We start from the raw sequence: 144,179 nt of genomic DNA, 5'->3' as shown, positions 1-144,179 counted from the left end.
TTCACAATTTTTTGACATCCATATTTCTCCTCCTGCAGGCTGCTGATGAGCTGGTTGCTGACGGGCTGGTCCTGGGGCTGGCTGCTGACGGGCTGGTCCTTGGGCTGGCTGCTGACGGGCTGGTCCTGGAGCTGGCTGAGGGTCAATCTCATCCTCTCCTTCTAACTCACCTTCAGACTGCGAATTGACAGAGACATGATCGTCATATTTGGAAAATTCTTCATTTTCCAAAGTGGAAGACGCTCCTTCCACAATTTTCTCCTACACAAACACTTTTCCACACTTTTATTACCCTCAAGTCCAGTGGACCCGAACACCACATATGTAATATAAATGTGTAGGGGGGTGCACAGTTCGCACTCAATGAAAATGTGTTATTTTACATGTTCTTCACAGAAAATAAGCGAAGGCCAATGAGTCTCAGGTTGAAAAAAGTATTAATTGTGTCATTTTTCTTTTAGTAAACATTGAAAATGGGTCCCACAAACCTGAACACCCCACAAGGGTTAATGTTATTACCTGTGTTGTTTAGAGCACTCCATTCAGTTAAGATGTGGAGAGAAAATGGCACAATTTCATGTCAGCAAATTCACATGGCTGTGAACAGACGCATCCATTTTGGTAGGTTTATACTGCCCTCTAATGTTGTAACTTTTTATAACTCAAAAGGAAAAACACTACTTCCAATGACAATGTTTTATTGTGGAGGGCTAATTAGATTATAAATAATTAAATCACAAATAATTAAGTGAAACTAGAAAAGGTACATTTTCTGATTAAAGTCACCTTAGATCTATATGGCTAGTAAACAAACACCAGTGAGGAGATTTGATTAAGATGGCCCAGCTTTTTCTGGGGTGTAGATCAGCTTTAATATTGCAGATATGTTTTGGGTTCTATCAATTTAATTGTTTGCATCATTTCTAATTCCCCTTTTTTTTCCCCTTACCACCCCTCCCACGATTAGAGTAAACTAACGGACAACAATACGCCTACTGCTACTTACAGCTATTTTCACTCATTTGTAAGGTACATGTAGTTAAATAATTATACATATATTCCTAATTTCCTCTTCCTTCAAGTGCTGAATTTTCACCCACAGCGACCAATCCACCGTTCATTCTGATCTCCAACACTCCGCTGTTCACAGATTAACCCATCTTTCTTGGTATAATACCATTTTGCTATTTCCTTTTGCAATACATCCCTTTTGCAATACACATATCTACTGATATTGCCCTAAAACGAAATACTTTGCCTATGAGTATAATAATATTTCTCATTGACTGACCGTGGGTTTTTCAGATCCTCTACCAATACAGTTTGCAGGTCCATCTGAACCCTGATATTATGACATAACATCCATTCCTGGACCTGACTCCAAAAGCGAGCCACCGATGGACAGTACCAGAAAAGACGTTCTATCGATTCTGTTTCCTTATGGCAGAGTCTGCACAGGGCTACTTGTTCAATGCACCATATATTGAGTATTTTAAATAATAGCTTAAATCAAAACAAACCAATTGATGTGTCAATTGTTGTTTTATATATGTCAGTTTATAGACCTGATGGCAAGGTAGAGGGACATCAAAGACCTGTTCCCAACTGACTTGAATTTTATGCAGCATTGCTGTCAAATGGTTTGACTTTAAGTGAAACATATACATTTGTCAATTTATTCTAATCATTTTAAGCTGTTTTATGGTTTTTAATGGGTGGCAGACCTCAACTTGCCTTACCTGGTTAAATAAAGGTTAAATAAAAAAATAAAAAAATAAATAAATGTATTATGGCCATTGAAATGCTAGCTATTAAAATTAGATCCAACAAGAACATCAAGGGGTTAGAAATCCAGGGGATAAAAATAAAAATGTCAATGTATGCTGATGACTAGTTTTTTCTTAAGTCCGCGATCTGGATCGCTGCACAGTCTCATTGAAGATCTAGATCACTTTTCTAGCCTCTCTGGACTAAAACCTAATTATGATAAGTGTACCATATTATGTATTGGATTGTTAAAAGACATAGTGTTTACACTACCTTGTAGTTTACCAATAAAATGGGCAGATGGTGAAGTAGACATACTTGGTATTCATATCTCAAAAAACATAAATGAATTTACCACAATTCATTTCAATAGAAAGTTTGCAAAAATAGTTACAATTCTGAAACCATGGAGAGGTTAATACTATTTATGGAAAAATCACATTGGTTAACTCTTTGGTCCTATCACAGTTTACTTACTTACTAATGGCATTGCCTACTCCAGACCACTCGTTTTTTTTAAATCATATGAGCAAAAAATATTTCATTTTATTTGGAATGCTAAGCCAGAGAAAATTAAGCGTGCCTATTAATGTAATGAATATGAGTTTGGGGGGGCTAAAATGATCATACATCTTTAAACCTCTCACTAATAGCTTCACTCATACATGAGTTATACTTAAAACCAAAATGGTTCTCCAGTAGAGTCCTTTGTTCAAAAACAGCTTTTTGCCTTTATACAGAGTACAAATTCTCATTTCCGACTAATTGATAAAGACATTTTGTTTAAAGTATCACCCTTTCTTAAACAAGCTATTCAAAGCAGGTTACAATTTCTGTTTTATCCTCCAGAAAAGAGAGAAGAAATATTACAACAAATATTAAACTCAAATATACTGATTAATAAAACTACATTACTTATGGCTTTTTTTTAAAATGGTATTATATATTTTTTATGATATTGTGAATAGAAACGGTAGAGATATGTTGCATATGCAGCTATCAAAAATATATGGGAATGTCTGCTCAACCAAACTTCTGAACAACTGATTGCAGAATTACCACAAAAAAATGGAGAAGGTCTTCCATATATTAAAGACACAAATTGGCCAAAAAGAATTGGCATAAATTTTTAAATATACCCGTTTAAAACTTCTTATGGCTGCAATCCCGTTAACGGGATCGATATGACAACAGCCAGTGAAAGTGCAGGGCGCCAAATTCAAACAACAGAAATCTCATAAATAAGTATTTCACACCATTTTAAAGATACACTTCTTGTTAATCCCACCACAGTGTCCGGTTTCAAAAAGGCTTTACAGCGAAAGCACCACAAACAGTTTATGTTAGGTCACCGCAAAATCACAGAAAAACACAGAAATTTTTCCAGCCAAAGACAGGAGTCACAAAAAGCAGAAATAGAGATAAAATTAATCACTAACCTTTGATGATTTTCATCAGATGACACTCATACGACTTCATGTTGCACAATACATATATGTTTTGTTCAATAAAGTTCATATTTATATGCAAAAACCTCCGTTTACATTGGCGCCATGTTCAGAAATGCCTCCAAAATATCCAGAGAAATTGCAGAGAGCCACGTCAAATAACATAAATACTTATCATAAACTTTGATGAAAGATACATGTTTTACATAGAATTAAAGATACACTTGTTCTTAATGCAACCGCTGTGTCAGATTTCAAAAAGCTTTACGACAAAAGCACAATATTCAATAATCTGAGAACAGCGTTCAGCCACAAAAGGAAGCCATACAGTTACCCGCCAAATTGTGCAGTCAACAAAACTCATAAATAGCCTTATAAATCTTCACTTACCTTTGCTGATCTTCGTCAGAATGCACTCCCAGGACTCCCACTTCCACAAGAAATGTTTGTTTTGTTCGGTAATGTCCATCATTTATGTCCAAATAGCTATTTTTGTTAGCGTGTTTGGTAAACAAATCCAAAGTCAGGAAGCGTGATCACTAAAAGCAGATGAAATGTCAAAAAGTGCTGTAACAGTCAGTAGAAACATGTCAAATGATGTATTGAATCAATCTTTAGGATGTTTTTAACATAAATCTTCAATAACGTTCCAACCGGAGAATTCCATTGACTTCAGATGTGCGATGGAACAGAGCTCCCTCTCATGTGAACGCGCATGGTCAGAGCATGGTCAGCTCATGGTAGACCTGACTCATTCCTGTCTCCTTCGGCCCCACTTCACAGTAGAGGCATCAGACAAGGTTCTACCGACTGTTGACATCTAGTGGAAGCCGTAGGAAGTGCAAACTGATCCATATCCCACTGTGTATTCGATAGGCGATGAGTTGAAAATCGACCAACCTTAGATTTCCCACTTCCTGTTTGGATTTCTTCTCAGATTTTTGCCTGCCATATGAGTTCTGTTATACTCACAGACATCATTCAAACAGTTTTAGAAACTTCAGAGTGTTTTCTATCCAATACTAATAATACTATGCATATATTAGCAACTGGGTCTGAGGAGCAGGCAGTTTACTCTGGGCACCTCTGGGCACCTTTCATCCAAGCTACTCAATACTGCCCCTGCAGCCATAATAATTTAATTTGAGTACAAAAATTTGACAGCTGCGCCGTACAGGTTGCAAAATAAATGCAAAGAGATTTTCGATGGAACCGATTCCATGGCACATGGTTTATGAATTGATACAAAAACAATCAATCTCAGCTCTGTAGATTTTGCTGCGAAGAGACAGAATCACTAGATCATTTAATCTGATATTGCACCTATGTAGCTTGTTTCTGGTCACAGGTTCAGAAACACTTTTAAAAAATCACAACATTCACTTCAAATTAACCTTACAAATAGCAGTGCTGGGTGATTTGGAAAGCCATAGTCAGTCAATAAATAATATAATAATACAAAGGTTTTCAACTTTGACTCACAATCTGTGGATACTATACGATTAGAAAGGTTCAAAATGTACTGTATGTAAAACATCACAGCACAATTGAAAAATATATGGCACATGGAAACCAAACGAGGGTGGTCTATGGTGATAGTTGGGATGGGCTGAGAGTGGCTGAGGGGTCGTTATTAAGGAGCTTATGTTCAGAAATGTATTATTTTTATGTGATTGGTGTATATAAAAGTACCATATATGTCAAATGTGTATGTAAAATGTATATGTAAAATGTATGTATATGTAGCAGAAAAGCTGTAAAAAGCAAAAAAGATATGTGTCCTCCGAAGAGGATGGGTTAATATATATAATTGTTTTTAAGTGTATGTTGTGTAGTAAGCTGTTAGTACCCCATGTGCCTCACCCTAATAATATGGTCCCTTTCCCCCTCATAACGTAGCCTACTGTTCTGACTTGGTTGTGCAGATGTAGCCTATAGCCTGTTTTAGAGAAATGTCATCATCGAATACTATAAGAGCTTTCATTATCTGCTTATATGCCCCTTTTACTTATCCTATGGTTGTGACATGGTGTACAGGGAGAACACTGTAAGAACGGCCCATGTTCTGAATTCTGTCGCTGTACTGTACATTTCAAAAGTGCTGAACAAATAGTTATATTGACCAGTCTTTCTTAGCTCGCTCATCAATGTATTAATCGAAATGACGTATTTCCTCTTATCCGCTCATCATTCCCTTATGCCATAGATTGTAAAACTCATTTGTAAGTAGAAACCACATTTGTTTAAGCAAGTCAGCCATATTAGCTAGGCTTTTTTTTAAAGGCAGTAAATGAGGCTGAATGAACTGTTTATGCTTGATTGTTTAGTTCGTGGCCCAAACCTGACTCATCACTCTAAAGAAGTGGTCACTCTGACCCTGGCCAATGGTAACCTGACCCATCCCTCAGAACAAGAGGTCACTCTGACCCTGGCCAATGCTGACCTGACCTCTGATCTGGCCAGTCTCCGTATCCCAGACTGTTGTCCCCACTTGCTTCAAGGTGTCCACCACCTGCTGGGTCACTTCCCTAAGAAGAGGGAGCTGGAGGACTGGAGGACTGGATCTACACCAAGTTCAAAGAGATCAACTCCACCAGGGAGAAAATGGCCAAGCTCAAGTGAGTGCTTCTGTCACACACGGCCAGATTAACGTCTGGTTGTGTTGTTGCAATATGGAGCTGCTGAAGTGTGTATGTGACTGTAATGTGCTTGCAGTAAATAGCTTACGTCAGAGAGCAGAATAAGAGCCACTGCGCTGCAGAGATCAGGAGGAAGGAGCAGCAGCTGTCCACCTACGAGGAAAATATGTTCGATGTGTGTGGCAGTCAGAACTTCCAGCAGGATCTAGGCAAGCTGCAGGATGACCTGGAGAAGACCTCCAAGCAGATAGGTCCCACGAGTTGGAATATGAGGTTTCATTTATAGCTTAGGTATTGTAGCTTTCTTTGATGAAATCGATCCACAGGGCCAGTGGAATTCAAACTTTTTCAGCGGGGACCACATTTTTTCCACCAGAATGTCTGGGGACCCATTTGTTTCTCAAGAATTTCTCTCAACCCCACCCCAAATCTAATGGCGCAACCTCAAAATCAGTACATTTTGATTTTAGTAAATACATTTACTCAAAATAATGTTTTTCAAATTATCTTTCTCAAAAACATTTATTGTCCCATGCAATAATCTGCATTCTTTTTTTTTGGTTCCTAAAAAAAACGACCCCAACTTTGCATACCACTGCCTGGGCTGTGCATTACTGATAACCTGTGAGGTGTTTGTTGCTGGCCATGGTGATATTTTTTGTAGAGTGTTTTTAGTCTGATCTGTTTTGAATAATGTCTGAGAAACTATTAACCTTATCTGTGTTTGCCCCTCTGAGTGTGTGCTCAGCCATGCTGGAGGGTGACACGGCCGTGTGCACTCAGAGGGTTTTCCCTGCTGCCCCGTGTGCAAGTGCATCTTCCCAGCGACCAGTAACTGAAGAGGAAGGAGAGGAGGAAGGATGACATGATGGCTCTCAATCCTGTCAGGTCAAAATGGATCAGGAAGTAATTCTGGTGCATTGTGTCAGCAGTGGTGTAAAATACTTAGGGAAAAATACTTTGAAGTACTACTTAAGTAGTTCTTTGGGGTATCTGTACTTTACTATTTATATTTTTGACAACTTTTACTTTTACTCCACTACATTCCAAAATAAAATAATGTACTTTTTACTCCTTACATTTTCCATGACACCCAAAAGTACTCGTTACATTTTGAATGCTTAGCAGGACATGAAAATTGTCTAATTCACCCACGTATCAAGAGAACATCCCTGGTCATCCCTACTGCCTCTGATCTGGTGGACTCACTAACCACAAATGCTTAGTTTGTAAATTATGTCTGAGTGTTGAACTATGCCCCTGGCTATCCGTAAATTAAAAAAACAAGACAATCGTGTCATCTGATTTGCTTAATATTTGACATTTTAAATGATTTATACTTTTACTTTTTATACTTAAGTACATTTAAAACCAAATACTTTTAGACTTTTATTCAAGTAGTATTTTACTGGGTGACTTTCACTTTTACTTGAGTAATTTTTAAAAAAGTTAGAAAATTGGGTACTTTTTCGACCACTATTGTAATAGGTTGCAATTATAGTTTCCTTCCACTAGATGGTAGTGGATGCTCGACTCACAAAGGGAGGACATGCTGCTCAGGCAGCCATTGCACATAACCTGTAAGAGAGGTCCCGCTCTGCTACTTAAAAACCATGTGATGTCATTTTGTATGGCTTGCCGCTGTTTGAGTGGAGCAAAAAGAACTGCTGTTTTTGCTGTCTGCTTCAATTGTTCTGCTTCACTGCTCATAGCCCTTTCTCTTAACCCTCTCTCCATATAAGGCATATTCTACTCTCTTCTCAGTTGATCTACATGAGTAGCAAAACCTGGCCTTGTTCTGTGGTAACCAGTTCATCCACATGAGTAGCTAACCCTGGCCCTGTTCTCTGGTAACCACCAGGCAGTCTATTGCTGAGCTGCAGGAGAAGGAGCTTCCTGAGCTGAGGAACCCGAATACAGAAGGTGAACCGGGACATTGAGAGGCTGAAAGGGGACGTGGAGGAGCAGGAAACCCTGCTGTCCACGCTGATGTCAGAGGAGGACACAGTCAAGACCTGCCTGCAGGACATCTCCCTCGTGGACAGATACCAGGTCAGACCACACAATACAGTACACAACATAACACTGCCAGTGTGCTCTTCTTTCTTCATGTGGAGAAGAAGATAGCCCAGCAGGCTGCCAAGGTAGTGGACCTGAGCCGCACCATCCAGCAGGTCAACCAGGAGAAACAGGAGACCCAGCATCGACTTGCCCAGTACGACCTGCCTGACACTCTGATGTTACACTGGGGCATCCTCAGCTAGACCTGTTGACCAACTGTAAAAGGCGCGACTGGAGGCTGGTCATTCATGTACATATTACATCTATGATGGCATGCTTAATAAAACCTCTTAAGGATCTGCTCCTTTTTTTCAATTTTCTCCTAAAATGACATACCCAAATCGAACTGCCTTTAGCTCAGGACCGGAAGCAAGGATATGCATATTCTTGATACCATTTCAAAGGAAACGCTTTGAAGTTTGTGGAAATGTGAAATTAATGTAGCAGAATATAACACAATAGATCTGGTAAAAGATAATACAAAGAAAAAACCAACCTTTTTTGTATATTATTTGTAACATCATCTTTGAAATGCAAGAGAAAGGCCATAATGTATTATTCCGTCCCCGGTGTATTTCTGATTTTGGCCACTAGATGGCAGCAGTGTATGTGAATAGTTTTAGACTGATCCAATGAACCATTGTATTGCTGTTCCAAATTTTGTATAAAGACTGCCTGATGTCTGTCCCCATCAGGGTGAGAAGTATCTGGTTCTGATGAAGAGGCACAGGTAGCAGAAGCAAGACAGACAGGCAGACAGGCCAGCATCTGGAACATGAAGACAGGCCAGCCCTGCCATGGCCCTTGGCCTCAGCCCAGTGGGATGGGTTGGGGGTCTCGTCTCTCTCCAGTCCCCAGAGGAAGTCAGACCCCCAGCCTAACCTGGGAAAGAGGGCAGATAAGATGAAGCCTTCCCTGGTGACATGGTGTGGAGGAAGCCCCAGCAGTACTGTCAGAGTCAACCAAGCACGAACACATGCCGTAGGTGGGCTTCGACTATGATCAGTTTTGACATTTTTGAAATGCTTACTTTCAGTGGCTGCAAAAGTATTCACCCACCTTGGCATTTTTCCTATTTTGTTGCCTTACAACCTGGAATTAAAATACATTTTGGGGTGGTTTGTATCATTTGATTTACACAACATGCCTACCACTTTGAAGACGTAAAATATGTTTTATTGTGAAACAAACAAGAAATAAGGCAAGAAATAAGATCTTGAGCATGCATAACTATTCACCCCCTCAAAGTCAATACTTTGAAGAGCCACCTTTTGCAGCAATTACAGCTGCAAGTCTCTTGGGGTATGTCACTATAAGCTTGGCACATCTAGCCACTGGGATTTTTGTCCATTCTTCAAGGCAAAACTGCTCCAGCTCCTTCAAGTTGGATGGGTTCCACTGGTGTAGAGCAATCTTTAAGGCATACCACAGATTCTCAATTGGATTGAGGTCTGGGCTTTGACTAAGCCATTCCAAGACATTTAAATGTTTCCCCTTAAACCACTCGAGTGTTGCTTTAGCAGTATGCCCTAGGGTCATTGTCCTGCTGGAAGGTGAACCTCCGTCGCAGTCTCAAATCTCTGGAAGACTGAAACAGGTTTCCCTCAAGAATTTCAAATTATTTAGCGCCATCCATCATTCCTTCAATTCTGACCAGTTTCCCAGTCCCTGCCGATGAAAAACATTCCCACAGCATGATGCTGCCACCACCATGCTTCACTGTGGGGATGGTGTTCTCGGGGTGATGAGAGGTGTTGGGTTTGCGCCAGGCATTTTCCTTGATGGCCAAAAAGCTACATTTTTGTCTCATCTGACCAGAGTACCTTCTTCCATATCTTTAGGGAGTCTCCCACGTGCCTTTTGGTCGAACACCAAACGCATTTGCTTATTTTTTTCTTTAAGCAATGTTTTTTTTTCTGGCCACTCTTCTGTAATGCCCAGCTCTGTGGAGTGTACGGCTTAAAGGGGTCCTATGGACAGATACTCCAATCTCCGCTGTGGAGCTTTGCAGCTCCTTCAGGGTTATCTTTGTTCTCTTTGTTGCCTTTCTGATTAATGCCCTCCTTGCCTGGGCCGTGAGTTTTGGTGGGCGGCCCTCTCTTGGCAGGTTTGTTGTGGTGCCATATTCTTTTCTTTTTTTAATAATGGATTTAATGGTGCTCTGTGGGATGTTTTTTAGAAATAAAAATCCTTAGCCACGCTCAAGGTCCTAAACGATATCATAACCGCCATCAATAAAAGACAGTAGCCGTCTTCATCGATCTGGCCAAGGCATTCGACTGTCAATCACCGTATTCTTATCGGCAGAATCAACAGCCTTGGTTTCTCTATTGACTGCCTCGCCTGGTTCACTAACTACTTCTCAGATAGAGTTCAGTGTGTCAAATCAGAGGGCCTGTTGTCCAGACCTCTGGCAGTCTCTATGGGGGTGCCACAGGGTTCAATTCGCGGGCCGACTCTTTTCTTTGTATATATCAATGATGTCGCTCTTGCTGCGGGTGATTCTTTGATCCACCTCTATGCAAACGACACCATTCTGTATACATCTGGCCTTTCTTTGGACACTGTGTTAGCAAACTTCCAAACGAGCATCAACGCCATACAACACTCCTTCTGGGCCTCCAACTGCTCTTAAATGCTAGTAAGACAAAATGCATGCTCTTCAACAGATTGCTGCCTGCACCCGCCCGCCCGACTAGCATCACTACTATGGATGGTTCTGACTTAGAATATGTGGACAACTATAAATACCTAGGTGTCTGGTTAGACTGTAAACTCTCCTTCCAGACTCACATTAAGCATCTCCAATCCAAAGTTAAATCTAGAATCGGCTTCCTATTTCGCAACGAAGCCTCCTTCACTCATGCTGCCAAACAAACCCTCGTAAAACGGACTATCCTACCGATCCATGACTTTGGCGATATCATTTACAAAATAGCCTCAAAACACTCTACTCAGGAAATTGGATGCAGTCTCTCACAGTGCCATCCATTTGGTCACCAAAGCCCCATATACTACCCACAACTGCGACCTGTATGCTCTCGTTGGCTGGTCCTCGCTACATATTCGTCGCCAAACCCACTGGCTCAAGGTCATCTATAAGTCTTTGCTCGGTAAAGCCCCGCCTTATCTCAGTTCTCCCACTTAAAAAGATGAGAGAGGCCTGTAATTTTCATCATATGTACACTTCAACTATGACAGACAAAATGAGAAAAGAAAATCCAGAAAATCACATTGTAGGATTTTTAATGAATTTATTTGCAAATTATGGTGGAAAATAAGTATTTGGTCACCTACAAACAAGCAAGATTTCTGGCTCTCACAGACCTGTAACTTCTTCTTTAAGAGGCTCCTCTGTCCTCCACTCGTTACCTGTATTAATGGCACCTGTTTGAACTTGTTATCAGTATAAAAGACACCTGTCCACAACCTCAAACAGTCACACTCCAAACTCCACTATGGCTAGACCAAAGAGCTGTCAAAGGACACCAGAAACAAAATTGTAGACCTGCACCAGGCTGGGAAGACTGAATCTGCAATAGGTAAGCAACTTGGTTTGAAGAAATCAACTGTGGGAGCAATTATTAGGAAATGAAAGACATACTGATAATAAACTGATAATCTCCCTCGATCTGGGGCTCCACGCAAGATCTCACCCCGTGGGGTCAAAATGATCACAAGAACGGTGAGCAAAAATCCCAGAACCACACGGGGGGACCTAGTGAATGACCTGCAGAGAGCTGGGACCAAAGTAACAAAGCTTACCATCAGTAACACACTACGCCGCCAGGGACTCAAATCCTGCAGTGCCAGACGTGTCCCCCTGCTTAAGCCAGTACATGTCCAGGCCCGTCTGAAGTTTGCTAGAGAGCATTTGGATGATCCAGAAGAAGATTGGGAGAATGTCATATGGTCAGATGAAACCAAAATAGAACTTTTTGGTAAAAACTCAACTCGTCGTGTTTGGAGGACAAAACATCACTGCTCTAGAGGAGATCTGCATGGAGGAATGGGCCAAAATACCAGCAACAGTGTGTGAAACCTTGTGAAGACTTACAGAAAACGTTTGACCTCTGTCATTGCCAACAAAGGGTATATAACAAAGTATTGAGATAAACTTTTGTTATTGACCAAATACTTATTTTCCACCATAATTTGCAAATAAATTCATAAAAAATCCTACAATGTGATTTTCTGGATTTTTTTTCTCATTTTGTCTGTCATAGTTGAAGTGTACCTATGATGAAAATTACAGGCCTCTCATCTTTTTAAGTGGGAGAACTTGCACAATTGGTGGCTGACTAAATACTTTTTTGCCCCACTGTATGTGACTTCTGAAGGTAATTGGTTGCACCAGATCTTATTTATTAAGGGCTTCATAGCAAAGGGGGTGAATACATATGTGCACACCACTTTTCCGTTTTTTTCTTTAAACATTTTTTGAAATAAGTATTTTTTTTCATTTCACTTTCTCAACCCGGCACAGCCAGAAGAGGACTGGCCACCCCTCATAGCCTGGTCCCTCTCTAAGTTTCTTCCTAGGTTCCGGCCTTTCTAGGGAGTTTTTTCATAGCCACCGTGCTTCTACATCTGCATTGCTTGCTGTTTTGGGGTTTTACGCTGGGTTTCTGTATGGCACTTTGTAACATCAGCTGATGTAAAAAGGGCTTTATAAATACATTTGATTGATAATACTGTCACCATTCCTGCTGCCCAACCGTAGAAGCACGTCATCCGCCGTTGGCCAAATGGAGGGAAGCGGCTTGTGGCAAGACTGACCCAATTCCAGTTGTCGAACAGCTTCACCCTCCTGGCTTCTGAGGTTCCAACGCAATCGTCCCCTATCCGGACTCCTTCCCAGTGGGATTCTGCTTTGGACTCGGAATACTGGACCTTGAGGGTGTCTGACGCACTCGCTCCTCCGTCAGTCACAATGCGGCCTCGAGGCGCAAAAACTGTCAGACCTATTCTGCCATCTCACCAGCCGTTATAATTGGCAGCTTTATGGTGAGAAATCTTGTTTCTCGAGGCAAAATCCTTGTGCTATCCTGGGGCTTGGGTACAGGACATTACTAGGCCTACCGTTTTATGCCGGAACACTGGGGCTCTCACTGTTGTAATCCATGTGGGATCTAATGACATTAGGATGGCTAGCTTGGAACGTCTGAAACAGGATTTTAAAGAACTGATTGGAACTCTGAAAGACTCCAACAAGCGTCCAATTATTTCAGGCCCAATGCCATCACTGAGCGATTCAGTAGGTTGTTGGCACTATACAACTGGCTACAAGTCTACTGTAACTATGTTGGAGTTACTTTTGTGGATAATTCTGACACCTTTTGGACACAGACAATGCTCTACCGAGAGGATGGGGTCCATCCAAATCATCTAAGTGCCTGGACCTTGTCCTCGCATTTCAAGGCTGCGCTGAGACATTGGTTTATAATCACTATAATCACTTCATAATTTATAATCAAGTCCCGCTCAGGTAATCCCAACCATAAATGATCAGCATTGTCATCATACTTCAGGCCTGCAATAGGTATCCCTTGTAGACTCTTGTTTTAAACCACATCCTCGCTCGAGGCATAGGCCCAATGGATCCGTTCTAGACAATCTTGTACATATAATAATTCTAAATAATTCTGAATAATTCTGTGCTGGACTCTGTGTCTCTGTCCGGTTTTAATGTTTACAGATTGGACAGAATTGGTAGCGGTGGGGGTGTTTCCACTGTTACAAAGAACAATTTATATGTTTTTTGTATCTCTTGCTATCTCTGTCCCTAAGCCGTCTGATCGTCTCGTTCTTAATGTGGGCCTTGGTCATAATAACCAATAATAACCAGCTGTGCTATCTCTGTCCCTAGGCAGCTTGTTTATCTCGTTCTTAATGTGGGCCTTGGTCATAATAACCAGCGGTGCTATCTCTGTCCCTAAGCCGTCTGATCGTCTCGTTCTTAATGTGGGCCTTGGTCATAATAACCAGCGGTGCTATCTCTGTCCCTAAGCCGTCTGATCGTCTCGTTCTTAATGTGGGCCTTGGTCATAATAACCAGCTGTGCTATCTCTGTCCCTAAGCCGTCTGATCGTCTCGTTCTTAATGTGGGCCTTGGTCATAATAACCAGCTGTGCTATCTCTGTCCCTAGGCAGCTTGTTTATCTCGTTCTTAATGTGGGCCTTGGTCATAATAACCAGCTGTGCTATCTCTGTCCCTAGGCAGCTTGTTTATCTCGTTCTTAATGTGGGCCTTGGTCATAATAACCAGCTGTGCTATCTCTGTCCCTAGGCAGCTTGTTTATCTCGTTCTTAATGTGGGCCTTGGTCATAATAACCAGCTGTGCTATCTCTGTCCCTAGGCAGCTTGTTTATCTCGTTCTTAATGTGGGCCTTGGTCATAATAACCAGCTGTGCTATCTCTGTCCCTAGGCAGCTTGTTTATCTCGTTCTTAATGTGGGCCTTGGTCATAATAACCAGCTGTGCTATCTCTGTCCCTAGGCAGCTTGTTTATCTCGTTCTTAATGTGGGCCTTGGTCATAATAACCAGCTGTGCTATCTCTGTCCCTAGGCAGCTTGTTTATCTCGTTCTTAATGTGGGCCTTGGTCATAATAACCAGCTGTGCTATCTCTGTCCCTAGGCAGCTTGTTTATCTCGTTCTTAATGAGGCGTTAAACTTGGATTTCACATAAATTGCAACCCCGGTCTAAAAACCGTGTACCCATCGATAGAAATCGAGTTATTTGACACAGATTTCTTTAGCCAAGTTTCTGATAAAAACGATGATGTCTGTATTTGTCGTATTGGCCCAAATTCTAAACATGTCTATTTTTGGAAATAACATGCAAGAGGCCAAAGCCTGTTCTGTCGGTAGACAGGCCAAAGCCTGTCGGTAGAGATTGCATGGTATCTACCGGCCCAGGGTTTGGTCGCACATTACCAGAGATCAACAATAAAAGCATAACAATATGTCTCAGTTGCCCAATGCGTGAGGACTTGGCAGAGCCAGCACCATTGTCAATAAAAACGAGCTGAGACTTTTTCAGAAAAACTGCACCGTTGTGGAGAAGAGCAAAGGCAACCAGGTGGAGCTCAGGAGATTACTCAACAACCTAAACTAATGTGGACAGAAAATCTGGTAACACCTGTTAACAATGTGAAAATTGTGATAAACAATATTTTTACTAAAATAAAATACAACTATATGTCATTTGTTTTCAACTTTCAAATCTAGCAGATTTTTTTCCAATGACTTACATTAATTGTCAATCGACAGGTTAGACTGTTCCTTCCCACTGAGATCGCAAAAAAACGAATTATCCTGGCCTTCATCCACAGTAGCTGAAATATAAATAGAAGACTACGGATTGCAAAACTTACTGACATCTCACTCACATACACTTTAAATCACTATTACTTTGTGTTTGCTAGCAATGATTTTAGATGCTCTGGGTCTACCTGTAGTGGGCCTTACTGTAAATGCTGGGGCTGAAGAGCTTTTGGCGTGAACTTGCTTTGCCACTCTCCTCCTTCCCTGGACAATGTTCAAGTTTAAGTTTTGATTTGTCACATGACAAGGATACGCATGGTATATCCACCGTTTAACCAAATTCTTACTTCTCGACAATGCAACAACAATAAGAAATATTAATAGGTAAGAATACGAACATAAAGTCGATGGACAATGTAAAGATCACTCAGTGACTTGATGCAAGGTGAGCTCTGAGTGGAGGCCACAGTTGGAGCTTTACTACTGGCTAGCAGCCGTCCATCGCTGTATGTGCTACCTTATTACTAAATAAAACCAGAGTCTCCCTCCTTTGCCGTCAGCACCATTTTTATAGTGCAACACTGTACCCTGCTGGTGGTGCTTCTGCTCACTGGTCTATCAACTCCTTAAGGCAGAGAGAATATGATTATTCATGGCGACGTTGAATTATTCAGCTTTATGCTTAATATTTCATGATTTATTCACGGTAAACATGGGTGAGCTAGATTAGGTTTGATATATTCTGGGGTGTTGCATGTCCTTGCCTGTCATTATTTGTATATCTCAAGGAAACCTCTTAGCTATAGATTTTGGTATCTTCAATATCACATAAATAACAGGAGAAACTGCAGAAATATAATTTTTAGGGCCAAGGGTTGCGTTGAATACTGTTGCAGAGGGCAAGAATAGGAGGTAATGAAGGTTTCCGGTAACCCATCTTTCTATAGTACAGTTAGGATCCCAATCCCCAAGAGAATACCTTATTAAACAGTAATGAGCTGATGCCTGGAGGCTATGGAATTTGCCCTCCCATTCAACATGATCACACAGGCTTCCCCGATCACATCTGATCTGTGCAGGTAGAACCACAACCACATATAAAATCCCCTTGTAATTGAGCTCAGGAATACTATTTGTAAGCCTTAGCCAAATCCATTGGCAGGGGTTTTTATCTTGTGATTTTGGGAGTTTAGCCCCAGGGCAGTCTTCAGGCCTGGGGAGCAGGAGGCCACTGGCTGCACCTGCTGTGGGATATCCAGGGGCCCCTCTATGGTCTCACCCTGTTTTCATGTCTCTTCAAAAGCCAGCCCATGGAGAGTGACAGAATTCAACTCCTGACAATAATGTGATTGCCCTGCAGCCCACTCTAGTGCTTCGGTCCGGATGCTTTCTATGGGCGCCTGTTGTCACAAGACCTTACTGTCAAACTCCACAGGTCATAAAGTGAACCCACCTGATGTGATCGACTTGGAAAAGTAGAGATGAAACAAGATGGCCGTACTATTTTGAAGGCTTCCTACCTTTTCTCCCTCTCTCTGTTAACTTTTTGGATAAGGTTTCTAGAGACTGAGGAGATGTGTTCGTATCGTTTCTGGTTTCACAAGCTCTTTTAAGTGCTTTTCTGTGGAAATCACGCCAGTGTGAGTTATTTCTGAGTGGGTTAATCTCATTTCTCATGGCACTTTTATAATGGAGCGTTGTTTAATTATGCATGTGGTGTATAATACTATTCTTGGGGGTGCTGAATGAAGCAGGTGGCATCCCAGGCTGTATGTCCTAACAGTAGCCCTCCCTACCCTGACTCACTGTTTGAATTAGCTAGCACAGTGAGAAGACATCTTACCAGTGTTTTATGTGCTTGACTGTAAAAAAAAAAAAAGATGTTAAGAAAATATAGCAATGCTCTTGGATTTGCACATATTTATCCTTAGTTTCATGTGAGCTATAAAAACAGATTCATGATTTAAATATGCAACTTAAATAGGCTTAGTCTGTTTTCCCTATTAACACAAATTGTATCTAAACAGCGACGTTAACTACAGATTGCAAACAATTGCAGCAGCGTACATTTGCATAAGGTCAAATTGTGCAATTTGGGTGTCCGAACCGAGGGTAATCAGATACCTTAGTCAGGAGGACTATTGTGAGTCTCTCTGTTGTGCTTGTGCTGAAATGAAGAGCAGAGTGTCAGTATGGGAGGTCAAGGGAAAAGCAGCCTGAAATAACCACTGACCCATTCATAATGCAGGGATATTCAATTCTGGTCCTAGAGTGCTGAAACACTTCTGGTTTTCATCTTCTCCTTCTAATCAGAGAATGATTCAGACCTGGGACACCAGGTATAAACAAAAACTAGAAGTGGTTTGGCCCTCCAGGACCGGAATTGAAAATACCCTGATTGTAGAGGCTATTGAATAGCCAGCTTTCCACACATCCCCTCTCAATGTAAGACCCTGCTGGACAGGCTGAGCATGGGGGGACTGTGGGAGCCTATATGGAGAGACAGGTATTCCGGGCAGCTAGGTTTGGTTGTATTATTTAGTATGAAGAGTGAGAATGGGGCAGTGTAGTCTTTGTTTAAAAAACAACATTTTCACAAGCTCAGTTGAACAATGTTTAAAATACTTCTGTAACAAGGTTCCTCCCTTGTAAAGAGACTGAGACTAAAAGTGACAAAAATAATCCCAACCTGGTGTCCATATGTATTCTACTGTATGTAGAAATGTATACAGGTGATGGTAGTCAAGGTGGGAAAGATTATCAAAAGCAATGTTAGTAACGTACACTGGGTGGACAAATCATTAGGAACACCTGCTCTTTCCATGACATAGACTGACCAGGTGAATCCAGGTGAAAGCGATGATCCCTTATTAATATCACTTGTTAAATCCACTTCGATCAGCGTAGATTAAGGGGAGGAGACAATTGAGACATGGATTGTGTATGTGTGCCTTTCAGAAGGTGAATGGGCAAGACAAAAGATGTAAGTGCCTTTGAACAGGGTATGGTAGTAGGTGCCAGGCCCACCAGTTTGTGTCAAGAACCGAAATGCAGCTGGGTTTTTCATGTTCAACAGTTTCCCTTGTGAATCAACAATGGTCCACCAAACAAAGGATATCCAGCCAACTTGACACAACTGTGAGAAGCATTGGAGTGCAACTCAATATTAGGAAGGTGTTCGTACTGTTTCGTACACTCAGTGTATACGGTAGCAGTGGCAAGTATCCATTGTCATACAGGCACACCTCTGTCACTTTTGTTGAAAAACATCTCGATTAAGATTCATCACCAGAGAGAAAGGTTCATGAAACAGCAGAGAGAAAAGACAAGTAAAACAAAAGTGGGGGAGGAGAGAAAGAGAGGAAGGAAACAGGGGGAATAGAGGACGCTCGAAGTTCACGTTTGAAGGGTGGCTAGCCTCATGTTTCCCAGTAACAGAATCCCTCTGGATGGGATGACTCGGTGACATGCTGGGGAGGAGCTGAGGCCTGGAATGGCTTGGCATGTGATGATAATAAGAGAAGACTAATAAAACGCACAGAGGTAGCTGTCTGCCTCCACATTGGTCACATTCTCATTTGTTGCTGCTGGCACTTTATGAATAATTGAGATGGTGGTGTCTTGGTTCTGCCATCGCCTCTACCTCCCCCCCTCGCTCTCCTCACAGGGACTGCTGAACACTGAACAACCACCCAGGGTAGGCAAAGGGGAGGGGAGGGGAAGGGAGAGGTGTGGGGTGCAGAACACTGTCCTGGATGCAGTCTGCAGCAATTAAACAGTGCTCTCATCCCCATTCTGTCAAGCACCGCATCTCCGCTCCATGAAAACATCTCAAGCAAACGTAACTTTCTCCTTCTCCCTTTCCTTCTCCCTCTCCTTCTCCCTCTCGCTCTCTACCCCTCTCTCTTCTCTTTCTCTCGAACACTCACACCCACAAATACAGACATATCAAGGCCACCACCCAAAAAGACTTGACAACCAAAATGCATCTTATTCTTCAATATTTTACCCAAGACAATGAATCCCCATTTAATAAGAAATGTCATGTTTGGTTACTATATTTGTATGTCCTTAATTTTGCAATACCTAAAATGTACCATTCTTGTGGCTGGCTTAACATTTTCTCCCCCATATATTGTTAATTGACTCGAAAAATACTCAATCTAATACTTAGATTTCAGAGCCTTATTTCAGCTATATTTTGCAGCAATTTTGCAAATGAACTGAAGTGAAAATGCACACAACAATGTTTAATAAATACAGGTTCCACAGAGCCAATGCAGCTCAATAATTGCAATGCGAAATTGCAATACCTTTCAACTGGGAATGAATAATAGAACAGGACTCACTCGCCACACGCTCCTTGTCTGCGCTAACCTTTAGCTCAACTTACCTCATAGCAAGAAGAGGGTTATGAATCATGATATCAATAGAGCTATTACAGCAATCAATAATTTACACACGGCTTCCTGGCCAAAAAAAGATTTAACCCTCCTCTCATTTATTTAACATTAATATGGTCAAATTGTCCAAACAACTTAAATCAGGGAGATAAAATACATTCAGAAAATGCTCTAGTCTAAAGTTTGTAAAACGTCAACAGAAATACATGCAAACAACGCTAACAAAACAGTTCAATTGAATGATATGAGCATTTATACCTTTAACTTTTTGGTGAATCTTATTTAAAGGTCCAGTGCTGTCAAAAATGTGATTTTCATGTGTTTTATATACACTACCAGTCATAAGGTTTGGACACACCTAGTCATTCAAAGATTTTTTCTTATTTTAACTATTTTCTACATTCTACATAATACAGATGAAATCATGTAGTAACCAAAAAAGTGTTAAATAAATCAAAATATATTTTATATTTGAGATTCTTCAAAGGAGCCACCCTTTGCCTTGACGACAGCTTTGCACACTCTTGACATTCTCTCAACCAGCTTCATGAGGTAGTCACCTGGAATGCATTTCAATGAACAGGTGTGCCTTGTTAAAAGTTAATTTGTGTAATGTCTTTCCTTCTTAATGCGTTTGAGCCAATCAGTTGTGTTGTGTCAAGGTAGGGGTGGTATACAGAAAATAGCCCTATTTGGTAAAAGACCAAGTCCATATTATGGCAAGAACAGCTCAAACAAGCAAAGAGAAACAACAGTCCATCATTACTTTAAGACATGAAGGTCAGTCAATTTCAAGGACTTTGAAAGTTTATTCAAGTGCAGTCACAAAAACCATGCGCTATGATGAAACTGGCTCTCATGAGGACCCCCACAGGAAAGCAATACCCAGAGTTACCTCTGCTGCAGAGAATACGTTCATTAGAGTTAACTGCACCCCAGATTGCAGCCTAAATAAATGCTTCACAGAGTTCAAGTAACAGACACATCTCAACATCAACTGTTCAGAGGAGACTGTGTGAATCAGGCCTTCATGGTCGAATTACTGCAAAGAAACTACTACTAAAAAACACTAATAAGAAGAAGAGACTTGCTTGTGCCAAGAAACACAAGCAATGGACATTAGACTGATGGAAATCTGTCCTTTGGTCTGATGAGTCCAGACATGAGATTTTTGGTTCCAACCGCCGTGTCTCTGTGAGACGCAGAGCAGGTGAATGAATGATCTCCGCATGTGTGTTTCCCACCATAAAGCATGGAGGAGGAGGTGTTATGGTGTGGGAGTGATTTTCTGGTGACACTGTCACTGATCTATTTAGAATTCAAGGCACACTTAACCAGCATGGCTACCCCAGCATTCTGCAGCGATAAGCCATCCCATCTGGTTTGCGCTTAGTGGGACTATCATTTGTTTTTCAATTGGACAATGACCCAACACACCTCCAGGCTGTGTAAGGGCTATTTGATCTTGAAGGAGAGTGATGGCGTGCTGCATCCGATGACCTGGCCTTCACAATCACCCAACCTCAATCCAATTGAGATGGTTTGGGATGAGTTGGACCGCAGAGTGAAGGAAAAGCAGCCAAAAAGTGCTCAGCATGTGAGAACTCCTTCAAGACTGTTGGAAAAGCATTCCTCATGAAGCTGGTTGAGAGAATGCCAAGAGTGTGCAAAGCTGTCATCAAGGCAAAGGGTGGCTACTTTGAAGAATCTATAATAAAAAATATATTTTCATTAACACTGTTTGGGTTACTACATGATTCCATACGTGTTATTTCATAGTTCTGATGTCTTCACTATTATTCTACAATGTAGAAAATAGTAAAAATAAAGAAAACCCCTTGAATGAGTAGGTATATCCAAACTTTGTCCAGACTGGTACTGCATATTTCCACTCTATGAGGTTGGAATAATACTGTGAAATTGTGGAAATTATGATAATGCCCTTTTAGTGTCAGAGACGTTTGAAAAGACCGCCTGCAATTTCAGCCTGTTTGGGTGGGATGGAGTTTTGGCCTGCCTTTTCCACATTTTGTTACATTACAGCCTTTTTCTAAAATGGATTAAATAAAATAAAAACTTCTTCAATCTACACACAACACCTCATCATGACAAAGAAAAAAATGGTTTTTAAAAAAGTTTGCAAAACAATAATATATACAAAATACCTTATTTACATAAGTATTCAGTAAAGTAAAGTCAGACCCTTTACTATGAGACTTTAGCTCAGGTGCATCCTGTTTACATTGATCATCCTTGAGATGTATCTACAACTTGATTGGAGTCCACCTGTGGTAAATTCAATTGATTTCACATGATTTGGAAGCCACAAAACTGTCTGTAAGGTCCCACAGTTGACAGTGCATGTCAGAGTAAAAACCAAGCCACGAGGTCGGAGTAATTGTCCGTAGAGCTCCGAGACAGGATTGTGTCGAGGCACAGATCTGGGGAAGGGTACCAAAAAATGTCTGCAGCATTGAAGGTCCCCAAGAACACAGCGGCCTCCATCATTCATAAATGGAAGAAGTTTGGAAACACCAAGACTCTTCTTAGAGCTGGCCGCCCGGCCAAACTGAGCAATCAGAGACTTGTCCCGAAGTCACTCCTACGTTGTCTTGGCTGTGTGCTTAGGGTCGTTGTCCTGTTGGAAGGTGAATCTTTGCCCCAGCATGAGGTTGGGGAGGTGACCAAGAACCCGATGGTCACTCTGATAGAGCTCCAGAGTTCCTCTGTGGAGATGGGAGAACCATCCAGAAGGACAACCATCTCTGCAGCACTCCACCAATCAGGCCTTTATGGTAGTGGCAAGACAGAAGCCTCCTCAGTAAAAGGCACATGACAGCCCGCTTGGAGTTTGCCAAAATGCACCTAAAGGACTCTCAGACCATGAGAAACAAGATTGGAGGAAACCTGGCACCATCATGCTGTGGGGATGTTTTTCAGCGGCAGGGACTGCGAGACTAGTCATGATCGAGGGAAAGACGAACAGAGCAAAGTACAGAGAGATCCTTGAAGAAAACCTGCTCCAGTGCACTCAGGACCTCATACTGGAGCGAAGGTTCACCTTCCAACAGGACAATAACCCTAAGCACACAGCCAAGACAACGTAGGAGTGGCTTCAGGACAAGTCTCTAAATGTCCTTGAGTGGCCCAGCCAGAGCCCGGACTTGAACCTGAACGAACATCTCTGGAGAGACCTGAATATAGCTGTGCAGCAACCCTCCCCATCCAACCTGACAGAGCATGAGAGGATCTGCAGAGATGAATGGGAGAAACTCCCCATTCAGGTGTACCAAGGTTGTAGCGTCATACCAAGAAGCGTCATACCAAGAAGACTCGAGGATGTAATCGCTGCCAAAGGGGCTTCAGTAAGGTACTGAGTAAAGGGTCTGAATACTTATGTAAATGTGATATTTGTGGTTTTTATTTTTAATAAATTAGCAAAAATTTCGTACAACCTGTTTTGGGGGTATTGTGTGTAGATTGATGAGGGGAAAAAAACAATTTAATACATTTTAGAATATGGCTGTAATGTAACAAAATGTGGAAAATGTCAAGGGGTGTGAATAATTTCCGAATGCACTGTAATGTGGTTTTCCTCTTTTGCACACAACTGTGAATATATTTTTAAACAAAGTTCAGCTAGTTCACAAAGAGAGCACATTAATTTCCTTTCAAGGGGGTGTGTTACACCTGTAGAGTGAAAACACATTCATTCCATCCTATACAAATATGAATCCAAACAGTCCGAGACATAAACGTGCAAATGTTGGTGTAATTTATGATATTGTCCAAACAACTAACTGGACTTATGAGCATTCAACAGGACATCTCACATGATATAGACATGTCATTTTCTATAGGTCTATTTGTTATAGCTCTGTGATAGCTGTGCAGAGACATCTCCCCATCCAACCTGACAGAGCTTGAGCGGATCTGCAGAGATGAATGCGAGAAACTCCCCAAATACAGGTGTGCCAAGCTTGTAGCGTCATACCCAAGAAGTTTCGAGGATGTAATCGCTGCCAAAGGTGCTTCAACAAAGTTTTTTTTTTTTTTTTTAACCAGGTAGGCCAGTTGAGAACAAGTTCTCATTTACAACTGCGACCTGGCCAAGATAAAGCAATAAAGTGCGACAAAAACAACAACACGGAGTTACACATGGGATGGACAAACGTACACTCAATAACACAATAGAAAAATATATGTACAGTGTGTGCAAATGTAGAAGAGTAGAGAGGTAAGGCAATAAATAAGCCATGGAGGCAAAATAATTACAATTTAGCATTTACACTGGAGTGATGGATGTGTAAGTAGAGATACTGGGGTGTAAAAGAGCAAAAGGATAAGTAACAATATGGGGGTGCGGTAGTTGGGTGTGCTATTTACAGATTGGCTGTGTACAGGTACAGTTATCGGAAAGCTGCTCTGACAGCTGATGCTTAAAGTTAGAGGGAGATATAAGTCATTGGCAGCAGAGAACTGGAAGGAAAGGTGGCCAAAGAACGTGTTGGCTTTGGGGATGACCAGTGAAATAGACCTGCTGGAGCGCGTGCTACGGGTGGGTGTTGCTATGGTGACCAGTGAGCTGAGATAAGGTGGGGCTTTACCTAGCAAAGACTTATAGATGACCTGGAGCCAGTGGGTTTGGCGACAAATATGTAGTGAGGGCCAGCCAACCAGAGCATACAGGTCGCAGCGGTGGGTAGAATATGGGGCTTTGGTGACAAAACAGATGGCACTGTGATAGACTACATCCAGTTTGCTGGGTAGAGTGTTGGAGACTATTTTGTAAATGACATCGCCGAAGTCAAGGATCGGTAGGATAGTCCGTTTTACAAGGGTATGTTTGGTTGTTGCATGAGTGAAGAAGGCTTTGTTGCGAAATAGGAAGCCGATTCTAGATTAAATTTTAGATTGGAGATGCTTAATGTGAGTCTGGAAGGAGAATTTACAGTCTAACCAGACACCTAGGTATTTGTAGTTGTCCACATATTCTAAGTCAGAACCGTCCAGAGTAGTGATGCTAGTCAGGCGGGAGGGTGCGGGCAGCAAGAAGAGCATGAACTTAGTTTTACCAGCATTTAAAAGCAGTTGGAGGCCACGGAAGGATGTTGTATGGCATTGAAGCTTGTTTGGAGGTTTGTTAGAGCAGTGTCCAAAGAAGGGCCAGAAGTATACAGAATGGTGTCGTCTGCATAGAGGTGGATCAGAGAATCACCAGCAGCAACAGCGACACATGGATATATACAGAGAAAAGAGTCGGCCCGAGAATTGAACCCTGTGGCACGCCCATAGAGACTGTCAGAGGTTTGGACAACAGGTCCTCCGACTTGACACACTGAACTCTATCTGAGAAGTACTTGGTGAACCAGGCGAGGCAGTCATTTGAGATGCCAAGGCTATTGAGTCTGCCAATAAGAATTCGGTACTGAGTAAAGGGTCTGAATACTTATGTAAATGTGATATTTACGTTTTTATTTATAATACATTTCCCAAAAATTCTAAAAACCTATTTTTGCTTTGTCATTATGGGCTATTGTGTGTAGTTTAAAACTATTTAATCCATTTTATAATAAGGCTGTAATGTAACAAAATGTGTAAAAGGTCAAGGGGTCTGTCTGTGTACTTTCAGAATGCACTGTAAGTTAATAGACCAATAACAAAGAGAGTTTCAAACCTCTCTGCCAATAACAGCTCATTTTTAAGTTACAGATACCTCCCATTAGCCTCAACCAATTAGGCCCCTTACGCAGACCACTCACAAACACTCTTAGCTAAATTCTTGCTTGAGAAATAGCTCTTTGCTAAGAAGCTATTTTTGTTTATTTTTGACCATTTTAATAAAATAAAATAAATAACACTAAGGTACTTAATTGTTACCAAGAATTGATTTGATATTGAGATAAAAACGTCTACAATACGCCTTTAACCTGATTTAAAACTGTCTCTATAGCAGCCACATATCACATGATCCCAAGACATAGAAAAAGAGAGAGAATTGTGTCCATTAGGTTATCATAATGAGCAAGCAGACAATTATATATTTGCATTGCTTTTGCCACTCTTTCAAATTCGTCTTTATCAAAGTAAATTATACATTGCCTAAGCAATTAATTATATCTCAAGATCAAAGAGAATATATTTAATTTGCAAAATATTGATCCTCCGGCTAAAATATCCAGGAGAGAGCCTGGATCACACTTGGGAAAATAGCATAACTGCAGGTTAAATTGACATATAACATAGGGTGAATTCAGAAACTGGGGCAGCTTAATCTTGAAGTGTTTATTTCATGGTCTGACAAGAGAAAATCGAAACTATTGTTACTAAGCCCTTGCAGAGAAACCACATGATCAAAATCTCATCAGCTCATTTCTGTGACATCATAGAGTGCAGAGTGAGCTTCAAACTGGAAGCTCACTCCGCAAGCACATGGTAAGATCAGTGACATATCTTTTCTTCTGTTTGGATGTTTAGGTTATAAAACTGTCAGAAATAATTAACTGTGCCAAATTGTGATGTAAATGTGTATACTATGTACTGGTGCATCAAAATACAGAAACAAGTTGCCAATATTGTTTACATTTTGTAATTCAGTCTTTTTTTTGTCCCGCTTTACCAACTATAGCTAGATAAAGTGGGACAACATGGAATACTAAAGCGTGTTGTAAAGTGGGACAGCATGGAGTAGCTAAAGTGTGTTACAAAGTGGGACAACATGGAGTAGCTAAAGCGTGTTGTAAAGTGGGACAACATGGAGTAGCTAAAGTGTGTTGTAAAGTGGGACAACATGGAGTAGCTAAAGTGTGTTGTGAAGTGGGACAGCATGGAGTAGCTAAAGTGTGTTATAAAGTGGGACAACATGGAGTAGCTAAAGTGTGTTGTGAAGTGGGACAGCATGGAGTAGCTAAAGTGTGTTGTAAAGTGGGACAACATGGAGTAGCTAAAGTGTGTTGTAAAGTGGGACAACATGGAGTAGCTAAAGTGTGTTGTAAAGTGGGACAACATGGAGTAGCTAAAGTGTGTTGTAAAGTGGGACAACATGGAGTAGCTAAAGTGTGTTGTAAAGTGGGACAGCATGGAGTAGCTAAAGTGTGTTGTGAAGTGGGACAGCATGGAGTAGCTAAAGTGTGTTGCAAAGTGGGACAGCATGGAGTAGCTAAAGTGTGTTGCAAAGTGGGACAGCATGGAGTAGCACATTTTTTCTTGTAGTACTGTTATTGGTACTGTTATTAGTACTGTTATTGGTACTGTTATTTGAGTGAATTCAGAAAAAGTGTGACGTTTATAAATCACACAAAATTTAATTGAATTGAATTGTCATGTGGTACGATTAGGACTATAATAATGGTGTCCCAGTTTAACCTGCTGTCCCAAGTTATAACCTGCTGTCCCAAGTTATAACCTGCTGTCCCAAGTTATAACCTGCTGTCTCAAGTTATAACCTGCTGTCCCAAGTTATAACCTGCTGTCCCAGTTTAACGTTCTGTCCCAAGTTATAACCTGCTGTCCCAAGTTATAACCTACCAAATGAGAACTGAAAATATGGTTTTGACTCAGTGTACACACATGGGTGTGTCATGCCTCCTGTGAATATGCTTTTTTGTGTGTGTGTGTGATTAGGACACATCTTGAGGATTTCAGAAATGTATCATGTGTTGGGCTAATATGTTGGATAGACTTCGAAAGAGGTTACAGAAGACGAAAATGCAGAGTGTCCCACTTATTCCTAATTCACCCTACAGTATATTGTTTTCTATTTTCATCAACAATATTTTGTTTTTGTTTTCACTTCCCCTTAATACATGCATCGAATTTACACAAGTCGAACCAAATTTGTATTTATTTAAAGCCTATAGACCTCCTGTTCCACTTTTACAAAAAAATATCCAATACTAAATTACTCATACAACAGTACTTGTTAATCACGAAGAGAATAAATACAATTACAATGAAGTGAGTTGTTATTAGTTTAAATAATTCTAATAACAGTTTGACATACTATTTCAAAATTCTATTGTTGTATTTTTATTCGTATAATAACAGACTCAACTCGAGTCCAAAAACTCCTTTATATAAAGATTTAAAAACATCTAACCGACTGGAGAAAAAAAAACATAGCTGTATAATAGTAAGTTAGATAATCACACATTTAAAATCACGGAGTAAAAAACCTACACAGCTAAAAGGGGTGGAAAACAATCTGTTATTTTCGCACGGGTTTAAAAGATAAATAGAAGTCTTCAAATCCTTACCTGAAATTGTGAGAGTCACAAGCCTCTATCCCTCGAGTCACGAGCTCCCACACTCTCAGCCCTCCGCACAGCAACAATCCTCATTTTATACCAATATATAATTAATATTGCATCTTCATTATTTAATCATTTCAAACCCCACGAAATACCCCAGTAGCACACGGGCATTCGTTGTTTAAACAGTTCTAATTAGGACCAAGATCCTGGTAACAGTGCGTCAAAGAAAAGGAAAACAGAAATGATGTGTCTCTTATTGTTATTGTTGCGTGGTGTTGCGTGGTGTTTGACTTTGGTTTATAAATTCAGCACTGATAATCTTTGTTTTCTATATTTATGTGCTATATGATTCCTTTTTAATCGTAGCAGAGCATTGGGAATTCATAAATACAACACGTCAAGATCTCTGTGAAACTCAAGGTTTTACAATGATTTTATTGCCCATCTTTATCTTGAGGCATGATTTATTCAAAGACCACGGAAGAACAAACCCTGAGTCAATATTCCCTTACTCCAACCCCAGAAACGAAAGAGATATTGTATTTAACATAGACTCACACAAATAGCAAAATTACTTTAAGCCTCGGTAAACTTTTTCTTCCTGTCTTTAAATTAAGTGATAATGCTAGGTCTAATTATCTAAAACTGACAAAAACACAAATTAAGCATGTACAATGTAATCAAAATAATCAATTTCTGATTCAACTGAATTTTATAAAATATTCAATGATTTATTCATTTATTTTCAACTTCACACATTTTGTCAAGTGAAATTCAAGAGTGAAGAAAAATACTCACAATATTTCAGTGATACTCCAAACTGTTTTACATGTTCACATCAAAATACGTAATGTCAAAATATAGCAGCTTTCCCATGCCCGTTTGACGTGCCTTAGTTAAAATAGTGACATCTTGAAAATTATTAAAGAAAATCAACTCGTGTTGTGTCATTAATATTGTGAAATGTGATTTTCCTCTTTTGCACACAACTGTGAATTAATTTTTCAACGAAGTTCAGCTAGTTCACAAAGAGAGCATATTCATTTGCAATATGTTTTTTAAGGGGGTGTGTTACACCTATAGAGTGAAAACACATTAATTCCATCCTATACAAGTATGAATCCAAACAGTCCGAGACATACAGTAAACGTGAAAATGTTGGTGTAATTCATTAAATTGTCCAAACAACTAACCGGACTTACGAGCATTCAACAGGACATCTCACATGATAGAGATAGGTCATTTTCTATAGGCCTATTTGTTATAGTTATGTGATTGAAGAGAGTTGTGATATGCAGTCAAGTAAAAGCAACAACAACGAAAACTTAATCCAAGAGACCATGAGCACGACACGTTTCATTCCAATCTACAACAAAAAAAAGTGTGCCTTTTAGAGGACAAAAAAAGTGAACGAGACAACATAATGAACATTTAAATAAATCTATAGAGTCTCGGTTTCTAAATTCCAGTCGGACATGATGAAATGTTGATAGATCCCTGTTATCTCTTCAAAATGTCGTATGTTATGCATAATGTTAATGAACTAATGCACAGCGGAATATTTCATCCTTTTCTGTTTTTGCCGTTGGTTGCAAAACCACACACGAACCACGTTCTTTTTAAGGTCCAGCTTTTCAGCAATTGCAGCAATTTTTTCCGAAGATGGACGGGGCTGGATCGCGAAATAGGCCTCCAACGAGCGCTTCTCAGGTGCGGCTATCGAAGTGCGTTTTCGTTTCCTTTCGTTACCATTAAAAAGGTCTGGCTTGCTGTTTTTCTCCCGGTAAGCAGCCTCGGCCTCCTCGAGCCAGGCTTGGAGGACAGGTTTTAGCGCAATCATATTATTGTGAGAGAGGGTGAGGGACTCAAACCTGCAGATTGTACTCTGGCTGAGAGAGCCCACCCCGGGTATCTTCAGGTTGGCGAGGGCTGAGCCAACGTCCGCCTGCGTCACTCCGAGCTTTATCCTCCTTTGTTTGAACCGCTCAGCAAAGGCTTCCAGCTCCCTAGGATCTGACTCCACGTCGTTGACACACGACATTCCGTTGTGCACAGATAGAGAGTGCGGATGACCCATGGCCATAGCCTGGTGGAGGTGACCCATGGTCTGGAGGTGGTGCTGGTGCGTGGTAATCATAGAGGAATCCGGAGCCCCCATCCCGCTCACTGAGAGACTGGATGAGATGTGATCCAGAAGATCCCCCTCTAAGCTCTGGTTGAGGTGGTGGTGGTGGTGGTGTTGGTGAGAGGTCAGGGTGGAAGGATGGGAGATGGGCACCGTAGAGGAGTTGGAGGTGCAGGGGACACTACTCATGGTATGGTAAGTCACGTCTGGCTTGAAATGGTGACTCTTGCCGTGAGAGACTATGTCAGCAGCCGCCAGAGCTTCCGCGCGTGCCAGTAGACTCTCATCAAAGCCACCGAAGATATTGCCCTGGAGCTGGAAGCAAGAGTGCGCATACTGGAATCAGTGGGGAATTCTGTCAACTCAGGATTCAAATAAATGTTAAGCACAGGGAGAACCCTCCTCAAAGCACAGGTCATAAACATTAATATGAAAGCAGCAGCTTTGCTTGAATAGACGAGATGATGAGAGAGCGAAAGAGAGGGAGGGGGAGGGGTTGTGAGGGAGCGCGAAAGAAAGAACGAGTACGAGAGGGGAGAAAACAAAGTCCTTTCTGATCCACTTAAAACGTTTTAAATTGATATTTGTTCATACATTTGTGCCTCAAATAATTGACTGAGAAACATACCTGCGGGGCAGGCAGACAAACTCTGCGCATGCCTTCCGAACTCGCGTGCAGGCCAGAGTATTTGGGCTCCTGCAGCACAGGGTGCATAGAGAAATGCTGCTTGCCGTTCATGGTCATCATCTTCGATGCGCACTTTGCAGGTAAGTGGCCCTGACATAGAGGCAGGCTCGGTTCTCTGGCTCGTTGCTGTTAGTGAGCTATTTCCATTGGCAGCGCCTCCCGTTCTGCCTCTCTCTCACCCCACCTGCTCCTTTACTCAACTTACAAGTTACAAGTCATGGGAATGGGCTGGGTGCTGTGCGCAAGCGTGATGCACGGTTGAAAGTGAACGCAATTAAATTGCCCATGAAACTAAAAACAATGGGCCTAAGAGGCTCATTATCAGCTATACATAACATGTGATAATAGATTATAAATATGATTAGGCCTATACAATTGTTTGTTCATATTCTCAATAAACTACTCTAGGCCTATATATTTATGCTGCATTAACTTGTGGTTCCAGACGTAATATAATGAACACAGATAATGTGTGCAGTCTATTTTTATTAATTTGTCATGTTTCTTAGCAGTTTTTTCCTCATCAAGGGTAAAACAGGAGCGTGGTTAGCTTCAGCAGCATGGACAGCCCCAGGCTTCTCGAGGCGACAGGTGATTCCCACACAGTTACATGAGGGAACGGTGCTTCAGCCAGTCTTCAACAATCAGAGGGTGTGGCAAATGAATAGCAGACGTGAAATCTAATACCACACAAATTCTATAGCATTAATGAAATTATAAAATGTGTAGATGAAATATACCAATAGATTAATTCCCTTCAATCCAGTCAATGTATGCTTAGAATATGAAACCACTCTTGATTTATGTACAAACATTTTTTCAAGAGGCAAAAAAGAAACAAAGGTAGATCAAAAAGAAACATAAATACATTTTTAAAAATGGTCACATTAAAAAAGAAAATTCCTTAAAAAATGATCGACATTATGTAACGTTATAGGCCTACATTGATTTAAAAATGTATAGATAAAGAACTAGCGTACTTCATACTTTTCAAAAACGAAAGAGCAATCTATAATAAGATTTCTCTTGAAAATATGATTTGGGTAATTTATTAATCCCATGTCTATCTCTCGAGCAATTACTGATAAATAAAAAAAATCATTAAAATGATTAGTTAAGACCTCCCGAGTGGCGCAGCCGTCTAAGGCGTCACTACAGATCCGGGTTCGATACCGGGCTGTGTCTCAGCTGGCCGCGACCGAGAGAACATGAGGCGGCGCATAATTAGCCCAGCGTCGTCCGGGTTAGGGGAGGGTTTGGCAGGCGGGGATGTCCTTGTCCCATCGCGCTCTAGCGACTCCTGTGGCGGGACGGGCGCATGCACGCTCACACAGTCGCCAGGTGTACGGTGTTTCCTCCGACACATAGGTGTGGCTGGCTTCCGGGTTAAGCGAACAGTGTGTCAAGAAGCAGTGCGGCCTGGCGGGTCGTGTTTCGGAGGAAGCATGGCTCTCGACCTTCGCCTCTCTCGAGTCGGTACAGGAGTTGCAGCGATGGGACAAGACTGTAACTACAAATTGTGCAGAAAAAGGGGTAAAAGTACAAAAACATGTAAAAATTGTTTTTTATTAGTAATCAAAAAATATGATCGTCAAAATTATTCTAAAACTGCAGCCTTCCCATGGGCTCACATAGCACCAGGCTAAAGCCAAAAGTATGTTAGTTGAATCTGGACTGACTGAAATAGTGATCACTTTAATGCTGCCCATCCAAAACGACATAGACTTGTTATTTACAGGTATTCCTGATCTTAATCCTTCCCATCATTGCATTGGGATAGGGTCAGTTCAAGATTATCAACGTTGGCCAAATCTGATTACAGGATCTTGTAGATAAGGCACCTACAGTACACACAACAGCAATATTGGCTGCATTTAATTGGAGCAGGTCAGGACAGGGCCTTGCTCTGGTCTCCCTCCCCATGCAGGAGAACAGAGCACCTGTCCTCAGTGCATTAGATCTCATGTGGCAGGCTGAATGCCTCTCCCAGCAGTAGAAAGAGGAGCCAGGCAGGCCAGTGACACAGCGCTTCCATCTGATCCTGGCCACCTCTCCTCTGGTTCCTCAGACAGTGAATAATTCAGCAGCATGGTGGCAGGCATCCATTACCACGTTGGCATGTCCTTATTCATTATAGAGATTAAAACAGGCAAGGTCTTTTCTCACCACTGGACCTGTTGAGTGAGTGAGTGAGAGAGAGAGAGAGAGAGAGAGAGAGAGAGAGAGAGAGAGAGAGAGAGAGAGAGAGAGAGAGAGAGAGAGAGAGAGAGAGAGAGAGAGAGAGAGAGAGAGAGAGAGAGAGAGAGAGAGAGAGAGAGAGAGAGAGAGAGAGAGAGAGAGAGAGAGAGAGAGAGAGAGAGAGAGAGAGAGAGAGAGAGAGAGAGAGAGAGAGAGAGAGAGAGAGAGAGAGAGAGAGAGAGAGAGAGAGAGAGAGAGAGAGAGAGAGAGAGAGAGAGAGAGAGAGAGAGAGAGAGAGAGAGAGAGAGAGAGAGAGAGAGAGAGAGAGAGAGAGAGAGAGAGAGAGAGAGAGAGAGAGAGAGAGAGAGAGAGAGAGAGAGAGAGAGTCTCACCCTACTAGAATCCGAAGTCAAATGTCTACTGTTTGCTGATGATCTGGTGCTTCTGTCACCAACCAAGGAGGGCCTACAGCAGCACCTAGATCTTCTGCACAGATTCTGTCAGACCTGGGCCCTGACAGTAAATCTCAGTAAGACCAAAATAATGGTGTTCCAAAAAAGGTCCAGTCACCAGGACCACAAATTCCATCTAGACACCGTTGCCCTAGAGCACACAAAAAACTATACATACCTCGGCCTAAACATCAGCACCACAGGTAACTTCCACAAAGCTGTGAACGATCTGAGAGACAAGGCAAGAAGGGCCTTCTATGCCATCAAAAGGAACATAAATTTCAACATACCAATTAGGATCTGGCTAAAAATACTTGAATCAGTCATAGAGCCCATTGCCCTTTATGGTTGTGAGGTCTGGGGTCCGCTTACCAACCAAGATTTCACAAAATGGGACAAACACCAAATTGAGACTCTGCATGCAGAATTCTGCAAAAATATCCTCCGTGTACAACGTAGAACACCAAATAATGCATGCAGAGCAGAATTAGGCCGATACCCACTAATTATCAAAATCCAGAAAAGAGCCGTTAAATTCTACAACCACCTAAAAGGAAGCGATTCCCAAACCTTCCATAACAAAGCCATCACCTACAGAGAGATGAACCTGGAGAAGAGTCCCCTAAGCAAGCTGGTCCTAGGGCTCTGTTCACAAACACAAACACACCCCACAGAGCCCCAGGACAACAGCACAATTAGACCCAACCAAATCATGAGAAAACAAAAAGAGAATTACTTGACACATTGGAAAGAATTAACAAAAAAACAGAGCAAACTAGAATGCTATTTGGCCCTAAACAGAGAGTACACAGTGGCAGAATACCTGACCACTGTGACTGACCCAAACTTAAGGAAAGCTTTGACTATGTACAGACTCAGTGAGCATAGCCTTGCTATTGAGAAAGGCCGCCGTAGGCAGACATGGCTCTCAAGAGAAGACAGGCTATGTGCACACTGCCCACAAAATGAGGTGGAAACTGAGCTGCACTTCCTAACCTCCTGCCCAATGTATGACCATATTAGAGAGACATATTTCCCTCAGATTACACAGATCCACAAAGAATTCGAAAACAAATCCAATTTTGATAAACTCCCATATCTACTGGGTGAAATTCCACAGTGTGCCATCACAGCAGCAAGATTTGTGACCTGTTGCCACAAGAAAAGGGCAACCAGTGAAGAACAAACACCACTGTAAATACAACCCATATTTATGTTTATTTATTTTAACTTGTGTGCTTTAACCATTTGTACATTGTTACAACACTGCATATATATAATATGACATTTGTAATGTCTTTATTGTTTTGAAACTTCTGTATGTGTAATGTTTACTGTTCATTTTTATTGTTTATTTGACTTTTGTATATTACCTACCTCACTTGCTTTGGCAATGTTAACACATGTTTCCCATGCCAATAAAGCCCCTTGAATTGAATTGAAATTGAGAGAGAGAGAGAGAGAGAGAGAGAGAGAGAGAGAGAGAGAGAGAGAGAGAGAGAGAGAGAGAGAGAGAGAGAGAGAGAAAAAACATCTTGGCAGGGTAGACTTTTTGTATACTGTGCAGTAGGCCTATACTTTAAAGGAAGTCCGACTCATTGCCCAGCTGGGCTGCAAAGATGTTCAGAGAGGAGAAACAAACTATGTCATGTATTATTCCATTCAATATTTTACCCCGAATTAAGTATAATGTCCTTCTCTCTCTTATTCTTAGACTTCTTAATAACAGTATGTATAATTCAGTGGTCATTGTGGTGGATTGTTGGCTTGTCATCTGTGTGCATTCCCATTCTGAAGATTGCATCTGACATGTTTTATGGATTTGTTTGTATCAAGATGTGACAGCAGCACTCATCTCCCTAGCCTGTGTACAGCTCCAAAGGTTTCCTTCACCAAATGACCCCCCAATTGTCTGTCTCCACTTTGGGATCTGTGGCGCGTGCACGTAGTGCTCATCACCAGGGCGACCGGGGTTTCGAGGACGACGAGTGGCTGTGGTTGACATTTCGTCCCACGGGTAACCCAACAGCGCTTGCATTAAATCAAATAGACTCTTGAGTGTTTTTCACTTCACTTCCTAAAGTAAGGAATGTTCATGCATTATTTATCAACATTTGAATATGTCAAAGTCACTGAAGCCAATTTAAGTTCCTCTCCGTGTTGGAATTCTGTTTTGGTGGGTGGGATGGGTGCCATGGCAGAAGCCCACCCGAGAATGACCCTGTTTTCCCATCAGCATACAAATAAAACTACGTGCCGGTACACTCCAGCATTTTGGGCTTGAGATCAAATGTTTCATGAGGTAACAGTACAGAATGTTACCTTTTATTTGAGGATATTCTCATACATCTGATTTACCGTTAATAAATGAAAGCACTTTATATATCTAGTACCCCGATTTGAAGATGTCACAAGTACTTGGACAAATTTTACTTCGTGTATTCAAGTTGGAGAAAGTTTAGTATTTTGTCCCATATTTCTTGCACACAATGACCACATCAAGCTTGTAACTACAAACTTGTTCGATGCATTTATAGCTTGTTTCGGATTGTTTTCTCCAATAGGAAGTGAATGGTGAATAATGTATCGTGTCATTTGGGAGTGACTTTTGTCAACACTTTTACACGAATGCGGATGCTACCATAATTATGGATAATCATGAACGAGCGGTGAAAAAGTTAAGACAATAGTAAAGGAATGACAACACAGGTTTTGAAGGTAATATTCTTCTGGAATGTTCTCCCACCCAGGTAGAAATTTGAAAGCATTTCTTTTTGTTGTTGCTTGTGTCTAATTCAAATTGTTTATATTTTGTATTTTGTTTCTCTTCCAAGCACCCCATTCCTCCATCTTTATTGGTAAAAGCAAACATGCTAGTGAGTTAGAAATCCATTTTACAAACAGAATAAATCAAAAATACATCCACATCCCGCAAATATAAACAGTAACAAATCCCAAAATGATTCTTCCAATAAATGGGTTCCATTTTACACTACGATGTCACAGTAGCATCCACATTGCAGTATAAACAAGTGTAGAAGTTTCTCAAAGCAATTTCTGAAATCCCACTTTAATATGTAATAATCCTGTCATTAGATCTGTCCTTTACTGACATGTTCAAGAAAAGGACTGTTCATAAAAGCACATAGCAAACAAGTGTGAGGGTACTGTGCAGTGAAAAAGAACATCTTATTCTTTAGCCTTTTCCTTCTGGTCTCAAATTTCAATTGGCATTTTATTTATTTCCAAAACTAAATATGTTGCCACCTGATATAAGTGTCATGCTGATGTCTGTTAGATGGTAACACCAAGCCTCACTGATGTAGATGAAGCAAAGCCTAGGAGTCCAAGAGTAAGCCTCCCACTTTCCACATGTCTCTAATCTAACTCTTTCAATAGGACTGCAAAATGAACAGGGATCAAAATCTGGTAGGGGCTACGGCAACATAAAACTGTTTTTCTTTGCACTTAACGTTGAATTAGATGGTCTAGTCTTGAGTTAGAGACCTTGACCAAATATGAAAGAAGAATGCTCTAGAGTTCAGTATCTATAGATCAGCAGCAGCTATACAGGATTCATTTTTCCTCTCCTGACAAAATGTAAATACAGTATGTAAGGACAAATAATACACACCTTTTTTCAAGTATACACATTCAAAAGAGTATGTTACTTTGCTCATTTCAGAGCCACCAACACAATGCTTCTTGACTTGCAGTGAGTTCTCACTCATTAACACTAAGTGCCTCACATCGAATGGATTAAACTGCTGCCGAATATTGCTACTGTAAAATAAGATCAGAAACTGTGCATGGTTTACTTGTCAGCTCTCAAAACCATGCAGCTAAATCCTGGCAGACATGAGCTGGTAAGAATGTGTTGTGAAGTGACGCCACAAGGGTTGGTTTAACACAAACCTACCTTAAGTAGGGACATTAAGTACTCTTGCTTGAAAATAAAAATGGGACCTCTTTTCCTGACACAATTTCAACATTCATTCAAATGACACACTGAAAAAATAACAAAGTAATTCCTATTGCAAGAAAAATAACAAATCTCGTAAAAATGCAGCCTTCTGATTATGCAAGGCAAAATTATATATAAAACCAAATGCTCAGTATACATTCAAACACCATTGTCTACAGATCTCCAACAAGTTTGACAATAGATGAAGACATCCTCATCCAAAGATATCTTTGGTCTCAGATGACAGAAGAGATGACTCGGAAACAGAGAAAATAGAGTTGTTATACACCATCTCAAAAGTGCGTCACATTAGTCTTGGTGTTCATATGTGCATAAAGTGGCACCACACATTTAGTCGACAACAAAATACTCAGTGGAATATCAAGTGTCTCTCTTTGAATCCAAGATGGAGGCTGTATCTCATTTACATTTCAACAGGGGACGCTGATGCCTTCTGTAAACGTAGCTGTGACAGAGTAGCCATCCCTGGACCTTGAGCCTCGTAATTATAGACAACATCAGCCAAATAAGAGAGGATGAAACCATAGCTTAAATATTTATAAAAATACCTATTCACAGTAGTCATAAATGTTGTACTGATATTATCTGGTAACCACATCGAAACAGTTATTTATAACGGTTTAGATTTATCTCAGCAAAAGTGAGATTTTAATAATTATTCAGATGTTTCAAGAGAAAACAGTCGGCCCTTTCAAGCTTCACACGTATCATTAAAGTATAGACTTTGTCTCATATTAGTCCTTACTTCTTCAGTCTCAAAATACTGGAAGCTGGTCTAAAAAAACCTAAAGAAGTGATTTCTGTCAAATCAGCTTGAATTAGTTTAAAAAATATATCAAAGTCCTTCCCACGAAAAAGTGTGACGTTCGTATTGCCTTCATCGCCTCCATGAACGACTCTCATACTCGTCATCCTCATCGTCATCTTCCTCCTCTTCCTCCATAAGCAAGTAGGGGCTGACCTCCTGGAGGAATCACATGAAATAATAATCTTTAGATCAAGCGGTTCATTGAGTGATGATTTTACATGGTTTTCCAAAATGCTATAATAAAACAGGAAATAAGGAGAGAAGTACAGTAACTTACCGCATTGACCTCTTCCTTCGAGTCCTCCTCCTCAGGTTCTGTGGATACGGATGGTGTCTTCGGCTTGAACCATGAAATCTGTAGAACGCGACCTTTGAACTTTGCTCCTTGGTTTGCAGCCTATAACGTGAAAATGATCATGAATGGTAAAATTCAATTAAAACTTGAAAACTTTCTCAGTTATAAAGGCATCAAAATGTTACTGTGTGCATGCCATCTGCATGACATACATTCTCCGCGTCGCTCCGGGTCTTGAACGTCATGACAACACTGGTAGCGTCCTGATCACGGAGCTCCTCTATCTCACCAAATTTCTGTGACAAAGACGAGATTACAGAAACAGCCGTAAGTACCGGTAGAAACTCCTTTACACATCTCTCTGGTGGAAGCACTGTTTTTACAACTATAATGATTCATGCTTTGTCCCACTTGAGTTCTAGCACAGACTTTTCAATATTCAAATAAGACACTTTGGGAAAATTATACGACTAGCTGGATTTGATAAGGGTGTATTTTCTTACCACAAAGTGAGGCATCAGTTCCTCCTTCTCTTCCTGTGTGACTCCCAGGATAGCGATGGCTCGGGGCCTGTGGTCCACCACCATGTGATTGCCCCCTCTGCCACCTCCTCTGTGTCCCCGTCCCCTGCCCCTTCCTCGGCCCCTGCCCCTGATACCTGCTGCGTCGCCCACCTTCCCACGCCCGGTTGGTATCAGGCCCAACCGGGTGGCCTGGGGGAAACACAGTCAACAAGGTCATCAGATCCACAGCTAACTTCCATTTCTCAACAACACACAGCACGAGGTGCCAGCTGACACTATAAGGTGATGCCACAGATCCACATGTGGAACCAAGACAGCTGGCCGTGTCACCAGACCCCAAACCAAGGTGGTGGAGATGGTGCTACCTGGCATGTCCTCACCAAACAGTGCCAGGCAGCAGCGTCAGTATCCAGGAAGAAAATATAGTGCTACTGAGAACCAGTGTTCCCACAGGCTTGGTATCCATATTTAATGTGTCCAAGGGAACATGTACCAGCAGACTGACTGGTGGCCCTGATGGCTTGGAGCAGAGCACCAACACTCCTCCTCCTCCTAATTGTCATCCCTCCACTTTCTTACAAGGAACACAATCTCAAACTTTAATGACATCAGATGCATCAATGTAGGATCTCTGTTTGGTTAGGATTCATTAGTGGGTGTCCTCTGGGCTTGGTAAGTGCCTGCAGTTTAATGTGCAGAAGAGGGGTAAAGCCATGCATATTTCATGGAGGCTAATTTAAGCACACCATGCTTGAAAAGCCATGCAGAGGGCTGTTGTTAACAAAAATACATTTCTTGTTTCCAGCCTGATCCTCTGACATCAAGGATGACATAATGTGACTAGCGACAGACAGAACAGCTGTGGGACAAGGCATATGTTCACATCCAAGGTGATGCCTTTCTGCTCACTTCAGACCATTCTTGTAAAGGTTGCATTTTAACCAACAGTACACGTGTTCTGGATATGCCCAGGCTGCCACTCCTCCTTTAGTATGTCAGAAGACTGCCACATTCCAGACATGATCATTAATGCTAGAGCGCACTTCCCAAATTATGGATGCCCTGTGTACCCACCTCAACCTGCAGCTGACCCAGTCTCCTCTTCAGGTCGGTCGTGTCCTCTCCAGAACTCATCTTCTTGTGGAAATCAAGCTCTGCATCCAGAAGCTCCTTTTGTGCCTGAGGGAGAGGAGAGCACCATTGATATTATTTTGGGATTTCCACAATGCATGCGCCATAGAAATAGAATGAATACTCCAATTTGGTATTAGACAGAATGTTCTGGCCCACTGCCGTGGGGGAAAACAACCTGAGGTTACCTTGGTTACCCCACAGCAAAAACTTTACCCTTTTCAAAACACAATGTTCTTGTTGTCTGCTTGTTATAGTCAATTGCAAAAAAACATGTAGGAAAAGTACAACATGTCTAAAGATTACTTTCAACATTGCCTGCTCCAGAGTGTTCTCACTACTTAAAAATATTTAATATTTTAGGGCTTCCCTCATGCCCCCTTTAAATGAAGCTAGTAGCCACATGAGGGCTCTTCTGGCAGGCTTCCCTACATGCAGGTCAGATTTTTGACCAGGTTACATGTATATTGAACACCACATCTTTGTCATGTTTTGTTATTTCTGTAGAACCTAACATAAAAAAATAGACAATAAAGTTGACTCTTTTACAATGGGGGTTAATGGGAAAGAATTATTGGTTCCCCCAATTTGTGGGCGTGGTCAAAGGGAATTCCTTCTTATGACGTAAATATTTACATTTAAGTCATTTAGCAGACGCTCTTATCCAGAGCGACTTACAAATTAGACTCAGAAGGGGCTTGGAGCCTCTAAAGCCCAGTTTCAATTGGAACTTTGAAGTCAACCCAGGTTGGGCTGGCCTTGGTGGGCTAGCTCGAATTGCGTTTCCAGTGCCTCCGGGAATTAGAAATGTCATTTTGCTAGGTAGCCAATTTGTGACTGTGCAGGTGGCTTCGCTAATGTTGCTAGCTATCTAGCACCCCATACTCCTGCCAGTGCCAGAATCATAGCCATGTATTTAAGTTGCTAACGCTAGCAAAACGGTTAGTGTCGTCGCTAGCATAACAGGCTAGCTAGCTTAATTCCTACCTTGCTTGCCGTGACATTGGTTATTAGCTAGCTAGCTAACCAAGCAAACCAGACGACATGTTTGATATGTAGCTAGATTTTAATATGACCTGGCCGGATACAATTCCTGTTATCTCAAGTTAGCTTGCTAGCTTGTTTCAACTGATTTGCTAGCTAACGTTTGGTAGCTAGCATTAGAAGGCTGACTGTTCTTGTAAAAGTTTGTGTAGCGCCAAAATTAAGGATCCAGCTACGGTGGTAATTTGTGTAATGTCTGACTGTTACAATACTGCTTGTCCATGTGCTAGCTAACAGCAACAAGCCCAGACGAGCTAGCTAAATGTGTCAGCATCCAGCAGTGATTAGCTGGTGGTTGCATAGTAACGTCGTCACCAGTTGTGAAACTGGGCTGCGCTGGCCCGGGTTTCCCCCGACCCAGCTCGAATTTGAGAATTCCATTCGAGCCAGCTCAAATTTGCCCTAATTTTAAGTGCCAGTGGACACAGTGCTTAACCCTGACAATTTGACTGGTAAACTCATGGGTTTACAATGGCTGCCTGGTATTGTGATGCAATCATTTCCATGTTAATGTAAAATGTTCATTCAAATTATGATCAAGCGCATGCAAAGGAATGTATTTTTTGTCATGTCAGTTGAGTTGATTCAACAAATCACAGAATATGATATGGTAGGTAGACCTACATCTGTCTTAGTCTTGGACTGAGCCGTGTTGGCTGTGGAATGGGAGGCTGGGTTCATCTCGTTTTGAAGCTGGGAGATCTTGTCGGTCAGATCCTTCAAAGTCTTCATAATGTTGGCCCTCTCCTCTGGCTTCAATGTGGCCCTGTTCTTTTCAAGTCTGTTGATCAGAGCCTATAGGAGGGAGGACATGAGATTAACTGACTAATCAAGACGAGCAGGGTATCCAGGACAACACCCAGGGTCTCTTGGTCTAGAGGTGTCCTTGTTTTGATAGTGACAACACGATGATGATCACAGAATGTGGTTTATTTGCGACTAAAAGGAAAGGTGGTGATGGTGGCATCCTTTAAATTAAGTCGGAAGTTTACATACACCTTAGCCAAAATACATTCAAACTCAGTTTCACAATTCCTGACATTTAATCCTAGTAAAAATTCCCATTCTGAGGTCAGTTAGGATCACCACTATTTTAATTATGTGAAATGTCAGAATAATAGTAGAGAATGATTTCAGCTTTTATTTATTTCATCACATTCCCAGTGGGTCAGAAGTTTACATACACTCAATTAGTATTTGGTAGCATTGCCTTTAAATTGTTTAACTTGGGTCAAACGTTTTGGGTAGCCTTTCACAAGCTTCCCACAATAAGTTAGGTGAATTTTGGCCCATTCTGACAGAGCTGTTGTAACTGAGTCAGGTTTGTAGGCCTCCTTGCTCGAACACACTTTTTCAGTTCTGCCCACACATTTTCTATAGGATTGAGGCCACTCCAATACCTTGACTTTGTTGTCCTTAAGCCATTTTGCCACAACTTCGGGAGTATGCTTGGGGTCATTGTCCATTTGGAAGTCCCATTTGCGACCAAGCTTTAACTTCCTGACTGATGTCTTGAGATGTTGCTTCAATATATCCACATAATTTTCCTTCCTTATGATGCCATTTATTTTGTGAAGTGCACCAGTCCCTCCTGCAGCAAAGCACCCCCACAACATGATGCTGCACCCCCGTGTTTCACCGTTGGAATGGTGTTCTTCGGCTTGCAAGCATCCCCTCAAACAGTTCTATTTTTGTTTCATCAGACCAGAGGACATTTCTCCAAAAAGTACAATCTTTGTCCCCATGTGCAGTTGCAAACCGTAGTCTGGCTTTTTTGTGGCGGTTTTGGAGCAGTGGCTTATTCCTTGCTGAGCGGCCTTTCAGGGTATGTCGATATAGGACTCGTTTTACTGTGGATATAGATACTTTTGTACCCAATTCCTCCAGCATCTTCACAAGGTCCTTTGCTGTTGTTCTGGGATCGATTTGCACTTTTAGCACCAAAGTACGTTCATCTCTAGGAGACAGAACACGTCTCCTTCCTGAGCGCTATGACGGCTGCGTGGTCCCATGGTGTTTATACTTGTGTACTATTGTTTGTAAAGATGATTGTGGTACCTTCAGGTGTTTGGAAATGTCTCCCAAGAATGAACCAGACTTGTGGAGGTCTACATTTTTTTTCCTGAGGTCTTGGCTGATTTCTTTAGATTTTCCCATGATGTCAAGCAAAGTGGCACTGAATTTGAAGGTAGGCCTTGAAATACATCCACATGTACACCTCCAATTGACTCAAATGATGGCAATTAGCCTATCAGAAGCTTCTAAAGCCATGACATCATTTTCTGGAATTTTCCAAGCTGTTTAAAGGCACAGTCAACTTAGTGTATGCCAACTTCTCACCCACTGGAATTGTGATACAGGGATTTATAAGTTAAATAATCTGTCTGTAAACAATTCTTGGAAAAATGACTTGTGTCATGCACAAAGTAGATGTCCTAACCAACTTGCCAAAATTATAGTTTGTTAACAAGACAATGACTCCAACCTAAGTGTATGTAAACTTCCGACTTCAACTGTATGTAGTATAAGCAACCATCTTACCTTTTGACATTCAATCTGCTTCTCCAGCATCTCCTGCTTCTTTTTCCTCATGTCCTGCTGCAACTTCAATGTCTCCTGAAACAAGAATAAAGCAAACAATTATTTACAGTGTAATTTTGATTTGTGTATAAAAGGTATTGACTGACTATGAAAGTCATTCAAAATGCAGACGGCAAAAATTACTTGCCTGCTTCTTTTTCAAGATCTCCTGTGCTTCAAGTGCTTTGGCAGTTTTACCAAGTGACTTGGACGCTCCCTTGTGGACTGTGGAGCTGTAGGGCCCCTTCTGAAGGGCCACAGAAGTAGAGAAGAGTGCCTAGGACAGGAAGAGACAGACCCTTTGATTACTACCTTACCCCTGTGTCAATCTACTCTCTTTGCCATCATACAACACCATGCTGTAGCTCTGCATAGGGGCACTCTCAGACCATAGGAGCTGACGGCTTACCGCTGCAGGGTCTGCGCTGGGGTGCAGGATATCCAGTTTGCCTCCAGCCACAGCTCCAACACCAAGGCCATGTTTGGACACCGTCTTATTATTCAGCACATAGGCCCCGGGATTGTGTTGCTTGATTACCTGCTGGTTTATACAGAGATACATAAGAGTCATGAAAGAAATGTTGATCACATCTAACCTGGAACTTTGAACTTCTCCATTCAAAATCAAAACTACTGTTCGAATGAATAAATGCGTGGCCAGCTAAAAAGGTTTTAGCAGTAGTGAGAAGTGCTCTGTCCACCTTATGAACACTGGGGTGCTGCTGCCCCATAGCAGAGCTCTGTCCATGTCCGTCCCCCTGGCCCTGACCCATGCCCTGTCCCTGCTGGGTGTTGGCCTCACGGTGCCAGTACACACGGATGAAGCGGTTGTTGAGCACCGCCTCAGTGCTGGAGATGGCCTGCCGTGCCTCCTCGTTGGCTGTGTACTGGATCAGCGCTGCCTCGGGATCGCCACCAAATACCACCTATTGGAGGAGACAGGTCAGAAAGTAGTAAACGGGAAGGCCAGAAGTTATGTCCCTGATCACCATCCAAAGTAAAATGCATGTACACACCCTAACATTTATTGATCTAAGACTCATTGTTTAGTGGTACACATGGTTTCAAGGTATTGTCAGATTTCTTACCTGAATGTTTACGATGGTACCAAACTTGCTAAAGTGCTCATTCAATTTGGTGATGTTGTTGAGATCTCGGGGGATTTTGCGAACTTCAAGCTTAGTGTTGACGTAGTGATTCTTCTTGGGGAAGCCCCCGTGTTGGGGCTTGTTGTTGGGGAAGTTGAGCTGGTTGTTGGCCTGGTAGTTGGGCCTGGAAGAGAATGAGTTATTCTTCTTACTTTTTTTTTTTTAATAGGTATTTTCTTAAAACTGTACTGTTGGTTAAGGGCTTGTAAATAAGCATTTCACTGTAAGTATTCGGCACATGTGACAAATACAATGTTCTTACTTGTCCATCCAGGGTTTTTTGGGCAGTGGACCCTCTGTGGGCCCCAGGGGCCTCTTCCTACTCTCATGCTCTGTGCTGCTGTAGCGACACACACTGCTGGGGACACTGGCCACCGCCGGCTCTGTCTGGATCACGATGTTAGCCGCTGGGACAGGAGAAACACATCGTCATTCATAATGACAGCTCGAATCTGGACCGCTGTATCTGGATGACACTGAGGGTACGTAAAGGCAGGATTCATACACATTTTGACAGATGCTATTGTGACTTTTCACCAAATTCCCATGACCAACAATTGGTGTAGTCTACGTACGTATAAAAAAAAAAAAGCATGAATGTGGATTGGACGCTGAGTAACTGCTCTCTGATCCTATGTACCATCTCCTGTCGTTGTGCAAGGCACTTAAACACCACAAAGTAGAATACCTGTTAGGCAACTGTATATATAAAAAAAAAAAAAATGTGGTCAACACTCAGTCTGGAGAGCTACTTCGTGAGCAGGCTTTGATCCAGCCCTGCTCAAACACAGAGTCGGCTTTATCAAGGTTTGGTTGAGCAGCTCATTTCTAAAATGTGGGTAGTTAAAGGGGGACTGGAATAAAAGCCTGGAGGATGGTTATCCACCCTTTATGTAAAACATTGCAACATTACATTAGCTCATTCAAAAATATCAAAGGTCAAATGGCTATGGTAGTGGGGCTGGGCGATATGGAAAAAGACCATATTTTTCAAATGTTATGTTTTTGAATAATAAAGGTTGTAAATATGCTTTGAGTATCTTGGTCTGCGGTTGTCAGGCCGGTTGGACTTACTGCCAAATTCTCTCAAATTACATTTGTAGAGAAATTAACATTTTAATTCTCTGGCAACAGCTCTGGTGGACATTCCTGCAGTCAGAATGCCAATTGCACACTCCCTCAACTTGAGACATGTGTGGCGTGACAAAACGGGACATTTTAAAGTAGCCCTTTATTGTCCCCAGCACAAGCTACACCTGTGTAATGATCATGCTGTTTAACCAGCTTCTTGATATACCACACCTGTCAGGTGGATGGATTATCTTGGCAAAGGAGAAATGCTCACTAACAGGGATATAAACAAATTTGGGCTCAAAATATGAGCGAAATAAGCTTTTTGTGCTTATGGAGAATTTCTGGGATTTTTATTTCAGCTCATGAAACATGGGACCAGCACTTTACATGTTGCATTTATATTCTTGTTCAGTTGAAATGTATTGAACATGAATTAATTTGCCCAAGTTTATCGTAAGACATGAATAGAATGCATCAGTGATTCGCATTTCCTGCAACTTTCTGAAGAGGCAACAAGAATGCCACTGTGTCTGTGTGGTGCACACCTCTACCACTGTGTGTAGCGATTAGCGATGATGCTAGCTAATGAAAACAATCTTCTGGTTGATGGAAAGGCTTTCCCAAAAACCTTCTCAATTAAATGCTAACTACAAACGTTAGGATATAATTGCATAATTTCACAAGGCCCTATACTTACCTGGCAGAATTTGATCAGGATTATGTTAAATCAGTCCAGTGGGTATTTGTTTTGAAAACTCTACCATCACATGGGCGCTACAAAAAACACTGCTAAACAGCCTCTTGGATAGGTGCACAATTCAATTACAGTAACTACACTCCAAAATCTAATATTTTACCCTGACCTCAAAAGTGGTCTACGGATGTGATTTAAGATTTGCTGTGGACTTAGAACATCCAATTTATTTTTGGAAAAATCTAAATGGAATCAGGTAAAAAAAAAAAAAAAAAAAGATTTCATAGCACCCTAAATACAGAAGTCCTCATGTTTACTATAGGGTAGGATCAGAAAGAAAGCCCAAACTAAACCACCAAAGTAAGACCCACATGTGATACCTCTGGATCCCTGGCCATCCCCGGAAGTGAGGCCGATCAGGTTGGGCCTCTGGGTCTGGATGCGGGGGATGAACTGCCTGTACTGGGGCCGGCCGGCTGCTGTCATGCCTGGAGACTCTGGGTTGTAACCCTCTGGGTCATAATTATCTGGCAATACAAGGGAGAACAGACAAACATCATTACAAGAAGTCAGTGTTGACCCAAATAGGGCTATCCATCACAACACCTACTTTAACTATATGGCTACACTACAGGGAGAAAAAAAATACAGTTCTAGTATTGAACTCAATATTATAGTCTGCTTTTGCTCTATAATGTTCAATGGCTTGGGACTCAATAATGCATGCACTAAACTAGAGCAACTAAAAATAATATTTCAATTGAGAGTAGTGAAACGCACCCCATTTTAATTTCCTCTCTTATGTGGGCAGGACTACTAAAATAGAGTTTTTGCACTGTCTAATGTGCAGCTTACAGGAACAGTGGACTTTAGTTCATCAACAGTGCAACCCTCTGGTCAAAAGATGCTACTGCACCCTAAAGAAACAACGAGATCATGCAGGCCAGGCAGTAGCACAAAAACAAAACTAACACCCCAACTCAAAAAGGAAATAATTTGCAACACATGAATGAACCATGTGAACATAAATACTTTAAGACAACAGCATTTCTTCCTCACTACAGTCAAACAATACCATTTGCTTCACATGGATTTGAAAGTCAGTGTATGTCAAAGAAAACAAACGGACAAAAATGTGAACAATATGGGAGCTATGCTCAAAAAAGTACCACTTTGCCAAGCTTATTGAGAAAAGCATAGCTGCTTACATTCTGACTGAGAATATTGGGGGTGTAGAGAGACAGAAGAGGGAGGTGGTGGTGGTAGAGGAAGAGGAGGAAGTCCCACTCCAGGCGGTCCTAGAGAGGACGCAGAACTCGTCCCTGAGTGGTTGGGAGTTTCTATCCCACTTGATGGTATCAATGGGGGCCCTATGGGAGATACAATTACAAGCTGAACCCAGTAAATAATAGACACTGGTCATTTACTTAATAAACCCCTAAACAGAATAGGCTAGGTAAAGTACTGCAGACATAAACATTAAGTATAGGGTGAGTACTAGTGAGGGTAAGACAACAAAGACAGCTGTTTCCCTGAGGTGTGTTTCTATGTAGCACAACAGAGTCCTTATAACATGCCATTTCTCCATGGAACAGGCAAGCCTTGAACAGGGAAACAGCTTTCTTCTCATTGATACAAACACACATCCATGCATCCTAAAATGACTCATCCATAGAACTTGTCTTTATATCTGTGCCATTGTAGCATCTGTGACAGCATGGGCAGTGCCATTGAGGCTACAACCCATAGGAATCCCCACCTAGTTGACTACTTTAAAAATGGTGCAATGTCCACGCTAAAACGGGTTATATCCATGATGAGTCCTCCATCTCTAGGCTCTCACCACATCAGGAACTAAAGCTAGGGCCCTGGGTTTTTCTTAATCACGTGGCCTGACCAGGAAAAACTCTTGGCCTTAGCCTATGTCAAACAATGACTGGTGAGCATTCCGGGTTCAGTGTTGAGTTCCTAATTGGAGAAACATAACATTACTCACCAGGAGGCGGCATAGGGAAGATGCCCGGTGGGGGCGGCTGGCCGTGGGGGGGCATTGGCATCCTGATGGCCGGGGGTGGCTGGCCGTGGGGGGGCATGACCATGCGGGACGGTGGAGGCATGCCAGGTGGAGGAAACGGAATCATGGCGGGCAGCGTGACGTCGTCCACGATCAGAGGATCATTGCCGTGGTCAAAGGGACAGAGGTCACCACGCACACAGAAACCTTTTTCTGTGGAAGACGGAGACTGATCAAAATTCCATTCAAAAGATATACGAATGGCTTTCTTACTGTAAATGCGCTCAGCAAGATGCTTGCCAATAATAGCTTTAAAAAAATGTAATATAGAAATATCAGCCCAAATGAGATTATCGGTTTGGCAACATTGACACTTTTTGTTTACAGTTCCTGACAAGATCCAGGCTCTTCTCTGAACCCTCAAGGTGGGGTGGAGTGAAATATCATTGCTGTTGAGACTGTTGGATGAATATAAACAGTGTCCCTCAGGGGAAGGATGTTCAACTTGGGTCATTAGCGCAGCTTTAAACCAGGCAAACACCCTACTGAGGGTTGGAATACCACACAACCGATTGCATTTAATCCATAAATAAAACACAATCGACTGGTATTTTACTAAATATTTGTACAATTTGATTAGAGTAGACATAAGCTTATATGAACCCTGAAGCACACAATGATTAGAAGGCCATGCGAGGCCACCTGCTTCCATATTCAACATCCGTTTACACGTTTTTGCAAGTACATACATTACATTAGAACTTATTTTGATTATGGGTAAGTTAGTCTTGTGCCTTTCATTCACAAAAAAAGATAAGAGCTGTTTAGCTACATAATATATATATATTTTTTTAACTGGTTGTTCTTGTAAAAGAGAACGTGTCCTCAATGACTTACCTGGCAAAAATAAAACCCAGATATTGTTGCTAGATTCACAGCAAATCTGTAACATCTCAAATCATAATATAGACCAGAGTGAAATTAGACCATTTTAGTTAGCCCTTACCGTCATAGTCACGGCAGCGGTGCTTGACTGAAGTGCCCTTGTTGAACGGCTTGCCCTCCCTGTGATTAGAGTAGTAATTAGACCAGCTCTCTGTAGTGCTGTCGGGCAGGTGAGCGGGTGCTACCACGGTAACAGAGTTGGGGACTGCTTGGCCCCCGGAGGAGGGAAATGGGTGCTGCTGGGGGGTAGGTAGGAGGGGCGGAGGGTGCTGGTGCTGTTGGGTTACCAGGGACCCAGAGGTGGAGTTGAAACTCTCAGGCTCCTTTCTCTCCACTTCAAACTTTGACCTGTAATCTGTTTAACATACACAGACACACAGAAAAGCTTGAACCTAAAAGGACACAAATTGCAACATAACCCAGGAAAAAAATACCCCCTTTAGGAAACATTCTCACCACAGAGGGCATTTAAGGATCCCCCAGTAAAAGTCCAGTCAATACGCTAATGTCTTTTGTTTGTTCTTAGCAAAGATTTCTTTTCAACCTTTCAGGTTAAACATTTGAAGTAAAGCAAATATCCATGTCCGCGCCCCTGTGAGTCTCACCTCTCCCTCGGCTGTGCTCCTTGTCCCTGCTCTTGCCTCGGCTCCCACTTCGGCTCCTGCTGCGACTGTAGCTGCGCCCACGAGAGTTGCCTCCGTGCCGGTCATGCCTCTCCCGGTGGGAATCGGTGCTTTTACCGTGGCGGTCCATGTCACGCCGCTTGCGGTCATCTCGTCTGCGGTCACCACGTCCCCTGTGTGGTCAGGCATGTAGGTTGGTCATTTAGCAGCACTTTTTATACAGCACTGGAACTCAAGGAGTTTCCTGTCTTTGTGGTAATCTGTACTATTGATGTGACTAGCATTTCAACAACAATAACTAAATTGTGTCAAAGGTGCAGTCCATTAGACTCAAGGGCCTAATCAAACTAACATCTTGACCCCAGAGAGCTTCATCACTGTCATGAGAAGAACTCTTGAGAACACCAGGAAACAACAAACATATAGATTCCAGCCTCACCTTGATTCGTTTAAGTCAGAGCGGTTTCTCAGTGGACTTCTCCGCCTCCTGTTATCCCCCCTATCCTCTTCTACATTTTCAGCCTGAAGAAAACAACAATAGTTAGCTAGGTATATCCCCACTATCAAAGACTGCGACATAATACGACAGAGGAAGCTCAAAAAAAGCCCTTACCTCCACAGCCTCCTGTTTTAACACAGGGAGTTTGGGCTCCTCTTTGGGAACTTCCTTAGGAGGTGGATTCCCCAAGTAGTTTTTGGTGGTCAAACATTCAAAGAGCTTATCAACAAAACCAGTGGTTTCTGCAATAGGGAAAGCATCGAGGCATAAGACTTTTATAAATATTTCACAGTCAGTCTACTACATGTTTACACAACGAAAATACTAACGTTAGTTGGTGAGATGCAAACCAACACTGACATTAAGGAGTTACGTAGCCTACCTTTTTGTAAAAAGACATCCAGTTGATCTGCACAAAGTGCTTTCAACTCTTTCTCAGGTTTGTCCTTCTTTACCAAAGCCACAACATAGTTGGCTAAAGCAGAGGGGTCCGCCTCACATCTGCAAACGCAAACATTATCCATATTACTCAACAGGGTTTGCATAGTTCCCAACCAGAGGTACTAGGATACCTGTGGGTACTTTCCCTATCCACATGGGGTACTTTAGAAGACCACAGGATACTTGTAAAATGCCCATGTGGGGTACTCCGGGCAGGACAAAATTCAGTTGGTGGTGCAGTAACCGAAAAAGGTTGGGAAACACTGCATTAGACAATATCTAGCTAGAATCATTCATTTGTAACCAAGAGAGTTGTAATGAAAAAGTTGAGGTTTTTAAGGCAGAAGGTTAGACCCTAATCTCGTGCTACATAACACATATGCTACAAATGACAACACACACGTAGTTACATAAACTTGGATGACATGCTTCTTAACTGGCTTAGTTAGCTGGTTGGCTAAATGCTAGACGTCACTGCTAGCACTGTCTAAGGCCGGGTAGATGCAGCTAACTTAGCCACTACATGTATGATAGGATGTTAAACAAACTAGGAGTAGACTAAGTAGTTACCCATTCATCACAAGCCAAACGTGCTGTGCAGCCATTCATATAAATAATTCACCTTGATTGGGACGATGTTGATTCAGTTGAGCAAGCTAGCTTTTAGTTAGCTGGCCAAGTTAACTACTGTAACGTTAGCTACTTAATTAGTTAGCTAAATTGCGGCAGCGACCGCAAAACACATCTAAAATGTTATAATCAGATTAGTGTCTGCAATTTACCCAACAAATCCGATATGCAGAATGTGTAACGTCGCATAATTGACAGAACAAACGTGAAATGTGTATTTTTATTGCCATATAACAAGTTAACGTTAGCGGTGGCGTAGCTAGTGCTAACTCGTGCAATCTAGCTAAATGTCATTTCAATTAATCAACACTCACATTGGCTCCAGGAGTTTTGCCAGCCAAGACTTCAAAGCTTCCACATTTTCTATGATCATCATGAAAACGACTTAACAATACTGACTACAAGTTCAATGTGCGTTGTGGTATTCCTCCTTTCATCGTCTATAAATGTATATTAGGCTTAGCTAGGCCTTCAATAGTCACTCCACTTGCAGGTCGGACGAATTGCTTTACGTTCAAACACAGGCATGGCAACTTAACTGGCAATGTCGTAAACCGATCAGCTGGCCACACTAAGATTGGGGTTTAGTGCTATCCGGGATCCTTAAGACGTCTCTACCCCCATTGAAGTTTATATTTAAAATGGTTAAGGTAATTTTTATTTGTATATATTTTTTATCCTTTATTTAACTGGGCAAGGTTAATGTTAGGGTTTAGGGTAGGGACGTCCCAAGGAATCCCGATAGCACTGACCCTAAGTAACCAGCAACCAATCACCCTGAAACTGAATCCTAAAACTCTTTGGTTTTGCAGCTCTATTTAAATTTTTTATTAATGTCGAAGTTTCAATATTCTTTGAACAAACTTCAGGCAAGGGTTGACTCTTAACTAAAATCTTTTATCACATTTTTTTTCACTCCTTTAAAAAATATGAACAATGTAAATTATAATCTATAAATATGTATTTCCAATGATAGGTATAGGAGGTATATTTCACTGGTCATCTCCAAAGCCAACACCTACTTTGGCAGCCTTTCCTTCCAGTTTTCTGCTGCCAATGATTGGAACGAATTGCAAAAATCACTGAAGTTGGAGACTTATATCTCCCTCACTAACTTTAAGCGTCAGCTGTCAGAGCAGCTTACTGATCGCTGCAGCTGTACACAGTCCATCTGTAAATAGCCCATCCAACCAACTACCTATCTCATCCCCATATTTGTTTTTCTTCTCTTTTGCACACCAGTATTTCTACTTGCACATCCTCATCTGCACATATAACACTCTAGTCTAATTTGCTAAATTGTAATTACTTCGCCACTATTGGCCTATTTATTGCCTTACCTCCTTACTTCATTTGCACACACTGTATACATATTTTTTTATTGTGTTATTTATTGTGTTATTGACTGTTTGTTTATCCCATGTCTAACTCTGTGTTGTTGTTTTCTCAACTGGCCTACCTGGTTAAATAAAGGTGAAATAAAAAAATAAAAAAATATTGGTGTGAAATATTCTGATTGTGTTTTCGTACTCCAGAGAAAGTACAGTAGGCTGCTTCCTTCTGCTGTGAAAGAGGTTCATGGCCAGAAGGGATCCAGTTTTTGACAAATTAATGTCAGATTGGACTTTTCGTAGCAGGTTAGGAGAAATTACGCAGCAGGTTAGTGTAATTAACGTAGCAGGTCAGGAGAAGGAAGTTAAGATTAGCTAAATGCAAAACATTTTTTTTTACGGTAATTTGACAAAAGCTGATCCCTTCTAGCCCTGACCGTGAAAGAGCCCCTCACTTATACTACATTTCCCAGAAGTCTGCACTGTGTGAATGAGCTGTAGATGTCAACAGCTAAGTGCTGAAGGTTAGTTTTACTCCAATGTTTGTAAACAAAGTAAATCTAAACAAACATTATATAGCCTCAAAACATGGTTAAAACTATAATTTAGATGGTCAGCCCTTGCATCCATACCCCTGTCTATGAATATGAGAGTGGCTACATTTCTCCAGCCCCATCCCTTACCTTTTTACCAGGGAATTATCTTTGTTATTGTTTAAACTGCTGATTGCAGAAATAATGATGAGGAACAAGGATGTTGTTGTTCTTCAATCTAAATTAATTATACATATTAATTTTAGGAGCGAAACGGAACAGCAAAGTTGGACTTTCTCAAAAGATAGAGGGGGAAATCCAACAGAAATGGGAGAAGGAAAGAAGGTTTGATTGTGACTCACCCACCACTATTGGTGAAAGCACATAGTAAGCCTACTTGGACCGTTATTATGATTATCCATGCCCTACTTTAGTTTTCACGCCCACTTTTCCCAACCTAATGTACCACCCTTTCATTCACAGCAAAAACAAGTACTTTGTCACCCACCCCTACTTGAATGGAAGGCTGCATCTCAGTCATACTTTCTGCCTTTCGAAGTAAGATATATATAGATTTGACTTGTAGATGTACTAAGTGTAGGTCTTATTACGTTCAAGATCCTCTGTGAAAAATGTATTTTACACATTGCTCTTTATTTCGTTGTAGTTTGCTGTTGGTTTCCATTGCTTGAAAGGGAAGCAATGCCTATTTCCATTTGGGTTGCATTGTACAGGAAGCTTGCTGTGCACATCATACATGATCGGCTGTTATTTAAGAAGGTTACATTCATCTTAATTCACAGGCCTGTGCAAGCAAGCTGAAGTGAGAGATGGAGGTTCCCTGATGAGGAGGAAGAGAACCCCAAGTTTGCAGATGAGTTCATCTTTAAAGACAAATATAAGGCCATAAAGGTGAACATTTTATGCAAATATCAATTGATCCTCTGCACTACTTGTAAGCTTGGGGAAATTTGTTTCCTTTAATGCACAATTCAAAATGTAACTTTTCTCTTGTGTGTGATCTTCAGAGCAAAGCAGTGGCAAAGGCTGTAGAGTCCAAGTTCCAATGGGACATTATGTGGTCTCTGGGGTTGAGTGACAAGGAGATGGTGCCGTTTGCCAACATGGAGCACTGGCTGGAGTACTTCTCACCCCAGGCCGTGAAAGACCAAAAGATGATGGGTGTAAAGGTGACTGATTATGACAAGAAACCATCAAACTGAGTTTGTTTCTTAATGTTATCTTATACAGTACCAGGAAGCCTGATGTCAACCAATAGACATACATTTGTTTCATGAGAACTGGTTCCTAACTCGAGATCTGTGCTAATAACTTAAATTGTCTTGCAAATCTCGCATTTACATCAATGTATAATTATTGTGGAAGTTAAGTGTGTGGATCTCAAGTTAAGATTCAGACCTGAATGTGCAGAGCAACAAACATGCTTTAGGTGCTGACAATGTTATTAAAAAAAGGTGATTATATCACAGGTGGTACTGGCGACACGCCTTCATCACAACCGTTGTGAAGCCTTTCTACGACTCCTCTGTGAGGTGGCAGTTTATCGCCCTAAATGAGAGGAATACATTTAAGTTTGGTAAAAGGTAAGCTGTTGGAAATGGTTATAAATATCCCTGCATTTTCCATGTAGCATTATTACATTGTCATGCAGGTATACCATCTAATCACCGAAAGATGGAAAGCTGTGTATGGATCACGACAGGCAGACTGGAAAGGTAAAATGTTCTTACCACTACATAATCTCAGTGAGTTGTGTGACTACAGCTCTGCAGCTTTTGTCATCAAAGCCCCATATACTACCCACCACGGCGACCTGTATGCTCTCATTGGCTGGTCCTCACTACATATTCGTCGCCAAACCCACTGGCTCCAGGTCATCTATAAGTCTTTGCTAGGTAAACCTCCGCCTTATCTTAGCTCACTGGTCACCATAGCAACACCCACCCGTAGCACGTGCTCCAGCAGGTATATTTCACTGGTCATCTCCAAAGCCAACTCCTTCTTAAGCTGCCTTTCCTTCCAGTTCTCTGCTGCCAATGACTGGAACTAATTGCAAAAATCACTGAAGTTGGAGACTTGTATCTCCCTCACTAACTTTAAGCGTCAGCTGTCAGAGTAGCTTACCGATCGATCGCTGCAGCTGTACACAGCCCATCTGTAAATAGCCCATCCAACCAACTACCTAACTCATCCCCATATTTGTTTTTGTTTTTCTGCTCTTTTGCACACCAGTATTTCTACTTGCACATCCGCATCTGCACATATATCACTCCAGTGTAAATTGCTAAATTGTAATTACTTCCCCACTATTGGCCTATTTATTGCCTAACCTCATTACTTCATTTGCACACACTGTATACAGATTTTTCTATTGTGTTATTGACTGTACGATTGTTTATCCCATGTGTAACTCTGTGTTGTTTTTGTCACGCTACTTTGCTTTATCTTGTCCAGGTCGCAGTTGTAAATGAGAACTTGTTCTCAACTGGCCTACCTGGTTAAATAAAGGTGAAATTTTAAAAAATCGTCATGTTTTTACATTCTTGGGATCCACAGGATTACACCCTCATTAAGATGAAGGTTGTCGAGCCCTACCCTGCAAAACTAAGGTACTACTCTATGTGAACCCGACACACTGTATTTTATTTTGTAGCATGAGACTCGGAACGACTTTTTCATTGATGTAACCAATCAATTTTGTGTTGTCAATTGTGACATAAGGTGCAAGTTGGTTGTCCTAATAGCAGGTTACAGCAGATTATAGCAGGTTGCTGCTTAAAAAAAATTGCACTCTTCTGAACACTATTTTCCTGGTAACCCTAAACCCTGCAGTGGCTTTAAAAATCAGAGCATCTTCTTGGTGGCAGCTACTCTCAGACCAGAGAGCATGTTTGGCCACACTAACTGCTGGGTCCATCCTGACATCAAGTACATAGCCTTCGAGACGGCCAGTGGAGACGTGTTCATCAACACACGGAGGTCTAATAGTACACATGTCTTACCAGGGCTTCACGAAGAAGAACGGCAAGGTCACAGGGATCATGGATGTTCTGGGAAAGAGATGTACATTTAAATGACATCCTTATGTTTAAGTATCTGCACATACACTTACACACTGCAACTTATGTGAGCCTGACACATACACACACACACACACTACATCTCATGTGACCACACACACTCACGTTTAACTCTCTCCGTAAGATATTCTTGGATGTGCTCTTAGTGCCCTGCTGACATCTTACCAGACCATCTATGCTCTGCCCATGCTCACCATCAAGGAGGACAAAGGTATTGGAATAGTCAAGAATGCTCCAAATACCACTTAATTGCTTCCATGATGTCTCTGCTCCAGCACGTCAAGATCGGGCTTGAGGCCTTCTTCCTTTTGAAGAGCTAAAGTGAGGGAGGCATACGTCATTGTAGAGCACAGTAAACATTGAAATAAAGTAAAAGATGATGGTTACTGATTTAGGACCTGAGGGGATGCTACACACAACTCCCACAGCATTGCTCTTGGATTGCCTCTTTTGCTATGAGTCATAACAATGAATTATTTTGGTCTGTTTTTCTCCAGGGGTTTACATCTGCATTGAAATGGTCTGACTAAATTGAAACGTCAGAATGCAGATGTCTATGACTTTGTTCTCTCGCTCATGCACAATGTCCTGTGTTTGGTAGAGAAGGCAATGAGGGAAAACATTCTCTGAGGACACCGCAGGGGCATTTTTGTGCCTCTGGGTGTTGGTTGTGTTTCTCATGTGACTTTGGTCCACTTGCTTTGTGACACCCTGGCACTGGAATTGTCACCAGCGTTGTCACGTTCCTGAGCTGTTTTCTGTTAGTTTTGTATGTGTTAGTTGGTCAGGACGTGAGTTTGGGTGGGCAGTCTGTTTTGTGTTTCTATGTTGGTTTAAGGGTGACCTGATATGGCTCTCAATTAGAGGCAGGTGGTTTTCATTTCCTCTGATTGAGAGCCATATTAAGGTAGGTGTTTTCACATTGATTGTTGTGGGTGGTTGTCTCCTGTGTCTGTGTATGTTGCGCCACACGGGACTGTTTTCGGTTTGTTTGTTCGTTCGGTTTTTGTGTAGTCTGTTTTTCCTGTTCATGCGTTCTTCGTGTTTCATGTAAGTTCTTACGTTCAGGTCAGTCTACGTCGTTTGTTGTTTTGTATCTATTCAAGTGTTCTTCCTGTTTTTTCGGTTTTGTTTAATAAATATAATGTCAAGTTACAACGCTGCGTCTTTGTCGAATCACCACTCCTCCTTTTCGTATGAAGAGGAGGAGGAATTCCGTTACAGAACCACCCACCAACAAAAGATCAAGCAGCGGTGTAACGGGAGGAAGGGACAGCAAGAAGGAGGAATGGACATGGGAGGACATTTTGGACGGCAAGGGTTGCTACACATGGGAGGAGATTCTGGCTGGTAAGGATCGCCTCCCATGGGAACAGCTGGAGGCAGCTCGGAGAGCGGAGGAAACCGGAGAGAGGAACCGGCGTTATGAGGGGACGTGTCTAGCACGGAAGCCCGAAAAGCCCGTGAGTACTACCCAAAAATTTCTTGGGTGGGGGCTAAGAGGTAGTGGGCCAAGGGCAGGTAGGAGACCTGCGCCCACTTCCCAGGCTAACCGTGGAGAGCGGGAGTACGGGCAGACACCGTGTTACGCAGTAGAGCGCACGGTGTCTCCTGTACGTGTGCATAGCCCGGTGCGGGTTATTCCACCTCCCTGCACTGGTAGGGCTAGATTGAGCATTGAGCCAAGTGCCATGAAGCCGGCTCTACATATCTGGCCACCAGTGCGTCTCCTTGGGCCGGCTTACATGGCACCAGCCTTACGCATGGTGTCCCCGGTTCGCCTACATAGCCCGGTGCGGGTTATTCCACCTCCCCGCACTGGTCGGGCAACGGGGAGCATTCAACCAGGTAAGGTTGGGCAGGCTCAGTGCTCAAGGGAGCCAGTATGCCTGCACGGTCCGGTATTTCCGGCGCCACCTCCCAGCCCAGTACCACCAGTGCCTACTCCACGCACCAGGCTTCCAGTGCGTTTCCAGAGCCCTGTTCCTCCTCCACGCACTCTCCCTATGGTGCGTGTCTCCAGCCCAGTGCCTCCAGTTCCGGCACCACGCACTAAGCCACCTGTGCGTCTCCAGAGCCCTGTACACACTGTTCCTTCTCCCCGTACTCGTCCTGATGTGCGTGCCCTCAGCCCGGTGCCACCAGTGCCGGTACCACGCACCAGGTCCATAGTGCGTTTTGAGAGTCATGTGTGCCCTGTCCCTGCTCCCCGCACTAGCCTGAAGGTGCGTGTCCTTAGCCCGGTGCCTCCAGTTCCGGCACCACGCACCAGGCCTACAGTGCGCCTCATCCGGCCAGAGCCATCCGTCTCCCCAGCGCCATCTGAGCCATCCGTCTCCCCAGCGCCATCTGAGCCATCCGTCTCCCCAGCGCCATCTGAGCCATCCGTCTCCCCAGCGCCATCTGAGCCATCCGTCTCCCCAGCGCCATCTGAGCCATCCGTCTCCCCAGCGCCATCTGAGCCATCCGTCTACCCAGCGCCATCTGAGCCATCCGTCTCCCCAGCGCCATCTGAGCCATCCGTCTCCCCAGCGCCATCTGAGCCATCCGTCTCCCCAGCGCCATCTGAGCCATCCGTCTGCCCAGCGCCGTCTGAGCCATCCGTCTGTCCCGAGCCGTCAGAGCCGTTAGTCAGTCAGGAGCCGCTAGAGCCATTCACCAGACAGGATCTGCCAGAGCCGCCAACCAGACAGGATCTGCCAGAGCCGCCAACCAGACAGGATCTGCCAGAGCCGTCAACCAGACAGGATCTGCCAGAGCCGCCAACCAGACAGGATCTGCCAGAGCCGCCAACCAGACAGGATCTGCCAGAGCCGCCAGCCAGCCATGAGCGTCGAGAGCCGCCAGCCAGCCATGAGCGTCGAGAGCCGTCAGCCAGCCATGAGCGTCGAGAGCCGTCAGCCAGCCATGAGCGTCGAGAGCCGTCAGCCAGCCATGAGCGTCGAGAGCCGTCAGCCAGCCATGAGCGTCGAGAGCCGTCAGCCAGCCATGAGCGGCGAGAGCCGTCAGCCAGCCATGAGCGTCGAGAGCCGCCAGCCAGCCATGAGCGTCGAGAGCCGTCAGCCAGCCATGAGCGTCGAGAGCCGTCAGCCAGCCATGAGCGTCGAGAGCCGTCAGCCAGCCATGAGCGTCGAGAGCCGTCAGCCAGCCATGAGCGTCCAGAGCCGTCAGCCAGCCATGAGCTGCCCCTCAGCCCAGAGCTGCCATTAATCCTGAACTGCCCCTCAGTCCAGAGCTGTCTCTCTGTCCGGAGCTGCCCTTCAGCCCGGAGCTACCTCTCTATCCTGAGCTACCTCTCTATCTTGACCTACCTCTCTGTCCTGAGCTACCTTATCCCGGTGCTGCCCCTTGTCCCGGTGCTGCCCCTTATTTTCATGTTATCCTGTAAATTAAGTGGGTGTAATAGGAGGGTGGTCAGTCGGAGGGGGAGACGTAAGCTGGGATTGACTATGGTGGGGTGGGGACCTCGCCCAGAGCCTGAGCCACCACCGTGGTCAGATGCCCACCCAGACCCTCCCCTAGACTTTGTGCTGGTGCGCCCGGAGTTCTCACCTTAAGGGGGGGGTTATGTCACGTTCCTGACCTGTTTTCTGTTAGTTTTGTATGTGTTAGTTGGTCAGGACGTGAGTTTGGGTGGGCAGTCTGTTTTGTGTTTCTATGTTGGTTTAAGGGTGACCTGATATGGCTCTCAATTAGAGGCAGGTGGTTTTCATTTCCTCTGATTGAGAGCCATATTAAGGTAGGTGTTTTCACATTGATTGTTGTGGGTGGTTGTCTCCTGTGTCTGTGTATGTTGCGCCACACGGGACTGTTTTCGGTTTGTTTGTTCGTTCGGTTTTTGTGTAGTCTGTTTTTCCTGTTCATGCGTTCTTCGTGTTTCATGTAAGTTCTTACGTTCAGGTCAGTCTACGTCGTTTGTTGTTTTGTATCTATTCAAGTGTTCTTCCTGTTTTTTCGGTTTTGTTTAATAAATATAATGTCAAGTTACAACGCTGCGTCTTGGTCGAATCACCACTCCTCCTTTTCGTATGAAGAGGAGGAGGAATTCCGTTACAGAACCACCCACCAACAAAAGATCAAGCAGCGGTGTAACGGGAGGAAGGGACAGCAAGAAGGAGGAATGGACATGGGAGGACATTTTGGACGGCAAGGGTTGCTACACATGGGAGGAGATTCTGGCTGGTAAGGATCGCCTCCCATGGGAACAGCTGGAGGCAGCTCGGAGAGCGGAGGAAACCGGAGAGAGGAACCGGCGTTATGAGGGGACGTGTCTAGCACGGAAGCCCGAAAAGCCCGTGAGTACTACCCAAAAATTTCTTGGGTGGGGGCTAAGAGGTAGTGGGCCAAGGGCAGGTAGGAGACCTGCGCCCACTTCCCAGGCTAACCGTGGAGAGCGGGAGTACGGGCAGACACCGTGTTACGCAGTAGAGCGCACGGTGTCTCCTGTACGTGCGCATAGCCCGGTGCGGGTTATTCCACCTCCCTGCACTGGTAGGGCTAGATTGAGCATTGAGCCAAGTGCCATGAAGCCGGCTCTACATATCTGGCCACCAGTGCGTCTCCTTGGGCCGGCTTACATGGCACCAGCCTTACGCATGGTGTCCCCGGTTCGCCTACATAGCCCGGTGCGGGTTATTCCACCTCCCCGCACTGGTCGGGCAACGGGGAGCATTCAACCAGGTAAGGTTGGGCAGGCTCAGTGCTCAAGGGAGCCAGTACGCCTGCACGGTCCGGTATTTCCGGCGCCACCTCCCAGCCCAGTACCACCAGTGCCTACTCCACGCACCAGGCTTCCAGTGCGTTTCCAGAGCCCTGTTCCTCCTCCACGCACTCTCCCTATGGTGCGTGTCTCCAGCCCAGTGCCTCCAGTTCCGGCACCACGCACTAAGCCACCTGTGCGTCTCCAGAGCCCTGTACACACTGTTCCTTCTCCCCGTACTCGTCCTGATGTGCGTGCCCTCAGCCCGGTGCCACCAGTGCCGGTACCACGCACCAGGTCCATAGTGCGTTTTGAGAGTCATGTGTGCCCTGTCCCTGCTCCCCGCACTAGCCTGAAGGTGCGTGTCCTTAGCCCGGTGCCTCCAGTTCCGGCACCACGCACCAGGCCTACAGTGCGCCTCATCCGGCCAGAGCCATCCGTCTCCCCAGCGCCATCTGAGCCATCCGTCTCCCCAGCGCCATCTGAGCCATCCGTCTCCCCAGCGCCATCTGAGCCATCCGTCTCCCCAGCGCCATCTGAGCCATCCGTCTCCCCAGCGCCATCTGAGCCATCCGTCTCCCCAGCGCCATCTGAGCCATCCGTCTACCCAGCGCCATCTGAGCCATCCGTCTCCCCAGCGCCATCTGAGCCATCCGTCTCCCCAGCGCCATCTGAGCCATCCGTCTCCCCAGCGCCATCTGAGCCATCCGTCTGCCCAGCGCCGTCTGAGCCATCCGTCTGTCCCGAGCCGTCAGAGCCGTTAGTCAGTCAGGAGCCGCTAGAGCCATTCACCAGACAGGATCTGCCAGAGCCGCCAACCAGACAGGATCTGCCAGAGCCGCCAACCAGACAGGATCTGCCAGAGCCGCCAACCAGACAGGATCTGCCAGAGCCGCCAACCAGACAGGATCTGCCAGAGCCGCCAACCAGACAGGATCTGCCAGAGCCGCCAGCCAGCCATGAGCGTCGAGAGCCGCCAGCCAGCCATGAGCGTCGAGAGCCGTCAGCCAGCCATGAGCGTCGAGAGCCGTCAGCCAGCCATGAGCGTCGAGAGCCGTCAGCCAGCCATGAGCGTCGAGAGCCGTCAGCCAGCCATGAGCGTCGAGAGCCGTCAGCCAGCCATGAGCGTCGAGAGCCGTCAGCCAGCCATGAGCGTCGAGAGCCGCCAGCCAGCCATGAGCGTCGAGAGCCGTCAGCCAGCCATGAGCGTCGAGAGCCGTCAGCCAGCCATGAGCGTCGAGAGCCGTCAGCCAGCCATGAGCGTCGAGAGCCGTCAGCCAGCCATGAGCGTCGAGAGCCGTCAGCCAGCCATGAGCGTCCAGAGCCGTCAGCCAGCCATGAGCTGCCCCTCAGCCCAGAGCTGCCATTAATCCTGAACTGCCCCTCAGTCCAGAGCTGTCTCTCTGTCCGGAGCTGCCCTTCAGCCCGGAGCTACCTCTCTATCCTGAGCTACCTCTCTATCTTGACCTACCTCTCTGTCCTGAGCTACCTTATCCCGGTGCTGCCCCTTGTCCCGGTGCTGCCCCTTATTTTCATGTTATCCTGTAAATTAAGTGGGTGTAATAGGAGGGTGGTCAGTCGGAGGGGGAGACGTAAGCTGGGATTGACTATGGTGGGGTGGGGACCTCGCCCAGAGCCTGAGCCACCACCGTGGTCAGATGCCCACCCAGACCCTCCCCTAGACTTTGTGCTGGTGCGCCCGGAGTTCTCACCTTAAGGGGGGGGTTATGTCACGTTCCTGACCTGTTTTCTGTTAGTTTTGTATGTGTTAGTTGGTCAGGACGTGAGTTTGGGTGGGCAGTCTGTTTTGTGTTTCTATGTTGGTTTAAGGGTGACCTGATATGGCTCTCAATTAGAGGCAGGTGGTTTTCATTTCCTCTGATTGAGAGCCATATTAAGGTAGGTGTTTTCACATTGATTGTTGTGGGTGGTTGTCTCCTGTGTCTGTGTATGTTGCGCCACACGGGACTGTTTTCGGTTTGTTTGTTCGTTCGGTTTTTGTGTAGTCTGTTTTTCCTGTTCATGCGTTCTTCGTGTTTCATGTAAGTTCTTACGTTCAGGTCAGTCTACGTCGTTTGTTGTTTTGTATCTATTCAAGTGTTCTTCCTGTTTTTTCGGTTTTGTTTAATAAATATAATGTCAAGTTACAACGCTGCGTCTTGGTCGAATCACCACTCCTCCTTTTCGTATGAAGAGGAGGAGGAATTCCGTTACAAGCGTTCTGTCCGATGCACCCAATGACATTGCTGCCCCCAGGGATATAAAAAAGAAACAGGTGATGCTTTAACTGTACTACTTAAGTATTTACTTTGTGCTTGTTTGTGGCTACTGGTCTATATTAGTTAACCTATGCATTGCAAAATATGTTTTGGTCAATGAAGTAATTGGAGATCACTTGGATTCCTCTTATAGGTCCTGAGAGAAAAATATGGAATCAAATACAAGATGGTCTTACCTTTTGAGCTGGTAAGCTGCCTCTCGCAACCTTTATTCGGTTGTAAATGACCAGACAGTGTACTGTGTGCCTTGTACTCACGCTGCACTACTCCATCTGCCCTTCATTGAGATCCCTGGCTATGGGAACCTGTCGGCTCCTCTAGTTCTGTGACCAGTTGACAATACTGAGCCAGAATGACCGTGAGAAGCTGGCAGAGGCCAAGGAGAGGGTCTACCTCGAGGGCTTCTATGAAGGAGTGAGTCCTAATGGCTACACATAACATCTCAACTATGCATACATGTAATACAATACCACTATTTATCCTCGTAGGACAGCTATGGCTACAGAGGTGCAGCAGACCTATACAACAACCTAGAATAATATTTTAAAAAGTCAACAACATAGTTTGTAATGAACTGTCTTCTTCTCTCAGATCATGCAGGTTGAATGCTACAAGGGCCGAAAAAGTGCAGGACGTCAATAAACCCATCCAAAAGACAATGATGGAGGAGAAGGTACCCTGGTTGAAATCCATTATTTGATACTGTCGGGAAGAGTGGGGTGTGCCCAACTACACAAGTGGAAAAGGAGTAAACACACAACAGAGTTCAAGGTTCATAAGCTTTTACTCTAGCTTTCAGCGTCTCTGGAGTTCTTGTCCACAAGCCGTTCAGGCAAGACGGTGGTTAAAGATGGCGACCACCCGTAGCCTCTTGTGGCGATGTGGCCTCACTGGCAGTCTGTGGCAGGAGAGCGATAACACGGTGTGAGTAGGCTGGCTGTCTTCCTAACTACTCCAGCTGAGTGAGGTCCAGCCTGCGCTCTTGTGCCAGTCAGTTGATTAAGGAATGCCTTGCAAGTGTGCTGATTAGTAATCTTGTACCATGTGTGTTGGGTAAGAGGAGTTGTGGAGCTGTCTTCGGCTGGCCTGGTTTTGAACGAAGTGCAGTCTTCCGCAGTGCTGAACTGAGTGCTGCTGTCCATGGTGCTGCACTGGGACTCCTTCACCTATGCCCATGCTTCTCACGCTGCCACAGATACCACACCAATCTATATTTATTGTGTTCATGTTTATGCTGTTTAACTATATTGTTTGTTTACACTGTGGGCTGTTTGCTACGGTTGTTGACGTGGGCTCTTTGCTATGGTTGTTGACGTGGGCTCTTTGCTATGGTTGTTGACGTGGGCTGTTTGCTATGGTTGTTGACGTGGGCTGTTTGCTATGGTTGTTGACGTGGGCTGTTTGCTATGGTTGTTGACGTGGGCTGTTTGCTATGGTTGTTGACGTGGGCTGTTTGCTATGGTTGTTGACGTGGGCTGTTTGCTACTGTTGTTGACGTGGGCTGTTCACTGATGTGTTTGATACGTTTCTTTGTTATGCATTAGTGTGTTCTAACCTGGACCTCTACCAATGTTCCAGGGCCAAGCTTTGATCTCTATGGAGCCAGAGAAGCAGGTGATGTCGCGCTCTGCAGATGAGTGTGTGGTGGCACTCTGTGACCACACACTCTTTAGGTTCTGTGATGAGACCAGGAAGAACTTTGAGGCCACTCTGGACTGGCTCCAGGAGCACGCCTGCTCTCGTACCTATGCCCTGGGTAAGGAGGGGGACAGGCACATGGGGCAGGATCAGTGGAGTTAGTTTGGACAGAGGGAAGGATCAGTGGAGTTAGTTTGGACAGGGGGAAGGATCAGTGGAGTTAGTTTGGAGATTGGACATGATCAGTGGAGTTACCTTGGACAGGGGACAGGATCAGTAGTTTTAGTTTGGTCATGGGGCAGGATCAGTGGAGTTAGTTTGGACAGGGGTCATGAGACATAATCAGTGGAGTTAGTTTGGTGTCACAGCAAAGCATGTCCTGTGCAGGGCCAGGATTTTTACTGACCAGTTCTACCAGTAACATACAGTTTGACTAAACTCTGGGCCCTCTGGGCCCAGTAACATACAGTCTGACTAAACTCTGGTCCCAGTTATACCAGTAACAGACAGTCTGACTAAACTCTGGGCCTAGTTCTACCTATAACATACAGTCTGCCTGTAACGACTCTCGTTGGTGGTAGGAATAGTAGGCCAAAGCGCAGCGTGGTAAGTGTTCATGATTCCTTTTATTCAAAAATCACTTAAACAAAATAACAAAAGTGAAAACGAAAGCGAACAGTTCTGTCAGGAACAGACACTAAACAGAAAACAAGATCCCACAAAACCCAAAAGGGAAATAACAACTTATAAATGATCCCCAATCAGAGACAACGATAGACAGCTGCCTCTGATTGGGAACCACACTCAGCCAAAAACAAAGAAATAGAAAACATAGACTTTCCCACCCGAGTCACACCCTGACCCAACATAGAGAATAATAAGGAATAATACCCCCCCCCCAAAAGGTGCAGACTCCGGCCGCAAACCTGAACCTATAGGAGAGGGTCTGGGTGGGCATCTACTCTCGGTGGAGGCTCCGGTGCAGGACGCAGGCCCCGCTCCGCTTGAGGCTCCCCCCACTTCGGTGGCGCCTCTGGTGCAGGGATCGTTGCCGGGGCCTCCGGCCTGTGGACCGTCGCTGCAGGCTCCGGACTGGGGACCGTCGCTGCAGGCTCCGGACTGGAGACCGTCGCTGCAGACTCCGGACTGGGGACCGCCGCTGGAGACTCCGGACTGGGGACCGCCGCTGGAGGCTCCGGACTGGGGACCGCCGCTGGAGGCTCTGGACTGGGGACCGTCGCTGCAGGCTCCGGACTATGGATCGTCGCTACAGGCTCCGGGCCATGGATCTTCGCTGGTGGCTTCGTGCCGAGGATTTTCACTGCAGGCTTCGTGCCATACTCGTGCTATACTCTCACATGGTCATTTAATTTATTGGGAATAGGCTTCTGTAGATGCACCCTGAGGGCATTATAACTCCTTAATATAACCTTTTCAACACATTATTGCAATAGAGAAAGTTTGTAATGTAATAGTTGGAGATATGATTATAATGTATTATTTTGAACATGCATATACAGTTGAAGTCGGAAGTTTACATACACCTGAGCCAAATACATTTAAATTCAGTTTTTCACAATTCCTGACATTTAATCCTAGTAAAAATTCCCTGTTTTAGGCCAGTTAGGATCACCACTTTATTTTAAGAATGTGAAATGACAGAATAATATTAGAGAGAATGATTTATTTCAGCTTTAATTTCTTTCATCACATTCCCAGTGGGTCAGAAGTTTACATACACTCAATTAGTATTTGGTAGCATTGCCTTTAAATTGGGTCAAACGTTTCAGGAAGCCTTCCACAAGCTTCCCACAATAAGTTGGGTGAATTATGTCCCATTCCTCCTGACAGAGTCAGGTTTGTAGGCCTCCTTGCTCGCACACACTTTTTCAGTTCTGCCCACACATTTTCTATAGGATTGAGGTCAGGGCTTTGTGAACTCCAATACGTTGACTTTGTTGTCCTTAGAACATTTTGCCACTTTGGAAGTATGCTTGGGGTCATTGTCCATTTGGAAGACCCATTTGAGACCAAGCTTTAACCTTTCTGCACACAGATCCCGATTACGGGATAATTTCCCTAAACAACCGTTGAATTGCAGGGCGCCAAATTCAAAAATATTACTAAATATATTTATAATCATGCAATCACAAGTGAAATATACCAAAACACAGCTTAGCTTGTTGTTAATCCACCTATCGTGTCAGATTTTGAAAATATGCTTTACAGAGAAAGAAATACAAGCCTTTGTGAGTGTATCAATCAATGCTACAACAGCTAGCCCCAAATTAGCATGGTCACGAAAGTCAGAAAAGCAATAAAATTAATCGCTTACCTTTGATAATCTTCGGATGTTTGCACTCACGAGACTCCCAGTTACACAATAAATGTTCTTTTTGTTCGATAAATATTACTTTTATAACAAAAAAACGCCATTTGGGTTGCGCGTTATGTTGAGAACTACAGCCTCGTTCCGGTGCTGAAAGGCAGAAGAAAATTCCCAAACGTATCAGATACAAAAATATTACTAAAAATATTTATAATCATGCAATCACAAGTGAAATATACCAAAACACAGCTTAGCTTGTTGTTAATCCACCAATTGTGTCAGATTTTGAAAATATGCTTTGCAACGAAAGCAATCTAAGCTTTTGTGAGTGTATCAATCAATGCTAGAACAGTTAGCCTTATATTAGCTTGGTTAGCTTGGTCACGAAAGTCAGAAAAGCAATAAAATGAATCGCTTACCTTTGATAATCTTCGGATGTTTGCACTCACGAGACTCCCAGTTACACAACAAATGTTATTTTTGTTCGATAAATATTACTTTTATAACAAAAAAAACGCCATTTGGGTTGCGCGTTATGTTGAGAACTACAGCCTCGTTCCGTTCGACGAAAATTCCAAAAAGTATCCGTAATGGTCGTAGAAACATGTCAAATGTTTTTTATAATCAATCCTCCGGTTGTTTTTAAAAAATATAATCGATAATATTTCAACCGGACCGTAACCTATTCAATAAGAGAGAAAAGGAAAATGGAGAGCTCCCCTCTCGCGCGCAGGAACTATTCAGAGGACACGTGACTACTTTTGAAAAATATTGTTCATTTTTCAAAATAAAAGCCTGAAACTACGTCTAAAGCCTGGTCACAGCCCGAGGAAGCCATTGGAAAAGGAATCTGGTTGATACCCCTTTAAATGGAAGAAAGATTGGCCAGGAAACACATATTAAAAAAAATATATATCACTTCCGGGTTATATTTTCTCAGGTTTTCGCCTGCAGAATCAGTTTTGTTATACTCACAGACAATATTTTGACAGTTTTGGAAACTTTGGAGTGTTTTCTATCCTAATCTGTAAATTATATGCATATTCTACGATCTGGACCTGAGAAATAGTCAGTTTACCTTGGGAACATTATTTTAAAAAATAAATAATAATCTGACCGCTAGCGTCAAGAAGTTAACTTCCTGACTGATGTCTTGAGATGTTGCTTCAATATATCCACATAATTTTCCACCCTCATGACGCCATCTATTTTGTCAAGTGCACCAGTCCCTACTGCAGCAAAGCACCCCCACAACATGATGCTGCCACCCACGTGCTTCACGGTTGGGATGGTGTTCTTCGGCTTGCAAGCCTCCCCCTTTTTCCTCCAAACATAACAATGGTCATTATGGCCAAACAGTTCTATTTTTGTTTCATCAGCCCAGAGGACATTTCTCCAAAAAGTACGACCTTTGTCCCCATGTGCAGTTGCAAACCGTAGTCTGGCTTTTTTATGGCGGTTTTGGAGCAGTGGCTTCTTCCTTGCTGAGCGGCCTTTCAGGTTATGTCGACATATGACTCGTTTTACTGTGGATATAGATACTTTTGTACCTGTTTCCTCCAGCATCTTCACAAGGTTCTTTGCTGTTCTGGGATTGATTTGCACTTTTTGCACCGAAGTACGTTCATCTCTAGGAGACAGATTGCGTCTCCTTCCTGAGCGTATGATGGCTGCGTGGTCCCATGGTGTTTATACTTGCGTACTATTGTTTGTACAGATGAACGTAGTACCTTCAGGTGTTTGGAAGTTGCTCCCAAGGATGAACCAGACTTGTGGAGGTCTACAATTTATTTTCTGAGGTCTTGGCTGATTTCTTTTGATTTTCCCATGATGTCAAGTTGTTTAAAGGCACAGTCAACTTAGTGTATTTAAACTTCTGACCCACTGGAATTGTGATACAGTGAATAATAAGTGAAATAATCTGTCTGTAAACAATTGTTGAAAAAATTACTTGTGTCATGCAAAAAGTAGATGTCCTAACCGACTTGCCAAAACTATAATTTGTTAACAAGACATTTGTGGAGGGGTTGAAAAACAAGTTTTAATGACTCCAACCTAAGTGTATGTAAACTTCCGACTTAAACCTTATTTTGTGGAAGAGGATGAAAGCAGTGTGCCAGAGTTTTTTAAAACCTGTTTGGGATAGGGGGCAGTATTTTCACATTCGGATGAAAAGCGTGCCCAGAGTAAACTGCCTGCTACTCAGGCCCAGAAGCGAATATATGAATAGTATTAGTAGGTTTGGATAGAAAACACTCAGAAGTTTCTAAAACTGTTTGAATGATGTCTGTGAGAACTCATATGGCAGGTGAAAACCTGAGAAAAATCCAACCAGAAAGTGGGAAATCTGAGGTTTGTAGTTTTTCAAGTGATGGCCTATCTAATATACAGTGTAAATGGGGTCATATTGCACTTCCTAAGGCTTCCACTAGATGTCAACAGTCTTTAAAATGCTGTTTCAGGCTTCTACTGTGAATGGGGAGCGAATAAGAGCTGTTTGAATCAGGGGTCTGGCAGAATGCCTTGAGCTAAGTCTCGCGCGCGGCCGTGAGCGCGAGCTCAGTTCCTTTTCATTTCTAAAGACAAAGGAATTGTCCGGTTGAAACATTATTGAAGATTTATGATAAAAACATCCTAAAGATTGTTTCTACGAACTGTAATGGAACTTTACTGACTTTTCGTCTGGACTTAGTACCCGCGCCTTGTGAATTTCGATTGGTGAACTAAACGCGCTAACAAAAAGGAGGTATTTGGACATAAAGATGAACTTTATCGAACACAACGAACATTCATGGTGGAACTGGGATTCCCGGGAGTGCATTCTGATGAAGATCATCAAAGGTAAGTGAATATTTATAACGCTATTTCTGACTTTTACTGACTCCACAACATGGCGGGTATCTGTATGGCTTGTTTTTGTGGCTGAGTGCTGTACTCAGATTATTGTATGGTGTGCTTTTGCCGTAAAGCTTTTTTTAAATCTGACACAGCGGTTGCATTAAGGAGAAGTATATCTTTAATTCTATGCATAACACTTGTATCTTTCATCAAAGTTTATGATGAGTATTTCTGTTAACTTCTCACGAGTCACCAACCCTGATCCGGTAGCACCCCCCCCCCCCCCCCCCCCACTGAGTAGCATAGCTAGCATAGCGTCACAAGTAACTTGTAGCATCTAAATATCATTAAATCACAAGTCCAAGACACCAGATGAAAGATACAGGTCTTGTGAATAAAGCCACCATTTCAGATTTTTAAAATGTTTTACAGGGAAGACACAATATGTAAATCTATTAGCTAACCACGTTAGCAAAGGACACGATTTTTGTACTCCCAATAGTTTTTTCCTGCGTCAGTAGCTATCACTAATTCGACTAAATAAAAATATATATAGCCACTAACCAAGAAACAACTTCATAAGATGACAGTCTGATAACATATTTATGGTATAGCATAGTTTTCTTTGTTGAAAAATGTGCATTTTTCAGGTATAAATCACAGTTCTACATTGCAGCTGCAATCTGAAATAGTGCTGACCCAGCCAGAACAATTACAGAGACCAACGTCATATAACGAATTACTCATCTTAAAACATTTCAGAAAAATACACAGCGTACAGATATTGAAAGCCCAACATCTGGTGAATCCAAACAATATTTCAGATTTATTAAATGTTTTATAACGAAAACAAAATGTAGCGCTAAATTAGCATAGCTATACCAGGCAGATTCGGCTAGGCGCCCACGGCCAGTTCACATGCACAACAGATATGATATAACATCGTAAATTGGGTCTTACTATGGCTGATCTTTCATCAGAATGTTGATCAAAGTGTCCTTTGTCAAGATGAGTCGTTGGTTCCGTTCAGAATTGTTCCTTTCCCACTCCATTTAGCACAGGTACTGGTCGAGTGGCACGGATCTCTCAAACGTAAATAAAATCAGACAACGGAACACCACAAAACTCCCGAAAAAATTCAAATAATCTGATTAAACTATATTGAAAAAACATACATTACGATGATATGGTCACATGTATCAAACAAAATTCGACACGGAGATAGTTTTCATCCATAACGCCAGCAAAACAGTACACAATCGCAGCTCCAACTCGTGCGAATCAGAAAACCGGAAGTTGTCGGTCACGCCAAAGAAATAGGTCTTATTTCACGTCAGTACCAGATAAACAAAGAATTTCTCCTCTGACGTCCTCTTGACACCCAGAGGAAGGCGAATGAAGTGTGTTTCTGGTCATAGGGGTCATGACCATATATAGGCAGAGCGTTGAAGCGAGCATAGACTTCTTGCATTCTACTTCTTGGTCAGGGAAAGTGCTGTCAAATGACTTGTGTATCACTCAGAGACAAAATTGAAACGGTTTTAGAAACTAGAGATTGTTTTCTTTCCAATGGTATTATTTATATGCATATAGTAAGAGCAATAATTGAATAAGAGGCAGTTTAATCTGTAGAGCAAATTATGCTAATGGGAAAATAGCACCCCCTGTATTCTCAAGAAGTTAATTGATGTGGCTCTCTGCAATTTCGCCGGATGTTTTCGAGGCACAACATTATTGAACATAACGCGCCAATGTAAACTGAGATTGTTGGATATAAATATGAACTTTATCGAACAAAACATACATGTATTGTGTAACATGAAGTCCTATGACTGCCATCTGATGAAGATCATCAAAGGTTAGTGATACATTTTATCTCTATTTCTGCTTTTTGTGACTTCTCACTTTGGCTGGAAAATGGCTGTATGTTTTTTGTGACTAGGCACTGACCTAACATAATCGTATGGTGTGCTTTCGCTGTAAAGCCTTTTTGAAATCTGACACGATGGCTAGATTAAGCTTTAATTTGGTGTATTGCACTTGTGAATGTATGAAAGTTAAATGTTTCAACAACAAACAAAAAAATAATTTCGCGCTCTGCCATTTCAGCGGATGTTGTCGAGGGGTTCCGCTAGCCTTAAGAAGTTTTAAATCCCAATAGTTGGTTATGGATACAGTGGAGCCACTTTATAATCTGAGTCTCTGTGTCTGTGCTCTCTCTGTCTCCCTTTCTCTCTCTGTCTGTCAGGCCAGAACAGATGACCAGGGAGGTGTGGGACTTCATCTTCTTTAAGAGCTCTCCCTTCCCCGAAGATGGAGATCCCCAAGGAACACCTGCAGAGGCTGAGGAGGTAGTTTGAGTACTTGTACCCCATGGATGCCCGTGTGTCTGGGAAGGACCTGGTGCTCAACCATCTGTACAACCACGTGGCCGTGTGGACCAATGACAGGTGAGATGAACCCCCAGCCTGGCTACCTGCCTGTCTGCCGGCCTGCCTCTCTACGGTGCTAGGGCTGCTACAGGGATACAAGCTATTTGGGCTTTATGGGAATATTGTTTTGCTATATTGAATGCTGGAATGCTGTATTGATTTAGTTAATTGATCCTTTATTTTATGATGAAATGGGTGCAGGTGCTGTATATTAATGAGACCTGGAAGTGGTTTGTTTGTCTTTTCTGATTTATGCAGTTTTGGGTGAACTTGTACGTCCTATTCTTGTCATACTATAAGACTAATGTCCACATACATTAGATACAGCTGGTGTCCTTACAAGTGTAGAATAATTAGGCAGTTCCATACCTCTATTATTTGAAAGGATTGGCAGGATAAGCCTAATTACTGCAGGGTGTAACCAGTTATGGGGTAAGGCACTGTGCAGATGGTACGGATGAGAAGACAACCCCTCTAGAGATTCTCATGTTTTGAAGGAGATTATCTTTGTGTACACAGCAGAAAATGGCTGCAGGCAGTCCGCGTGAATGGTCACCTGTTACTCAACTCTGAAAAGGCACGTTTTCCCTTCTATGAAAGAGGTTTTGTTACCTACAAACAAGTCACCGATGCACTGAACTCTCTCTGTCGCCTGCTCTGGCATCATGGGACCTGTGTGTTTGATATGGTCTGAAGACGGCAAGTGTCATGCACAAATACTGTGCGTGTGTGTGTGTGTGTGTGTGTGTGTGTGTGTGTGTGTGTGTGTGTGTGTGTGTGTGTGTGTGTGTGTGTGTGTGTGTGTGTGATCCTACTGACAGTCTTTGTTCATATTCATCAGATGGCAACATCTTCACTCTGAGTATCGCCATCTCCAAGTTCTCTGCTGACGGTAAGTAGGGCCCTATAAGCCTTCCAGCCTCTTAACTCACCATCTCCTAATTACTAGGAAGCTTTATGAGAGGAACAGTCATTATTTTACAGGCCTTGTCTCCAGAAGTCATTAGCATAATCAATTAGTCATTCTTTACTTCTTGATGGCTAAATGTTTCCTGCTATTTCTCCTCTGATGGAAGGGTGGGTTTGCTTTATTTTGGAAACAGAAGAGGAATTGGAAGGGGTAGCAGAGCAGTGAGATAGCGTTTCCTGCATTCCTTCTGACCACCTCTTCCTACTTGGAGAGTAGAAATAAACACCATGGTCTGGACCAGAGTGGTGGTAGTAAATTAGTCATGTTGATTTGATGCCATTCCTCTGGCTGATTGCTTCCTTCTGGTTATTTATGAAGAAGTGGGACTGCCTAAATGCACTGTTCTCTTCACATACTTTTGTAGAAGACAGGAAGGGGGGATGGAGAAGGGATTATGTAAGGCTGTCATTATGCATCATTATACTAATTGCAAAAATTCTGCTTTTAGTGTCAAAGTGCTTTGTTTCTACCAGTGCCACTGTAATATGGTATGTGTGTGTGTGTGTGTATCCTGAGTGTTAAGCACAGCCTTACCATGTTGTGTGTCCTGAGTGTTAAACACAGCCTTACCATGTTGCGTGTCCTGAGTGTTAAACACAGCTTTACCATGTTGTGTGTGTCCTGAGTGTTAAACACAGTCTTACCATGTTGTGTGTCCTGAGTGTTAAACACAGCCTTACCATGTTGTGTGTCCTGAGTGTTAAACACAGCCTTACCATGTTGTGTGTCCTGAGTGTTAAACACAGCCTTACCATGTTGCGTGTCCTGAGTGTTAAACACAGCTTTACCATGTTGTGTGTGTCCTGAGTGTTAAACACAGTCTTACCATGTTGTGTGTCCTGAGTGTTAAACACAGCCTTACCATGTTGTGTGTCCTGAGTGTTAAACACAGCCTTACCATGTTGTGTGTCCTGAGTGTTAAACACAGCCTTACCATGTTGCGTGTCCTGAGTGTTAAACACAGCTTTACCATGTTGTGTGTGTCCTGAGTGTAAAACACAGCCTTACCATGTTGTCTGTGTCCTTGCCCATGGATGTCCAGGGGACACAGTGGAAGACGCTAACTTTGTGGAGGCCATGGCCGATGCTGGCGTCCTGCACCTCTACACCTGGGTGGAGTGTTTCAAGGAGATGGAACAATCAGAACAACCTGAGGACAGGGCCACCTTTCGCCAGGTAGTTTGCAATGTCCAATGAGATAATTGAATCTAACACAGTGTGGTATCATCATCCAAGCTCCAACGAATTTATCTCAATCAAGGAGAAATGTCTTACCTTAGCATAGTTCTAACATGCTGACTGCACTGGCCAATAAAAAGAAAAGATTAAGATGGGCAAAAGAACACAGACACGGGACAAAGGAACTTTGCCTAGAAGGCCAGCATCCAGGAGTCGCCTCTTCACTGTTGACGTTTAGTTAGTGTTTTGTGGGTACTATTTAATGAAGCTGCCAGTTGAGGACTTGTGAAGCGTCTGTTTCTCAAACTAGACACTCTGATGTATTTGTCCTCTTGCTCAATTGTGCACCGGGGCCTCCCACTTCTCGTTCTATTCTGATTAGAGGCAGTTTGCACTGTTCTGTGAAGGCAGTAGTACACAGCGTTGTACGAGATCTTCAGTTTCTTGGCAATTTCTCGCATGGAATAGCCTTCATTTCTCAGAACAAGAATAGACTGACGAGTTTCAGAAGAAAGTTCTTGAGCCTGTAATCAAACCCACAAATGCTGATGATCCAGATACTCAACTAGTCTAAAGGCCAGTTTTATTGCTTCTTTAACAGTTTTCAGCTGTGCTAACATAATTGTGAAAGGGTTTTCTAATGATCAATTAGCCTTTAAAATTATAAACTTGGATTAGTTAACAAAATGTGCCATTGGAACACAGGAGTGATGGTTGCTGATAATGGGCCTCTATACGCCTATGTAGATATTTCATTAAAATAATCTGCCATTTCCAGCTACAATATTCATTTACAACATTAACGATGTATACACTGTATTTCTGATCAATTTTATGTTATTTTAATGAACAAAAAATGTGCTTTTTTTTCAAAAACAAGGACATTTCTAAATGACCCCAAACTGTTGAATGGTTGTGTATATTCCATTTAGCAGACACTTTTATCCAGAGCGACTTAGTCATCCGTGCCCCAGTGGGAATCAAACCGATGATCCTTGACATTGCAAGTGCCACACTCTACCAACTGAGCCACATAGGACCATGGTTCACTATAACCAGCAGATGTACACATTATAATAGGTTATGCATTAGGCCTGGGACGATACCAGTATCGCAATATTTTTTTCCATGCTGCCAAAAATGAAAACACACAGCAGACCAAAGTCTTTGGTCCTGTATGTATGTAAAACTTGATGTATGTAAAATATTGGGTGCTATAGCTTTGAAAATAAATAAATGTGACTCTGGATGACAAAATATTGATGTTTGTTTTCTTCTTGGTAGATTTTTTATCTTTCGGATCAGCCTTTCCTACTGAAGTTGGAAACACAACCCAAAAAATAGCAAGCTTGTTTTGGACATAAAGTAACACCATAATGACCCTTCCTGTCTCCCACAGACTGGTTATACCTAGAAACCTGCAGCCCCCCAAGAGCAAGGTTATATCTAGCTACCTGCAGCCACACAAGAGCAAGGTTATATCTAGCTACCTGCAGCCACACAAGAGCAAGGTTATATCTAGCTACCTGCAGCCACACAAGAGCAAGGTTATATCTAGCTACCTGCAGCCACCCAAGACCAAGGTTAAATCTAGCTACCTGGCGCTCCCCGAAAAGTAAGATAACGTAAGGCTCAGTGCTCTGCCAAGGGACAATCCATTTGTACCAGTAATAGCTGGCGAGTGAATATTAAAGGGATACTTAGAGATGTTGGCAATAATGCCTTTATCTATTTCCCCAGAGTCAGCTGAACTCGTGTCTCTGCGTCCAGTATGAAGGAAGTTAGAGGTAGTTTCACATGCCAATGCTAACAAGCATTAGCACAATGCCTGGAAGTTTACAGGAACAGTAAGCATGCTAGCTACTCCCATAGACTTCTAGTCACTGTGCTGTTCCCATGGATTTTTTGTCAATGCGATAAGGCTGATAGCAAATGCGCTTACCCTAGTTAGCAACTTCCAGGGGCGCAACAATGGTTTTAGAAGTGGGGGGGCATTATTAATATTATTATAATTTTATTAGCTAGGTAAAACTGACAGATCAATACTTGGCTATACAGACTCACATTGCGCTGAAAAAACATACATATATATATACTTCATCTTGTGTCACGATCGTCTTGCGGTGAGAGAGAGGACCAAGGCGCAGCGTGTGAAAAATACATCTTCTCTTTATTTAGAAGAAGAACAAACGAAACAACAAATAGACGAACGTGAAGCTATAAACGACTAAGTGCAAAACATGCAACATAGACATAGACAATTACCCACAAAACCAAAATGCCTATGGCTGCCTTAAATATGGCTCTCAATCAGAGACAATGAACCACAGCTGCCTCTAATTGAGAACCAATCTAGGCAGCCATAGACATACAAACACCTAGACAAGACACTGACCCATTAAACATACAAAACCCCTAGACAATCCAAAAACACATAAATTCCCCATGTCACACCCTGACCTAACTAAAATAATAAGGAAAACAAAGATAACTAAGGCCAGGGCGTGACATCTTGATTGACTCTGATTCAGTGTGAGTGAGGCAAAAATAATAAAAGAATAGCTAGTGAGCAAGACTTTCCAACTATCCCCTTAACTTCTTATTGTCACGCCCTGACCTTAGTTCCTTGTTTATGTCTCTATTTTGGTTTGGTCAGGGCGTGAGTTGGGGTGGGCATTCTATGTTTTGTTCTATGTTTTGTATTTCTAGGTGTTTGGCCTGGTGTGGTTCTCAATCAGAGGCAGCTGTCTATCGTTGTCTCTGATTGAGAACCATACTTCGGTAGCCTCATTCCCACCTGTGCTTGGTGGGTAGTTGTTTTCTGTTTTGTGTATTGCATCTTGCAGAACTGTTCGTTTGTCGCATTGTTGTTTTTGTTCAAGTGTTCGTATTTATTAAAAGTATTATGAATACTTACCACGCTGCACCTTGGACCTCTTCTCCTTCTCCCGACGACATTCGTTACACTTATGGGCAGGTGGGACGGTAGCGTCCCACCTGGCCAACATCTGGTGAAATTGCGGAGCGCGAAATTCAAATTACAGAATTATAAATATTTAACTTTCATAAAATCACAAGTGTAATACATCAAAATAAAGCTTAACTTCTTGTTAATCCAGCCGCTGTGTCAGATTTCAAAAGGCTTTACGGCGAAACCACACCATGTGATTATCTGAGGACAACGCCCCGCATATAAAACCATGAAAAACATATTTCAACCAGGCAGGTGCGACATGAAAGTCAGAAATAGCGATATAATAAATGCCTTACCTTTGATGATCTTCTTCTGTTGGCACTCCAAAAGGTCCCAGTTACATCACAAATTGTCCTTTTGTTCGATAATGTCCTTCTTTATATCCATAAAAACTCAGTTTAGCTGGCGCGCTTCAGTCAATAATCCAACCAGTTTCCCTCCATCAAAATGCATACAAAATGAATCCCAAACGTTACTAATAAACTTTTCCAAACAAGTTAAACAATGGATATAATCAAACCTTGGGTACCCTAATATGTAAATAAACGATACAATTTAAGACGGAGAATCATTATTGTTTTTACCAGAGGAAAATACCAAAGAACGCGCTCTCATTCACTCGCTTGGAAACACTACAGCCAAAATGGGAACCACCTAGAAAAACTACAATTTCTGGCTAATTTTTCCAAAAATCAGCCTGAAACTTTCTAAAGACTGTTGACATCTAGTGGATGCCCTAGGAACTGCAATCTGGGAGGACTTTGCCTTATAATAAAAGTGACAGCCATTGAAAATAGTGGTAGGCTGAAATCTTTTTGTCCTCGGGGTTTCGCCTGCCATATCTGTTTTGTTATACTCACAGACATTATTTTAACAGTTTTAGAAACTTTAGAGTGTTTTATATCCAAATCTACCAATTATATGCATATCCTAGCTTCTGGGCCTGAGTAACAGGCAGTTTACTTTGGGCACGCTTTTCATCCGGACGTGAAAATACTGCCCCCTACCCAAGAGAGGTTCATCTTAATGTGCAAGTGCTGTAGCCCTTTACACTCATACTCGTATACGTGTTGAAAATGGCAGATTTGGGCACTGATAAACGCCTAAATTGTAACTCAGTGGCTGTACAGTAACATGCTATAGATGACGTCAGAGCTATGGCTCTACGCTTCACAGCTCTGTATGGGTTTTGACTGACAGCCGTTCTGAACTTGAGCATCTTGCGCGACAAGAAGTTGCCCCCGACCCTCCCATTAATTGGGCAACTTTTGCATTTTGTTTTCTGAGTGAGGGAAATGCTATAAATTAAGAGGACTCAATCTATTTTGAAAGATGAGACATTGAGGATTATAATAAATAACTATTTGATGTCATACAAGCAACCCAAACACCTGTGAGTCCAATTGTTCACTTCACATTACCATATCATAAAACTCATGTCATATGCAATGGCAACGTTTATGATCACTATGTTTGATGTTCATTTACAAGATGACATGGCGTCATACCCTGGGTTGTTCTGAACAGAATCAGCTCATCGCCCTGGGTTGTTCTGAACAGAATCAGCCCATCGCCCTGGGTTGTTCTGAACAGAATCAGCCCATCGCCCTGGGTTGTTCTGAACAGAATCAGCTCATCGCCCTGGGTTGTTCTGAACAGAATCAGCCCATCGCCCTGGGTTGTTCTGAACAGAATCAGCCCATCGCCCTGGGTTGTTCTGAACAGAATCAGCCCATCGCCCTGGGTTGTTCTGAACAGAATCAGCCCATCGCCCTGGGTTGTTCTGAACAGAATCAGCCCATCGCCCTGGGTTGTTCTGAACAGAATCAGCCCATCGCCCTGGGTTGTTCTGAACAGAATCAGCCCATCGCCCTGGGTTGTTCTGAACAGAATCAGCTCATCGCCCTGGGTTGTTCTGAACAGAATCAGCCCATCGCCCTGGGTTGTTCTGAACAGAATCAGCCCATCGCCCTGGGTGGTTCTGAACAGAATCAGCCCATCGCCCTGGGTGGTTCTGAACAGAATCAGCCCATCGCCCTGGGTCGTTCTGAACAGAATCAGCCCATCGCCCTGGGTCGTTCTGAACAGAATCAGCCCATCGCCCTGGGTCGTTCTGAACAGAATCAGCCCATCGCCCTGGGTCGTTCTGAACAGAATCAGCTCATCGCCCTGGGTCGTTCTGAACAGAATCAGCCCATCGCCCTGGCTCGTTCTGAACAGAATCAGCTCATCGCCCTGGGTCGTTCTGAACAGAATCAGCCCATCGCCCTGGGTCATTCTGAACAGAATCAGCCCATCGCCCTGGGTCGTTCTGAACAGAATCAGCCCATCGCCCTGGGTCGTTCTGAACAGAATCAGCCCATCGCCCTGGGTCGTTCTGAACAGAATCAGCCCATCGCCCTGGGTCGTTCTGAACAGAATCAGCCCATCGCCCTGGGTCGTTCTGAACAGAATCAGCCCATCGCCCTGGGTCGTTCTGAACAGAATCAGCCCATCGCCCTGGGTCGTTCTGAACAGAATCAGCCCATCGCCCTGGGTTGTTCTGAACAGAATCAGCCCATCGCCCTGGGTTGTTCTGAACAGAATCAGCCTATCTTTGTCTGTTTTGCCGCGTCACATCCACTTGACTGCACTCACGACTCCTTTCTATGGAAAATAATGAAGTCCCTGAATTGCACTGTGAAAGCCTAACAGTGAAATATTGTATTTTATAACTTAGCTAGTCATGTTGGCAATAGAACAGTCTTTCAAATGATGCCCACCTGAACCAGATTGTGATTTGTAATGGACCGTTTTTGGATTGCATAAACCAGTGGTTCCCAAACTTTTTATAGTCCCAAACCCCTTCAAACATTCAACCTCCAGCTGCGTACCTCTAGCACCAGGGTCAGCGCACTCTCAAATGTTGTTTTTTGCCATCATTGTAAGCCTGCCACACACACACTATACGATACATTTATTAAACATAAGAATGAGTGTGAGTTTTTGTCACAACCCAACTCGTGGGAAGTGACAAAGAGCTCTTATAGGACCAGGGCACAAATAATAATAAAATAATAATCAATAATTTTGCTCTTTATTTAACCGTCTTACATATAAAACTGTATTTGCTCATCGATTGTGAATTGTGAATAACTCACCACAGGTTAATGAGAAGGGTGTGCTTGAAAGGATGCACATAACTCTGCAATGTTGGGTTGTATTGGAGAGAGTCTCAGTCTTAAATAATTGTCCACACACAGTCTGTGCCTGTATTTAGTTTTCATGCTAGTGAGGGCCGAGAATCCACTCTCACATAGGTACGTGGTTGCAGAGGGCATCAGTGTCTTAATAGAGCGATTTGCCAAGGCAGGATACTCTGGCATTGGCTTCTGATTGAATTCAATTTTCACAGAACTGCTTGTTGCAATTTTGATGAGGCTCTCTTGTTCAGATATTGTTATGTGGACTGGAGGCAGGGCATGAAAGGGATAATGAATCCAGTTGTTTGTGTCATCAGTTTCGGGAAAGTACCTGCGTAATTGCACTCCCAAATTACTCAGGTCCTTCGCTATATCACATTTAACATTGTCCGTAAGCTTGAGTTCATTTGCACACAAAAAAATCATACAATGATGGAAAGACCTGTGTGTTGTCCTTGCAACTTCTTAATCATAGCCTCAATTTTGTCCCGCACATTGAATATAGTTGCGGAGAGTCCCTGTAATCCTAGATTCAGATCATTCAGGCAAGAAAAAACATCACCCAGATAGGCCAGTTGTGTGAGAAACTCATCATCATGCAAGTGGTCAGACAAGTGAAAATTATGGTCAGTAAAGAAAACTTTAAGCTCATCTCTCAATTCAAAGAAACTTGTCAATACTTTTCCCCTTGATAACCAGCGCACTTCTGTATGTTGTAAAAGCATTACATGGTCACTGTCCATATCATTGCATAGTGCAGAAAATACCGGAGAGTTCAGGGGCCTTGCTTTAATTAACAAAGTTAACCATTTTCATTGTAGTGTCCAAAACGTCTTTCAAGCTGTCAGGCATTCCCTTGGCAGCAAGAGCCTCTAGGTGGATAATGCAGTGTACCCAAGTGGTGTCGGGAGCAACTGCTTGCACGCCCATTACCACTCCACCATGTCACCCCTGTCATGGCTTTTGCGCTATCAGTACAGATACCAACACATCTTGACCACCAAAAAATATCCTCTCCTGTTGTCCTGGTTTCCAGTGGTTTGCAGAAGAGGATGTCTTCCTTAATCGAACCCCCATAAACATAACGGAGGTATACCAGGAGCTGTGCCAGGCCTGCCACGTCTGTTGACTCATCCAGCTGTAACGCATAGAATTCATTGGCTTGTATGCAATGCAGTAATTGTTTCAAAACATCTCCTACCATGTCACTGATGCGTTGTGGAACAGTGTTGTTTGATGAAGTCATTATCTGTATAGTTTTTTTGGCCTTTTCCCCCAGCATTGTCCCAGCCATATCCGCGGCAGCAGGAAGAATGAAGTCCTCCACCATAGTATGGGGCTTGCCTGTCCTAGCCACTCGGTAGCTCACCATATAAGACACTTCTAGCCCCTTCTTATTAATGGTATCTGTTGCTTTTATACATGTCTTACAACTCGAAAGTCGTCTTAATTCTCGCTCAAAAAACTCCTGTGGCTTATATTTCAAATTGGCATGTTTTGTTTCTAAATGTCTGTGCAAGAGTGAAGGTTTCATCGAGTTGTGAGATAGTACTTTTGCACATATAACACACTGTGGCTGAGGAAAGGCACTACTCCCAATATAAGTGAACCCCAAATAAATGTAGTTCTCATCATATTTGCGCCTCTTCGATGGTCCAACGTCCCTGCCTGTTGTTCGGTGCTTTCCCGGGTAAGGGGGCAGTAGCTCTTCGGCTGCATCAGATTCACAACTGTCAGTATCCATGCTAGCTGGGCTAACAACAAATGTAGAATTACTGATGCTAGCATTGGATGTGCTCGTGGAAGCAGAACAACTTGTGTCGTCGACAGGTGTTGTACTGCTGGTACTTTTTAAATGTGAATCACATTTTTATTTAGCTTACCCCCCGACGGCATTGCGTACCCCAGTTTGGGAATACCTGGCATGAACAACATTAATTGTGTGATGACGGGGATGCAGGGTTGTGTTCAAAATATCTACACGTGTGCTTTCTCTAGTTCCCCAATGGCACAGCTAGGAGAGCTCAAAATAGAAGCTTATACAGTTGAAGTCGGAAGTTTACATACACTTAGGTTGGAGTCATTAAAAAGGCTAGGCGTCCCGCTAGCGGGACAACTTCTGGTAAAACTGGAGGGCGTGCAATTCAAATAAATAATCATAATAATTATGGATATTAAACATTTAGGTGCATACAAGTGTCTTATATCGGTTGAAAGCTTAAATTCTTGTTAATCTAACTGCACTGTCCGATTTACAGTAGGCTTTACAGCGAAAGCATGCCATGCGATTGTTTGAGTACGGCGCCCGACATCTAAATATTTTTCCACCGGCAAAGGTTTCATAAATTCACAAATAGAGATTCAAAATTCACTTACCTTTTGAAAATCTTCCTTTGATTTGTCATCCATAGGGTCCCAGCTATAACATGTAGTGTCGTTTTGTTAGATAAAATCCTTCTTTATATCCCAAAAAGTGTGTTTAGTTGGCGCCATCGATTTGAGTAATCCACTCATTCAACGTGACAAGATAGGAATCCAAATTGTTTTCTTCCAAAATTTGTTTACAGACAGATTATTTCACTTATAATACACTGTATCACAATTCCAGTGGGTCAGAAGTTTACATACACTAAATTGACTGTGCCTTTAAACAGCTTGGAAAATTCCACAAAATGATGTCATGGCTTTAGAAGCTTCTGATAGACGAATTTACATCATTTGAGTCCATTGGAGGTGTATCTGTGGATGTATTTCAAGGCCTTCCTTCAAACTCAGTGCCTCTTTGCTTGACATCATGGGAAAATCTAAATATATCAGCCAAGACCTCAGAAAATAAATTGTAGACCTCCACAAGTCCGGTTCATCCTTGGGAGCAATTTCCAAATGCCTGAAGGTACCACGTTCATCTGTACAAACAATAGTACGCAAGTATAAACACCATGGGACCACGCAGCTGTCATACCGCTCAGGATGGAAACGCGTTCTGTCTCCTAGAGATGAATGTACTTCGGTACAAAAAGTGAAAATCAATCCCAGAACAACAGCAAAGGACCTTGTGAAGATGCTGGAAGAATTTTCTTTTGAGCCCAAACACACTTCCAAAGTGGTGGCAAAATGTCTTAAGGACAACAATGTCAAGGTATTGGAGTGGCCATCACAAAGCCCTGACCTCAATCCTATTGAACATTTGTGGGCAGATCGGAAAAAGCGTGTACGAGCAAGGAGGCCTACAAACCTGACTCAGTTACACCAGCTCTGTCAGGAGAAATGGGCCAAAATTCACCCAACTTATTTTGGGAAGCTTGTGGAAGGCTACCCGAAATGTTTGACCCAAGTTAAACAATTTAAAGGCAATGCTACCAAATACTAATTGAGTGTATGTAAACTTCTGACCCACTGGGAATGTGATGAAGGAAATTAAAGCTGAAATAAATCATTTTCTCTATTATTAATCTGACATTTCACATTCTTAAAATAAAGTGGTGATCCTAACTGGCCTAAAACAGGGAATGTTTTCCTTGGATTAAATGTCAGGAATTGTGAAAATCTGAGTTTAAACTGTAGTTGAAAGTGCACTGAAATTATTGTGCACACTTTGGAGAGGTGTGTGGCCACTTGGAGACACCAGTAGTCCTCTCACTTGTAATTTTTTGTCTTATGTTGCACCTAAACCACATTTTCCAGGATTTTTTCTTCCTTTCCCCCCCCCCTTTTCTTCTTCCCAATTGATAGTATTTGCAGTCTTGTCTCATCGCTGCAACTCCCGTACGGACTCTGAAGAGGCGAAGGTCGAGATCCATGCGTCCTCCAAAACACAACCCAACCAAGCCACACTGCTTCTTGCCACAATGCACATCCAACCCGGAAGCCAGCCGCACCAATGTGTCAGAGGAAATACTGTACACCTGGCGATCTGTTCAGCGTGCACTGCGCCCAGCCCGCCACAGGAGTCACTAGTGCGCGATGAGACAAGGATATCCCTGCCGGCCAAACCCTCCCTAACCCGGACGACGCTGGGCCAATTGTGCGCCCCCCCATGGGCCTCCCGGTCGCGGCCGGCTGCGACAGAGCCTGGGCTCGAACCAAGAATCTCTGGTAGCACAGCTAGCACTGCGATGCAGTGCCTTACACCACTGCGCCACCCGGGAGGCTTCCAGGAATATTCTTATCATGTTACTGAATGTATCCAGAGTATTTTCTGATTTCGTTGTCAACAAATGCGGGCGAAAGGTACAATACATTTAAAATGCACACCAAATCAACAGTGTCTTGTTTGGATTCAGTCTGGTGAACTTCTGTGTCTACTAATTTCCCCATAATCTCCAAACTGTTCCCTTTCAACTGCTACCAGGGTCATGCCTATGCTTTTCATATTTCTTCTGTAAGAAACATTTCAAATTAGCTCTATCCATGTAGGCCAATTCCCCACGAGTATAAAGGGTTAATGGAGCTGAACTAAATTTGAAATGTACCTTTGTGGTCAATGTTGATGAATAGCTTAATTGTTAGATGGGACATAATGGTCCTGCGGAATCCTCTCCCTTTCACACAGCACAGTGAGACAGAAAACAAGTCTCTTCATTAAACCCTGAAAATACCAAGCAGCCTTGGATACAGGCATATGTCACTAAGTTGTAAAGCAATTACCCAATGGTGACATTTAGGTCTCATTGTATTCTAATGTTATCACAGAGACCAAGGAGTTCTCAGTCAAGTGGCTGCAGGCCTAGACAGAAGTTAAAATGCTACTCTGATCTTGTAGCCTATCTTGTGTACATCTCCATAGATGGTTCCATATGTAATTCTATGGCGAGGGGTATATTGACAACGTGACGCTGTATTCTGCCAGCCTTGACAGATGGCTCTTCAGTCACTGTCTATATTTTTTGGTGCATGTAGTAAAGAGAAATTCTTTTTTCCATAGAAAACATAAACACGGCTATTACACATCCCCTATGAGTAGGATAGTTGGTAACAGTCAGTGAAAACAGCTCTTCTTCAAAGAGACCTATTTACAGACCATTAGCCTAGCTGTAGCTTTCTGCCATAGGGACTAGACAGCATCTTTAATGTATGGCTCACACACCCCCCACTACTCATCTGAGAAGAGAGAAAAACGAACGTGGCGGCAGTGTCCCGTGTGGTAACTAGAAGAGAGTCGACAGCTGTCATGTTAAATGAGTTCACGGATGCCCAGCTCCACTTGGCACAGACTAGTTCACACAGTAGCTCTTAGAGGGGGGACAATGAATACTCATCCTCCAGATAGGTTTAATATCTTATATAACACAGTAGACTTGGCAGCATTAACTAGAGAGTGACATTTCTCAGTCATGTCATGTTAGCCCAGGTGCTAATGGACGTCTGGCTGGGTCAGGACTTCCTGCTCTGATGAGCATCACAGCCAGGCTAACACTACTGCTGTGCTAGCAGTCTGCAGACTGACTGATCTCTCTATTGTCTGTCTGTTTCTCTGTCTGTTACTCCGTCTCCCTCCCTCCCTTTACAGAAGGGCGACGTGAAACCCCCGGCCAAGCCCTTCTACTACACCATCTACGTGGCCAAGACGTACCCCTCCTGGCAGCACAATGCCTTCTCTCTGCTGGGAAAACACTACAAGGCAAGTACTAACCCCCAGGAATCTGCTTGGTTGGGAATCAGACCGGGAAGACCGAGTGAGCCTATGAACTTGACTTGATGTCCCAAATAGCACTATATAGGGAATAGGGTGTTATAGGGCTCTGGTCAAAAGTAGTGCACAATGGCTGCATTTATTGCTGTGCTTATTTTGCCCAATTATTGACTAAAGAGCTGATCTGATTGGTCAATATCAGAATTGGGCTGCCTGTGTAAATGCAGCTAGGGAATAGAGTGCCATTTGAGACACAGAAATAGATGGTTCTGAAACGTATCTGCATTTCAGCTCGTCCCTCCTGTTGTTTTGGGGAGGAGTGGCTGCAGAATATAGAGACCCTACTGTGAGCTGTGATCCGCCCACAGGCAGAGAAAGTCGCTATGCTGCTGACGGCCTGGAATCCCCCTGATGATATATAGACTGACACTCCCATGTGTAGTGTGTGTGTGTGTGTGTGAGGGGGGGGGGGGGTGTTGTTCTTCCCTGGATGTGTGTTCTCAGAGCAACAAGGGCGCACTGCCTGATACCAAGGTCATTGCCATGGAGCTGGGCGCCCTGCCGGAGCTCTAGAGACAGATGGAGAGAGTTATACTGTTCCTTGCTGTGATCAAGGTGAGGGTGAGGACAGGAGAGTTGGCCCCTCTCCACCCCCCAGGGCCCTGGTCTGTCTCTGTGGTGGGGGCCAGGGCCTCACTATAACACGGCCCTTGGCTGACCTCTGCTAGGCTCGCTGCATTCTTTTGAAAAACATATATATATTGCTCTGTACAGTTGGTAAGCACATTGAGGACATTGTTTCCGTCATTAGATCACTTGTATTTCTACAGTCCATATTCACTACCGGGCCAGCACACCTGTCACGTTCCTGACCTGTTTTCTGTTAGTTTTGTATGTGTTAGTTGGTCAGGACGTGAGTTTGGGTGGGCAGTCTATGTTTTCTGTTTCTATGTTGGTTAATGGGTACCTAATATGGTTCTCAATTAGAGGCAGGTGGTTTTCATCTCCTCTGATTGAGAACCATATTAAGGTAGGTGGGGTCACATTGTTTGTCGTGGGTGGTTGTCTTCCGTGTCTGTGTTTGTTTGCACCATACGGAACTGTTTCGTTCGTTCATCGTTTTATGTAGTCATTTTTCTTCGTGTTATATGTAAGTTCGTATGTTCAGGTTTGTCTACATTCGTTTTGTTGTTTTGTAAGTATTCAAGTGAAGTTCGTGTAATAAATAAATTCATTATGTCTAAATACAACGCTGCAGTTTGGTTCAATCCCTGCTCCTCCTCTTCGCATGAAGAGGAGGAGGAACGCCGTTACAACAACCCATATTGACTACCAGGCCAGCACAACCCATATTCACTACCAGGCCAGCACAACCCATATTCACTACCAGGCCAGCACAACCCATATTGACTACCAGGCCAGCACAACCCATATTGACTACCAGGCCAGCACAACCCATATTGACTACCAGGCCAGCACAACCCATATTGACTACCGGGCCAGCACAACCCATATGGACTACCGGGCCAGCACAACCCATATTGACTACCGGGCCAGCACAACCCATATTCACTACCGGGCCAGCGCGACCCATATTGACTACCGGGCCAGCACGACCCATATTGACTACCGGGCCAGCACAACCCATATTGACTACCGGGCCAGCACAACCCATATTGACTACCGGGCCAGCACAACCCACATTGACTACCGGGCCAGCACAACCCACATTGACTACCGGGCCAGCACAACCCATATTGACTACCGGGCCAGCACAACCCATATTGACTACTGGGCCAGCACGACCCATATTGACTACTGGGCCAGCACGACCCATATTGACTACTGGGCCAGCACGACCCATATTGACTACCGGGCCAGCACGACCCATATTCACTACCGGGCCAGCGCGACCCATATTCACTACCGGGCCAGCGCGACCCATATTCACTACCGGGCCAGCGCGACCCATATTCACTACCGGGCCAGCGCGACCCATATTCACTACCGGGCCAGCACAACCCATATTCACTACCGGGCCAGCGCGACCCATATTCACTACCGGGCCAGCGCGACCCATATTCACTACCGGGCCAGTGCGACCCATATTCACTACCGGGCCAGCGCGACCCATATTCACTACCGGGCCAGCGCGACCCATATTCACTACCGGGCCAGCACCACCCATATTCACTACCGGGCCAGCACCACAGTGATCAATATTGGATAGCCTTTCTCAGTCGTTCAGAGCTCAGCATGGTTATTGCTTGAGGTATGACTGCATCAAAGTGATCAAATATCCAACAAACAATATATTCCAAGCCAGATGATTGCCTGTATTGGGACTGTAAAATCCTACTGTATAGGTCCAATCTATGGCTCTTAGGCCAATGTGGGTGTGTGTGTAAAAACTATTGGTCTCTAAATCAGGAGAAATGGCGGACCATGTAAAACTGTTGGTCACTAATTCCGGCTAGAAAGACCACGTAAAAACGTTTGGCTGGTATGCCCTCACCCGTCTGAGTGGTCGGCTGTGAATACCCTCACCCGCTATATAGTTATTGGTTTGGTTTGGCCCACTGTGGTGCTGTCCGGTCAGAACATGATGTTGAGGCCCTTCACTGTACTCTTGAAAGTCACTGCCAAATTACACACAGACACAGCTGTTTCCATTTGAAGATGTTTATATGATTTTGGTAATCTTATTGTGGTGGTTCTATAAGGAAAATATATGCACACATTTAAACAGTAAGGGTTATCACTATGAAATATACATATATGTACATTAATAAATGACAAATGACATTACACTTACAACATGTCTACACAGCATCAATATTAACATAGACTTAAACATTCACCTCTTGGAGAGAGAGATAAACAAATTACTTGGATTGACAAAGGGTCAATATTTATGACACCCTCTCTCTGGCAGGCTGAGCTCTTATCAGATCTGTCTTGGCACCACAGGGTCGCACGAGCAAGCTCCAAGAACCCTCTGGGATGACTCTAGAAGCTCGCCCATGACAGCACAATAAAACACCTAAATAAAAGCCACTATTGAAAACACTGTGGTAGCGTGTGCATGCAAAATACTATGTTTACCAATACAACAATACATTTTTTAAATTTTATTTCACCTTTATTTAACCAGGTAGGCCAATTGAGAACAAGTTCTCATTTACAACTGCGACCTGGCCAAGATAAAGCAAAGCAGTGCGACAAAAACAACCACACAGAGTTACACATGGGATAAACAAACGTACAGTCAATAACACAATAGAAAAATATATGTACAGTGTGCGCAAATGTTGTAAGATTAGGGAGGTAAGGCAATAAATAGGCCATAGAGGCGAAATAATTACAATTTAGCATTAACACTGGAGTGGTAGATGTGCAGATGATGATGTGCAAGTAGAGATACTTCTGTGCAAAAGAGAGAAGAAAAAAAAACTACTTCTGCAAAAGTACTTGTGCAACTAATGGAATAATAACGCTTATGGCTGTACGGAATAATACTACATAGATAATAAACAATACGCAGAGCGGTATTGGCAAATCTAACATTAATGAGAGTAGTAACAGCCATACAGTAGAACATATGGCTGAAACTTATCAAAGTAACAGGAAGTCAGTAGTGGTAATTACCTATTATTACACAGCATGTAAAACTCCCAATAAACCCCCCCCCCCCCCCCCCCCCCCCGTAACTTACAGTTCGATGAACAACATTTAGACATTGGTGTTAATGTCGACAATAAAAAGTGCTGAGAAATGTACGTCTTCTTCCTTCGGACGATGATAACACTCTGACCTGAGTGGGCGGGTGCAGTGCTCCTGGAGAACAAACTCTCTGGAGGTAGCTACACCTAACACTCTTCCCCCACTTTCTCTCAGCTGTGCATGTTTCATGGAATGAGTTGTGAAGGATAGGCTCTACAACCTGTTATTCATTCTCTTAACTCCGCCCCCTGGTAATCTCTGAAACATCTATCAAGCGTTTCCTTTTTTTTTACATTCCTTCTCCCAATTGACAGTTTTCAGTTTGACTTTCAGTTTGTCCTCCACCTCCAGAGTTGAATGCAGCTATTTTCTATCTGCTTAAGAGCACTATTGTCCATCTATACAGCCTGATGTGTTTTATTAATCTCGCCTATGTTCCACCTCATTCATTATCCAAGCTAATTCCCCAATACAGATGCTGACTTTATTAGTTCTGTAATATTATACCATGGCTCTATGCTTTCTCTGGAAAATAATGCAACTCCGTGGAAGGTTGGCGGCACTCCGCTACAACATCTTGGAACACACTTTCCACGTCATTCATTATTTACCATAGAACGCATAGCCCCTTGTTGATTATCGCTTACATAACTCCCATAGCGACCATAGTGATTCAGCCAGCCTGTGATGTTTATTTGGGGCATTTGATAGCACACCAGGGCTGTCTAACAAACTGTATCTAGTTTCTAATACCCTCTCTAACCAGTCTTAATTATACTGAAACAACAACAGTTGCCTTGAATGTGTAATGTAGGTCACTTTTCTGCAGTGCCAATCGCATGAGGATTTCAGGCTAATGCCAACCATCTCCCCTGTTCCCCACAGTATGAATTCACAACGCTCCAAACACTCTGCATGTCACACTGGCCCTATCAAATATTAAACTACTGTGTTAATGGTTTCTCCCTCAATCTTTCTCCCTATCTCTCTCTCCCTCTCCTCCCTCTCCTCCCTGTCCTACCTCTCCTCCTCCTCATCCTCCTCCTTTTTCTTCTTCTCCTCCTCCTCATCCTCCTCCTTTTTCTTCTCCTCCTTCTCCTCCTTCTTCTTCTTCGTCTTCGTCTTCTTCTTCTCCCCAGCTTGATCAGATAGATGCTGTGTTCACATCAGAGAGATGACAAAATAAAGGAGGACTGTTGCCTTGGGAAACCGTTCAGTGTCTTCAGATCCGAGGTAGATGGACAGACACATCCTTTTGTTTGAGCTGCCATTCTGCCACAAAGACCCGCCTGTCAGTTGTTTCACTAGTTTGTATTTCTGCTTGATCAGCCCCCCACACAGAGAAACAGACAGGGCATTTTAGATGGTATTAGAATCATTATAGTAACAGCAACATAGTTTCCAGAGAGACCTCTTTATTATTCATTATTTTATCTTAAAAACACTGATACCACTAAACGTGTTCAATCAGTCCATGTTAAATGTTTCCTTAAACATTTTGAAAGCGATGATAAATAATAACTTGACACTTGACACAACATATTATTTATGACAACATGTATGTCTGTCTGTGAAATTATTTCAACACTTTATGAGTATAGTTCAGACCAGTGAGCTGTGTGTGTCTCCTAGCTTGGTGTGGCAGTGTTCCTGGTCAACCCCCATCCATCCAATGGTCTGTTTACCATCACCATCAACATCCGACAGGGCGACAGCAGAGACGGCATCATCCGCAGACTATCCAAAGCCAATTAAAGTTAATTAAAGGTATATTTCTAAGCCCCTAAAGACATTGCGACTTCAATGCTTTCCTATTGATAGCTTATAATTTAACCATATTTGATCATGTTTTTTGAATTGCCTGCCTTGGCCTGTTGCCATTCCCTTAATTAAATGTAAAAGTTAGTTTTACTGAGGGTGAGGGTTTACTGAGGGTTGTCCTTAAGATGTACAAATAGTTTATGTCTAGTAGTCATTTAGATGAGTGCTCTGCTCTTAGTTTTCACACAGTAACTTTTGATCATACAATTAGCAGAATGCTGTTGTTTTAGGCTGCAGTTCAACACACTGTTATGTCCTGCAGACCTGACGGAAGTGAGGCATCTACAAGGTTATTGTTGTTTAACCCTGCAATGTAACCATGGTGCCTGACCTCCTACATGTCCCCTCGGTCCCCATGCAGACCTGTCCAAAGTGGAGCTGATGCGCTTTGAGGACCCGGTCCTGGGGCCTCGCCAGGTGCCCGTCCTGGGGAGGGAAGAGCAGGGTAAGCTGCCCATCTCTGACAAGTCTTCCTTCAGCATCAGCCTGGCCGACAGGAAGGTCCTCATGACAGACAATGGCATCAGCGTGGATATAGGAGACACCCTGGTTTACCTGTTACAATAGCACAGGTCTGGGGCCTGTTTTAAGACTTCTATCACTGGTCTGACAAGGGCTCATCTAGTCTCATAGATATCAGTGATTACCTTCTAGGAAGGTAGGAAGGATGCATGTTAACAGTATTTGAACAGGGCCCTGCTCTCTGTGTAGAGGGGTGGGACTGAACAGCTGGGGCTGTAGCAGAATGACAAGACACTATTTTCCTGCTGAGTCTGAGGTCTATGTAGATAACATGCACAGCTCTGTGACGTATAGCCAGGCTGTCAGAATGTGTGTGTACTGGTAGCGAAGTCAGGTGCAGGAGAGCAGAGATTTGTGAACAGGTGCACACTTTATTTAGGCAAAAGTGCAAAACGCGCAAAACAGTCACAAGAATTATGTTTAACAATAAACATCTTAGTGAAAAATAACCCAGAAAAACAAGCCAGTCTGGCGCGTGAACAATACACACGTAACACAAACAATCTTACACAAAGACATGATGGGGAACAGAGGAATAAATACATGTAGTGTGATTGGGGAATGAAAACCAGGTGTGCAGGGAACAAGGCAAAACAAATGGATACATGAAAAATGGAGCGACGATGGCTAGAAAGCCGGTGACGTCGTCCTCCGAACGCCGCCCGAACAAGGAGAGTTGTTCGGGCGGCAGGCACAGGCACAAGTCTTGCCTTTACCTTTTCTATTGAAGTGGTTCTAAAATAGAATGTGTACCTTCGTCCTCTCATCTTATGTGACATTAAATGTAATTATGTTGTTTCAGAGGCTCAGTGTCTGCCATTATGTGCTAAAGTACGGACGGAATAAAGCTTCTCTTGAGCATACCTGTACAGCCCTCTGCCTACAGTCTCTTTCCACTAGATACAAGCCATATATTTTGTATTCATATGTTGAGGGGTTCCAGGCAAAGGTGTCTTCTGAACATCTCTTCAGCAGTACTTATATGTCCAGTAACTACCGTATACAATTAATAATTTCCACAAATGTGTCAACAAAACAAAAAATATTCTGGCATAATTGTCAGAGATTGAATAAACACATTTTTATGTATTTGGGTGGTGCATTTCTTTCTTTTCATTCATGTTGCGACATACGGCCACATTAGACTCCATCTGCAGTGGTCTTCTAGGTTACCAGTTTGGCGTGAATCACATGAAAAACATCTCTATAATGGACTGTAGCCAATCTACTGGCAGTATGAGCACCGCTAATTAAATCCCCCTTGGAAATCAGTCATGCAGTTGAAACACAGTCTGCCTCTGTTTCTATAAACACTACACAATAGATGTTCTGCTTTTTGCTCTCACTCAGCAGGAAATGTCCTCGGCTGTTCAGAGAAACCGGTTGAGATGTTTCTTATTTTACCACAAGCCTCCCCCAGCCGATTCTCATACCAACACTGTGCACCAAAAAGCAGAAGTGATCAGGAGGATGTGTGACAGTTCACTTGTGTCCAGGACTAAGCGGTAGCACGTTGCTGTAGTCTGTGATTCGGGTAAGTGTTGCCTTTTAATTTTACAAGGATTTTCTCGTTGTCACTGCTGCCCGTTTATGCATGTGTTGGGAGTATGAACTTACTGATCCGCTGGCTTGCCTTGGCCTTGGCCCCTACACTGTGGAAATGTGGCATTTGCACTTTGAATTAGAGGCTCCATTCCAGACAGTCTTGAACAGGCCGGCTCTGTCCTTGTTTGCTGTGGCGGCGCACATGCTGTACTAAGAGGGTGTTATGAGCCCCTAGAAGAGGAGGTCCAACATGTCTTATCTTCCCAGAGCAGCCGCTGAGCTCCAGCCCTCTCTGGAGTAGTACACCCAGTCTCAGTGGGAAACTCAACCAGTCTCCCCTTCCTTCCCTGGCAGGGAGCAGCCGTCAGCATGGAGGATACCACAGCCATAGTCACCACAGACCAGTAAGTGTTAGGCCTTTATCAGTAGAGATCACCATTGTTGGGTGTAATGAATCATTCCAACATGTTCTTAAGCCGCATTGCAACACAGCTAAGCCTACATTCATTTCTACATTTTATAGTTCCTTTCTTGTTTATCTCAGTTGTGCACCAGTCACCAAAGCTGCAAAGCAGCAGGCCCCAGGTGATGAGGAGGACGAGGAAGCCGGGGGCTGGGACATAGGAACAGAAAGCTGGAACACACAGAGTGCCGCTTCTGCTGTGATGAAACTCCCTGTGCTCACGCAGCCTGGCCTGGGGGTAACCACGACAACAGTGACCACCATCACTCAGACGGGAGGGGACTGGAGCAGCAGTCTGTTCAACGTGTGTGGAGACAGGAGCACATGTGAGGCAGACACAGCATTGGGCTTATTACACTGCATTGTACACACTCAAGTGTAAAAGTCACAGTTGCCGGTTTGAGTAACTGAAATAGTCCGATGGTGGATGGCTATACTGCTATCTTACATGCTTACGCTCTACCTATGTTAATTATGGACATTCAATGTTACCCAATGTTAAAGAGAGGATACTTCGTAAAGATGACGATTCTCTTGCATAATACCATATCAATCTACAATACTCTGTAGGGTTGCAAAACATGTATTCAAATTGGAAACGTTTTCCGTAACCAACTGCTACTATCTTGTGGAAAATGACATTGCACTAAACCTAGTAGAGTTTTTCCTAAGCCCTGTATCGCTCTCGTTTTTCCCAGGTCTCTTAGGGGCCTTTGTGCCCTGTTGCTTGGACCTGAGTCTGGCCCACCAGTACGGGGAGTGTCTGTGTCTGCCCCTGCTCCCTGGCTCCACATTCGCCATGCGGGTGGGCATCAGGGAGAGATACAAGATACAGGTGAGGATTGTTACGCAATAATGACGGGGGTTAATGGGTGTTATTAGATTCCATTAACGACCCGCTGGTGTCATGGGGACCAAAGCAGTGTTCTCTCACAGAGCAATTCGGTATCACAATTTATTTCAAGAGATGTAGGTTGCACATCATGTACAACAAATTATTGTACAACAAATTATGTGTCACTCACTCCCTCACGTTTACTTTCCTCCTGTTTACGCAGCTGTGGCTGTACACCATATTTTATTTTGTATTGCATGCGGTGGGAAATTTGCTTCTGATTTATAATGTAAAGACTCATTCTGATTTGTTACGTAAAGACTCATTCTGATTTGTTACGTAAAGACTCATTCTGTTTTGTTACGTAAAGACTCATTCTGATTTGTTACGTAAAGACTCATTCTGATTTGTTACGTAAAGACTCATTCTGATTTGTTACGTAAAGACTCATTCTGATTTGTTACGTAAAGACTCATTCTGATTTGTTACGTAAAGACTCATTCTGATTTGTTACGTAAAGACTCATTCTGATTTGTTACGTAAAGACACATTCTGATTTGTTATGTAAAGACTCATTCTGATTTGTTATGTAAAGACACATTCAGATTTTTTTATGTAGTTCAGCAGCCAGGCTTCAGATAGAAATAAAGACCCCTGCCTGAGACCAGATGTGAACTTTCCCCTGTTGTGTGTGTGTGTGTGTGCGTGTGCGTGTGTGTTCGTGCGCGCGCAGGGCAGCGTCTGTGAGGACTGGACTACAGTGTATTGCTGCTACCCCCTGGCCATCTGTCAGATGATCCGAGAGATGAAGAGGAGGATGAAGAGCCAAACCTACAAGGTATCCACTGCACTAGAGTGCTCCTGACAACATGGCTGTCTGTGTGCTAGATTCATTCATCCAGGCCAGGACCACATCTTATTCATATTACAATATTCATGATCTAACCTTGGTACCTATAGCAAACTTGGCTTGTGTATAGAACCTTCAGAGGCTCATGTCATTTCATTGGTGCATCACTGATGTCTGCATATTACTATGTCACAGATGGATGGATGATTACTATGTCACAGATGGATGGATGATTACTATGTCACAGATGGATGATTACTATGTCACAGATGGATGGATGATTACTATGTCACAGATGGATGATTACTATGTCACAGATGGATGGATGATTACTATGTCACAGATGGATGGATGATTACTATGTCACAGATGGATGGATGATTACTATTACAGATTACTATGTCACATCCATCTAGATGGTGATTATTACAGGTCTCTATGGGGGTCATCATACTACAGGTGCCCGTTTGGTGTCTTATGAGAGCCCTCGTGATCATTCTAGGGTTTCTGAGGACATCCCTGTTTAAGATGAGTCGGGCATATGTAAAATAAAGTTGGTTAAGTTAAGAATTAAGTCAAGAATGTATTTGGGGATGGGGACTTGGAGTAGGCTTAGTATTTGAGCCTATGTTGGATGTGGAACATCAGTGATACTTTACCAGACAATGTTTCATAAATGTTTGTAAAGTAAAATAAAATTCCTAACCAATTGTATGAAACAGTCCATGTAGGCTAAGCCATTAAATAATAAAACCTATTTGTATTATTATTGTATTATTCTATTTCTGACCTTACCCTGCGGCTGACAATCACGGTAAGCTAATTTTGCACGTCCCTCTCTGAACCGCAAATGCCAACCAACACCAAGCCGGGATGTATCCAAAGGCTGAATATGCAATTTGTTAACTGCTGTTTATTGCTTAATTCAGCATTATACATCAAATACGGAACACAGTTTTTTAAAAGTCCATACTAGAAGCACATTGATCCAACCGAGTGAGTTCATAAGAGGTAGTGTGTTTTTCCAACAATCCTTCACATTTAATCTCCCTGTTGTAGAACAGCAGTCCTTGCTTGACCCTTTGACCCCGGACCTTTGTATGCTGTATGATCCCAGATGAAATATGCATGAATGACAACCTATGAAGAGGGTGGCTAGCTAGGAGCATGATGATAGTAGCTTGATGATAGTAGCATGCATCATAATACAGTATTATGATTTCATCAGAATTTATCCTCTAATAACAATCAGCATCATGCTCTCATTATGGAAAAAGGTTTCTCAGTCTAATGGCAATCTGGTTCTAACCAGATGGACAGCCTTAGTGACCGTGTCATCAGCCCAGCTCCATTTACATATGTCTACCAGTAGATGGCAGTGTTGCCTGAACTGCAGTACTGCTGCTCTGCTGCCTCCTGGGCTTCTGCAGGGACCAGAAAGCTGCTTGCGTGTGCCTCCCGCCTGGTGCACCAGGTGTGCAGGTGATGCTGTTGGTCTGTGGTGAGACCCCCTGGGGGGCGGGACTGCTGGAGCCAAACCACTGCAGAGCCCAGGAGATGATGAGAGGGAGGGAGGGAGGAGAAGAGGGAGAAGAGAGAGGGAGTAGAGGAAAGGGGGAAAAACAACAGTGGTGATACTGTAGATGCATACCCAGCCTGCCTGTGTATTCTTCTCATACATTCACAGTGTGGTAGGTTTGTTAAATAATGTGTTTTATATTTTACACACACTGTCTCATCGTTTCCCGTCCATGCAGTGAAGCCATTATGACGGCTTCTGTTGTTGGCATAACCGTTCCAGTTTCTAGGTATTCAGATTCAGTTTAAATTATGCTTTAAGAGGAGTTGGCCCCTGGATTTATTGACATTTCTTACACTCCTCTTGTCTGCCATACCATCCCTCCTACAGAGCATGTCTCAGTCACTCAGCCTCTCACAAGCGTATGACGTGGGAAGAAAAGGAGGTGTGGTGCAGGGGGACCTAGGAAGTTGTCCCCTTGGTGATAACTCTGTCCAGGACAACAACAGCCACCTGGGGCTTACATAACAGTGTCCGCTTCCCAGGCAGATTCACACACACACACATACACACACATGCCGCACACACGGGAAGGACTGTTCAGATGTTAAGAGCCTGGCAGCCAGCAAGTTCTCTTTACTGTATAGATGGCCAGAGGAGAGGAGAGGGATTTACATTTGTCAAATATTTTGGAGTGGGGTGGGGTGGGGGGGGTGTATAATCAAGTGATGCATGCATAGTCAGTCACAGCTGCCCCAAGGCAGTTAGGGGGTGATGGTCATTATTTCGTCTAATTACCGCTGGCAAGCTTTTGGAGGGCTAGTCTGCTCTGTGTTCCTCTGCCATGGTCCACTGCATCAGTCTTGGCTAGGGGCATGTCTTTGCTGCTTCCCTGTGGAATCCATTTCCTCTTGTTCCTCTCCCCTCCTCCAGCCGTATGAAGGGATAGGAGAACAGGCATGGCTACAGTAGTTGGTTAGAAGGACCCCATCTGTCTATCCCTTCTCTGCATCATCTTGTCTCACACCTCCAAGCTGAAGTGTGTTTTTTATTTAGCTCTACATACAGGATTCATAAGGTCCTGGTCCCGTTGATGTTGCTGCTCTTTCGTCCGACATGGCATGGTGTCTCTTGTTGTTCTGTGTAAAGAGGCTTTCACTGTGGCAAGATGTGGTGAATGGCATTGATGCTGTGTGTGTGTGTGTGTGTGTGTGTGTGTGTGTGTGTGTGTGTGTGTGTGTGTGTGTGTGTGTGTGTGTGTGGCACTGATGCAGAGCAGCGGAGGATAGATCTTGGCACATCTATCATAGCTCCTCTCTTTGTGAATATTTGCTCCTCATCTCCCTGGCTTGGGTATGTTCTGGCTTTTTGGATGTGGTCCAAGGAGGTTTGTTACCTTGACTATAAACAGATGAGAACCCCCCCCCCCCCCCCCAATCTCTCACTTAATGATAAGGACCACACATGACCCCTCACACTCAGCATACTGCTCTGTTAGGGAAGTTTGATGTCAAAGCACAAGTATAAAGAACCTAAAGACGGCACAGCACAAGACGTGCACGTGATGGTGCACACACACACAGACAGACAGACAGACAGACAGACACACACACACACACACACACAGACAGACAGACAGACAGACAGACAGACAGACAGACAGACAGACAGACAGACAGACAGACAGACAGACAGACAGACAGACAGACAGACAGACAGACAGACAGACAGACAGACAGACAGACAGACAGACAGACAGACAGACAGACAGACAGACAGACAGACAGACAGACAGACAGACAGACAGACAGACAGACAGACAGACAGACAGACAGACAGACAGACAGACAGACAGACAGACAGACAGACAGACAGACAGACAGACAGACAGACAGACAGACAGACAGACACACGCACGCACGCACGCACGCACGCACGCACGCACGCACACACACACACACACACACACACACACAGACACAGAACAACAGATGCACCAGTTTTCTGTAGAACATCAAAACAAACCGCTCTATGGAGCTCATTAAAACACGATCAGACGCCTCGAATAATGCATATTTATCCAACTGTGCCCCGCACGCAAGCACACACACACACACACACACAGGTCCCCTCACTGTGATACTGTAACTGTCCTACAAACATTTTATAACAGATGGACTAACACACCTCGGCTCCATTGAGATCCTTTCAACAAAGAAATGAAAGTAGAATCTTCCCTGTTGAGGGAGTGGGACTAACTTCATCTGGGAGTTATCTCAATGGCCACAGCACTGAACAGCCATTTCATTCTGTACATGGCTGCATACATTTGTTGTCACTCTAATCCCAGCATTTCTCACCAAACTCATTACCCATACCAAGTCATTATTTTCTCTTCATTAATAAGACAGATAGTATCTCAGGCGGATATTTTCATCCTTCTCTTCGTCTGGAGGGGAATAGTGATTGAGGGGAGTGGGAAGGTGGGTCAGACCACCTTTCATCCAACGTTCTCTGTACACAGAACGGGAGGGTTCATCAAGCCACTATTATATCAGCAGCTGATTTAGGCCCTGGGGGGGCACCCTATTAATAACTCCATGTATGGTCCCATGACTGGGGATTCTCCTGGCAGGCTGGGAGTTCGCTTGAAGCTTCCACTGTGGAGGAGACTGCTTCTCATATTTCCTGCAATGGAATGCCAGCCACAGCCACTAGGTCAATCAGTGGGATAGAAAGCAGGTGTCAGCAAACAACCTTTGACATTTATTGTTCCAGAAACATAACTATAATTTTCAGATTCATTCCAGTAAATCGGACTGATGATACATGCTGGTCTGCATAGAAAATGAAAATAATTTTAATTTGGGATTTTTATTTTCTGTTTGTCCAGAGATGAGAGACGAGAGTAGGAGCCTCATCGTTCCACAAGAGTAACCTTATTTGAAGAAGCACGGCTCTTGTCAACTGATCACCATCCCCGTCAGAGAGTTGTACTTTCCTAGAACTCTAAAAGTATGAAGAGGAAAAAATATACGAGCGCTGTCTGTCTTCAAATAGACTACAAGATCGTAGAAGCATGTCCAATCTAGGCATGTGAGCGGCTTAAACATATTGTGTGGATGACATGTCACTCAAGTCAACAGAGTACAAGGGAGGGTGATGAAGCATGTCTGACTGTTTTGAGTTTGCAATAGCTCATTGGTTCACTCAGCCCACACACACACCCCTTTCTGCCTGCTGCCGCATACACACACATAGACACAGGCAGAGCCGAAATGGAAACTTCTAGAAAAGGAGACTGGAGAGAGAGATGGGGAAGAGTGAGAGTGGCATCAGGGATTCAATTATACCATATGTGTGCTGGCGCCCACTCTGGCGTACGTCAGCAGACATCAGCCTGTCAGAGGCGAGAGTAGAGCATTACAGAGCAGGACCTCTCACACAGCACTCGATGACAAATCCACACAAAGTTGAGTGTGTGTGGTGTGTGTGTGTGTGTGTGTGTGTGTGTGTGTGTGTGTGTGTGTGTGTGTGTGTGTGTGTGTGTGTGTGTGTGTGTGTGTGTGTGTGTGTGTGTGTGTGTGTGTGTGTGTGTGTTTCTGCATGCAAGTCAGCGCAAGTGGGTGCAGAACCTTGACGGAGACTAAGGTAATGTGGGCTTCGTCGATACAGTACTTCAGGAAGACCTAACTTCAGACGTATGCCTCGTCTATACTTCGGGTAGACGTAGGGTGTTTTCACATATAGTCCTATTTAAAATAACCAATCTCAGTCCTCTTTAATGTGTACTCTGGGGCATAGCCGTGGGAAGTAGGGATGCTGAGGGTGCTGCAGCACCCCCTGAAAAATCAGAACAATAATAGAATTTTGAAAAAGTCCTGTATTAGCTGATAAAAAAAAGCTCAACATTCACTCAATGCACTCTGGGTTTTTACAAAGTGCAGGACAATCCATTCCATCAGATTGTGTAATCAGACAGCTAAACTCAGCAACAAAAGAAACGTCCTCTCACTGTCAACTGCGTTTTCAGCAAACTTAACATGTGTAAATATTTGTATGAACGTAACAAGATTCAACAACTGAGACATAAAGTGAACAAGTTCCACAGACATGTGACGAACAGAAATGGAATAATGTGTCCCTGAACAAAGGGGGGGGGGGGGTCAAAAATCTAAAGTAGCAGTCAGTATCTGGTGTGGCCACCAGCTGCATTAAGTACTGCAGTGCATCTCCTCCTCATGTCCTGCACCAGATTTGCCAGTTCTTGCTGTGAGATTGTTACCCCACTCTTCCACCAAAGTACCTGCAAGTTCCCGGACATTTCTGGGGGGAATGGCCCTAGCCCTCACCCTCCGATCCAACAGGTCCCAGACGTGCTCAATGGGATTGAGATCCAGGCTCTTCGCTGGCCATGGCAGAACACTGACATTCCTGTCTTGCAGGAAATCACGAACAGAACGAGCAGTATGGCTGGTGGCATTGTCATGCTGGAGGGTCATGTCAGGATGAGCCTGCAGGAAGGGTACCACATGAGGGAGAAGGATGTTTTCCCTGTAACGCACAGCATTGAGATTGCCTGCAATGACAACAAGCTCAGTCCGATGATGCTGTGACACACCGCCCCAGACCATGATGGGCCCTCCACCTTCAAATCGATCCCGCTCAAGAGTACAGGTCTCGGTGTAACGCTCATTCCTTCAACGATAATCGCGAATCCGACCATCACGCCTGTTGAGACAAAACCGCGCCTCGTCAGTGAAGAGCACTTTTTGCCAGTCCTGTCTGGTCCAGCGACGGTGGGTTTGTGCCCATAGGCAACGTTGTTGCCGGTGTTGTCTGGTGAGGACCTGCCTTACAACAGGCCTACAAGCCCTCAGTCCAGTCTTTCTCAGCCTATTGTGGACAGTCTGAACACTGATGGAGGGATTGTGCGCTCCTGCTGTAACTCGGGCAGTTGTTGTTGCCATCCTGTACCTGTCCCGCAGGTGTGATGTTCGGATGTACCGATCCTGTGCAGGTGTTGTTACACATGGTCTGCCACTGCGAGGACGATCATCTGTCCATCCTGTCTCCCCGTAGCACTGTCTTAGGCATCTCACAGTACGGACATTGCAATTTATTGCCCTGGCCACATCTGCAGTCCTCATGCCTCCTTGCAGCATTCCTAAGGCACGTTCACACAGATGAGCAGGGACTCTGGGCATCTTTCTTTTGGTGTTTTTCAGAGTCAGTAGAAAGGCCTCTTTAGTGTCCTAAGTTTTCATAACTGTGACCTTAATTGCCTACCGTTTGTAAGCTGTTAGTGTCTTAACAACTGTTCCACAGGTGCATGTTCATTAATTGTTTATGGTTCATTGAACAAGCATGGGAAACAGTGTTATACCCTTTACAATGAAGATCTGTGAAGTTATTTGGATTTTTACGAATTATCTTTGAAAGACAGGGTCCTGAAATATACCTACTTACATTTTGGAAGCTAATATGTTGTAAAAAGCACTTTTCTTTTTCTGCTAGCACCGATTTTGCTGATAATGCTTTGTTGAGGGCAAATGTACTTGATCCGACTGTGATTGTCTGGTCTTCCTAGCTATCTTAAGATTAATGCACTAATTGTAAGCATCTGCTAAATGACTCAATGTAAAAAAATATATAATAATTGTAATAAGAAGATGCTGTTAACATGTAAATATTTTTGGGAACAGAAGAAATAGCAGAAGAATAACTGATCAGGTAGACCCAGCTTCAGATGTAAGCCTCATCTATAATTCAGGTAGAGCTAGCTTCAGATGTGGGCCTCGTCTATACTTCAGGTAGACCCAGCTTCAGATGTGGGCCTCGTCTATAATTCAGGTAGAGCTAGCTTCAGATGTGGGCCTCGTCTATAATTCAGGTAGACCCAGCTTCAGATGTGGGCCTCATCTATACTTCAGGTAGACCTAGCTTCAGATGTGGGCCTCGTCTATACTTCAGGTAGACCCAGCTTCAGATGTAGGCCTCGGCTATAATTCAGGTAGACCTAGCTTCAGATGTGGGCCTCGTCTATACTTCAGGTAGACCCAGCTTCAGATGTAGGCCTCGGCTATACTTCAGGTAGACCTAGCTTCAGATGTGGGCCTTGTCTATACTTCAGGTAGAGCTAGCTTCAGATGTAGGCCTCGTCTATACTTCAGGTAGACCTAGCTTCAGATGTGGGCCTCGGCTATAATTCAGGTAGAGCTAGCTTCAGATGTAGGCCTCGTCTATATTTCAGGTAGACCCAGCTTCAGATGTGGGCCTCGTCTATAATTCAGGTAGACCCAGCTTCAGATGTGGGCCTCGGCTATAATTCAGGTAGAGCTAGCTTCAGATGTAATCCTCGGCTATAACTCAGGTAGAGCTAGCTTCAGATGTGGGCCTTGGCTATAACTCAGGTAGAGCTAGCTTCAGATGTAAGCCTCGGCTATAATTCAGGTAGAGCTAGCTTCAGATGTAAGCCTCGGCTATAATTCAGGTAGAGCTAGCTTCAGATGTAGGCCTCGGCTATAATTCAGGTAGAGCTAGCTTCGGGCATGCATGGAGGATAATAAGAGAACAGCCAAAGTCTGCGTCATTCATCGTTTCAGCAACCCAGAGGGAGAGGAATAATTGGGGCAGAGTTGTATTGGTGTGTAGAGGACTTTAATATCTTAGGGAAATTGTATTTATTAAAGTAGGGGGAAAAATAAGTTAATTGTGGAGAATAACGACCTGGGTGGACTGACCCACAAATGACCCACAATTACATAAAATCAGTAGTCCACATTTTATTTGTCACATACACGTTTAGCAGATGTTATTGCGGGTAACATCTGCTAAGCATGTGTACGTGACAAATCACATTTGATTTGATTTGCCTCCCTTGATGTCTCAAAAGGCCTCGCTCAAATGACACACAATTACATCTAACACCACAAGCAGATCACATTATTTCAAAAAAGTTAGTAACTAATGATCACCATTATCTCTGAAGTTGCCCTGAAGAAGAAAAGAGATAAAGAAACCCCAAGGTTGTCTAACAGCCTGTTCAGAACATATCTTCAGACACTGTGGAGCAGTGTTTGTTTGAGTTGGGTGCAGTGGTTATCCACCAAACAGAGAGACGGATGAAAGCGATAGATGACCATCTTACTGTGTTTAGCGCCGTGATAGATACTCACATGTTAATCCCCACAGGTATTCTGAACACAACACCACCTGGCAGCTATTTATAGATAAAAAGAGCAGAATTTCCCCCTCTCTTCAGACTGCTGCCTACAGTAAGGCAAGGTGATCTTACTGAGTAGTCCACAAAGCTGTGGTAACTTTGAAACTCCAAACAGTGTGTCCTTTTCACCCTTAGCTGTTCCACCAACAATGCTTTTTCACAAACATGTCTTTGTCTCTGCATGACAGTGCTTTAGTCCATTTCCAATGCTTTCATGTACAAAGAACATTAATAGTCTAGCTATGATAGCCCTATGCACGTTTGTTGGACACTATGTCATTTGCTTGGTTACTATAATTAGGAAAAAGGATCACCAGGGGTCATTTAAAAAAAAGGACAAATCCCTTTCAGTGAAGCCTTAATCTGCTTTGCTATTGGAAAAGGTCAGCTATCAGTTATAGGCCTCTATCTTTTCAATGCCTGCTTCACCCATGCATGGAAATCAGGTTGACAGGCATCTGTAATTGAAGCTGCTTATGTGGTGAAAAAGAGAGGGTTCACTGCTCCACCAAGTGGAATGAGTTTTACTGGCGATAAGAGTGTGACCATTGCGTAACTTGCACAAGCGTGCAGCGTGAGCCACGGCCATGTGTGGATTGGACTGATTAAGTTTGGGGGCGGGGGAGCCTAGTGATTAGAGCGTTGGGCCAGTAACCGAAAGGTTGCTGGATCGAATCCCCGAGCTGACAAGATAAAAATCTGTCGTTCTGCCCCTGAACAAGGCAGTTAACCCACTGTTCCCCGGTAGGCTGTCATTGTAAATAAGAATTTGTTCTTAACTGGCTAGTTAAATAAAGGTTAAATAAAAAATGAAAAGAGTGGAGTGGAGAGACTTGGACCACTCAGAAGTCTCCTCTCCCTCTCACCACGGCATTAACTACATTGTCCTGTCTCTTAATTCCACAAACACAGAGTCACATGCTATATTTGTAATCATTTTCACTGTTATGCCAGTGCTTCCATGTTTGCAGCCTGGGATGACACGTTGAGGCTCTTCACGGCCCTGCATCGCTCGTCTATGAGTATCCTGTGTATGTGCAGTGAAGGGCTTTGCTCCAAAGCCAAAGTAATATAAGGTGAGGTGTTTCATTATGATGAAGTGGAAAAACAACCTTTAGTCATGTTGACCTTAACTACCAGACTCTACCAGTTGCAGGTCTTGTAGAATTTCTCCTTTTTCATTGACTTGTTCAATGTAATGCCTCTATGTACATGCATATTTATCGAGGTAGTTAAGGCCCTGTAACTATGAGGGCATGGATTCTGGAGACCTTACACACTGCACTGTGCCTGCTGTGGGTCATTTACATTGATGTTAAAATGTCATCCATCCGCCTGTGAACAACGAGTAGCAACACTTTCAGCCTCTCACCAGTGGCGTGCCATGCTTTTTCATAGGGCGCTGGTCTGAATGCTGCAGAGCAGGAGCCAGAGCAGAGAGGGGAAAACCTGGGTAGGGATGGGACTGCTGAATTATTCAGAGTTTGAGGCATGAGTTCTACGCAGGTCATAAATGGCTTATCCATATCCTGGCCTGCATCGCTACTGGTTCTCAGAGCTGGTGCCTGCAGGACGTCTTAATAACACTGATAAAACCCAATGAGCTCACAGCGTGACTGTCTCGGTTTCCTGTAATAAGACTTGTTCATTGTGACAGTGGTCTGGGTCGATGTGGGCCTGGAGAGAAACATCTGTGAGGTCAGCAACAGTGGACCTGACACACACACATGCACACACACACACACACACACACACACACACACACACACACACACACACACACACACACACACACACACACACACACACACACACACACACACACACACACACACACACACACACACACACACACACACACACACACACACACACACACACACACACACACACACACACACACACACACACACACACAGACAGAATTACTCTACTTGTTCTCTCCCAATAAGTGTCATATGAAGGTTCAATTTCAGCCACAAGACGCCATCACTCAAAAGACAGGTCCACCTCCTTAGGAATTCCTGAGAATCTCAATGCTTCTATGATCGAGCGTCCATCCCCTGTACTGCTAAAACAAACAGGCATGGGTAGTCAGTAATTTACATCCCTGTACTGCTAAAACAAACAGGCATAGCTAGTCAGTAATTTACATCCCTGTACTGCTAAAACAAACAGGCATGGCTAGTCTGTACTGTACTGCTAAAACAGACAGGCATAGCTAGTCAGTAATTTACATCCCTGTACTGCTAAAACAAACAGGCATGGCTAGTCAGTACTGTACTGCTAAAACAGACAGGCATAGCTAGTCAGTAATTTACATCCCTGTACTGCTAAAACAAACAGGCATGGGTAGTCAGTAATTTACATCCCTGTACTGCTAAAACAAACAGGCATAGCTAGTCAGTAATTTACATCCCTGTACTGCTAAAACAAACAGGCATAGCTAGTCAGTAATTTACATCCTTGTACTGCTAAAACAAACAGGCATGGCTAGTCAGTAATTTACATCCTTGTACTGCTAAAACAAACAGGCATGGCTAGTCAGTAATTTACATCCATGTACTGCTAAAACAAACAGGCATGGCTAGTCAGTACTGTACTGCTAAAACAAACAGGCATGGCTAGTCAGTAATTTACATCCCTGTACTGCTAAAACAAACAGGCATGGCTAGTCAGTAATTTACATCCTTGTACTGCTAAAACAAACAGGCATGGCTAGTCAGTAATTTACATCCCTGTACTGCTAAAACAAACAGGCATGGCTAGTCAGTACTGTACTGCTAAAACAAACAGGCATAGCTAGTCAGTAATTTACATCCCTGTACTGCTAAAACAAACAGGCATGGCTAGTCAGTAATTTACATTCTTGTACTGCTAAAACAAACAGGCATAGCTAGTCAGTAATTTACATCCCTGTACTGCTAAAACAAACAGGCATGGCTAGTCAGTAATTTACATCCTTGTACTGCTAAAACAAACAGGCATAGCTAGTCAGTAATTTACATCCCTGTACTGCTAAAACAAACAGGCATGGCTAGTCAGTAATTTACATCCTTGTACTGCTAAAACAAACAGGCATGGCTAGTCAGTAATTTACATCCTTGTACTGCTAAAACAAACAGGCATGGCTAGTCAGTAATTTACATCCTTGTACTGCTAAAACAAACAGGCATAGCTAGTCAGTAATTTACATCCCTGTACTGCTAAAACAAACAGGCATGGCTAGTCAGTAATTTACATCCTTGTACTGCTAAAACAAACAGGCATGGCTAGTCAGTAATTTACATCCCTGTACTGCTAAAACAAACAGGCATGGCTAGTCAGTAATTTACATCCCTGTACTGCTAAAACAGGCATGACTAGTCAGTAATTTACAGTACTGTACTGCTAAAACAAACATGCATGGCTAGTCAGTAATTTACAGTACTGCATGAGATATAGGTGAGACGACTCAGTGTGGGTCCCGATGGTAGTTGCACAGTATGTTCCAAATCGCTGACCCAACTCAATTGCCATAGCCCAGATTCTGCCCTCTACTTCCTGAAACTTGGAATAGTTTCTTTCAGAAGTTCAGTTCTTATTTTAGCTCTTGGCTCCAGCTAGGTGTAGAGCAAAGTGATATGAAAGACAGAAGTCTCAAAGAGTCTGAAAGACACTTCTCCTGCTCGACTTCCCTCTTTCCTGGGCGCCTCACCTGGCAGGTGTGGGTTCAGCTCCTCACTCTGGTTTTAGGTAGATGTCCTGTGTTCTTTCCCTTTATCTTACAGCATGCAGGAAGCCTGAAGGCTGTTGTGGTTAGGTGCAGGAAGGCTCAAGAATGGACACAACTTTGCCAAGACATACATGCTGGGATAATGCGTCTCAGTAATGTGTTAGAGAACCACTGAGAGGGAAAGGCCATCAGCGTCTTAACGCTCTGTTAGTCTTCACCAGTCAAGCGTCATGGGCTCAGAGTGAGGTTCACCACCACCAGAAGAAGTGTGTGATTCAGTCAGACACAGGTTGCATCCCAAAGGGCTCTGGTCAAAAACAGTGCACTATGTAGAGAATAGGGTGCCATTTGGGAGTCATCCACTGTCTTATCTGATATTGGCAGCTGCCATTCAATCGATAATCCATTCAAACAGCTAGTCAGAGCTTTTTTTAAAAGAGATTATTCCTCGGGAGCTTTAGCACCAAGGAAATAAACTTCTGAGTTTGCTTCCCACAGACTAAAGCTTGTCACCTAAAAAAATGATGCTTTGTACTTATTATCCGACAGAATCTAGTGGAATGTGTCAAACTATAGATAACCTCCCTCAGCTCTGCTCTTTCAAGCTGCAACTTCTCAGTTGGTCTCTTACGGAGTTATCTGTGGGTCCTCTTGATGCAAAAATACTAACTGCTCATTTTGTATCCAGATGCACACGGCCAGTGAAAACACCCTCATCAGACAAAAACTGAATCTCTCTGAAAAAAGTATTATTATTATTCAATTTTTTTTGCTAAAATAACACATGTAAACAGAATTGTTTAAATTGGTCTAAGAAACAGCGAGCGATGCGCCTTGGCTCTGCATTCTAAATGAAGCACTGTTGGGTTTGCACTAAAAGAGCTCCTTGATGAATAATGGAAATTAGTGATAGTTTAAAGCACTTCTATTATACTGAATACACTATACTGAGTGGTAGCAGTGGGCTCCCAGCCGCCTATCATTAGGGCAATTAAAATGAGAATGAAGAAGGAAAACATATTCCTAACTCACTGCTGGTAATATGATAGTAAAAATCTATGTTGCTAAAGTTATCCTCTTTAGTCCTAGCAGGTTACATTTTGATGGCATTCAAGCCAAAGTGTAAGATATTGAGGCAGTGAAAGTGCCAATAGGGTATCACATGGAATCACATTCAACATTCATAATTCCTTGTTTCTCAACCTGGTCTGTAAAACAATTGACTGACAGTACATAGGTCCAGGAATGATTATATTGTCAGTTGGATAACCTTATTGTTTTACTTTTTCTACACCTCACTTGACATGCTCTTGTCCAAGTACATACTGCATTTTGTCACAATAGGCATCTGCCTCTACCTATATGTTGCCCTCTTACCAGCAGCAGCCCCTTGTCCAAACAGCAGCCTCTGGGTGTCTTCTCTGCCTATGGCATCAAGCCTGGCACTGTGCTCTGTGAGGCATCAGGCCTGGCACTGTGCTCTGTGAGGCATCAGGCCTGGCACTGTGCTCTGTAAGGCATCAGACCTGTCACTGTGCTCTGTGAGGCATCAGACCTGGCACTGTGCTCTGTAAGGCATCAGGTCTGGCACTGTGAGTCATCAGGCCTGGCACTGTGAGTCATCAGGCCTGGCACTGTGAGTCATCAGGCCTGGCACTGTGAGTCATCAGGCCTGGCACTGTGAGTCATCAGGCCTGGCACTGTGCTCTGTAAGGCATCAGGTCTGGCACTGTGCTCTGTGAGGCATCAGACCTGGCACTGTGCTCTGTAAGGCATCAGGTCTGGCACTGTGAGTCATCAGGCCTGGCACTGTGCTCTGTGAGGCATCAGACCTGGCACTGTGCTCTGTAAGGCATCAGGTCTGGCACTGTGAGTCATCAGGCCTGGCACTGTGCTCTGTGAGGCATCAGACCTGGCACTGTGCTCTGTAAGGCATCAGGTCTGGCACTGTGAGTCATCAGGCCTGGCACTGTGCGTCATCAGGCCTGGCACTGTGAGTCATCAGGCCTGGCTCTGTGAGTCATCAGGCCTGGCTCTGTGAGTCATCAGGCCTGGCACTGTGCTCTTATATTAATATGAGAAGGACTAACCACATTTTGTCATTTGATAGATGCTGTAATTAAGATAATGATGTTTATTCAATACTTTACTATTTGTTGAATACCAGCCTAATAGATCACCTACCCTGTAAAAATGTATGTTTGTGCTTTGTCCCTGCTCAACAGATTCCCTAAAACACGTCTGAAACTCCTGAATCATCTCTTTGTCTGTTCGCCAAATAAAATCCAGTGTGCTGCAATAAATGCTATTCAAATGTCGGACCCCAGGAAGAGTAGCTGCTGCTTTTGCAACAGCTAATGGGGATCCTAATAAAATACCAATACCAAAATACCAAATCCCAGTCCAAAATAATGATGTATTGAATCAGTTTGCCAGTCATTTAAGACAGACATGAATATTGCATGCTCATCTGTGGCGTCCCTTCTTGTCAGAGGAGGCTGGAGTGTGATGACAAAGTCAAAAAGTACAACTTCACTTCCATGTGCAGGACGGTAATAGACCCGTAATGTCTGCCTGGAACAAATCACCTGCAATGCATTATGGATGAGATTCTAAAAGGGAACTATATTGGCTGCCATTCAGAAATTGTCTTTTCTTGGGCTGGACTCACGAAAGCCTATTGAAGTCATCTTACAAAGAGGAGCTGTTCCTCAGTGACTCTGGTAGGGCTCTCTCAGTAACTCTGGTAGGGCTCTCTCAGTAACTCTGGTAGGGCTCTCTCAGTAACTCTGGTAGGGCTCTCTCAGTAACTCTGGTAGGGCTCTCTCAGTAACTCTGGTAGGGCTCTCTCAGTAACTTTGCCCCTGTTTTTAGTGAATTAAATCTTCTGACAGATTTTCAGCTATGTCCTATTAGGATTATATATGATTTAACACATGGGAGAATTTGAAATTGGGCTCAATCCTATTTCCAGATTGTATACCATTAGAGGCCATTGAAATGAGAAATAATGTAGTGTAAAACCTTGTAAACGCCTTAAAAAATAGTTCCGTTTTTTTTTTTTTTAGATAGTCATGACTCCATTTTTTGTGTGTTTTTTAAGCCATATACAATTTATTATTTAGCCCAGACATGGAATATATTCAAGTCTTTATTGTATCTGCAAGCGCATGCTGTTGACAAGCAGAGGTATACTTCGTTATTTATTATGGCCTTATTAGATGAACATATATGAAATGCATCATTTGAGTGCTAAAAGGAATATTATTAACCGGGTGGTTCCAGCACTGAATACTGATTCGCTGACAGCCGTGGAATATCAGACCGTATACCACCAGTATCACAAAACATTTATTTTTACTGCTCTAATTACGTTGGTAACCAGTTTACAATAGCCTTAAGGCACATCAGTGGGTGTGGTATATGGTCTATATATCACGGCTAAGGTCTGTATCCAGGCACTCCGCTTTGCGTCGTGCGTAAGAAAATCCCTTAGCTGTGGTATATTTGCCATATACCACACCCCCTTGTGTCAAATTGCTTCAATAATATACATCATAGCCTACATGTAGATTACAGTGTCAATCATTTCAACCAAACCAGTAGGATTCCTGACACTTTAAGTTATTCCTTTACTGAGAAGCACCCAAAACAATTTCTTGCATGAACGAGCGCACAGTTGTAGCGCAAACAGATTACACAGACTTGGACTGGGTAAAAGGAAACAAAAAAGGGGATTAATCTAAGCATAATACAATAACAGTCCTCCGTGGAGATAATTGCAAGATTGATTTAGACATGCACGGGGGTTAATGGCAGCCACTGATTAGATTAGTGGGCCTATCTAAAATGGCTCTCCACAGGCATTAAGCCCCAACCCTAAAAGTTACTAATGCCATTTGAGATTTCTAAACCGAGATATTAACACACTCCATGGGAGCATGATAGTCTGAATATTTATGGCTATGTTTACACAGGCAGCACAATTCTGATCTTTTTTTTGACCAATCAGATCAGCTCTTTTGCCAATAATTTCTTAAAATGGCGGACTGAACACAGCGGAGCAGATCGCCTCAAGATAAAAACATAATATTCAATGTCAGTAAATTGGACTAAATATTAGCACTTCATATACTTGTAGTTAATATCCTTCGATCTGGATATTAACAGAAAACAAATCATAAGGCAAGAGAAAAGTATCAACAAATATTACGAAAACAAGCAACACTCAGACAGGACGGAGAGTAAACGAGGAGAATCAATCTCCCCCCCAAAAATACGACTCCTCGACGGATACAGACGATTTATGCTTTTCACCACCGGGACTGGTAAGGGTGGAAAGCGATCTGTTAAAGTTGATAAATGACAAACTGGGCATACTTCAGTAAGGACAGGGTTGGGGAATAATGGATTACATGTAATCCATTACATGTAAGGGATTACAAAAAACGGTAGCTGTAATCCATTACGTTACCAGCTAAAATATTGTAATCAGATTACAGATACTTTTGAAAAACTAGATGATTACTTCGACGATTACTTCTAAATTCAGAAAGGAGGTTTGCAAAAAAAATCTTTGACACTTCTGTTTTCTCAATGACACAAAAAAGGCGCTAGTTTAAGTTTGTTCCACCTGAGTGAGTCTGACCACAAGTCAAAGACCACGATGATGACACACCAAATGTGTTTGATGGATCACGGGAAAATATCACGAATAGGCTTTTGTTGGCTACAGTCCAAGCTATGTCTTCCAATGGTGCGACTGCTGTCGGCATCCAAAGATGATCCAAATGGAATAAACGCTTGGAGGTGAAGATGACAGGAGTGTTGTGGTCTACAGCGATACGGATATCACCTATTATTAATATATACGTAGCGCATTGATGTGAATCACACTGCTGCTCTCTCATTTAGCTATTTGTGCCATACGGATTGTGGTTGTTGTGGATGGCTGTTCACAAATCTAAATGTGTATTTGAACCCAATAATGGTTGAATTCAAGAAGTTTAAGCTGCCTATCAATCATTGTTTTTGAAACCAGTGGGTAGCCAGTGAAGAATGGGCTCTCGCAACAGCTGCATAGTGCAGATCCAAATCTATGGAATAAAAGTGGGGCTTTAATTGCTCAATCTAATTCATGCTGATAACATTTTTTATCCATAGACCTAATGGACACTTGCTCAAACTCACACACTTTTGATAGACTTAAAGGGACAATCTGTAGTTGCTACATCCATTTTTGGACTTATGAATTATATATATCCGTTGATTCTTGAAGAATATAACTCGTGAGCTTAGTTACACTCCATGAACTGTCACACTCCATGAGAACCCCAGAAAATAAGCTTGTTTTACTCCAATGTTTGTAAACATTGTAAATGTAAACTAACACTGTATAGCCTCATAACATGGTTAAAACAATACTTGTTATATCATGGATGGTTAGTCCTTGCATCCATAGCTCTGTCTATTATTCTGAGAGTGGTTACATTTCTCCAGGCCCATCCCTCAGCTTTTTACCAAAATAGAGGCAGGGCAACCGTTTTGTTATTGTTTCATCAATGGATTTGCCCTTTAAACAGCTGCATATTATCAAGATATCAAAGTGTCGCAAACAAAAAGGTAAACAATAGACCTATTGAAAATGCAGCATATGGCATTCATTTTTCACGTGTAAATATAACTTTTCAGTAGTGCTGAAAGCATGCCATTCCATGAGCGCAGCATTTATTTTTCAACTCGAATCAATGAGCCCAATCAGTCCTCCATGACAACAAAATCATAAACAAGAGAGTAGGGCTGGCTAATAAGTCCTTAGGTTTGGGGTTATACTCAGGTAAAACAATTTGGATAATCTATACTTCCATATTACCAAGTCCTATTCTTGAGGATCAAGGGGTATAACATTTATTGGAATGACTGGAATTCTAATAGACTTTGGTTTTTAATGTACATATATAATTGAATCATATTATTATATGTAGTAGAAAGCGATGGGTTAGAAGAAGCCTACATAACCAACCCATAAAGTAAAGTTTAACATCCATATATGGTCAGCTATGTAAACTTTAACATTGATTTATCCTGCAATAGATGTGGTTCAATTGGTAACATACATTTTTGTCTTCTTCGAATGCCTCTTAAGGGGAAAGTAATCTAAAAATAACAGAATGTAATCAGATTACGTTACTGAGTTTGGGTAATCCAAAAGTTACGTTACTGGTTACAATTTTGGACAGGTAACTAGTAAATTTAATGCATCATGTTTAGAGAGAGGGAGAGAGAGAGAGACACAGCTGCATGATTTTTCGGTAGGGACATACAGTTGAAGTTGGAAGTTTACATACACTTAGGTTGGAGTCATTAAAACTCGTTTTTCAACCACTCCATAAATTTCTTGTTAACAAACTATAGTTTTGGCAAGTCGGTTAGGACATCTACTTTGTGCATGATACAAGTAATTTTTCCAACAATTGTTTACAGACAGATTATTTCACTTAAAATTCACTTTCACAATTCCAGTGGGTCAGACGTTTACATACACTAAGTTGACTGTGCCTTTAAACAGCTTAGAAAATTCCAGAAAATGATGTCATGGCTTTAGAAGCTTCTGATAGGCTAATTGACATAATTTGAGTCAATTGGAGGTGTACCTGTGGATGTATTTCAAGGCCTACCTTCAAACTCAGTGCCTCTTTGCTTGACATCGTGGGAAAATAAAAAGAAATCAGCCAAGACCTCAGAAAAAATTTGTAGACCTCCAGAAGTCTGGTTCATCCTTGGGAGCAATTTCCAAACGCCTGAAGGTAACACGTTCATCTGTACAAACAATAGTACGCAAGTATAAACACCAATGGACCGCACAGCCATCATACCGCTCAAGAAGGAGACACGCTCTGTCTCCTAGAAATTAACGTACTTTGGTGCGAAAAGTGCAAATCAATCCCAGAACAACAGCAAAGGACCTTGTAAAGATGCTGGAGGAAAGAGGTGCAAAAGTATCTATATCCACAGGAAAATGAGTCCTATATCGACATAACCTGAAAGGCCGCTCAGCAAGGAAGAAGCCACTGCTCTAAAACCGCCATAAAAAAAACAGACTACGGTTTTTTAACTGCACGTGGGGACAGAGATCGTACTTTTTGGAGAAATCTCCTCTGGTCTGATGAAACAAAAATAGAATTGTTTGGCCATAATGACCATCGTTATGTTTGGAGGAAAAAGGGGGAGGATTGCAAGCCGAAGAACACCATCCCAACCGTGAAACACGGGGGTGGCAGCATCATGTTGTGGGGGTGCTTTTCTGCAGGAGGGTCTGGTGCACTTCACAAAATAGATGGCATCATGAGGTAGGAAAATGATGTGGATATATTGAAGCAACATCTCAAGACATCAGTCAGGAAGTTAAAGCTTGGTCTCAAATGGGTCTTCCAAATGGACCTTGACTCAAAGCATACTTCCAAAGTTGTGGCAAAATGGCTTTAAGGACAACAATGTCAAGGTATGAGTGGCCATCACAAAGCCCTGACCTCAATTCTATAGAAAATTTGTGGGCAGAACTGAAAAAGCTTGTGCGTGCAAGGAGGCCTACAAACCTGAACTCAGTTACACCAGCTCTTTCAGGAGGAATGGGCCAAAATTCACCCAACTTATTGTGGGAAGCTTGTGGAAGGCTTCCTGAAACGTTTGACCCAAATTAAACAATTTAAAGGCAATGCTACCAAATACTAATTAAGTGTATGTAAACTTCGGACCCACTGGGAATGTGGGAAGGTGAAAGAAATAAAAGCTGAAATAAATCATTCTCTCTACTATTAATCTGACATTTTACATTCTTAAAATAAAGTGGTGATCCTAACTGACCTAAGGCAGGGATTTTTTCCTTGGATTAAATGTCAGGAATTTTGAAAAACTGAGTTTACACGTATTTGGCTAAGGTGTATGTAAACTTCCGACTTCAACTGTATACAAGATGCTACCCTCCACAGCATAACCTTCACTCCAGATTCAAAACTCCAAACCTACAACCTAATTTTGGACAAAATTACCTGGAAGGATTACTACTACCAAGGATTCCTTTTTCCAAGCTATACAGAGGGTCCTCTGGCAAACAAACAGCAGAGACCTGGAGACACCATCCAACCCGGAACTGAGACAGACCAGATACAACTTCAATTAGCACTGAGGTGTGAAATGAGAGGTGTCGAAGCATTCAAGCCCAACAAATGGCATGAGTCTCTCACAGCCTACCCCACCCAAATCCAGGGGCCTTTGAAGCCCCCTCCCACTGTTCAGAGACCGTCCACTGGCATTTTCTACAATAAATCTCCCTCTAGAAATAAAAGCTTCTCCCAAATGGGTGACACCTACTCCCGTTGCCTGCTGCACTGCTGCTTGGATTCGACCTGGAAATCTTTTCACCGTCTGCCCTGGCCTGTCTCACCCTATCTGATACCCCAACCACACTCCCCCCTCTCTCCCGAGATTTTGCTCGCCTCCAGCACATACGCACTGTTGGGGCGAGTGACTCTGAACTTACATTGGCTAGCTCCAAATCGTTATACTCACTTTTCAGTATTTGGTATTCAAGAATGGTCCACCACCCAAAGAACATCCAACCAACTTGACACAACTGTGGGAAGTATTGTAGTCAACATGGGCCAGAATCCCTTTGAAACGTTTTGACACCTTGCAGAGTCCATGCCCTGATGAAATGAGGCTGTTCTGAGGGAAAAGGTGGGGGGTGCAACTCAATATTAGGAAGTTGTTACTAATATTTTATACATTCAGTGTATATTTATATTCTGGACCCTGACATTGCTCATTCTGATATTTCTTAATTTCTTTCTTTAAACCTTTTGGATTGGTGAATATTGTTTTGTATTACTAGGTATTATTACTGCACTGTTGGAACTAGAAACACAAGCATTTCACTGCACCTGCGAAAACAACTACAAATCTGTGTACGCAACCAATAAACTTTGATTTGATTTGAAAAGTGGCTGAAATACGGGACTGTTCCAGGATGCAGCCACGAAAAAAAAGAAAAATGTTTTAAACCATGACTCAGCGATTGGGGGTGTTTGTTTAATTTGTTTGTTTAATTTTAATATGTACCACTGTAGCAGTAGAAATTGCTATTTAAACAAATAGGAGAATGGATAAATTAGCATTATTTAGAGGACCCCCTCCCCAGTTATACTTTGTTGCATTTAGGGGGATTCGTGTCTCATTCAGGGGGCCTGAGAACCCCCTGGGCCCCTCGTAATTCACACTCTGCTCCATGCCCACAATTCTTGCTTTTAGGAACACTCCACTACTCCTGCAAACATGATTATTTGATGATATGGTCTCAGTTTCCCCATTATCCTTTAGTGAATACGATCTGACACTGAATAATTCAGCTGTGATAGCTAAAGACAGACAGCAGGTAGAGGTAGGCTGATCTCAAGCAGTCCATGGAACACTCCCGTATCATATCAGCTCCTTGTTCAGGTAGATACAGTATATAGGGTCCTTAGGGTCTCAGGCGGATTCTCAAAGTCACATCTTCCAGCAGGAGAACCATGGAAGAGCTCCAGAGGAAACTGGACAAGAGGTATGACAGCGATCAGCTGTATGACAGCAAACCCAGAAAGGTGAGGTTCAAGCTGGCCTCGTCGGTCAGCGGCAGGGTGCTGAAGCATGTGTACGAGGATGGCCAGGAGCTGGACAGCCCAGAGGAGAAATACCCCCACAGCTTCCACAGCCACAAGATGCCCAGACACCTGGAGATGGAGCAGCTCTGTGGCTTCCAGGACATGCAGGACCAGGGTCTGTACCCCCCTACCGGACTGATGGCCCAGAGGATCAACGTCTACAGGGGGGGGGCTAACTACAGACCCTCTGCCCACAGTGATACACCGGAGGGAGTCCCCAATGTGAGTAGTTGTGGCTTGGTTGAAAAACCATGCTATGAAACTGTTGATTTGTAGCACAATACACAACCTTCACCACACCCCTATTTGCTTTCATTGCCTTTTGTAATGCATGGTTAATCGTCTTAGATCAGTAATGATTTCTATCCTGGTGGGTGTCTGCTTGCCGATTAGAATCTAAGGGGCCGATTCAGACTTAGGAAATGCACCCATTTCTCCTCCTCACTTCTCAGTATTTGAGATTCAGACTTACAGACTTACTACACCACTCACATCGCGTGCGCGAGCGTTGCAAAATAAATGTAGAAATCTATATTATTCAATTATTGCACCCACACTGCTCGCGCACACCAACGAGCGTCTGCGTTGCTAAGGGCTAAAATAGAAGTCAGTTCTATTTCTGACGCAGATCGCGCTGCAAGTCCTGCCTCTCCCATCTCCTCATTGGTTTATAGAAGCAGGTACCCATGTGCCATCTCCTCATTGGTTATACCCACGTGGGTGACTGAAGACGAATGAGGTCAGTGGCAGTAATGCACCTAATTTATGAAAGTTGCCAATTGCCATATAAAGTCAAGAGAAGAAAAAGCCTGGAAGGATGAGAAATGACTAGAAACGATTCGGTTGACCGTTTTATGTGTGAATTAATTGGTGGAGTAGAGGACCTTGTGCATTTCAGGTAAATAGGACAAATTAGCTAGCAAGTGCAAGCTAGCTAGCTAAATTGCCATAAATGTTTAATGCTTTTTAGCCTGTCCCCAAATTAATGTCATTGGTTCAGAGTTTGTTTTGATATTTTAACCTGCGTGTCGTGATCGTGTTTGGTGTGGGGGGACAAAATACATTTATGCACGATGGCGCACGCACGCAGCCGGTTTGGGTTCCGTGTTAGCTTATTCAGTTACATAACGCACTCTGCAGGTGTGGCTATCTTGCGAGCTCTGAATAAAATGTATTCAATCTCTGAAAACCCTCCCACTTGCTGGCCATTCAATAGGGTTTCAGTACACTTATTTATCTTAAGCCAGCCATTTAAATACGGAGTACCTTTTAGGTAGAAATTTGACGACAGACTAGAATATATCAAGAGAACGGTTTCAGAATATTAGGGATCAATAAACGAAAAGACATCTAAATATATGCATAATCATCTCCATTTAAGCAACAATTGGTAGATAAATTATTTGATTATTTAGGTTTAGGAACGTATTTATGAATCATAAAAACAGGTTTGGATAGCCTTTACACACAAAAGAAAGAAAACGGTGGTTTGATTCATTCAGTTCTTTAACCCATGGTAATGTTAGAAGATGAGTGTACATAGAATTATAATAGGGAGAATAGTGTACACTAGTAGGTTATACCCTCGTCTATTGCCTGCACTAACCATGGAACTGTGGATGACACAACCAAGTATTGAGCCATGCGTCGGGTTCAAACTGTTATGGCTTGGTCTGCGCTCCGGTCCATAACGATTGAATTACCCTGCATTACTTTTTTTATATTATCAACTGTTACTAATGATCCTCAGCAACAACCACACGGCCGTGACAGCGTTTACAGAGGAAGCTAATGAAGGTTAACAAAACAATGGCTATAGCAACTGAAGGGAACAAACAGTACATTGGCAGTTTAATATGTGGTTATTAGGCCTAGTGATGGCTAATATGATAGAAGTAAGAAACAGAGAAAGTCGGGGTAGCCTATAATTAAGACATTCAAGAGTGCCCATCCCTGCAAATTAAAAGGCTGTACAATTTTAATTCTGCATAATTGCAAAGCATTTCATTATACCATATGAGCTGTTGGGCTATAGCTTATGAAACTGTGTTAAAATGAAGGACAAAACAATGTTTTTGTTTTATGCTGTTATTTACCAACCTCAATGTGTGTACAATATTGTGGCAATACAGCAATAAAGTATCAGCTGATCAGATAACAGTCACATCTTCAGTGTTTCATTCTCTGGAGCCAGTCAGGATAAATGTCTTTACTTTAGTCTGTCCTGTGAAGTTCAGACTGAACAAAATACGAAAAGCATAAGATGTTTACTTTTATCACTATGTCACATTTCTCCAAATTACTATTAATGAAAAGACTAAAAGACTAAGGCAAGTATCACACAGTCCAATAAAAAGTTTATGATTGTACACTTACAAACGCCCTCGGAGTGTTGTCAAGTTGTCCGCTGAATAGCAAATAAATACACTTAAAAAGAGACAGTAAAACGTTGTAAACAAGCAAATTAGTATTTTATCACACAGGTATTAACCACTAAAACAGACATTTTTATTCAAGTCCGTCTATCAAATCAAAACGATTCAAATGTTATGAGTCGCATGCTTCGTAAACAACAGGTGTGGACTGACAGTGAAATGCTTACTTATAATGTAGAGAGAAATAATAGAAAAGTAAAACACATAATATTCAAAGTAGTAATAGATAAACAATGAGTAACAATAACTAGGCTTCATACAAGTAGTACCAGTACTGAGTCAATGTGCAGGAAAACGAACAGGGTTGGACTGGGACCAAAGATTGGGACCAAAAACCTGGTATTTCTACCACACCGGACCATTATTTCCCTTGAGGCCCCCAAAACAGGCCTGTTATTTTCCTTGAGGCCTGTCATGCCAAAAAGTGTCCCCCTCTGCGTCACAATGGGATTCGATAAACTATTAGCGTCTGTCGCTATGTCAACGGTGTGATGATGTACTGAATAGAATTTTGGAGATCGTTACAGCCTAAATGACGTTATTTTCATCATCGCTCTGCAAACAAGGCTGATTTCTGCGACAATTTTGCTGTATAAACAAGTTTTATTTAGCTAATAAAACTTGGAACTACTTTTGGTTACCATGAAATCCATGTCTTAAATGTTGCTATGTTTCGGAAATGGCAAAGAAAACATGTAATCTGCTTGACACATTAAAATGACTTAATTTACAGATCACTAAATCAGCAAATTTCCACTTCATTCATATGCAAATCTTTTTTATTCAAACACTGGCTTGTCTGGCTGTCATGTTTTGTATTTCAACCTGCCCTTCTGTTATCTACACTGAAATAATATAATTTCAGAAGTCCTCTATTATGATAAAAAATATATATCTTGCATAGCTCATTAGTACATCCTTGTGGTTGAATATATATGTATCTATTGTAGGTCCCAGTATACAACGATGAATAATGTGGAACAAATACAGTTGAAGTCGGAAGTTTACATACACTTAGGTTGGAGTCATTACAACTAGTTTTTTAACCACTTTCCTATTGGTTGCGATCACGTTAATGGGATCGATATGACAACAGCCAGTGAAAGTGCAGGGCGCCAAATTCAAAACAACAGAAATCCCATAATTAAAATTCCTCAAACATAGAAGTATTTCACACCATTTTAAAGATACACTTCTTGTTAATCCCACCACAGTGTTCGATTTCAAATAGGCTTTACGACGAAAGCACCACAAACGATTATGTTAGGTCAGAGCCAAGTCACAGAAAAACACAGCCATTTTTCCAGTCAAAGAGAGGAGTCACAAAAATCAGAAATAGAGATAGAATTAATCACTAACCTTTGATGATCTTCATCAGATGACACTCATAGGACTTCATGTTACACAATACATGTATGTTCTGTTCGATAAAGTTCATATTTATATTTAAAAAATCTCAGGAAGGAGACGCATTCTGTTACCTAGAGATGAACGTACTTTGGTGCGAAAAATGCAAATCAATCCCAGAACAACAGCAGAGGACCTTGTGAAGATGCTGGAGGAAACAGGTACAAAAGTATCTATATCCACAGTAAAACGAGTCATATGTCGACATAACCTGAAAGGCCGCTTAGCAAGGAAAAAGACATTTCTCAAAAACCACCATAAAAAAGTCAGAATACAGTTTGCAACTGCACATGGGGACAAAGATCGTACTTTTTGGAGAAATGTCCTCTGGACTGATGAAACAAAAATAGAACTGTTTGGCCATAATGACCATCGTTATGTTTGGAGGAAAAAGGGGGAGGCTTGCAAGCCAAAGAACACCATCCCAAATGTGAAGCACGGGTGTGGCAGCAACATGTTGTGCGGGTGCTTTGCTGCAGGAGGGTCTGGTGCACTTCACAAAATAGATGGCATCATGAGGCAGGAAAATTATGTGGATATATTGAAGCAACATCTCAAGACATCAGTCAGGAAGTTAAAGCTTGGTCTTAAATGGGTCTTCCAAATGGACAATGACCCCAAGCATACTTCCAAAGTTGTGGAAAAATGGCCTAAGGACAACAATGTCAAGGTTTTGGCGTGGCCATCACAAAGCCCTGACCTCAATTCTATAGAAAATGTTTGGGCAGAACTGAAAAAGCGTGTGCGAGCAAGGAGGCCTACAAACCTGACTCAGTTACACCAGCTCTGTCAGGAGGAATGGGCCATAATTCACCCAATTTATTGTGGGAAGCTTGTGGAAGGCTACCTGAAATGTTTGACTCAAGTTAAACAATTTAAAGGCAATGCTACCAAATACTAATTGAGTGCATGTAGACTTCTGACCCACTTGGAATGTGATGAAAGAAATTAAAGCTGAAATAAATCATTCTCTCTACTATTAATCTGACATTTTACATTCTTAAAATAAAGTGGTGATCCTAACTGACCTAAAACAGGGAATTTTTACTTGGATTAAACGTCAGGAATTGTGAAAATCTGAGTTTATATGTGTTGGCTATGGTGTATGTAAACTTCCGACTTCAACTGTATGTACTTTTCAGGACTTTTGGAAGGTATAGACATCAAGCTGGTCCCACCCTTGACTCAGAGCACAGTGAATCAGACTGATCCGAATTCACTGGTTCTGGTGGATGGGATACAGTGGCAAGAAAAAGTATGTGAACCCTTTGGAAATACCTGGATTTCTGCATAAATTGGTCATACAATTTGATCTGAACTTCATCTATGTCACAACAATAGACAAACACAGTCTGCTTAAACTAATAACACACAAACAATAATGCATTTTCATGTCTTTATTGAACACACTGTGTTAAAATTCAAAGTGCAGGGTGGGAAAAGTATGTGAACCCTTAATTACTGGTTGACCCTCCTTTGGCAGAAATAACCTCAACCAAACGTTTTTTATAGTTGCGGATCAAACCTGCACAACGGTCAGGAGGAATTTTGGAACATTCCTCTTTACAAAACTGTTTCAGTTAAGCAATATTCTTGGGAAGTCTGGTCTGAACTGCTCTGGGGGTCATGCCACAACATCTCAATCGGGTTGAGGTCAGGACTGGGCCAATCCAGAAGGCGTATTTTCTTATTTTGAAGCCATTCTGTTGTTGATTTACTTCTGTGTTTTGGGTCGTTGTCCTGTTGCATCACCCAACCTCTGTTGAGCTGCAATTGGCAGACAGATAGCGTAACATTCTCCTGTAAAATGTCTTGATAAACTTGGGAATTCATTTTTCAATCGATGATAGCAAGCTGTCCAGGCCCTGAGGCAGCCAAGCAGCCCCAAACCATGATGCTCCCTCCACCATACTTTACAGTTGGGATGAGGATATGATGTTGCTGTGCTGTGTATTTTTTTCTCCACACATAGTGTTGTGTGTTCCTTCCAAACAACTCAACTGTAGTTTCATCTGTCCACATAATACTTTGCCAGTAGCACTGTGGAACATCCAGGTGTACTTTTGCAAACTTCAGATGTGCAGCAATGTTTTTTTTAACAGCAGTGGCTTCTTCCGTGGTGTCTTCCCATGAACACCATTCTTGTTAAGTGTTTTACGTATCGTAGAATCGTCAACATAGATGTTAGCATGTTCCAGAGATTTCTGCAAGTCTTTAGCTGACACTCTTAACCTCATTGAGCATTCAGCGCTGTGCTCTAGCAGTCATCTTTGCAGGATGGCCACTCCTAGGGATAGTAGCAACAGTGCTGAACTTTCTCCATTTATAGACTATTTGTCTTACCGTGGACTTCAAGGCTTTTAGATATACTTTTGTAACTATTTCCAGCATTAAGTCAACAATTCTTAACCTTAGGTCTTCTGAGATCTCTTTTGTTCAAGGTATGGTATGGTTCACATCAGGCAATGCTTCCTGTGAATAGCAAATTCAAATTTTGTGAATGTTTTTTATAGGGCAATGCAGCTCTAACCAACATCTCCAATCTCGTCCCATTGATTGGACTCCAGGTTAGCTGACTCCTGACTCCGACTAGCTTTTGGAGAAGTCAGTAGGGGTTCACATACTTTTTACAACCTACACTGAATATTTAAATCATGTATTCAATATAGACAAGAAAAATACAATAATTTGTGTGTTATTAGTTTAAGCACACTATGTTTGTCTATTGTTGTGACTTAGATGAATTACAGATCAAATTGTATGACCAATTTATGCAGAAATCTAGGTAATTCCAAAGGGTTCACATACTTTTTCTTGCCACTGTACCTCCTGGGGGACTCGGACAGTCGATGGTCCTAAAGTCATTTGGAGAGGTAAATTGAAGAGATACATTTTTATAAGCTCAGTATAACTACGATTTCTTGCTTTCTCGAATGGCAACCAAAGCTTAACATGCCTTGTCTATTGGGCTTCAACGAAGTGTAGGGTGTCAATGCTTCCAGTGGTCGACCGTCCAACTGGTCCAACTGCTCGTTGGCTTCCACCGAGGTTAACCCTAAGATGACAAAGATAAACATTTCAGTGTTATGGAAAATCAAACTAGCTTCATGTTATTTTGTTATCAAATGCAAATAGTTAGTCTGACATTTTTACAATTCACTCAAATGGTGACCCCAGCTAGAACGAAAGAGCAGCGAGGTTTCCTAGGTCTCGCCTTCCTTTCGTCCTTCTTCCAAACCAAGTAATTCACCTGGATGTAGTCCCCTTTTTGATTCTGCTCTGGTAGCTCTCCTTCTGTTTCTCCTGCGCTTTGTCCATGTTCAGTCTCACCTTGATTGATAACAGGAATAAATGCAATTATATTTCATATTACAAATACATTACTTACATATCTCTTGCAGGGCCAGAAAATAAATTAACAGCAGACAATCATTTTTACCTGGTCAAAAACCTCCACATCCTTCTAAATCCTTGTCCGAAGGTGGTCATCGAAGGCGTTCTGATCTGGTTCGACAACTTCCACCACATCAGGTGGGGTTTCAGTGATCTGAAAGTACGTTTTACAAATATAGCAATAGACAAACAACAACACTAAGTCTCATCACAAATTTGAAAGACTACAGTAAATACAATAACTGTATATACAATTGCATTGTTTACCTCAGTCAACAGCTGCGGCTTGCGTCCAAACTCGTTAGCGGGCTGGATGCTGTTGTTGTGTGAGAATTACCTTCAGGTTGTTCGCCCACCCTTCCTGGTACCAATTTAGGTACTTGCCCATGGCAGTCTTGAGGGTCTGGTTGGTCCATTCACCAAACCTGGAGGAGAGGATAGGAAAGGGATATCAATTGACAATGTAAGATATTGAAATATGTCAGATTATGTACCATGGAAAAACAAAAAACTAATAGTAAATAATAAATAAAACAAACCATTGGTGACAGAATATAACCTATAACATCCATACCTTGTTCCAGCGTTCGGTCACTCAAGATGACCTCAGGAGAACCGTGGATGTTGAAGATGTCTATCATTGCCTTGGAGGTGGCCTCGCCAGTCTCGTACTTGATGGGTATCATACAAAACAAATATCTATTTTTGGTTCCAATCACCCTTTTAATGGGTTATAGAAGGGAATTTAGAGTTAAGCACATACTCTTCCTTTACTGACCTTAATGGGTATTGCCGTCACCCACTTGGTAAAGTGATCAGTCGCCGGCAGACACCAGCTGTTGCCATTTCTGGATTTCGTGAAGGGTCCGATGAGGTCCATCACTAACATTTGAAGTGTTAGAGAGAAGATTACTTTATTCCCAACCCGTATCTGTGTCATACAGAATGCAGATTTTCATATTTGTAAGCATACTGACACACACACACGTGCTATAATATTGAACTCTGCTGTGGTCAAGTAAAGCAACCATTACAAAACAACATATCAGGGCAAAATTTGAATTGGGACACATACCAATCATGTGCCATGGAGAAACAACTTTGATGGGCTTCAACTCCGGTGCCACAGTCTTCACCCTCTCAAACTTTTGGCAGGCTAGACAGGGTACTGACCTTTAAGCAAAAAGTGCCAAATTGAAACATTGTGTACTCTCTGATATGACATTCATTGAAATTATAATAAATTCAGATATAATAGAATGTGATTGATAAACAAAAGGTTATTTCATTTGCCCAGCTCCTTGACAATTCCCCATCAGAAGAATTTGGCAATCATGCACTTCATGGGCCTCCCGGTTGCCGCAGTGGTATAAGGCACAGCCTCGCAGTGCTAGCTGTGCCACCAGAGATTCTGGGTTTGAGCCCAGGCTCTGTCGCAGCCGGCCGCGACCGGGAGGCCCATGGGGCGGCGCACAATTGGCCCAGCGTTGTCCGGGTTAGGGAGGGTTTGGCCGGCAGGGATATCCTTGTCTCATCGCGCACTAGCGACTCCTGTGGCGGGCCGGGCGCAGTGCACGCTGACCAGGTGGCCAGGAGTACGGTGTTTCCTCCGACACATTGGTGTGGCTGGCTTCCGCGTTGGATGTGCATTGTGTCAAGAAGCAGTGCGGCTTGGTTGTGATGTGTTTCGGAGGACGCATGGCTCTCGACCTTCGCCTCTCCCGAGTCCGTATGGGAGTTGCAGCGATGAGACAAGACAGTAACTACTACCAATTGGATACCACGAAATTGGGGAGAAAAAGGGGGTAATTATAATTGTTTTTAAATAAAAAATAATGCGCTTCACTCCAACATGGCCAGCGTGCATCTCGGTCAGCACGGCCTCCTCCTCCTTAGTAAAGATCACCCTCCTGTGTAGCTGGCCATCCTTCCCCCGTAGGTACATATGATTGCCTAACAAGTTGGAAGAGAAGGGTTGTTGAAATATTCAAGTCTAAGTACATTTCCACTGCTGTCTTTCTCTCTCTGTTTCTCTCTCTTCATCTCTCTCTCTGTCTTCCACTCTTTTCCCACCTCTCTCTCCCTCTCTTACTTTCATCCTTTCTTTCTTACTTTCTCCCCCCCTCTCTCTTTGTCTGCACAGACACCTAGTTAAGGGCATTTGGAATTACCAAAATTGCTTACACCTATCCATTTGATTGATCAGGTTTAATTTATAGCTAGACACCCCAATATGACAGATGTATAACTAAATCAGTGGAGTCTGCTAACTCATTAAATCCCATTGTGATGCGGGGGGGGGGGCTATTTGGCATGACAGGCCCCATTATTAGCAAGATCAGGATAATTTTGTGCAAAAAGAACTAGCTTAGACAGGCCCACTAGGCAAAAAATTTACCAGCCTATCTGTCATTTGCCCGAAATGCCAGATGGCCAGTCCGCCCCTGAGTACGAGGTAATTCAGGTAGATATGTACATATAACTAGGAATACAGTGACAGATGGAAAATAGTAGCAGCAGCCAATGTGATGAGGCCAAAAAGTTAGTGCAAAAAAGGGTCAATGCTTCTTGCCGTGCGGTAGCAGAAAGAAATCAAATTAAATTGTATCGGTCACATACACATGTTTAGCAGATATTATTGCGGGTGTGATTGTCTTTCTAGCTCTTACAGTGCAGTAATATCTAACAAGTAATATCTAACAATTTCACAACAACACACACAATACACACAGATCTAAAGTAAAGGAATGATATTAAGAATAGAGGTCGACCGATTAATCGGGATGGCCGATTAATTAGGGCCGATTTCAAGTTTTCATAACAATCGGAAATCGGTATTGAAGCTACAGGATCAGCCTGTAGTGTGGTTTTCCACTTTAATTTTGAGTGTGACTCCAAATCCAGACCTCCATGGGTTGATCACTTTGATTTCCATTGATAATTTTTGTGTGATTTTGTTGTCAGCACATTCAACTATGTAAAGGAAAAAGTATTTAATAAGAATATTTCATTCATTCAGATCTAGGATGTGTTATTTTAGTGTTCCCTTTATTTTTTTGAGCAGTGTATCTACAGTGGGGAGAACAAGTATTTGATACACTGACGATTTTGCAGGTTTTCCTATTTACAAAGCATGTAGAGGTCTGTCATTTTTATCATAGGTACACTTCAACTGTGAGAGACGGAATCTAAAACAAAAATCCAGAAAATCACATGGTATGATTTTTAAGTAATTCATTTGCATAAGACAGTACTCCAGATATAACAAACTGACCCTAGCCCCCTGACACATAATCTACTGCAGCATAAATACTGGAGGCTGAGACAGGAGGGGTCAGGAGACACTCTGGCCCCATCCGATGATACCCCCGGACAGGGCCAAACAGGAAGGATATAACCCCACCCACTTTGCCAAAGCACAGCACCCACACCACTAGAGGGATATCTTCAACCACCAACTTACCATCCTGAGACAAGGCCGAGTATAGCCCACAAAGATCTCCGCCACGGCACGACCCAAGGGGGGGCGCCAACCCAGACAGGAAGATCACGTCAGTGACTCAACCCACTCAAGTGACGCACCACTCCTAGGGATGGCATGAAAGAGCACCAGTAAGCCAGTGACTCAGCCCCTGTAATAGGGTTAGAGATAGAGAATCCCAGTGGAGAGAGGGGAACCGGCCAGGCAGACAGCAAGGACGGTTCGTTGCTCCAGAGCCTTTCCGTTCACCTTCACACTCCTGGGCCAGACTACACTCAATCATATGACCCACTGAAGAGATGAGTCTTCAGTAAAAACGTAAAAGTTGAGACCGAGTCTGCGTCTCTCACATGGGTAGGCAGACCATTCCATAAAAATGGAGATCTATAGGAGAAAGCCCTGCCTCCAGCTGTTTGCTTAGAAATTCTAGGGACAATTAGGAGGCCTGCGTCTTGTGACCGTAGCATACGTGTAGGTATGTACAGCAGGACCAACTCGGAAAGATAGGTAGGAGCAAGCCCATGTAACGCTTTGTAGGTTAACAGTAAAACCTTGAAATCAGCCCTTGCCTTAACAGGAAGCCAGTGTAGGGAGGCTAGCACTGGAGTAATATGATCAAATCTTTTTTTGTTGTTTTTGGTTCTAGTCAGGATTCTAGCAGCCGTATTTAGCACTAACTGAAGTTTATTTAGTGCTTTATCCGGGTAGCCGGAAAGTAGAGCATTTCAGTAGTCTAACCTAGAAGTAACAAAAGCATGGATTAATTTTTCTGCATCATTTTTGGACAGAAAGTTTCTGATTTTTGCAATGTTAACGTAGATGGAAAAAAGCTGTCCTTGAAACAGTCTTGATATGTTCGTCAAAAGAGAGATCAGGGTCCAGAGTAACGCCGAGGTCCTTCACAGTTTTATTTGAGACGACTTTACAACCATCAAGATTAATTGTCAGATTCAACAGAAGATCTCTTTGTTTCTTGGAACCTAGAACAAGCATCTCTGCATCTCAAGCATCTCATCTCTGATCAGTGATTAGTTCATTGACTATAACTGCCTTTGAAGTGAGGGATCTAACATTAAGTAGCCCTATTTTGAGATGTGAGGTATCACGATCTCTTTCAATAACAGCAGGAATAGAGGAGGTCTTTATTCTAGTGAGATTGCTAAGGCGAACACCGCCATGTTTAGTTTTGCCCAACCTAGGTCGAGGCACAGATACGGTCTCAATGGGGATAGCTGAGCTGACTACACTGACTGTGCTAGTGGCAGACCCCACTAAGCTGGCAGGCTGGCTAACAGCCTGCTGCCTGGCCTGCACCCTATTTCATTGTGGAGCTAGGGGAGTTAGAGCCCTGTCTATGTTTGTAGATAAGATGAGAGCACCCCTACAGCTAGGATGGAGTACGTCATTCCTCAACAGGCCAGGCTTGGTTCTGTTTGTGGGTGAGTCCCAGAAAGAGGGCCAATTATCTACAAATTCTATCCTTTGGAGGTTTATGCTTTCAGTTTTGTGCGAATGCTGCCATCTATCCACGGTTTCTGGTTTGGGTATGTTTTAATTAATAGTCACAGTGGGTACAACATCTAATATACATTTCCTGATAAACTCAGTTACCATATCCGTGTATTTGTCAATATTATTCTCAGAGGCTACCCAGAACATATCCCAGTCCACGTGATCAAAACAATCTTGAAGCATGGACTCCGGTTGGTCAGACCAGCATTGAATACTCTGTAGCACGGTACTTCCTGTTTGAGTTCCTGACTATAGGAAGGGAAGAGCTAAATGGAGTCGTGATCAGATTTGCCAAAGAGAGGGGGGCGGAGGAGGGCGTTGTAGACATTTTGAAAAGTTGAGTAGCAGTGGTCCAATGTTTTCTCAGAGCGAGTGCTACAGTCATTGTGTTGGTAGAACTTTGGTAGCGTTTTCCTAAGATTAGGTTTGTTAAAATCCCTGGCTACAATAAATGCGTCCAGTGTAGTTTTTTGAGGGCCGTCGTGGTATTGGCTTGAGGGGAAATATACACGGCTGTGACTATAACCGAAGAGAATTCTCTTGGGAGGTAATACGGTCGGCATTTGATTTTGCGGTATTCTAGATCGGGTGAACAAAAGGACTTGGATTTCTGTATGTTATCACAATCACACCATGATTAGTTAATAATGAAACATACACCCCCGCACTTCTTCCGGGGAGATCTTTATTCCTGTCTGCGCAATGAACTGAGAACCCAACTGGCTGTACGGACACAAACAGTATATCCTGAGAGAGCCATGTTTCCATGAAACAGAGTATGTTACAATCCCTGATGTCTCTCTGGAAGGAGATCCTCGCCCTGAGCTCGTCAACTTTATTATCCAGAGACTGAACATTAGCGAGTAATATACTCGGAAGCGGTTGGTGGTGTGCGCGCCTCCTGAGTCGGACTAAGAGTCCACTCCAAATACCTCTTCTCCGCTGGCTGTATTTTGGATCAGCCTCTGGAATCAGTTCAATTGCCCTGGGGAGTACGAACAAAGGATCCAATTCGGGAAAGTCGTATTCCTGGTCGTAATGCTGGTAATGCCGGTGAGTTACCGCCGATCTGATATCCCAAAGTTATTTCCAGTTGTATGTAATAACATAAAAAAATGTCTGGGCTAATAATGTCAGAAATAATACATAAAATAACAAAATACTGCAAAGTTGCATAGGAGCTAGAAGCACAGCTGCCCCTATCTGTCGGCGCCATATTTTAATTCTATGACTTAGAAGGCTGGAGTCTTTCACAATTTTTTGGCCTTCCTCTGACACCGCCTGGTTTTAAGGTCCTGGATGGCAGGGAGCTCGACTCCAGTGATGTACTGCGCCGTATGCACTACCCTCTGTAGCGCCGTGCAGTCGAATGCCAAGCAGTTGCCATACCAAGCAGTGATGCAGCAAGTCAAGATGCTCTCAATGGTGCAGGTCTAAAACATTTGGAGGATCTGAGGGCCTATGCCAAATATTTTCAGCCTCCTGAGTGGGAAGAGGCGTTGTTGTGCCCTCTTCACAACTGTGTTGGTGTGTTTGGACCATGATAGATCAGTGATGTGGACACCAAGGAACTTGAAGCTCTCAACCTGCGCCACTACAGCCCCGTTGATGAGAATGGTGGCGTGCTCGGTCCTCCTTTTCCTGTAGTCCAAAATCAGCTCCTTTGTCTTGCTGATGTTGAGGGAGAGGTTGTTGTCCTGGCACTACACAGCCAGGTCTCTGGCCTCCTTCCTATAGGCTGTCTCATCGTCGTCAGTGATCAGTCCTACCACCATTGTGTTGTCGACAAACTTAATGATGGTGTTGGAGTCGTACCCACACGATCGTGGGTGAACAGGGAGTACTTGAGGGGACTAGGCACGCACCTCTAAGGGGCCCCGTGTTGACGGTCAGCGTGGCAGATCTGTTGTTGTCTACCCTCACCACCTGGTGGCTTCCCGTCAGGAAGTCCAGGATCCAGTTGCAGAGGGAGGTGTTCAGTCCCAGTCCCAGGTCCTTAACTTAGTGATGAACTTGGAGGGCACTATTGTGTTGAATGCTGAGTTGTAGTCAATGACCAGCATTCTCATGTAGCTGTTCCTTTTGTCCAAGTGGGAAATGGTAGTGTGGAGTGCAATAGAGATTGCATCATCTGTCGGTATGTTGGGGCAGTATGCAAATGAGGGTGGGTCCAGGGTGTCTGGGATGATGGTGTTGATGTGAGCCATGACCAGCCTTTCAAAACATTTCATGGCTACAGATGTGATTGCTAAGAGGCAATAGTAATTTAGGCAGGTTACCTTTGGAGTTCTTGGGCACAGGGACTATGGTGGTCTGCTTGAAACATGTAGGTATTACAGACTGGGTCAGAGAGAGGTTGAAAATATTAGTGAAGACTCTTGCCAGATGGTCAGTGGGTGCTCTGAGTACTCATCCTGGTAATCCATCTGGCCCTACGGCCTTGTGAATGTTAACTTGTTTCAAGGTCTTGCTCACATTGGCTACGGAGTGCGTGATCACAGTCTTACGCATGGTTCAGTGTTGCTTGCCACGACGTGAGCATAGAAGGCATTTAGTCTGGTGTGCTCATGTAACTGGGCATCTTGTTTGAAGCCCTGCTACATTCAATGAGCATCAGAGCCTGTGTAGTATGATTCGATTTTAGTCCTGTATTGACGCTCTGCTTGTTTGATGGTTCGTCAGAGAGCGTAGCGGGACTTCTTATAAACGCTCAGGTTAGTGTCCCACTCCTTGAAAGCGGCAGCTCTAGCCTTTAGCTCAGTGTGGATGTTGCCTTTAATCCATGGCTTCTGGTTGGGATAAGTACGTACGGTCACTGTTGGGACGTCGTTGTCGATGAACTTATTAATAAAGCCAGTGACTGATGTGGTACTCCTCAATGCTTTCAGATGAGTCTCAGAACATATTCCAGTCTGTGCTAGTGAAACAATCCTGTTGCTTAGCATCCACTTCATCGGACCACTTCCGTATTGAGCATGTCACTGGTACTTCCTGTATGAGTTTTAGCTTGTAAGCAGGAATCCGGAGGATAGAGTTATTGTCAGATTTGCCAAATGGAGGATGAGAGAGAGCTTTGTATGCGTTTCTATGTATGGAGTGAAGGTGATCTAGAGTTTTTTCACCCCTCAAATTGCACAGGTGACATGGTGGTAGAAATGAGGTGAAATGGATTTCAGTTTTCCTGCATTAAAATCACCGGCCATTAGGAGCGACGCCTCTGTTGTTAACAAAGAGACATCAACTACTTTGTACTAAGTAATGCACATCAAAGACCATGACCATGCTTTTTGTTTGCCCTCTAGTCTTCAGTATTGGACTTCGGAAAGATAATAATCTACACCAGCAATCTGCGGATCATCCGGGCCCCTCGGAGGGAAGAAGGAACGGGGCGACATCCTCAGACCCCGGGGGGAGTGGACGAGAACTCACAGGGGCGTAACAGAGGGGGCAAGAGGAGGCCCAACGCCCTCTGTGCTCACGGGGAGGAGCAGAGCACACACCCACAGGACGGGGAGGAGCAGAGCACCCATCGACAGGACGGGGTAAAAATGCCTGACCAGAACACCTTGCTCCGTGTTAATATGCTTCAGCAATGCTATCCCCTTCTCTGTCTTTCTCTAACCACATGGTCTCCCGTCTCTGCCTACCGACTGCGCAGATAGTGATGACTACTCAATTTCTCTGCTGCCATTTATGAGCCGGGATACTCTCAGTAATTCCCCATGGTCGCTTCTTCAACTGATTGCCAGTTGCACTCTCTGCTTCTTTCTCCCCCTCTCTCTCCCCCTCCCCCCTCTCCCCCCTCTCGCTCTCCGTCTCTCTCCCCCTTCCCCTCTCCCCCTCGCCTCGCCTCGCTCTCCCCCCCTCTCTCCCCCTCCCTCTTGCTCTCCCCCTCGCTCCCCCCATTCTCTCTCTGTCTTTCCATTCCTAACTCATCTCTCTTTCTCTCAATGGGTTTCTCATTTCCTCTGCCTCTCCATATGTTCTAATATTTCATTTTTTCTCTCTCTCTTCGTTGCCTTTTTAACATTCTCTGTTTGGACCCAGGTCATCTTTTTTTGACTTGTACTTTTCTACCATTTTGTTGGATTCATTAGTAATGATATGTCATATGAGTTGACATGGGTGGCAGTGCTTCTCTGGGTTGTTAGTGACACTGTGTGTATGTGTGTGTGCCTCCAGCAGGATGCAGTGTCTGACTGCCAGCATTGTGGAGGTTCGGGCAGTGCCCCCTGCTCTCTATGCCATGGCAGTAAGCTGTCCATGCTGGCCAACCGCTTCAATGAGTCTATCAGTGTGCTGCGATGCCAGGCCTGCTACCCTGATGGACTGGAGAGGTGCCAGTCCTGTTCCAAATAACACCAATCACTGGCTGTGTGTGTGCCCATTGTCTCTCCTGATGTAATAGCACTGTAATATAAAATGGTTATGATGGTTATGGGAGCACTGCATATGTTTTTGTAAGGAATCAGAATCCAATTGTTGGAAGGGAAGGAGGCTACCATACGTGCAGCTGGCTGAACCATAGAGAACAAAGACACATGATAAGACAACAAAATCACTCTATTGGTGGTAGGTGGTGCATCTGAGTCTCTGCAAAGATAACATGAACTTCCAACTGGTTTCATGATGACTTATCATTTTAATTAAAATAATGTAAAACCATTGCATTTTATCCACAAGGGAAGCTGTCCTATCATCCCCACATTCACCAGAGAGAAAACCGCTTTTATCTCCCATGTTAGGCCTATATATAAGGCTAATTGATGCTTTCATTTGGAGAGAGGGGAAGACTTTCAATAAATTATGGAGAGGCTTTTGGGCAGCTCTGGAGGTAGAAAGAAATGAATTAGTGTTTTATCTTCCTAATGCTGAGGTAATTGCTTCCAGAGTTGTCTTGGTGAGAATGAATAAAATGGACACATGCCTTATTTTCATTGGCTCTTCTTTTTAGTCAATGAAGGAATCTACTTATACTCATAGAAACATAATTAATAGAATGGGTGTCCATTCAAATTGCCAGGGTTAGAGGTTCCAAGCCCGTTCTATTCATTCTATTTCTATGTGTATACCCCCAAATGTATAGCCTTCTGTTTTTACTAGTATAAAATGGAGATACATGATGAGTGATTCAGCAAATATCCCTGAGAGAAGTTAGCAGATATACAGTTGTTGCTGTGGCTTTCTTTTTGGCTTTATCTCAGCTGAACACATACTTTACCATAGTCACAATAATGGTTTCTTTCCTCTCTTTTTCCAAAGAGCTGGTCTTGTTCGTTCTCTCTCATCTCCTGTGTGGGGTGGGGGATAGTACTGCATCAAAGCTTTGAGTTGCTGCTCTTACATGGATCCATCCTGCGGCATGGAGCGCTAGCTTCAATAACCCTGCGAGGTTCAACCCTCAGCCTTTCATATCAGAACAGGAATACTGGCAGCTGGAAATCTCTCATCAGATGGTAGATCGCTTGGGTTCAGGTGCTGTGTGCATTCGTGAACTGTGCTGCTCATTTCACATTCCAAGTTATTCCAATTCATTTGAACATTCATGAATAATTTCCAGTCATTATATGGAGTTTTTTCTCTCCAAATGTAGTCTGTTTATAACCAAACATGGGAAGATGTCTTTATGCTCTATTTGTGAGGGTTTCCTTCTGTTCTCAATCGGCTAAACTATGTGTATGCAACACCTTCCTTATTCACACATAGAAAAGTGTGAAGTGGGTAAATATTCACAAGTTTACAGCCTCCCTCATCACTGGTGATAATCAGATAGCTTATGCACGTGTGAAGCAAAGTTTCAAATGACCCATGTTAAGATGGCTTGTTATTAAAAAGACTTCAGAATGTACTGAAAATGTAAACATGGTGTTGTTTGTGCTGGAATGTGGCCAAAGGGACTCCGCTCAGACTAGTTTCTTGGATAATTTTTTTTGTCCCTTTTGTTTCTTATGATAGTCCTCTGAGGCCTTGTTTGTTGTTTGCTGTACACACAACTTTGACCTTTTGGCTTGCGGCCGTTTTCATCCAGCAGATATAGCGCTCATTAGATTGACCTCTGTCTTGGTGGTTCTCCTTTCATTTTGTCCACAGTGGTCTTCTGAGGATCCCAGCGAATCAGAGCAATTGAAAATAACAGTCAGTAATTCAACACTGATAGCAACACGAACCACAGCACACCCTTAACTATTTATTGTTACATTAGACCGATATGGTGTTAAGTTTGTTGTTACAAGGTACATGATGTGGTTACATGATGCTGTTACATGACATGTTGTGATACCGTAATAGGCTACGCAGCCCTTGAACTTGTAGGCCTACTGTTTGAGGAAGCTGAGAATAAGAAAAGATCTATCAGTATACAACTGAATATATTTCTCATAATGATTTCCTCATAGCCACTCTTTGGGTGACATAACCTCTGTGTTATCCAGAGTATAATCCACCTAGTATTGTGGAATGCAAATGGCTACACACATAAACTGTACATTATCCAAGCAGTTGAGAAAGGTACTCTGAACATCCCAAGGATTCAAACTAGTCACGTTTTCCCCCTGAAATGGTCAAATCTGGAGGATAAATGTTGATCATAAATGTCTGAAGCAACTGTAAATTACTGTAAATCCACTCCATCTTGAAATGCAAAAAGGGACTGTACAGAAACCAGTGCCTGTCAGACTTGGCTTCTGCTTTGAAGAAGTGGATTTTCAAACATCCAACTTTGTCTAGTTAGGCAGCTTCAGTTGCGCAAAATGACAACACAGGAGGGCAGAGAGAGCGAGGGTAGCGCCAACATTTTGACAGGTCTCTTTATGATGTCAGAACGAGTATGGTGGAGAGATCAGAGGGCTAGCCTGCTCCCCGGTTAATTGTTTGTGCTTCGCTGCCTGAGAGGTGGTCATATTTATAGATTTTCCCACCGCGATACACAACACAGGTATGATAGCCACTAGTGTTTAACCTCTTCACTGCTGGTGAGGAACTACTTTATTGGCAGAACACCAAGTTCCCATGAATGCAATTTTGAGACAAAAAGACTGTTGGTTAGGTAAAGTACTTTTTTATTCATGAACGTCTAGGCTACATGGGAAACAATGGAGGTTGCTGAGGGGAGGATGGCTCATAATAATGTCTGGAATGGAGTGAATGGAATGGCATCAAACACATAAAAAACACACATTTGATTCCATTCCATTCACTCCGTTCGAGACATTATTACGAGCCATCCTCCTCTCAGCAGCCTCCACTGATAGGAAAGTGTTCGATGTGTAGGCCTACATGACAGCAAGTCACCTGATATTATTTTACAAATGTTCCAACCCGGGGTAACCCTGTATTTCCCGCCAAAACCGGAAGTGTCATTCAAAAGCATTATAAAACTTAGAAATGTCTGGAGCTTTGATCAGCATGAAAAGTAAAACCTGATGCTATCTGAGCCTGATGAGCCATACATGAATGACATTTAATGAGCCCAAGTCCAAAAAAGCCCAAATGATTTTGCCGTTATCCAATACATATATGATATAGGCTACTGCACATTACACACAACAGAAAAACAGAAAGCCCATAGATGTAGCTTGTTATATGCTCTCTTGGGTAAATAAATGAAACTAGCTCCAGTAGGCTAATCTCTTTGGATGTGAACTGTATTACCGTATTGTATTGCGTTATACTGTATTAGATGGACTGGAATTATGCACATAGTTCAAACCATGATAAAGCACGGAGAGAACATGAGATTCTGGTGCAAAACATGCGGTCTACAACATTACAATGAATGAATTAATGAATTAATAAAATTGTATTTTCGTGTAAAATCGCCAATTGGCAACTCATCCCTTAAGGGATTAATTGACACAAACAAACTTTACAATAATTCACTACGGTAATACAATTATAATTCTTCTTCCAGTGTTCTCTGCATTGCTCATCGCGTAAAGAGTGACATTTTTTTTTTTAGGTGTACCTGTGGATGTATTTCAAGGTCTACCTTCAAACTCAGTGCCTCTTTGCTTGACATCATGGGAAAATCAAAAGAAATCAGCCAAGACCTCAGAAAGATAATTGTAGACCTCCACAAGTCTGGTTCATCCTTCGGAGCAATTTCCAAAAGCCTGAAGGTACCACGTTCATCTGTACAAACAATACCATGGGACCACTCTGCCGTCATACCGCTCAAGAAGGAGACGCGTTCTGTCTCCTAGAGATGGTGCGAAAAGTGTAAATCAATCACAGAACAACAGCAAAGGACCTTGTGAAGATGCTGGAGGAAACAGGTACAAAAGTATCTATATGCACAGTAAAACGAGTCCTATATTGACATAACCTGAAAGGCCGTCATTAGATGCAGAAGTCTTTCACTTCTCTTCACAAAGATTGAATGGTTGGGTCTGCATTAATATCTTCTGTAGCCTACCGCCATGGCACGTTTGCTCTTCTTTTAAACTATCCGTGAGCTCTATTGGCTGCTGTATTCCACATTCAGAAAAAAAGAGCTTGCATTCTTCTTCTAATATTATATTGGTATAAGAAATGCAAAAAAAAAATTATGTCCAGAAAGCTATTCTAGTCTAGCTTTACCTGCATGGGACTCCAAGAGCTAAGGAATTCTTTTTGAGAGGCACGTGGAGCACAGGTGCTTGCGTATTGCACAAGAGACAGCGACTATAAGTTAGAAGCTTATTATGCATAACTCTTCATTTATTAGCTAAATATAAGGCTAATACTGCATAGACTAGGACATATATATACTGTATAGGGTTATATATCAATCTAGAACAGAATTACCCATTTTGGATGCAATTTGTATGAGGTTGATGGAGAGAGAAAAAGAAAGACTGCGAGAGAGTGCTTGCGCGTACACTGTTTTAAAGCAACGATATTCAAGTGTTTTAGTACTCTGCAGCTGCAATAACATTTTTAAAATCTTTACAATGTAAAAACATGGTGAGCCCTGAAAGCCAGATGGAGATGGGTAAATTAGACACACATTCAGTCTTTATATTACTGTTGCGTAGGCTATGCTGCAGCAAATGTAGGCCTACCTGTCACAAGAAGGTAGGCCTCCCGAGTGGTGTGCAGCGGTCTAAGGCACTGCATCTCAGTGCAAGAGGCATCACTGCAGTCCCTGGTTCGAATCCAGGCTGCATCACATCTGGCCGTGAGTGCGGTGCACAATTGGCCCAGCATCGTCCGGGGTAGGCCGTCATTGTAAATAAGAATTTGTTCTTAACTTACTTGCCTAGTTAAATAAAGGTAAAATAAAAAGAGTTAGCATGAGGTGATAGGTCTACATGTATTGTGAACTGCGCTCCATACCGAGATGTCTGTCCCCACCCTGAGTGTTGATGATTAATCATGCAGAGGCCGTAGAGAAGACAGATTTAGACATCACATATAATTGAACAGTTCCATTTCACGCCTTGCTGTTCATATAATTTTTTTTAATGATAATTTACCGGTTTCTCACAGTTATTTATCCCGGGAAAAGGGAGTGGTTTTGCATGAAAAAATTCTGGCCAATCTCAGTAACCGGATTCCAGCCATTTAACCCTACCTGATATCTCCTCATGTCAGGACCTTCATCAATATGTAATATGTCTCATTGAGAGTATATTACTGTTCACATCAGTTTGTCTAACTATGCTGAACAAAAATATAAACACAACATGTAAACTGTTGCTCCCATGTTTCATTAGCTGAAATAAAAGGTCCTAGACATTTTACATACGCACAAAAAGCGTTCACAAAAAAAGTTCAAGTTTTGTGCACACATTTGTTTACATCCTTGTTAGTGAGCATTTCTCCTTTGACAAGATAATCCATCCACCTGACAGGTGTGGCAAATCAAGAAGCTGATTAAACAGCATGAACATTACACAGGTGCACTTTGTGCTGGGGACAATATAAGGTCACTCTAAAATGTGCAGTTTTGTCACACAACACAATGCCACAGATGGCTAAATTTTTGAGGGAGCGTGCAATTGGCATGCTGACTGCGGGAATGTCCACCAGAGCTGTTGCCATAGAATTGAATGTTAATTTATCTACCATAAGCCTCCTCCAACGTCGTTTAAGAGAATTTGGCAGTGCGTTCAACTGGCTTTACATCTGTAGATCACGTGTAACCACACCAGCCCAGGACCTCCACATCTGACTTCTTCACCTGCGTGATTGTCTGAGACCAGCCACCCGGACAGCTGATGAAACTGAGAAGTATTTCTGTCTGTAATAAAGCCCTTTTGTGTGACAAAAACTAATTCTGATTGGCTGGACCTGGCTCCCCAGGGGGTGGGCCCTCTGTCCTCCCAGGCCCACTCACAGCTGCGCCCCTGCCCGGTCATGTGAAATCTATAGATTAGGGCCTAATTAATTTGTTTCAATTGACTGATTTTCTAATATTAACTGTAACTCTGTAAAATCTATTCAATTATTGCATGTTGCGTTTATATTTTTGTTCAGTATAGATCTTGAAGGTAGACATATTCCATATACTGTACCTGGAATATACAATGAGTGTACAAAACATTAAGAATACCTTCCTAATATTGCATTGCACCCCTCCCTTTTACCCTCATAACAGCCTCAATTCGTCATGGCATGGACTCTATAAGGTGTCAAAAGCATTCCACAAGGATACTGGCCCATGCTGACTCCAATGCTTCCCACCACTGGATGTTCTTTGGGTGGTGGAACATTCTTGATACACACGGGAAACTGTTGACCGTGAAAAACCCAGCAGCATTGCAGTTCTTGACACCAAATCGGTGCACCTGGCACTTACCATTGCCATACCTCGTTCAAAGGTACTTAAATATTGTCTTGCGCATTCACCCTCTGAATGGCACACATACACAATCCATGTCTCAATTGTCTTTAAAATCTTTCTTTAACCTGTTTCCTCCCCTTCATCTACACGGATTGAAGTGGATTTAACAAGTGACATCAATAAGTGATCATAACTTTCACCTGGTTTCACCTGGTCAGTCTATGTCATGGAAAGAGCAGGTGTTCCTAATGCTTTGTAGGTGCTCCTAATGCGTATGTTCAGGGGGTTTATTTTCCTGCCATGTTGTTTTTCTCTACTACAGTATGATATTTCTTAAAGACTCTATTTGGTGTTATTGCACCATGATCAGCACCATGGACAGTTCCAACACTGTGTAAGATAACTCACATTTACAAGGCCCTGGGGAAAGGACGCTTACTCAGAGCATCTGCTGACCAGTTGGCAAGTGTCTTCACTGACATGTTCAACCTCTCCCTGACCCAGTCTGTAATACTTACATGTTTCAGGCAGACCACCATAGTCCCTATGCCCAAGAATGCCAAGGTAACCTGTCTAAATGACTCACATCAGTAGCCATAAAATGCTTTGAAAGGCTGGTCATGGCTCACATCAGCACCATCATCCCAGACACCCTGGAGTAGACCCACTAGAATTTCCATACAGCCCCACAGATCCACTGATGACGCAATCACCGTTACAATGCACAATGCCCTATCCCACCTGGACAAGAGGAATGCCTAAGTAAGAAAGCTGTTCATCGACTACAGCTCAGCCTTCAATTCCACAGTGCCCTTCAAGCTCAAGTCCATGGGTTTAAACCCCTCTCAGTGCAATTAGGTCCTAGACTTCCTGACAGGCCGACCTCAGGTGGTGAAGGTAGGCAACAACACCTCCACCATGCTGATCCTCAACACGTGGGTCCCACAAGGGTGCGTGCTCAGCCCCCTTCTGTACTTCCTGTTCACCCATGACTGACTGGCCACGCACGTCTCTAACTCAACCATTACGTTTGCTGACGACACAACAGTGTTAAGCCTGATTACCAACAACGACGAGACAGGAAAATTACCTCTCCCTCAACATCAACAAAATGAAGAAGCTTGGACTACAGGAGTCGGCAGAGAGAGCATGCCCCCATCCACATTGACAGGGCTGCAGTGTTAATGGTCAAAAGCTTTCAAGTTCCTTGGCGTGCACATCACTGAGGACTTGAAATAGCCCCTTCACACACACAGTGTGGTGAAGAAGATACAACCTCTTCAACCTCAGGGGGCTGAAGAAATTATGCTTGGTCCATAAGATCCTCACAAGCTTCTATAGATGTACCATTGAGAGTATTCTGTCGGACTGTATCACTGCCTGGTACGGCAACTGCACCGCTGAAAACCGCAGGGCACACTGGGGGGTGCGTTCAGCCCAACGCATCATCAGGGGCACACTGCCTGCCCTCCGGGACATCTAGAGCACCCGGTGTCACAGGAAGGCCAAGAAGATCATCAAGGACCTCAGCCACCTGAGCCACAGCCTGTTCACCCCTCTACCATCCAGAAGGCGAGGTCAGTACAGGTGTATCATAGCTGGGACCGAGAGACTGAATAACAGCTTCTATCGCCAGGCCATCAGACTGTTAAATAGTCACCACTAGCAGGCCCCCGCCCAGTACCCTGCCCTGAACTTTAGTCACTGCCACTTGCCGGCTACCACCCAGTTACTCTACCCTGCACCTTAGAGACTGCTGCCCTATGTACATAGTCATTGAGCATTGGTTACTTTAATAATGTTTACGTACTGTTTAACCCAGTCTATATGTGTTTACTGTATTCTAGTCATGGCTTATCCTATATAACTACTGCTGTACACACTTTTCCTATTCAGATGCTGTCCATACTGTATACTGTATACTGTACATATACAGATGTGCTCAAATTTGTTGGTACCCTTACAGCTCATTGAAATAATGCTTAATTCCTCCTGAAAAGTGATGCAATTAAAAGCTATTTTATCTTGTATACTTGCATGCCTTTGGTATGTCATAGAATAAAGCAAAGAAGCTGTGAAAAGATATGAATTATTGCTTATTCTACAATGATATCCTAAAATGGCCTGGACACATTTGTTAGTACCCCTTAGAAAATATAATAAATAATTGGAATATAGTGATATTTCAAACTAATTTGTTTCTTTAATTAGTATCACACGTCTTCAATCTTGTAATCAGTCAGTTGGCCTATTTAAATGGAGAAAAGTAGTTACTGTGCTGTTTGGTATCATTGTGTGCCACACTGAACATGGACCAGAGAAAGCAAAGGAGAGATTTGTCTGAGGAGATCAGAAAGAAAATAATAGACAAGCATGGTAAAGGTAAAAGCTACAAGACCATCTCCTAGCAGCTTGATGTTCCTGTGACAACAGATG

General features: G+C 43.2%; 4 protein-coding genes and 1 pseudogene across 14 annotated transcripts; 3 read left to right on the top strand and 2 right to left on the bottom strand.

The window, feature by feature from the left end:
- Positions 1-28,254: 28,254 nt before the first annotated feature.
- Positions 28,255-30,808, bottom strand: LOC139537793 (POU domain, class 4, transcription factor 3-like). The gene is made up of 2 exons (XM_071339585.1): positions 30,593-30,808; positions 28,255-30,279 (listed from the first exon to the last, which is right to left on the bottom strand). Exons 1-2 carry the CDS (start codon positions 30,710-30,712, stop codon positions 29,383-29,385), a joined length of 1,017 nt encoding a protein of 338 aa, XP_071195686.1. The 5' UTR covers positions 30,713-30,808; the 3' UTR covers positions 28,255-29,382.
- Positions 30,809-35,992: 5,184 nt separating this feature from the next.
- Positions 35,993-52,270, bottom strand: LOC139537791 (RNA-binding protein 27-like). 6 transcript variants are annotated; one of them, XM_071339582.1, is made up of 21 exons: positions 52,032-52,270; positions 51,029-51,147; positions 50,761-50,888; positions 50,587-50,669; positions 50,130-50,320; positions 49,586-49,879; positions 48,562-48,792; positions 47,774-47,935; positions 46,937-47,092; positions 45,060-45,204; positions 44,738-44,921; positions 44,351-44,575; positions 44,059-44,190; positions 43,798-43,926; positions 43,611-43,685; positions 41,694-41,864; positions 39,969-40,073; positions 38,874-39,083; positions 38,583-38,666; positions 38,362-38,472; positions 35,993-38,231 (listed from the first exon to the last, which is right to left on the bottom strand). In XM_071339582.1, the coding sequence occupies exons 1-21, from the start codon at positions 52,091-52,093 to the stop codon at positions 38,145-38,147; spliced, it is 3,084 nt and encodes a 1,027-aa protein (XP_071195683.1). In that variant the 5' UTR covers positions 52,094-52,270; the 3' UTR covers positions 35,993-38,144. The 6 variants fall into 6 exon arrangements, with proteins under 6 accessions (XP_071195683.1, XP_071195680.1, XP_071195681.1 ...); XM_071339579.1 differs by having other exon boundaries at positions 38,353-38,472; positions 52,032-52,269; XM_071339580.1 differs by having other exon boundaries at positions 38,353-38,472; positions 44,059-44,187; positions 52,032-52,269.
- An 88-nt stretch (positions 52,271-52,358) lies between these two features.
- LOC139536738 (leucine--tRNA ligase, cytoplasmic-like) lies at positions 52,359-92,945 on the top strand (annotated as a pseudogene).
- A 1,373-nt stretch (positions 92,946-94,318) lies between these two features.
- Positions 94,319-97,362, top strand: plac8l1 (PLAC8 like 1). Of its 6 annotated transcripts, none has more exons than XM_071339576.1 (5): positions 94,319-94,434; positions 94,718-94,849; positions 94,990-95,234; positions 95,607-95,743; positions 96,477-97,362. In XM_071339576.1, the coding sequence occupies exons 2-5, from the start codon at positions 94,815-94,817 to the stop codon at positions 96,606-96,608; spliced, it is 549 nt and encodes a 182-aa protein (XP_071195677.1). In that variant the 5' UTR covers positions 94,319-94,434; positions 94,718-94,814; the 3' UTR covers positions 96,609-97,362. The 6 variants fall into 6 exon arrangements, with proteins under 6 accessions (XP_071195677.1, XP_071195673.1, XP_071195679.1 ...); XM_071339572.1 differs by having other exon boundaries at positions 94,969-95,234; positions 96,477-96,745; XM_071339578.1 differs by having other exon boundaries at positions 94,320-94,434; positions 94,800-94,849.
- Positions 97,363-115,733: 18,371 nt separating this feature from the next.
- On the top strand, positions 115,734-135,909 carry LOC139537789 (glutaredoxin domain-containing cysteine-rich protein 2). The gene is made up of 4 exons (XM_071339571.1): positions 115,734-115,858; positions 118,612-118,972; positions 134,281-134,520; positions 135,161-135,909. The coding sequence occupies exons 2-4, from the start codon at positions 118,619-118,621 to the stop codon at positions 135,335-135,337; spliced, it is 771 nt and encodes a 256-aa protein (XP_071195672.1). The 5' UTR covers positions 115,734-115,858; positions 118,612-118,618; the 3' UTR covers positions 135,338-135,909.
- Positions 135,910-144,179: the final 8,270 nt, after the last annotated feature.

The sequence above is a fragment of the Salvelinus alpinus genome, chromosome 13 (genome assembly GCF_045679555.1).
Source record: "Salvelinus alpinus chromosome 13, SLU_Salpinus.1, whole genome shotgun sequence".
NCBI classification, from domain to species: Eukaryota; Metazoa; Chordata; class Actinopteri; order Salmoniformes; family Salmonidae; genus Salvelinus; species Salvelinus alpinus.
Note: the sequence above shows the minus strand (reverse complement) of the source record. Positions and strands in the feature narration are given on the sequence as shown.

What these genes read in the sequence shown, in the direction of transcription:
- LOC139537793 (XM_071339585.1), bottom strand. Translation starts at nt 30,712, where the DNA reads ATGATGACCATGAACGGCAAGCAGCATTTCTCTATGCACCCTGTGCTG. An exon ending in TTTGTCTGCCTGCCCCGCAG is followed by an intron (nt 30,280 to 30,592) that starts GTATGTTTCTCA and finishes TCTTGCTTCCAG; the next exon opens with CTCCAGGGCAATATCTTCGG.
- LOC139537791 (XM_071339579.1), bottom strand. Translation starts at nt 52,093, where the DNA reads ATGATGATCATAGAAAATGTGGAAGCTTTGAAGTCTTGGCTGGCAAAA. An exon ending in GGATGTCTTTTTACAAAAAG is followed by an intron (nt 50,889 to 51,028) that starts GTAGGCTACGTA and finishes TCCCTATTGCAG; the next exon opens with AAACCACTGGTTTTGTTGAT. An exon ending in AAAAAACCCTGGATGGACAA is followed by an intron (nt 44,922 to 45,059) that starts GTAAGAACATTG and finishes ATTCTCTTCCAG; the next exon opens with GCCCAACTACCAGGCCAACA.
- plac8l1 (XM_071339572.1), top strand. Translation starts at nt 94,815, where the DNA reads ATGGAGGATACCACAGCCATAGTCACCACAGACCA. An exon ending in GCCATAGTCACCACAGACCA is followed by an intron (nt 94,850 to 94,968) that starts GTAAGTGTTAGG and finishes TACATTTTATAG; the next exon opens with TTCCTTTCTTGTTTATCTCA. An exon ending in GGGAGAGATACAAGATACAG is followed by an intron (nt 95,744 to 96,476) that starts GTGAGGATTGTT and finishes GTGCGCGCGCAG; the next exon opens with GGCAGCGTCTGTGAGGACTG.
- LOC139537789 (XM_071339571.1), top strand. Translation starts at nt 118,619, where the DNA reads ATGGAAGAGCTCCAGAGGAAACTGGACAAGAGGTATGACAGCGATCAG. An exon ending in CACCGGAGGGAGTCCCCAAT is followed by an intron (nt 118,973 to 134,280) that starts GTGAGTAGTTGT and finishes TTTGCCCTCTAG; the next exon opens with TCTTCAGTATTGGACTTCGG. An exon ending in GCACCCATCGACAGGACGGG is followed by an intron (nt 134,521 to 135,160) that starts GTAAAAATGCCT and finishes GTGTGCCTCCAG; the next exon opens with CAGGATGCAGTGTCTGACTG.